We start from the raw sequence: 144,179 nt of genomic DNA, 5'->3' as shown, positions 1-144,179 counted from the left end.
AAAATTTGGTTATAGAAAAATTAAATGCAAGTTTACATATTGGTGTACTTGTTTTCTCATTTTCAGCATGCACAATGGTTTTAGAATTATTTACTTAATCCTTTTTAAATAATATATACTATATTCTTTGTATTTGATATGATATAATTAATTATTTTTATGCCATAAATTTATGTTGCAGTGTTCATTCCTAAAATCAAATAAAAATCCGTTTAGCTAAAAATACATTGTAAATTCATGTGTGCACATGGATTTCACTGTTTACTAATGAGCAATCTCAGTACTGTCAGTACAGGCCTAATGGGATGCCTTTCCTAATACTAACACTCAGTGACAGTTTCAAATATTTAAAAAATAAGCAAATACCAAGCCTTTGATCCTTTAGGAATTTGATGTGGCCAGTTATCTTGTACAGTGTTTCAGTGCTAACAGCTTTGATTGTTACTTCAGGCACTGATGAAAAATATCCTAATGTTATGATTAAAAAGCCAGAGCTAAACATGGGAATAGTGTTTTTATACATAATCTATGAGACTTAGCAACCCATTTACATTTCTAAATGATTTACATACGGTAGATAGACCCTCTAGTCATAAATAATTTAATATCACAACATATCCTGAAGGAGTAGATCATCAGTGCTGTATTTAACTTTAATTACTCTTTTAAAATCTAATGTTGGCCCTGCAGTTATGATTGAATAATTCTGTCTGAAAGCTAAATGTTCCTCAACAGTCTACTGAGATGGAAAAAAAAGAAGCCTCGATGAAAAAGAGACCAACGTTGGGGGAGGGAAAAGGAAGACACATGAAAGAGAAAGCGGGAAAAGAACTGGAAGGTGTGTGTGTGTGTGTGTGTGTGTATGTGTGTGTGTGTGTGTGTGTACACTTCTATTACTGATTTACATGCAATCAGGGGATACTTGACTAATGTCATACTTTTCAGCTGGTGGCAACAACAGCTGGGCTACGATTGTTCACTCAAACATTCAAAACAGAGATTCTTTAAAGAAAGAAAGAAAGAAAAATAAAACACCATTAAGGTTAACATCAAATTATAATAAACCGACAGCCACAAAATAACAGAAAATGGTAATCACTTCTCCAAAACTGCAATACATTCCATACTTACACTAATTAAAAAGCTTGAACAGCAACATTAACATATTAATTGAGGTTCCACCACAGGGCTGTTATGATGAGGATATTCAAATGAGCCTTTCAGGAACTGCACCACAGAGAAATTAAAGTGAGAGAAGGATGGAGATAACACTGGAATGAGACACACACACACACACACACACACACAAACACCTATTGTAAATCTGACCTTATTTCAAATACAGGACCATATTTGTGTGATCTGACATGTCACCCTCTCGCTCTATCAGATGAGTATTTGAGAAATGAAAAACCCATTTACACAAAGCCTGAGTGTGTGGCAGAGAGATCGCTTGTTCTATACAATGTGCCCTCACATCGGCAAAGTGACACCACCACACAAGGTCAGTGAAATTACGAGAGAATGTTTCGCTGCGTTTGTTCAGAGAGACAACTGATAGCGTCTCCCTGCCTCGCCGTTTAAGAGGTTCCCGCTTCCTGTATGATAACATGTTATTTCGGTGAAATTACAGGACTAGATGGGGGCCTAGCGAAACACGAGTGTAGTAGTTAAAGGATAATAGCTTGGCCGGCCCTGCCAGGCTCGCCTGAATGTCAGAGCGACGGCTGATAGCAGCTGCTCAGTGTGAACCTGGGTTTAGGCCACTGATCCAAGGCTAGAAAGCACTCAGACTCCTCTCTGTTGGGAGCTGTGAAGGAGTCAGGCTCTGATGAGCATGAAATCACAGGATAAAGAGAGGAATCTCTCTCGTTTCAGTTTAGATTACAACTACAGCACTTGACTTAGTGTTGCTGGTTGTTAGGACTGCACAATAATATGTATTTCTTTATTCAAAGAATAACCAGAAATGGTTACTTATGTAGGCACAGATGATACCAGCCATCACTCTGCCTTATGTAAAACGTACAAAGAGATCCATAACTGCACATTCAGAAAGTGACAATTTTCTTGTTGGTTGGACTTTTCACTCCAGCACATTATATTTCACATTAATTCAGACATTCACACACACATTCATCTACAGAGGGGTGACAAATGTGCATTTTACTGTTATAGTTTGTCCTGACTTGTCTGCTTAGAGAGAATCATCTCTGTAAATCAATATAAAGAGATTCTGGTCACCTTTATCATATGATGAAACATTTCTATCCTGATGGGAGTGGTCTCTTCCAGGATGACAATGTCCCCATTCTCAGGGCACAAGGGCTCACTGAATGGTTTAATGAAGATGACGTAAATCATATGCCTTTACAATCACCAGATTTCTGAACACATACAGTATGGGAGATACAGTACTGGACTCGTGTTAGACAGCACTCTCCACCACCATCACTAAAACATAAATTCAGGGTATATATTTTGGAAACATTGTGTTCATCCCTCCAGTACAGTTACAGAGACCCACAGAATCAATGCCAAGAGGCATTGAAGTTGTTCTAGTGGTTCATGGTGGCTCTAGTTCTAGTGGTTCACCTTACTAAGACACTTTATGATGGTTTATCTATGTCATGCATCTAAATTGACCAAAGACATTGTCATAAATAAACATTTTTAGAGAAGAAATTAACATAATCTTCAATCTTCAATTCACATGCTTATAGACTGCAAATCCTTTGCAGTTGATGACTGTCTGTGACCCACAGACATCTCCAGATGCTGAATATATTCCCTGTTGATGCTCTGCCAGTAATGCATTATGCCTTTAATGCATCCAATTTCAATCCCTGCTTGTTTGAACAGCTTTTTGCCTCTAGTATCATCTTCAGTTCAATAAAATGCATGCATGCACAATAGATTTAAGGTCAGCTAATCAAGAATATTTCACTTTTCAGCAAGAAACCCCCCCCCCCCCCACTACCACCACCCTCACACACACACACACACACACAAACCCCTTGTTGCTTTAGTAGTATATTTGGTATTATTGGCCTCCTGCAAGGGGAAGCATCAATGTGAAGCACTTGCTTGGAGCTACGCAGTTAATTTATCATCATGCTGCCACTATGTCTAGTGGCATCATCAATAAAGACAAGTAAATCAGTTCCGCACACACGCCCATCCCATCATGTGTCACAGATGAGGGGGCATGATTGGATCATAAGCAGTCCATTTTATCGCCACACTTTCCCCTTTCCATCACTCTGGTTTAACTTCATCTTTGTCTCATTTATCAGTATGATTCTGTCACAGAACCCCTTTTTTAAATATACTGTTAGGAAGCTGTAACCTGGATTTCCAGTTCTTGAGGCTTGCCTCCAGTTTCCTCTGAGTCTGGTGGTGTCTCTTAGAATGAAGAGTCCTCAAAGGTTCTTTGGATGTTTAATGGTTCTTGTTTTCTAAAGGGTTGTACTTGAAGGCAAAGTCTCTGTTCAGAACCTCAAAGACGCTAAACAAAACAACCCTTTAGTGTGTTATATAAAACTTTTTTCTATGTGGGTAATTTTTTAGACCTGTTTATTCCTACATCTTACATAATGTTCTTGATCTGTATGACTATATTCACCATTTAATCACATACAGGAAGTTATACTGGCACAGCAGGTAGCCTTGCTGGCTCATAGCTTCAAGGTCAAGCTCAGGTTATTGTCTGTGCAGTCTTTCACAGGCTTTGTGTCCAGGTTTCCTCCAGTTTCCCTAGTTTCCACCCACTTCCCAAAAGCATGCATGTAGGTAGATTGGTGATTATAAATTTTAAAAAGATGTGAATGGGCCCTGTGATGGGCTGGCATCCCATTCCAGAGTGTATTCCTGCCTCGCGCCCTGTGATCCTGGTCTGCTAAATTTGTCACAAAGTTCTCCAGTGTGTTCCTGCTTCTATCAAATTTATGGACAGGTAGTTTGAACACACCTAACTGGATACATCTTGAGGCCTTTTGTTAGTTCTCTTATATATAAAATAATGAACTAAAGGAATGACTAACAATTGTCCTATTCAGTTAGGACAAGTTGCAAACAATGAGCTATTAGTGCTATATGATTCATTCAACATAGTTCTAAATACACTTGAATCAAAGCTGCTTCACAGTCATTGTTTCATATCATATCCATGCTGGAGTACAGATACCAAACAAAAAATTATGTCACTGTCCATTTGCTTGTGCTGCAGAGAATCAATCTACACTGAAACGCTCACTAATAAGCACTACAACACATTTTAAAAATTGATAGCCAAACATGGTACTTGTGGTACCCACAACTTGTTCCTCATAAATTCAGCATATCTCTGCCACATACCTTTGTTCTGATATATACTTCTTTAATAAAGCAGGGATTGGTTTGATTTGGGCTAAACTTATAACTCTAGTATATAGTACATTGTGTGAAATAGCATAATGTAGCATGAGCTGTGCTGAGAGACACACATAGCTATGCTACAAAGAACAATAACAGGCCAATGAATTTACTGTTTTCTAGTAACATACTGTTGATACAAAGATAAACACAATGCTTACATAAAAAATGTTGGTTCTGTGAGTACAGTAAAATGGTATCCCACAACTAAAAACAGGAGCTAAGATATCATGTAGAAAGACAAACCAATTTGGTCTTATCAAAGCTAATGTCACTCCAATTCTAAGTTATACATTGAGCTGAGACCAGGAGGAGCATGTAAGAGGATTACAGTAGATGTTAGGGTTAAGGTCTAACCCCTATTAAAGCTAAGAAAAAACAATGCTGACCCTAGTCAATCTGTGGTTAAATGGAATATCAGTTGATGTGCCAGGCTAAGCATATGTTTAATCAGCAGCAGAAAGCACCCCAAAAAATTCATTCATTCATTCATCATCAGTAACCACTTCATCTTTGTCAGGGTTCCGGTAGGTTTGGAGCCTATCCTGGGAACACTGGGCACACGGTGGGAATACAACCTGAATGGGACACTAATCCATCACAGTACACCAGGCACACACACTTTTAAACAGTCATTCACATCTATTTTATAATTTTACCATAGCCAAACTGTATACAGTGAGGGAAAAAAGTATTTGATCCCCTGCTGATTTTGTATGTTTACCCACTGACAAAGAAATGATCAGTCTATAACTTTAATGGTAGATTTATTTGAACAGTGAGAGACAGAATAACAACAAAAAAATCCAGAAAAACGCACATCAAAAATGTTATAAATTGATTTGCATTTTAATGAGGGAAATAAGTATTTGACCCCTCTGCAAAACATGACTTAGTACTTGGTTTAAAAACCCTTGTTGGCAATCACAGAGGTCAGACGTTTCTTGTCGTTGTCCACCAGGTTTGCACACATCTCAGGAGGGATTTTGTCCCACTCCTCTTTGCAGATCTTCTCCAAATCATTAAGGTTTCGAGGCTGACGTTTGGCAACTCGAACCTTCAGCTCTCTCCACAGATTTTCTATGGGATTAAGGTCTGGAGACTGCCTAGGTCACTCCAGGACCTTAATGTGCTTCTTCTTGAGCCACTCCTTTGTTGCCTTGGCCGTGTGTTTTGGGTCATTGTCATGCTGGAATATCCATCCACGACCCATTTTCAATGCCCTGTCTGAGGGAAGGAGGTTTTCACCCAAGATTTGACGGTACATGGCCCTGTCCATCGTCCTTTTGATGCGGTGAAGTTGTCCTGTCCCCTTAGCAGAAAAAAAACCCCAAAGCATAATGTTTCCACCTCCATGTTTGACGGTGGGGATGGTGTTCCAGGGGTCATAGGCAGCATTCCTCCTCCTCCAAACACGGCGAGTTGAGTTGATGCCAAAGAGCTCCATTTTGGTCTCATCTGACCTCAACGCTTTCACCCAGTTGTCCTCAGAATCATTCAGATGTTCATTGGCAAACTTCAGACAGGGATGTATATGTGTTTTCTTGAGCAGCGGACCTTGCGCGCGCTGCAGGATTTCAGTCCTTCACGGCGTAGTGTGTTACCAATTGTTTTCTTGGTGACTATGGTCCCAGCTGCCTTGAGATCATTGACAAGATCCTCCCGTGTAGTTCTGGGCTGATTCCTCACTGTTCTCATGATCAGTGTAACTCCACGAGGTGAGATCTTGCATGGAGCCCCAGGCCGAGGGAGATTGACAGTTCTTTTGTGCTTCTTCCATTTGCGAATAATCGCACCAACTGTTGTCCCCTTCTCACCAAGCTGCTTGGCAATGGTCTTGTAGCCCATTCCAGACTTGTGTAGGTCTACAATCTTGTCCCTGACATCCTTGGAGAGCTCTTTGGTCTTGGCCATGGTGGAGAGTTTGGAATATGACTGATTGATTGCTTCTGTGGACAGGTGTCTTTTATACAGGTAACAAACTGATATTAGGAGCACTCCCTTTAAGAGTGTGCTCCTAATCTCAGCTCGTTACCTGTATAAAAGACACCTGGGAGCCAGAAATCTTTCTGATTGAGAGGGAGTCAAATACTTTTTTCCCTCATTAAAATGCAAATTAATTTATAAAATTTTTGACATGCGTTTTTCTGGATTTTTTTGTTGTTATTCTGTCTCTCACTGTTCAAATACAACTACCATTAAAATTATAGACTGATCATTTCTTTGTCAGTGGGCAAACGTACAAAATCAGCAGGGGATCAAATACTTTTTTCCCTCACTGTACCTTTATGTTTTTGAGAGGTGAGAGGAAATGGAATAACCTGGAGGAAACCCACAAGAACTGAGGAAGAACATGCAAAACTTCTCACAGACAGTAACCTGGAGTTCAGAATCAAACCAGTGACCCTGGAGCTTTGTGGCAGCAATGCTTCCCACTGGGCCACCATGTGTCTCTTCTCACTTTCCCAGAAATGGCTATTTCACTGAAGACAATGAAACCCTTGAAGAACTTCAGGTGATTGGGGTTGAGCTCTGAGTGTAGCTGGAGCCTGAACCAGGTTTGGCATCGGCATACACCAAGCCTTCCTGCTTTCCTGATATTGTCTTCTACCTGCTACACATGCAGACATCTATGACTGAGAGACACATTGACAGAAATGTTACAAGCTACCCCCAACTGAATTTCCTGTACACTAGCATGTATACAAACAGGGATTTTCCTATTGTTTTTAGCCACATGCACTTGTCATTAATATATTCAATAACACAGCTGATACAAATAGTGCTATAAACACAACCTGAATCTCTCTCAGCACACATTGACAATTCTCAACATGATAAACAGCCCAGCTATCAATTTCAATAAGCCTCCTTGTTTTTCAAATCTCCTTCCTGTGCTACCAAATTACTGTGTGAGTGTATTTTACAACCCCAACCAAATTCACCACTATGAAAGTTACATCCATCCCTGCCATGAAAGAGATTAGAAAACCTTGCCGCACTTGTTGCATGCAATTATGGCCCAACAAAAAGACACAGGAGATGGTTTAACGTCTCACAGAGACTGTAATTACTCAGTAACGGCTCCAGACTCACAGCCCCATGGGATCTCATTAGTGAGACACTCTCATCATACAAACCATTTAGACAAACACTTCCATTCACCAACAAAGTACGTACTCAAAGGTTTCAATGAAAAAGAAACATGAGGATGGCAAACCAATCAGTTTGGTGTATTTAATTACTCTTGTGAAACAGTGTGTCAGAGTCGTTAGATAATTATGACACTAATTCACTGCTTTAAAAAGTGGAGACTTCTCGTTGACTCTGGCTAATAATTAGAGTTGGAGTTGTCTACATAGAAATACAACTTTACTACTAAATGTAAGGTGTTTGTCCAGGATGTCAAGTCCAGCAAGACACATATGAACACTGCAAGAATTTTATTTTGTAGAAATTGAATGTGGGTAGCATTGCCACCTCACAGCACCAGGCTCTGTGGTTCGATCCTGAGCTTGGGTTACTGTCTGGGTGGAGTTTCTTTGCATGCTCTCCCTCTGTCCATGTGGGTTTCCTCCAGGTTGTCCAGATTCCTCCCATTTCCCCAAACATTATGCTGGTGAATTTGCTACTGCAAATGACCCCGAGGTGAAAAAGCACGTGTGAATGTGTGCGTGCATCCAGACTGTATTCCCGCCTGTGTTCTCATGATAATCTCTGGATCTGGAGTAAAGAGTAAAGCAGTTACTGAAGATGAATGATTGAATGCTAAGACACAAGTGTTCAATCTACTGTTGTTACACTGTTAACACTGGGTAGTCTGTAAAGAATGTAATCACAAGAGAGACCCTGATATGGAATAAGCCACTAGTGAACATACATTGTATGGCTAAATAGAATCCATAACTTATATACACAGTGCTTACATATTTATGCTTTTTGTGACACACTACTTTTCAACTCTTCAATTACTTGGTCTTCAGCTTTTCTGTGTTTTTAAAGAAACAACACACTGTGCCTAAAAACTAGTGATTACTGTCATTCATTCAGAAACATCATCCATCTCTGTGTTCTTTGCATAAGACATGCTGCTAACATCTTACAACAGTGGTACTTCTACAAAATCTCAATTCCAGTGCACACCCAGGTAAAACTATGTTTGCTATTTGCTATTGAAGCAAATGAAGACCAGCATTTTGCTATAAATATATGAAAGGTCCTTGAACTACAGCCCATTTTCTTCAGCAGCACATCCTGTAAATAAATCTCAGTGGACACATTATATTTAGCTTGAGTTCTCAATAACTTTGTCGAGGTGTACTCATTAGAGTGGCACATTAATAGTCCATTTTAGCGGTTTTGATCTGAAACATGCTGAGGAAGTGTGCAGAGCTAGAGGAAGGTTCAGTGTGCCATCTATAACCTCACTGTAAGGGCCAGCACTTCTGCGCATGCACATCTTTTACCGATCAAAGCAGCTCTCCTACTTTTTAAGATCCAAAGTGTGAACTGAAGAGCCCAATGAAGACGGGAAAAGAGGGGACGTTCCATGTAAAATCACACGAGAATCTTGTGTCAACACCGTTGCATACGTCTGTGACATATCAAAGAGAATAAACAACAGTGCTGTGATTACCGAGTAGCTTGACAGGCAGGAAGGAGAATGAGAATGACAGGCGAAGATTCCAGGTGAGACTCTGAGCTGCCGAGCTCCACTTTTTAAAAAGCATTGCACTAAATTCGAGGCGACAATGCAGCATGAGCCTGGCATGTGAGAGCGAGGTGCTTGAGAGCTCCTCAGAAGCTGAGCTACTGCTCCGTTTGTGTTCAGGAAAGCTCAGAAGTGGTGAAACAACTGCTAGAAATTGTGCCACCCACTTTTTAAATGACCTCTGAAAGGTTGTCATGGCCACACCTCATGTGTGGTGTACAAGCTCGCACTCCTAAACTGCTCCAATTGCAGCTAAAATAGCAGTGTATACAAAAGTAATCATACTGATTACTGAATATTCTTCTCAAAATGCCCTCAGAAGGCCTTTCAAGGGCAACTCAGTCACAGTTCTATATGTGCAACTGTTCTCTGCATTTTTCTTGAATAATTAGGTTTCTGGAAATTTTGTTTTCACGAGAGAACTAAAAATTAACTTTTCCCAATGTACACTAATGTTGGCACTGCTGAATGATTGTTGAAATTATTGTATAATTTGATAATCAGTATGACACTGACTACACACTTACCATGAAAGGTTAGACTGGAATGTAGGAAGTGTCCAACTTTTTTTTGGTGTAAATTCAATGTATGTGTAATTATGTAGCGTTCAACATGGATATCAAGAAAACGTGATTAAAACTATACTCAGCAAAAAAAAAGAAACATCTCTTTTTCAGGAGACTGTATTTTAAAGAAAATTTTGTAAAATCCAAATAAGCTTTACAGATCTTTATTGGAAAGGGTTTAAACTATGTTTTTCATGCTTGTTCAATGAACCATAAACAATTATTGCACATGCACCTGTGGAACAGTCCTTCAGATACTAACAGTTTATAGACAGTAGGTAATTACGGTCACAGTTACAATAACTTAGGAGACTAAAGAGACCTTTCTACTGACTCTGCAAAACACCAGAAGAAAGATGTCTAGGGTTCCTGCTTACCTGTGTGAACATGCCATAGGCCTGCTGCAGTAAGGCATGAGGACTGCAGATGTGTCCAGAGCAATAAACTGCAATGTCTGTAATGTAAGACGCCTAAGACGGTGCTACAGGGAGACAGAAAGGACAGCTGATCGTCCTTGCAGTGGAAAATTACATGCACTGTAGTACTTAAAACAGCTGGTGGCTACACCATATACTGACTGTTAATTTTGATATTGACTCCCACTTTGTTCAGGGACTCATTGTTCCATTTCTGTTCCTCAAATGTCTGTGAAACTTGTTCAACATTGTTGTTGTTGAATGTTTTTATGTTAATACAAATATTTACACATGTTAAGAAATTTGCTGGAAATAAAGCAGTTGGATGTGAGAGGACGTTTCTTATAGTTTAGTATACGATTATATAGTATAGTTTATGATATGTCTGATTCTGTCCTAATCTTTCAGTGTCCTAATAGTTTCAATTAACCACAGTTAGGCCAGACCTCAAGTTTACACAGTTCTTAGTTTGTCATTAACATGACTCCAAATATTGTGTTTTTTTATTTAATTTTATTTTGGCAAGAAAGCTTTTAACCAAGCAAAATTAACACATTTATGCATTAATGATCATGCACAGAAGTTACCCTAGACTGAAGAAACACATTTTAAAGTTTTGAAATCAAAGCATTTCGCTAGGAAGCAAAAGGAAACTGCATTACATTATTCTTATTGTTTAACCATTATGCCATACTATTTATACCAAGATGCTGCAGCTCCACCTCTTTGCACTCTCCTGCAATTTAAACCCTGCAAAGCACTACAACTGACTTTTTACATAAAAGCTACAAGCATTTTAAAATAGTATTACAGTTTAAGTACATAGTCAGTGTTTCATGGCACAGTACCCTGTATTAATCAAATTTATCTGGCCGTTAAAATCACTCAGCCTGTCTGAGGAAGCAAAAAGGCTGTTTTGTGAATCTTATGATGGCGTGCACAGTCTGACCTTTTAGTTAAGCTTATCCCAGCTCTTCTTTATTCCTTATGTAACCCTCTTCAGCTATGAGACACATCATATACAGAGATGCACACCTCAACGCACATAAAATATAAATCAAACTACTGAAGTGCTGTGTCTTTAGGCAATATATCTCTGGAAAAACCAGCTGTTCGAATGTGGTAGGTATAACAGCAAGAAAAAAAAAACATGTAAAATTATTTTATGAAATACCATGGGGACAAAAATATCATACAGCAACTTAGAGATGTACACAGAGATGACTGCTGGGACTCTGAGGGAGTTGATGATTCCTGTAGCAGCAGGTGAACAGTGACTGAGTGTGTGGGCAGTCGTGTAATGTCTAGGCTCAGTTGTCTGCTTTTAAATAGCATCTCATTACTGTGAGTGGGACAGTGAAAGTGATCAGAGATGGGCTCTCCTTTCCAGCTTATTATTTACACTCCAGATCAGGCACAAGCCCACATTCTTCAGTCCTGTAATATAACCCAGTATGAACAAAACAAAATGACTAAAAAAAAAAAAAAACTTTGTTGGGAATATTATTTATCTGTTCAAATATATGTTATTGAACTATATGGCACACATCAAGCCATGCAGATTACCATGTTGGTCTAATTTTCTCTCTCTGGTATTTAATGTCTTGTACACAAACCTGAATAAACTGGAGTTGATTTCAACTCACAACAGAATATGACACTAAAAAGTCATGGTCTTGTTTACATTTTCAGAACTAATCAAGTACATATGACTAGCCGACTCTAATTGCTAACACTGTGTGAGGACAGGCACCATGCTGCACTCTCACTGGCATCCTCCCGCTTACGAGAGTGCACTCGCTTCTACAGACTCCATCCCTGCCGAGCCCTCGGAGCTCTAAATTGTTTATCAGACACTAATGCAGCCGTTTAATCCAATTTGCATTCATATTAGTTTCTGGGTATCTCCGTCCGAAGGGAATTACTTCTTTAGTGCTCCTTGGAGAGTCCAAAATAACTTTATGCATAATATCGGTATCTTCATATTTCTCATCTGAGGAGCCAATTGCTTTTAAATACACTCCTCTCTCACAAGTGATCGGGTAAGTCATTTGGAGAAGCTGCAGATGAGTAAGCATGCGCGCACACGCACACACACACACACACACACCAGAGGGTTATGGAGCCTGTCATAGGCCAGCAGCCACTGAATTAAATGCCACTGCATCAGTCGTCTCTTCCCACTGAGTCCAATTCTTCGCTGAACTGATGTTTGTGTTTAAACTGCTCTGTGCCTGTGTGTGCACCGAGTAGGTGAGGTGTCTTCACTCATTTGCACATTAATAAGCATTTTTTCCTCCAAACAAAGAACATAAGATAGTGTTTACTTTTAATATTCTGCATTCATTATGCATGTGCTTTGCCATAAAAGGTAAATACAGAAAGGGGAGGTGGGTAGAGAAAATGCTCTGGAAAAGTCATTTGAAAAAGTGCCGTGTTGCCACCAAACTCTCAAAATCAAAGATGGATGAACAAACACAACTAATGAAAAACATAGATTAATTGCTTATGTCAATGTGCATTCTAAAAAAAGTGAATTTATTTTGCCTCAGCTTTTAGTCATTTCAGCTGTGATAAACAGAACAGGGACAGCTAAAGCTAAACAATAGTGTGACTGGAGTACAAGCTCTATATTTAGAGACAAAATCTATACTTTTATGACACTGAGAAATGCAGGGTTGCCAGGGGTGTTCACAACAATGGAGCAAAAACAATGAGATTCTTTTGACAGTAAACTGCAGGTTGCATACAAAGAGGCAGGGGTCAAACTAAAATTGTCCATCAGCCAGACAAGCAGAACTCATTTGGATGCAAACGAGTGTCTCTGATATTCAAATATTCGATATATATGCTCAAGGCTTGGCTGAACACTGGCCCCACCCACTCAGAGCCCTCTCTGCCAAGATATGCATGCAAAAGCAAAGGGAAGAGATTTCAGCTAAAACAGCCAAAAGGTTTCACTTCGGTTACAGAGGTTAGGTTTAGGTATAGGTTTAGACATAGCACTAATTAGCTGCATTAATAATTATGTCAATGGAATGTCCTCAAAGCGACAGAACACAAATGTGCATTTGCATCTTCATTCACTTTCTAAAAAAAAGAAAAAGAAAAACAAGCAAATAAATAGTACAAATAATACACCTCCTATTCAGATATGTATTATTGTTCCTTTAGAACACATACATTATGATTATGTACATAGCCATAGTTCATTCTGTTTATATGGTCTATTTCACTATAATCCATAACTTCAGAGTGTGATGTGAAGGGGAAAAAATTTAAGTTATAGCCACAGTATAAAAACATTCTGTTTTCTCTTTTTCTAAATGAACCACAGCTTTCTGCAATCATGCTACATGCCTGTGCCTGGTCACAATAAACCAAGCTCCAGTGATGGTGAAGCTTGTTTACCAAAAAACTGTCCACATCTTTGTCTGCTGTTGCTGACCAGAGTAAACAGAGCAGTATCAAAAAGCATAGAAATTAAAAATTAGTGCAGCATGTCATTAATTGTGCACACACAAAACGTATGCATGAACGTTTAGCAGTAAAGCGAGCGTATAGAGAGACTGTAGCTTGTCTGTGTGCTTTAGATCTACAAGCACTACAAGTCAAGATAGTTATATAAAAGAATCATGGCCTAAAAGTAAAAAAAAAAAAAAAAATCATTTGTAATCTTTATTGTAGTAGTATTTTGATCATTTGTGTTTAAATAAACAGGAAAAAAAAAGTTATTTGTGAGTTTTTTACTGCCCCCTTTGAAAGAAATCTATCGCTTCACCCCCACGAAGTTCACATCAACCTATTAACTGTGGTTATTTTCCACACAGTTACCTGAATAAGATGATTCTGTTACCGGCACAAGCCTACTATATAATGTCCATCAAATGTTGCCTTGCCTCAGTTGATAATTCCCTGATACTGGAAACTGTATAGATTTGTGCAAACACACAAATGAAATAAACACAATGAGATTTCACTGAGTGTGGGTCAGTGAGAAGTGAAAGCACATTCACCTGAATAAGGGTGCAGTGTAATGTATTGGAGAGGCTATCACATTAACCTGCCAAGGCCTCTTTAAATGGGGTCCAGGGCTTAAACTGATTTATCTATTGGCTCCTTCAGGGGCACTTTAGAGTGTGCATTTCTGCCTGCTGCCCATCAATCTCCCCCCTACTCAATAGATATCATTACTACTTATACTAGCAGTCGAGAGAGGAGAGAACAGAAAAAAAAACACACATGGAAACACACACATGGATTCAATTCATCAAAACATTTTTAAGTGTGGATTCATTATACATTCTGATGTATACCAGAGTGATACAAATTGTTTAGACTCTGGGTTTTTTTTTTGTTTGTTTTGGTTTTTTTTACATCGCTTAGATTTCTACACAGAACAACAAACTTTTCAATTGTGTGGTGAGTGTGAAAGGAGCAGTCAGAACTGCATTACTGGATCCTCCAGTCTCTCCTCAAACCATCAATGCAACACTTGAATTTTTTTTCCCCAAGAAATGAATACATAATTGGTTTAGCGCATCTGTAAAATACAGACAATATCATGTTCAGAGGATGAACTGTTTCATTTGCTGAGGAAAGAAATGTTTGATGAAGTAGATTCAGAATAGAAAATGACTGTCAGGCAAGCTTTACACTGAATATGATCAGAGAAAACATTTACACTGAGAACAAAGACTGCAAATATGCAAAAGAGAGAAAGTCTACTGGAGAGTTACAGAGACAAATAGTCCTGATTTGAAGAAAAAAGAAAGACATCAATCAAATGCAAGTGTTAGGTGGCACGATGTGTTTAAACAAGACATATACAAATTGCAGGAATTTGCACTGATTTATTTGCCAGAATTTTCCATGCATGGCTGAATCGGGTGTTATCCAACCTACTGTAAGAAAAAGCATGCAGCATCCAGTATGTGATTTTTTAACACAGTATAAGGTCATATAACAACATTAACAACAAAACTTCTGCACCGATTTACAAAATTTTCCATTAGTAAACTTTAAATTCAGACACACTATTTTAACAATAGGGTAGATGTATGTAGTAATCAATGATGTATAGGGAAATAGTATAGGTTAGTATTATTAGTATTAGTAATAGTCAATGACAATAGTCATTGTCATGTTACCAAGAAACTTTGGAAGGTTGGAGACTCCTTCTATAAATGTTATAAAAAATAAATAAATAAATAAATAAAAAAGTGTTCTTGCAGAAAGCTTTACCATGTTAACGATTATACATTATTCTTCATTAAATAACAACTGTTTATTATTAGGCTTAGATCATGTGCAGCATCTACCATGCAAGTTTTTTTTTTGTGATTTTTGAGGCCAAAAATGCTTGATTTTGCTTTCACTTTGATGTTTGTTGGTAAATTAGACATTTAAAGCTGCACTCATGTTCGACGCACGTGAATTGAAGAATCGAAGAAGGCTTTGGCTGAATGCACGTTGTGATGACATCACATGACACATCTTGGCCCAAATCTGTGGAAAAACACAAGCTCCAGCGAATGTTTTCGTTAATTTCTACAATTGCAAATCACATAATCCGTGAGGGACTGATATATTAGAACAAGCACATTTATAAAAACCACACACACACACACACACACACACACACATTATATATATATATATATATATATATATATATATATATATATATATATATATTAGTTGCAATCAAAATTATTCAACCCCCATTGCAAATCAGGTTTATTGTCAATATTTACAGACTTTCAGCTGTTTGCAATGAACAAATCAAACAAAAGCAATTGAAATAGTTCAACAAACGAATGCTTCAAGTGGTTTCCCCAAATTCAACTGAAAATGCAACTTATAATGATTTCTCCAGTTTCAGTATTATTCAACCCACTGAATATAATCCCTCACAACAACACAAATATGTAAAACAAGTGTTGTCTCAAGCACACGGCTTCATTAGTTGCACCAGGTGTGCTTGAGCTAGAATACCTTAAATACCTGAACTGGCTTGGGGTAGAAAATGTATGAAATACCTGATCGGGGGAGAAAAAGGAAGCGATCAATGGCTGCAACCAGATTTCTGAGAAGGCAGGTTGTGAAAAACCCTCAAGTGACTGCAAAAGACCTGCAGCAAGACTTGGTGGCAACAGGCACTGAGGTTTCAGTGAGCACAGTAAGGCTCATACTAAACGCAGAAGGTTTCCATGCCATAACTCCAAGATGTACACTGCTACTGACCCAAAAGCACAAGAAAGGTCGCCTCAAAATCATAAATAAGCCACAGAAGTTTTGGGATTCTGTTCAGTGGAGCGATGAAGCAAAACTAGAACTTTTCAGCACGATGGATCAGCGGTATGTCTGGAGGAAGAAGAATGAGGAAAGACCACTCTGTCCACAGTGAATCATGGTGGTGGCTCGGTGATGCTCTGGGGCTGCTTTGCATCCTCTGGCACTGGAAACCTGCAGCGTGTGGAAGGCAAGATGGATTCATGGAAGTATCAGGAAATCCTAGGAGAAAACGTCATGCCGTCTGTGAGGAAGCTGAAGCTTGGGCATCATTGGACCTTCCTATCAGGACAATGATCCCAAGCATACCTCAAATTTCACCAAGGCTTGGTTGCAGAAGAATCCTGGAAGATTCTACAGGACCATCACAGTCACCTGACTTGAACCCCATAGAAAATCTCTGGCGGAATTTGAAGAAGGCGGTTGCAGCATGCAAACCCAAGAATATTACTGAACTGGAGGCCATTGCTCATGAGGAATGGACTAAGATTCCTCAGTAATGCTGCCAGAAGCAGGTGTCTGGCTATGCATCTTTGCAGCAGGTCATAACAGCAGAAGGGTGCTCTACAAAGTACTAAAGATGCTTGCCATGAAGGGGTTGAATAATTTTGAGATTGGAGATATTTTTCTGCTGTTATAAGCTGCATTTACAGTTGAATTTGGGGAAACCACTTGAAGCATTCGTGTTTCAATTGGTTTTGTTTGATTTGTTCTTTGCAAACAGCTGAAAGTCTAAATTTTGACAATAAACCTGATTTGCAATGGGGGTTGAACAATTTTGATTGCAACTGTATATACATACATACATACACACACACACACACACACACACATACATATATATATACACACACACACACACACACATATATACACACACACACACACACACACACACACACACACACACACACACATATATATATATATATATATATATATATATATATATATATATATATATAAATAATAGTCTCCCTGTTTTAATGTTGTAACCTTCACCATTAGAACAAATCTGTCCTGCTCAAACCACCCTAAAGACTGACTCCCCTTGTGTTCAATGCTCTCTGACGTCCCTGTCTTGTGAAGGGACTGATATGGACTGATGGATTAGATGCCATGACTCCTGCCAGTGTATAAGGTAACAAATAGCATCATTGACATTTTCACAAACAAAGTAGGTTTTTGTATGTTTGAGGATATATCTAACCATATTTATAGTTCTTCTCAAATCTGAATGTGTTGTTATTTTTCTATAACAGCACTCATTGTAGTTCCAGCTGTAATTTTTATGTGCTTGTTCTAATAGCTGATCATTCCTATTCATGTCTGTATTCCTCTAAAAGCTGATCCACAGGGACTTGTATGGTGGATGCTCCACATAATCTAACACTAATGACAAGCATATTAAAAATGTAGTCTTATTTGACAAAGCAAATGTATACTCATTGACATGGGGAAGTTTTGTGTTGGGATATTTTGTTTAACACTTATGTAGGATCCAGAGCCAGTGCTTGTAACAGTCAGTAAGTTTTCCTCCACATGAAAGTCTTCAGAGTGGACTTTCTGGTTTTTCAGTAACATGACAAACTTCGTTTTTGTCTTAATAACTTCAAGAGAGAGGAAAAAAAGAGAGGCTGATGAAGGAATTTTTCTAACGTAAGTGAAACAGGAACTAACTTATCTTGAGACATTCCACAACATTAAATGTAACTATAACTTTTAAATGTTAAAAAGCACAATGTGTTGTTCACTAGTAAATTAAATATTGTAATCGTTGGAAACTCTGCCCTGCTAAAATACCTTGAAAATATTTGAACATACAGATTTACATTACATTTAAAAAGCTGTTATGTCAAGTTCAAGTTTAGAGATATTTTTACGTGACCACTTCCTCCACCTGATATAATCATAAACATATAACCTCCCTTTACTCCGCCCTAACCTATAACCAGCTGACAAGCACAAATACCTTTTAGCCAAGAATAACATTTCACTCAACAGCAGCATGATTACTCTTCATTAGGCAGTAATGGGACAGTTTGACAAGTAGAGCTGCTGCTTTAGTCACCTGCTGATGTGCATGCATGGCCCAGTGGAGATGAGACCTCTCTGTAAGTGGCCATTAACCACAGTTCATCTGTCACACTTCAGTCCCGGCTCAACCTCCGCTGCACTTCATTTGGGCAACAGAATCCCACAGGGGCTTGTGCCATTTATAGTGCTGGCCATGTTCATTAAGGCCACAGCAGCAACAGTGTATATTTCTGATAGTGCGGTAGTCACAAGGCACTTTAAAACTGATGTCTATAGAAAAACAGATCTGTGATCTTTCTACTGTCAGCCGGAAGAGAAAATAAGGAGATCATCATATAGACTTATTCACTCGTTCAATCATTCCTTCAGTCATTTATTTACTCACTCAACCAATCAATAGATCAGTTCCAAAGCTCCTCCACAGAGCAACAAGGCCTTCACAAAATTAGAAATCTCACTAAAGACTAAACCATATCAACTCCTCTTGGGAGTCAGGAAAAACTGGAATGCAATCACATGAGTTCTGTGGCTGGTACAGCTCCCACCAATGAGACGTCACATTAAAATGTCCCACAGTGCTTTGTTCATGTCACAGCTGTTCTCTCCTCCATTTCCACTGATATGTCATCTCTTTCATTAGAAAAGAATGTCTAAAAAAAAAAAATGTTCGTCCATTCAGCCCACTCCAAACATCCATACCCAAGGGGTATTGGTTACACAAGGACTTGTAACAGGAGGAATTGTTTTCCTGGCTGTAATGACTGTAAGTGTAATTCAAGCTCTTGTAATTAATTAGGAATGCTGTCCACATGTGGCCACTGATCATTTATCCCTATTTAGGCTATGGCTAATTGGTATGTGAATAAATGAGAGCGTTTAATCTTTCTGAATATTATTTTCAAAGGAGTTGTTTAAACAAATGTGTACAAAATGTCTATTAAATATGTAAATGTATAAGTAGTAAAACATCATTATGTTTTAGTTATTAAAGTTTAAAACTGACATCTTGTTTATATGCTGGAAAGAAATCTCATTGTGACACTTTTCAATAGCTGCTTAGATCAACATTGAATTTTCCCTAAAACACGATTTAGTAACACTATGCTGTATCTGCCATAGCAGATTAAAAAGTGCATATGCATTGCATTTAGTCTAGGATAAACCTTAACCATATAAACCTTAACATTTTCACTCCACAGCTGCTCCAGACACTTTAGTTAATCCATGCTGAATAGTGAGGCCGCTTTTTAGAGTCTGTTTTGCTCTAAGGACATTTGATACCTACAACACTTCAGACTATACTAAGAAGTGTAAAACCAAAAGATCCGACTGAGGTCAAAACAAACCACGGGAAAACTATGCTTTAAGCACAGTTATTCTGTTAGCACTACCTTAAAAAGGACATAGCAGAGAGGGTCTCTGGACAGGAAATACCAAACAGGATTTAGGAGTGTTGAGTAAATATAAACATACAGGAATTAAACTGGTTAGTGCAAATCTTTGCTAATCTCTAATCTTTGCCTGCAGTTAATTCTTAGTTAAAATAAGGAATCTTTAAAGAACACAGGGGAAAAAAACAGCACAAACCTGTTACTTTTAATTTAAAAAAAACCTCACTGATCTTCATTAGTTCCATTTCACATTCAAGTTTTAAGCTGGAGTAACAAATATCCTGAAGGTAATTAGTTGTTTACTGACTTATTAGGTCAGAGTAATCTCGTTCAGTATTACTGGTAACTCAAATAACAAGAGATAATGATTTTGTTGGATTTTATACAAATCACAAGAGAAGTTATGACTATAGCTCCTCAATACTAATTCTGATCAGCTACCACTCATCACACAAGCTAATATGCATATGTATGCTAAACACACATATCTATCATTTCACTAACTGTGCATAACTAGAAATATTAAACAGAGGCTGTAAAAGACAAAAGATAAGGTGTCTAATCACAACTTTACATGAGCAACTTCAATGAAGTTTCTAATGTTGTTATTAAAGACTGCAACATTTCCTCTCAGTACTAGAAGCCATGTATCAGAGCTGCATAGGGATGCTCCGAGAGAAAAGGAAGGCTGTTCATGAGCACTGTGTGTTCACCCATTATTCAAGCTTCATTATATTCAATCAATATTCATTTAGCCAGTGGGGTTATTGACTCATTCTCAAATAAAAGTACACTCTACAGCAGCTAAGCACATTATGAATCATTTGTCTTGTCACAGATAGGAGATTTGTGCTCCACGCCATTCCAGAGCAGTAACGGTTTGATGCCACCCTGCGGTTATGACTGTAAATTATGTGTTTTATGAGTCTTCAGAAAAATCTATGCTACCTGCAGTGTGTCACTGATAAATCAATCACGGTTAATGTGTTAGGAAATAAGCTGTCTTTCATCTGTTTGTTTGACAGTTTCTGTCTTGGGTAGGAAGTGGCATAATCACTCTGTGTGATACTGTACAAACAGTACATGGAAAAGGAAATAAAAACAAATAATTGTGTAATAACATGACTGCACATGCTGTATCATTAGCTCTCGCTCCCATTTCACACAGTACAGTTACCTTCCTCATATTAGTACAGGCTCTTACTGTTCTGAGGAACTGACAGCTGCAGAAAAAGAGCAAATAGAAGATTCATGGTGAAATGGCATCAAATATCATAGCATGTATTATTGACAAACAAATGTGGCTGAAAATCCGATACGTATCCTTTTTCTCTATCTTAAGAATTGATCAAAGATATTACATAAACTGCATGAAATAATTCTTTTATTTTTCCAATTACTTTCACCCGGTTGACCTCACACTACACTCAGTGCAGGGCTGTTAAGTATGGGCACCTATTAATAGCAGCCACAAATGAGATTAGTGACCGCAGTATGTATTCACATAGCTTGAGAAGGAACCAAAAACTTGCCTTGACAGATGGTCATTTGTGTGACATCCTGAAAAATAAACTGAAACCTTTCTGTTCACTCAGAAAAGCTTTCACAAATCTGGCCTTTCCAGTAGTGAAAAGCCACACACTTAGCCTACACAATACTGGCCCAATAGTTCTAGTATCAAGTCTATGTTGCTGATTTAATCTCATTAGGAAAAAGACAACTTTAAATATAAAGTAAATGTGGAGTGATGTAATGCAGGCCTACCTGTATGGCTGGAGGTTAAATGCTGTGTAATCCACTCTGCCTTCTCCTTATACATTTATACACTCCTTTTCCTGCACTATTTGCTTAGTGTGATTTAACTCTTCCACTGCTGAATCCGTGTGAAACTCTTATTCAGTCGCTATCGACTTGGAGGAAGTCATGCTGATCGCATTTTGGCCATAATGTCATTGTTTATCTCGCCAAAGATCTTTAACTCTGCCCAACTCTCTTGCGTCCTCTGCCGCTCCATCACAGCGCCGATACACACACACACACACACACACACACACACACACACACACACACGAGATATTGTGTTAAATAAGCAGGAATTTAGTTATTTCTTTCAATGTTAACGTTTCATTGGAAACAATATTCTAAAATATTTTATGATGACTACCCTATGAAAACCCTACTTGTGTAGTCAGTTCGTGTGTGAGCGCGCGCGCGCGCGCGTGTGTGTGTCTGAGAGAGAGAAAGAGAGAGAGAGAGAGAGAGAGAGAGAGAGAGGCAGTCCGCCAATTATCGCGATGGACGCAGGAAACTCAGCATGAGCTTTTCCTTCTTCCCTTCCAATTCCTGTAGCTGAAGAGCCTGTAGCCTCCGCCACAGGGAACAGAGGAATAAGTCTTTTCATTCTTCACGCTAGCGCTATCCGACACATTTATATTTCCATCCGACAATTTGCTCTAAATAAAGAAGGCATTTTTCTTACAGTCGGATAACAGAGACCAGAGCAAATGGAGATGATCTGAAGGAAACCCGATGGCCACTGACCAAGACCTCTTCCCATCACTTCCATTTAATACACTATAGGTACTTGTGAATGTTCCACGTGCGCGTCAACAGTCTACACAGCGCGCGACTCCGTGCCAATGTGACCGAGTCCGGCAGTAACTCGTGGGAAGCAGTGCACACATTTCACTGGATCGGTTGGCTGGGATTTTCAGCATGGCATACCCTCAGGGCTACTTGTACCAGGCGTCCACCCCTCTGGCTCTCTATTCGTGTCCTTCATACGGCTCGAGCGCGCTGGCGGCGCCGCGTGCGGATGAGCTGAGCAGAGGGAACTCCAGCTCTGGCTCTGCGTTTGCACCGTACGCGGGATCTACAGCTTTCACCAGCCAAACTCCAGCCTTCAACTCGCTCCAGTACGGCTCAGAGCCCGCATCCGCACCACAATTCTCCTCATTCGCGGTGAGTCCTTAGACTGCAACGTTTATGATCACTGTAAACTTTTTGACACTGCTGGAAACTCACGGTTTTATAAGCTTGCACACAACTGAACAGACTTTTTATTTATTTATTTATTTTTAGAACATTATACTGCGAGTTGAAACCCAAACTTGTGTGCCCTTCATATAACAGAAATATTAAAGAGAATACGAAAATTTACATCTGGTTGCAAGCTCAATAGTGTAGCTCTCCCAGTTTATAGAGATGACTCTATAGACTCTGTAGAATTGTATATAGGAAAACAAACATTTCTCCAAACAGGCGAATATTTCATTTATATACACAAAAGCTAGTATGACAGGCCTGAGCATTATAAAACCCCAACATTTTCGTTGTCATTAATATAAGCCTCTTATTAAATAAAATGTCAGCTCAAGCAATAAAGCTATAAATAAGCTAAAGTACCTACAAAAGCTGTATTAAAGACAATTGCTTAGGATAATTGCTTTAATGATATTACAGGCTTCAGGCTGCATATTCAGTTTCTACAATTATGTCTGATTTAAAAATAATAATAATTTCTAGTTATACCCTAATCATTTTTGGCCTAGCTTTTGGGAGTTTATTTCAAATGTATACAAAAAAAGAAGTAATTAGGTTTAAAAATAAATAAATAAATAAAAAGAAAAGAAAAAAAGGTTTGAATGAAAGAAAAGGCTGTCCTTTCTGTTGGTTAATGAGATCTTTAGGTTATGGAAGGCTATAGTTTTCCTCTGTGTGTGTGTGTGTGTGTGTGTGTGTGTGTGTGTGTGTGTGTGTGTGTGTGTTACTACAATAATATCTATAATGTCACTGTTCCAGGGTTCCCCGTATGAGCCGTCCCCGGGTCTGGCCGCCTCTCTGGGTTACGCGCACCCGTACGGAGCGCCGCTGGGCGCGTTCCCGCTCGGAGACCCCGCGTACCGGAAGAACGCCACGCGGGACGCCACCGCAACGCTGAAGGCCTGGCTCAGCGAGCACAGGAAGAACCCGTACCCCACCAAGGGGGAAAAGATAATGCTGGCCATCATCACCAAAATGACTCTCACCCAAGTGTCCACCTGGTTTGCCAACGCGCGCAGAAGACTGAAGAAGGAGAACAAGATGACGTGGACCCCACGGAACAGAAGCGAGGACGAAGATGAAGAAGATAATATCGATTTGGAAAAAAATGATGACGAAGATGAGCCGATTAAGGCAGCCGAAATGGCAGAGTCGACCAAAGAATTAGGTATATCATGACGTTATGTAAAAAAAATATATATATTTCAATAAAATTTAAATTTGCGTACATTATTATTATTCGTAGTAGTAATACAGAGAAGTAATCTTTGACACTGATTTAATTCTCTTGCAGGCCTTCCCGTTAATCCCGGATTAATCACGACCGAGAAGCACACAGAACACACTGATGATGAAGCGGATCGTGTTACTGACACTTCCGCTCTGAGAGAAGGTGAGCCTCGGGCTGGGTGCGACTCTTCATCACCCACGACCTCCTCTCTCCAAAGCGAGAGAGTCGGGCCAGAGACACCCGCAGATCAGGGAGACACTCCGAGCGCAGTGAAGCCCTCTGGAGAGAGCGGCCTTGGCACATCTGTCATTCATTCCACGAACCCGGCTCCCAAACCCAAACTGTGGTCTCTGGCCGAGATCGCCACGTCGGATAAACCGGGTAGTGAGCGGCTCCAAACATGCGGAGCCGCTCAGAGTCCGGTCATCATCAGCACGGGCACGTTCTCGCCCTCCAGGTCGCCCACACGGGGTCCTCTCCTCCCCAGGCACTTCTACTACGCTTCTGCTTTTTATCCCGCTTTCACGAACTACAGCGCGTTCGGGCCGGCGGGCCGCGCCTCCAGCTCCGGATTAAGCGAAGCAGCGCTGCACAGAGCAGCCAGAGGAAACACACCGGCCGACATGTGCAAAGAGCTGGCACAGGGGGAGGCGCACTGCAAGCGTTAAAATCACCCCCATCGGTTTTATTCCGTTTATTTATCCTCTCTGGGATGAGAAACTGGATTTTCTTTAGATAAGAGTGATAATGAAGAGAAAACCGGGGGTTGTCGCAGACCACTTGTGTCTGCACATCTTGTGTAAATGAAGCTTTTTATATTTGAAAGGGAATTTTATGAAATGTAAGGTTTAAAGTAAAATATTGCTTCTTTGCTAATCCATCCACGTGAAAGCAGAGCGGCGCAAAAGGCCAAAGTTAATTCACTATTTTACATTTCTGTAGATTACTCATCTTTTGTTTTATTGATTTTTGGATATTCACGTGTTGAATGCCATTCGTGGAATTTAAATTGTAGGATAACAAAATCCCCATCTTTCGATTTTAAGCAAACGTGTACGTTTCCGTTCTGACAGATATTCTAATTTCGTCTAAGGTAGGCTATTTTCTGATCATTAATACAGGCAATCGAGAGGCCGTTTAATCGAAGTTTTATTCACAATTTTATCATTTGATTATATAACAGATTTTGTGTGCCCAATAAATTGTATATTGTTTGATTTTATTTTCCCTGACAGAGTGTTAACAAATCATAGTGTGGACAGTAATTTTGTTGATTTACCAGAGAAAGGTTAACTGTACATATCCAGAATGCTTTCACTGAGGGTTTTTATTTCTTTTTGCCATCAGTAAGATGTGATTAACACCTGGACTAAGTTACAGTGGAGAAACATGAGCGCTGGTACTTTTTTGGTGTTGGTTATTGAAACTCATATCCTGGATGTTTAGCATGAAATTCTGAACCTCATCTGTCACGCAATATCTGTCAGAAATCTCTTTTTATAGTGGAAATTTTTCAGGAAATATACACATTTCAGCACAGTAAGCATTAGTCTATCATTATATTCTTCAAAGACTGTTTATATATTACTGATTTGCTTTTAGGCAAAATGCTGAGTAACTTTAAAACTGTCCGCCTGTTCATAATTTCATGGGTGAAGCAAGAGTTTTAATACATAGAGTGCAAATTTATAATTGAGAGTTTATGGCACATGGTTTAGTGGATGAGATATTAAATTCATGCTCCACAAACCATCTTCTTATAAAATGTGTTTCGCTATATTCCATCAATGTAGCAACAGTAAGGGGCTAAAAATGCCCAAAGACCATTTTAAAAGGGATTAAATGTGTAAATTCAAAATGTAGTAAATTCTACAGAAGAAAAATGGGATTATCTCAGATTCCCTATTACCACTGGCATTGCAGGGTCCAACAGCAACAAACATCAGAGAATCATCTCAGGCCTCTTGGCTTACAGAGGTAATGCCACTTTCTGCTCACAAAGCCCTGTAAAGAAGCAGCAGCATCTTAGAAAGAGACATAATCCCTTTGGTAAAATCAAAGTTCGAGTCTGGTATATAAACATGGTGAAGAGCTATTTTTCAGTTCTATGCTTATAAAAAAGTGTAATGGAGGAAAGCCGGGCATATACGTTCCTTCTAATATTACATGCCATATTATAACTACCCACTTCTTTTACTATTCCCTGTTTACACTGATACACTAAAGGGTTTTTCTGACAAGGATTTATTTTTCACTCAAGGCTATTTTCAGAGACACGTAACACTCAGCGTATTCAATGCATTTTTAGAAACCTTCCTGCAGATGTCAGGAATGAAAACAGCAGCTCTGGTAATTGCTAACCAAAACAAGTCCCAATGATGAGCCGGCTGATAAATCTATGTCCACTTATTCAGTTTTCTCCCACTCCATTACCACACACAACCTGTTATTATTCCTTTGACATACATATCAAATTAACACTGTAACCTAGAAAAATTGGAGGGAGCATATTTGCCTCATATTATATTAATCATAGACTAATATTTAAATCAAAATTTTCAGTGATGTAGTTAAGCCTATATTACAAGGTCAGATTGTAAAAGAGCTTAAAATGTGTGTCATTAAAGGAACTTGGTTTCTGAAAAATGTCTTCTAAAGATGAAGTCATAGAAAAGTAAGATGAAAACGTGATGACAGAGCTGTATGAACAGATAGAGGACAAAGTCTTCAACATGACAGTCAGTGAATTTATCGCTCTTGTTCATGGTCTACCCTGTAGCACCGGATAGTGAAACCAATCATGAGGCATTAAACAACATTTTACAACAGAGAAAAATATGACATTAATGGAAATGGTTATTCCATACCCTGAAAAGTAAGACCAGCAGAAAAGAAGAGTCAGTGTGAGAAATGCACACTGTTCATCCCTCTCTTCTCTCACCACCTCCTCCTTCTAATCAATACAGCCAGGTCAGAGCACAACATGCACGCTTTGGCTCGTAACTAAAGAGTGTGTAAGGCTTTTAAAAGCATTGATTCTGGACCGATCGATGGCGACTAAGGAGACTTTTCCTGCATAGTGAGAAGGCACTAACGGCCAGCTGATGGTCAGGACAGCTGAATTGCAAAGGTGTTGTTTATATTAACTTGTGGATTCATCATTTCGAGGTCAAACTGAAGGAAGATTATCTCTGTGATTACTCAAAACTCTCACTTTATTTCTATTTGTGACAGAGGTTACGGAGGAGAAATTGGATTTTTAACATTATTTGCATCGTATTATTTTAATATTTATCTTCCCCTAAACTAAACTGAAGCTGATTTATTCTTTAACAGATATTACAATTGCACTTAGATTAAGCCCTCCTGTGTATTCTGTCTAATCAGCCTCACTGCATCAAATGTGCAAGTCCTCGAGGCATTAGCAAATAGATTTCATTTAAGGCCCAAAATGTCCAGAGACACTGATGGCTCAATTTTCTCAATAATAAATGGGAGGCGGTCTCTAAAATAATATTGACTTAAATGCCGCAGCACAGCACAGCAGCGCAGACAGGCGTTACGAGATGGAGGTGTTTTAAGCAGGCAGCTGTGCGAGCGCCTCCGGGCTTCTCTCTAATTGAAAGGATCATTAGAAGCAGGAGTTGCCTCGGTGTCCCTCAGCAGCTCCTCTTCAAGCACACAAATATGCCACGCACCGTAAAGTCACTCCAGCTAAACACAGGACTGCTGTTGTCACACGCTCCATGTGATAAGAATATCTGGTAAAGGAAGGATGGTAGTGCAAAGGATGATTGGCTAATTAAAAGCTACCATCTTGGATTGTCTTTTAGAACAAGGTCTTGTTTAGACTGAAAGGATAGGTAAACCAAGAAAACAGGATATTGGCTCACTTCTACACTAGCTGCATTTTCTCCTGATAAACTGTCACATACAGTGAATGAGTATCAGGGCTTCATACTGATTACCCTATCAAATATTTCTGGAGCAGAACTGAGGCATAATCACTGTGATAAATCTCAGCTGTCATTGTTTTGTTTTCTTTGAAAGCTGAAGTGTCCACTTTATAGACATTAACTGTAATTTCAAAGTTATTATGTTGCTCTAAATCTGCTTGTAAAAATATATGAGAAATTATTTCAGACATTGTATATTTCACGTAATAATAAGGCATCAGCTTTTGTGCACTCATGTCATCTTATTCCTGAGGCACTTGGTTAAGGTCAAGGGAAGAGAATATATTTGGGATATTGGACCAGTTTGAATAGCAGCGCTTGAAGGCTTAATAGCTCTGTATAACACAGCGTGCCTAATCTTTTTTGTACTGTGCCCTCAGAAAACAATTGACAAAGAGTGCCTCTGTATTCACTAGGGCAGCCTTGAGTTATCATATTTAAAATACATTTATTCTAAGTCAATTTCCAAGATTGTTTAGCAGCACCGGAAACAATAACATCATAGAGCACTGCATATTCCTGCCAACACCCTGGGGTGGCACTATATTTCTTTTTGATGTGATTAAAAGACAATGATAAATATGTTTTGTTTTGTACTTGAATAATGTGTAGGATACCAAGACTGGCAAAAATCGCTTTTGTGAATGAGCTCCTTCATCTCAAATAGAAAGGCACAAATATAGATAATTGCATTTTTCTACTTTGAGCATTTTTTTAGTGATTTATTGCAGATCTCATATAGAGATGTCCAATTTATTTCTGCGCATAGGCATCCTGTATAGGTGTTTGCTTATTTCTAATAAGAAGACCACCCAGATATTACAGTAATTATTGAACTGCATTTGTAGAACAAATTACTGTCCCACTCTTTTTTTCCAACTGATACAGTAAATACATAAATCATAGGCTGCTCGTTCCTTTCCGCACAAATCCCTTCATACCTCAAGTGTTTGTGTGTACTATGCAGAGGTGACAAGGAGTGTCTGCTTAGCAAACAAACCAGACAAGAAACCACAATGAGTTAATAATCAAAAGCTATTGTAAGCAGTCAGGCTGACGTCGCCAGACCAGTGACAGCTTTGCCACTTGCTTTAAATATGCTTACTACATAAAAGAAGAAAAAATGCTGAGAGAAGGCATGTCATTCCTATACCAGTGAACTTGGTTGGAAAGGAGGTATGTGGCATGCACAAAGGCTAACTTTGCCTAAGAAGCTCAAGTGGGACCTACTTCTCCCCAAAAAAAAACAACAACAAAAAAAAAACCTAACTGAACAATCCAGGGGGTCATGGTTAAGTCACCAAAAAGTGTGTCTGGGCACACTTTATTCAATACTCACCGAAGACAATAACAGATTCTGAAATTCAATATGTTATGGGGGCTTGTTTTAAAGTAGCCCACTGAGGCACTTTTAGAAACACACAACCTAGCCGGTCTGTCATGTTACTTTGTCTGCATGACTTACAGGTTTAAAAATGAATGAATATTTTTTTTTACATCATCACAGCAGATATAAAAATAACCCCACATGAAAATGTTCATCCTGCTATCATAAGCCAGTTTGTGGTACCAGACTCATGTCTATGTCTATGTCTGTGTAGCTCCTGCTGAGGAAAGCCTGAGCTTCAACAGCTGTTCGGATCAGTGCTCAGGCACCCAAACCTCTCACCTCACTCCCTCTCTGGCTCCCCATCAGCCCTTTAATCTGCCTAAATTGCACTACCTACACCCCTGCGGCCTGTTGCTCCTCCTCCAGTAACTAACACACACACACACAAACACACACACAAAGACAGAATACAATAAACCTCTTAAATCTGCCATCACTTAGGTTGTTAAACAAACACACAAACACTTGCTCCAGCTACACAATTATACAGACAAACACACCACCCCAGGCCCCCTGCTCTGCCACCCCATGCCTCCATCCAGTATTTCCTAGTGGCATATGTGTTCCTTCCGCCATTTCTGTGCCAATCCAACATATGCGTATGCATGCTTGCACACACACTTGTAAGTAGTCCACAGGGTAGTTGGTAATAAATTATGTCCAAAATATTATGTATATTATCTTATCCAAACCTAATCATCACAATAGTGCTGTTTTTCCATGCAAAAATGTAAAGCACATAAATCACTAAACATGTATATCCAATGGCAAGTTGTTTTTGTTCACACCCACATCAATCTTTCAATTAAATATTCACTCAATCACCTAAAGGTACTTAGTAGGGGAGGAGGCAGATGCTGGTATTTGACAATGAAGCAACATGAAAAAACTGTTTTCATGCACAAACAACACAGATAATAACTCATTCATTCATCTGCTTTATCCTGGTCAGGGTCGTGGTCGATCCGGAGCCTATCCTGTGAACACTGGGCATGAGGCAGGAATACACCCAGGATGGAGTACCAGTCCTTCGCAGGGCACCACACACACACACACACATTCACACCTAGGTACAATTTAGAGTAGCCAGTCCACCTATTGGAATGTTTTTGGGAGGAAACTCACATGCACACAGGCAGAACATGCACAGCTCCACAGAGACAGTAACCCGAGCTCAGGATCAAAAGTGGGGTTAATAATAAGCTGAAGTTAATGATAAAATATAATATTGATGCTGTGCTATTGTTGATATGTCTTCCTATTTCTCGGATGTTAGTACTGATATCTGGCTGTAGCTTCTTCAGCTGGACAGCCCACAGCCTTTTACTCTTTCATTCCTCCCAGCTGTCAAGTTTCAAACATTCAAAGTGACAGACAGAGTGTGTGGGTGTTACCCTGTAACAGCTCCCTTGGCTCCTCATATTTACATCTAAAAAGTGAATCCTTAATGAGAAATATCAAAGAAGTGTGGATCAAAAAGATTTTAATAATGTACTATCAGCGCTGGAATAGAAGTCCTCATGTCATTGAGCTCATGAATTCCGGATGAAGAGGGGCAGACATCTATCAGCACATATTCACTGCAACAGTGTAAAACTCCTGATTTCCTTTGATATAAGCAGGAAGTACTTTAAGAAATCAAGCTTTTTAGGTGTACTAATACAGTCTGTGACACTCACTTCTGGTGCCTTTGAAGAACTTTTGTGAAATATACATGGGTCACAGTTTATTATTTTTTAAAAACTTCATTGAGTCTTTTCAGTCAGAGGCAATATATTGAGCTTTATGGTGATATCTCCAAGCCCCTGGAAGACTAAACAGTGGGTTGCATCTTATAGCTAGTTTGTCTTTAGGGACATTCAGCTGTCCATCTCTACTGAACATGGCACAGTGGGGCTCAGAGCCATGGGCAGCATCAGAGTACCTTGCTGTGATGTGGCCACTTGTGTCTAATTCTCCCTGCTAGCACTGGCATCACTGTAAATCTCAGATTTATCACCAGAGTAAATACTGTTGCATTTTTAGTATGACTCAGAACGATAGATAAAGGGCAGTAAAGAGTCAGGCAGAAAAAGCTGCTCTAAAATTCAGAACTGTGAAGGAAACATACAGTGATCTCTCATAAACATGGAAGAAAAACATGAGAACTAAGAAATGCTTAATGGATGCAAAATTATTGTAAGATTATTTGGCAGTAGTAAATATGAGAAAATAAAAGCTAGTTAAAAATTAGCTATGTCTGAAATTTCTCCCCTTCCCACCCTTTCACTGTTTACTATACAACAGTGTACTGGGGCAGCAGCAACTGAGACACCAGACTGACCCTGAATACTCCAGAATCCATCATTGTGTCCTTCCGTTACATAAACTAGTCCAACGTTATAAATTACCAGGCAACTTGAAACCACACAAATACAGAAGTTATTTTCTACTGATAATTACCGGTTGGATTTAGTGGTCATAAAACAATGTTGTCGGACTCCATAAGACATCTGAAGTTGTGCTGTTGTATCTGGCACAAAGATGTTGCAGCAGATCCTTTAAGTCCTTTGAGGCCTCCATGAATCGGACTTGTTTGTCTAGCACATCCCACAGATGGTCAATTGGATTGAGATCTGGGGAATTTGGAGGCTGAGTCAACACCTTGAACTCTTTGTCATGTTCCTCAAACGACTCCTGAACAATTTTCGCAGTCTGGAAGGGTGTATTATCCTGCTGAAAGAGGCCACTGCCATAAGGGAATACCGTTGCCATGGAGGGGTGTACTTGGTCTGCAACAATGGTTATATGTAGGTGGTACATGTCAAAGTAACATCCACATGAATGCCAGAACCCAAGGTTCCCAGTAGAACACTGCTCAGAGCATCACAATGCCTCCGCCAACTTGCCTTCTATCCAAAGTGCATCCTGGTGCCATCTCTTCCTCAGGTAAGCGACACACATGCACCTGGCAAGCCACATGATGTAAAAGAAAACGTGATTCATCAGACCAGACCACCTTCTTCCATTGCTCCATGGTCCAGTTCTGATGCTCACGTGCCCATTATAGGCATTTTCGGTGGTGGACAGGGGTCAGTATTGGCACTCAGACCGGTCTGTGGCTACGTAGTTCCATATGCAACAAGCTATAATGCACTGTGTGTTTTGACACCTTTCTAACATAGCCAGAATTAACATTTTCAAGAATTTGTGCTACAGGAGCTCCTCTTTGGGATTGGACCAGAAGGGCTACCCTTCCACCCCATGTGCATCAATGAACCTTGGGCACCCATGACCCTGTCACTGGTTCACCAGTTGTCCTTCCTTGGAACACTTTTGGTAAGTACTAACTGCTGCATCCCGAGAACACCCCACAAGACCTTAAGTTTAGGAGATGCTCTGACCCAGTTGTCCAGCCATCACAATTTGGCCCCTGTCAAAGTCACTCAGATCCTTACGCTTGCCCATTTTTCCTGCTTCCAACACCTCAACTTCAAGAACTGACTGTTCACTTGCTGCCTATATATCCCACCCTTTGACAGGTGCTACTGTAACGAGATAATCAATGTTATTCACTTCACCTGTCAGTGGTTTTAAAGTTATGGCTGATCGGTGTAAGTAAAATGTACATTTTTCATAGAATATAATGGAAGACTCATGGAAAATAATGTTTCAAGCATGATATGTTAAATGGATTTGCACGTTAATGGAAAAAAATACTAATAATATTTTGAAGTAATGATTAAATTTCAAGGTAAAGCATAGTTATAGTAGACTGGGACAGACAAAAAAAACTGTTTTCTAATTACTTTAGAGAGCTATATTATTGAATTAAGTTTTTTTTTTTAAAACTGAAACATGCATATAGGTTATTGTGATGGACACATTACCTGAATTAAATGTGTCTTTACATGCATTTACTTTACATGCATACTTGTAAATATAATATCAGTGGGACACAGTACACTAGTACACCAAATGTGGAATCATGCTCATATACAAAGTTGGCCACTACAGTATCCATCTTGAAAAGAACGTTTTGAGCAAAAAGAAATCACTGTGCATTGTAGTACTTAGTGTGAAAGTATAGTGTGCATCAGTTGTACACTGGATTTACTGCATTATGGATATAATAAATTACCCAATGAATATAATTTGTCCACTGAGAATTCACAACACTTTAAAAGGGCAACCCAAATAATGCACTACATGGTAAATAGGGAATGAATTCAGAAAGATGAAAACATCACTTCATGTTACCATGTTGATTATTCTGAAGACTCACGCTGGTCCCTCTTATTAGTATGAGGATCATCTCCACCTGTTACTCCAGCCCATCTGTACAGTATATGTACTAAAGTGAATATGCTGATATTACATTCTACAATAGAATGAAAATATGTACTGCATTGAAAACCAACCAAATAGGTCATCTAGAAAGAGATGACAAACAACATCGTCCCTCAATTAGTATTGTCTGTCTAAAGGTTCAGAGGCAAATACACCAGAGCAAGCACGCCCAGACTGGGCACAGGTGTTACTTAGCATGGGGTCTGTCATGCACATCAAAAGGACACCCCTGACACTCCACATAACTTACAGATCCTTATGCTGCCACCAGAACGAGAGAACAAAAGAACTGGCTTGAAAGAGAAAATCAATAAGCATATGGCAATTAATAAAACATTTTCTACCTGAATCAACTACAAAGGCTTTTCTTTTGTTCTTTGACTTTTCCAGAAGCAAAGATCTGTAGAATAAGAGACAGGACTAGAAGGATCACTGAGTGTTGGTTAAAAATGCCACTTTCCTGTTCGATCAAATTTTTTATCAAAAGAAAGATCTGCCATGACAATTGAGCAGGTTTTGGATACTATCAAGTACAATTAACAACTGGGGGAAAAATGAACAGTTTGAAGGGGTTAAGAGCAATGATGAACCTGTAACAAAAAAAAAAAAGATTAGTGACAAACATTTGACCCAAACTTGCAGCAAATGTTTCATAAAGTGTCTATTCAGCGGTAGCTTTCATCAACACACACATACACACATCCATGCCTCTGTCTTGTCCAGCATGAGTCTCGGCTGCAGGGAAAAGCTTAGGATAAAGCTAATCATGCATATAATTGAGTTTAGACTCTTGTGTCTATGGGGGCCTGACCCATGGTTTTCGGGATGACTGGGCCATCACCTGTGTGATTAATGCATGTAAATGAACAAAGGCCATAATTATTGGGGATGTTCAATCTCTCCATCCAGATCAGTCTGGACTCTTCATGGACTGACTCCATTCACTGATAAACATCAGACCAAAGACCATACTGAAGAGAATGCCTAAAAGAGTTTTCATGTAAAATTACCAAGAAACACACTCAGCGGAAAAGAATCACCTGAACAGGAACCAGAGTATAGCACAAAACTATAGGTGTGCAAGCAACAGCTGGAGGACGTCAAGGCCAAAAAGCTCTCAATGGGAGGGAAAACAATGCAGCATGTTTGGGTTTTGGACAAGGGCACACTGTCACAGCTTTCATATTTGAGCAGAGGCTTCACAAGCATTTTAATTATGAATCACAAGCTTGGGCCGTACAGGAGCTTGACAGCAGCGGAGCAGACTGAGTACCTCCTGCATAATTTAGCACTTAAAGAATGCGTTGCCAGTGACTATGCTGAACTAAAGTGCACAACATCAGAAGGGCTATAGGATTACTACATTGTTCTAGAGTCGGTGTGACATTATTATATTTCCTTTGTATTCCTCAATGGGATAATGATATCTAACATGTACAGCAGGTGTTTCCAAACTGTTATAACAGAGGCCTTTTTAAGTGTCCACACACGCACAAATACACACACACATACACACACACACATATACACATTTGACATGGACTGGACACACAATTAAACAACCACTGCAGCACATAAGTGATGAAGGTCATGCTAATAGTTTGAAATTCATGCTGAAATACATGTGTTCTTGTATTTATCTATTTATGACTTTTCTAACACTGAGGAAATGTGTGTTAGAAAAACACTGCCTCCCTAAGATTCTCAATAGAGCATTGAATACAAGCGAGGGATGATGTAGGGGACCATGCTTAAACCAAAACCATTATTTGGGCTCATATTTAAGTATGTTAAATGGTTATATCTTTTTGGAGAATTAGTGAGAAAATAGCAGCCAAAAACTTTCATCAAGATTGGTTACAACAATGATAAATCTCAGAGTTTTATAGTATTTTAGAGCATGGAGTTCTTCACAGAGCCAGGGACCCCTTTAACTGTAAAATAAATTCCATGGCCTCACACCATACAGATTTACTTTCTAAACATCATTTAAATGTGTACAATAATATTTTGCCAATTTATTACTGCCATAGAGCCTTCTATTCACTCTACTTTTTTTTACCAAGAAATGTGCATGTAAGTTACCATTAAGATTTTACACTAAAAAGTAATTATGGGCCAATTATGACTAAACACGTTATAAGATAACAGCATGTATAGGCCTACTTGTTTTTAAATTTTAAGGTTTGGATTAAATCCATAAAATTACAAACAAAATGTAAAATTGTAAACTATGGACTCTTATTATGTTTTATGGACCCTACTTTGAGGACCACTGAGACAGAGTATAAAAACTATTGTTTGTAAACAATTAAAAATACATTTTAAGAGTGATTTTCCGCTAAACCAGCTGGACACTTGTCTTTATTTTCAGACCATTACCACTCAACTGAGATGTAAGCAAAGATAACAGACAGCATCTACTACTATGACAGGGGTGCTGGAGGATCTTTATGTACTCTTTATGTACTCACATGTTTGAAGGCGACAGATATTGTCATGTACATAGCTTCATAGCTTGGACAGCTACAATGGTGGTTTGTAATGCCCTTGCACAATGTAAAGACAATCACAGCAATCTCATTAATTAATACTACCCACAATGCTGGTTTATTATACTTAGTTTATTGGCTAAAACCTCAACCAAGATAAAAATGATCATTACCTCCTCCGAGGGCAAGGAGAGAGCTAATTGTACATGATAATATAAATTGAATTTGAGCAATGGCCCACCCAACAGCTTTGCAGCCCACTAAGTTGGAACTCACTGATATAGACTGACACTAGTGAAACAGGTGCTGATTTGGTTCTCTATTGAAATTTTTTGCATACATAAATAAAACACGTATCTAATCAACCCGAGCTTTGGTTTGAACATATGGCATACACAAAATATCCAGTAAAAAAAAAAGCCCACGTGACTGATTGTCACACCATGAACAAACCAAAACCGAATCCTCGATTATACTGAACAAGCTCTGAAATCTTTCATCGCCTCATAATTGCCAGCAGCATAGCCGCATCCGTTATGAGATGTAAATCCTGCCACCCTCTTGTCATGGAGGGAGCTAAAGGAGCAGCACAATCTGTTTGTTGTCCTGTTCCCGTCTGGCGAGCTTTGACATTTCCCCCTTCTGCTTTTGTCCCCTGCGCTCTCTGAGGGCCCAGCTCCCCTGGCCCTGCTCGAGGCCTGCATTAAGTATGCATCTCTCCCAGCACTCCCAGCTAATCTCATCAGAGTGCAGGATGCTGGAAATGTATGTAAATCTACATCTGTTGTGTCCTCAGCAGGCAGAAGCGGCTGGAGCACCCACTGAGTACAATCTCCCAACTCACTCCCAGCAAGCAAGCCGAGCACATGACCCCGCTCGGTGTGTAAACATGCAGCCATTCAACCACACACACACATGCACACACACATACACACATACACACCCCTCTGGTGTCTCTGGTGCCCCTTTCCCCAATTAATTAGTCAACATCTTCCGTAGCCCAGTGGAGTCCTCTGACACAAATCAGACATTGCAGAGCAGTTGGTTAGCTGCATATCTTACATGCATAAGTAAGCCAGGATCTTCAAGCATGTACAGTTTTCCAAAATCATACACTTTGCTGATACTCCAGAAAAGATAATTGAAACTTTTACTGACATTTCAGAATGAGGCTCAAAGAGTGCTCCAATGTTAGTTCTCCATTCAGAATTATAGCATGCAAGGAGTACAGTAATCACCAAAATAACCAAATGAACAACTCAAATTAAACCATTTTATGTCTTGGGGAAGAGACTTGATGCTACCTCTTAATCAACTTCATTCTACCGTTGAACATGAAATAATGATTTTCTGCCTGATCTGTGTTGCATTCGATGGAGATTAGCTCCAATACTGGCATTAGAGTTCATTACCAGCTTGAGTACAGGATTATTACAGCTTGTAATTGGATGAGGTTTGAATATGGGTTTCAAATAATATTGTGATTGGACAGTGAGTTCACTTGTCAGTCTATGAGATCGAGAAAGATGATAAGAGGAGGGGGATTTCATTAACATTTGACCTACAGAGAATGAAATTGCTGAAACCTCGGTTGCTGTGTTTGAGGGAAGAAGACAATTTAGATAACAGTTGAAATTACAGACAGTTCACCACTCAGGAAAAGTTACTTAGAAGTATTATATTTCATTCGCTGAAGTTCAAATTCCTGCATCAGTCCTCAAATTATAGCTTTAGTACATTTTATCAAATCGGTCTTATATTGACCCTGAATCAGGCAGAAATGGTTTGAATCAAATAAAGCCAATCTCGCTGGTGGTATCAAATAACAAGATTATATATTTATGTTGAGATACACCATTTTCAGTAATTACAATATCCAGGACTAGCAAGAAAAGCCCCTAACATTGGCAAACTTGCAGAATCTCAGATTTGCCGTAAAAAAAACAACAACACATACACATTTGCATAAAAAACCCACATAGACATGCAAGCATCTCAGACCTCATAATTACATAATGCATTTAAGTTCATTTAACTTTCTTGGTTAGCTTTTTTTTTTTTTAATCTCACGGTGTGATTCAGTATTTCCAATAAAAGCAAATATTTCTTTGTTTAGATTTATTGGATCCAACTGAAAAATGTAATGATGTATGTATGGATCCAGTACAATGTCACTGGAAGGTTGAACAGAGAGAGTTTTATTAGTTTCCTGGGCCACTATTGACAAAAAGGCCATAAAGTCTACCTGCTCACAAAATTTTAACTGTTTAATTCAATAAAATTGATGTGGAACACAATCCCTTTTTCAGCAAATCCACTGTGGTGGCGTTATTTGAAGAGGCAATATCACTGTGAGAGAAATAAAACTGCCAAACACTTCATTATATTATAGAATGATAGTGATAGTGAAATAGTTAACATCCCCAATTAATTATGAGTTGCGATTAAATTTGTCTTTTAAATTATCTTAAATAACTGGAGTATGAAAATAAGATTTAGTTCCATTCTTTGTACAATGAATGCTTGCGTTATGATTCAAAGAAAACTTTAGTGTCTGAAGTGTGTTAAAAACAAAACAAAAGCTTTAATGAGGTAGTTAGTTGAATATAAAGCTCCTGAGGCCTAATTAATCCTTGGCGCAGTGTTGGCACACTTCTTGGTCATTATTTGACAAAGAATACATCCCAATACTGACATTTCAATAACAAACCAGATTTCCACCAAGCACTAAACCGTGGGGGGAGACTAATGCCTACAAATTTTAAATGCCTTTCATGCTTACCAGTCATCCAAGTTCATAAAAAATATTATATGAGAATAATAACATTCTGCCTTAGCTGTAATGCAAAGAAATCTCTCCTAAAAATGTTGTCCTATAGTCCTCATGTTAAAGGAACACAACCAGGAACACATGAAATATGCTGATAATGAAATGTGTTGTGATTCTGCTGCTAATTTGTTGGTTTGTGCTGTATTTTCATCAATACCACATGCGAAGTGTCTTTGCTGATGTCATAAGAGGACAATACTAGTACATTTACAATGGTGTTTAACAGGATAAAACATTTGCACTATTTCAAACATAAAGGAAAACGATCAAGAAAAATCTGTCTTTTCTTACTCACCATTCTCCAATGATGTAGAATGTCATTAATTCATCTCCAATTACTGCTTTATCCTTATCCTATATGACTATACTGTAGTGTATATGGTGCCCCAGTCAATCAAAGGGTGCCATGTAAACACACAGGCATGTTTTGGGAAGGTGGGAGGAAACCAGAGAACCTGAAGGAACCTGGGCACGGCAAGAACATGCAGAGAAACGCCACACAAACAGCAAGTTGAGCTCAGGAACAACTTGGGGACCCCATGGCAACACCACATAGAGCGGTACTGTTCCCCCTCATTCACTGTATAAATATTATTTAGAAATCCAACGGAGAAGTAGTAGAGACAGCAAGCTGTGAATTCAAAGGCCCAGAATGCAGTGCATCTACATGACACAGTTGCATTGAGTTAGACAGGCCATGACAAGAGCTGTTTAATAGAGTGTAAGAGCTAAATGTAGATCTACTGTCATGAAAGAAGTTTAAATAAAAATGCCAATGCTCGGAATTTCATTAGAAAATAAATCTCAGGTACCAATAAAGATGGTAATTATAAACATTAATATTCAAGTTGTTCAGGGTGGATTTTTCCTTTACTGAGGTAAATTCGTAGGTTTCCGACGACGCCATTGATGACTGGCGCCACTTCCGGTCCAGAAAAATCATGAAGAAAGGAGAAAAGCTGTGTGTGTGTGTGTGTGTGTGTGTGTGTGTGTGTGTGTGTGTGTGAATGAGTGAGTGAGAGAGAGAGAGAGAGACTCACTCTTATTTAACTTCTTTAAGATTGCCAACAATTGTATTGATGCTTGGTTTCTATTCTGTCATCTCCATGTTTCCATGTGGACACTAATATAATATGTTTTTTCAGATTCTGATCATATGTTTATACCTACACTACACTAATCTTTATTAATAACAGTTCTACATTCCTGTAATACTTTGGCAGGACTGTAGGTGTATATGGTCATGCCAGTGAAGCTTGTTGAATGGAACACTGAAATAGGGAGAGACGGGTTTAAGGTGACCGGAAACTGCAGCAGTAGCAGTGTGGGTGTGGAGGCGGATGTAGCGGGGTGACAGCAGGCTGAGGCGCGATTGATTTCCGCCGCTGTAAAGCACTCAGAGGAAACATTTTAAAAACTCACCAACGCTGCGTCAAACACCTTTAACCTTACATATGGAACTCACGCCACATAAACAGGATTTAACCCCCTAGCACTGTCTGCTTTTAACCTGGGGTAAAATCACCATGGTGGGGAAAAAGTGAAAACGAAGGAAAACAGACTTCCAATTATTCCCTGAATCAGAAATGCATAATCTCCTTTACTAAAGCCATGTTCTTACATCACAATGTAACTGAGCATGCCAAATACTAATTAATTCATTTAATTAATCTATATAATAAATTAGGCTAAGTGGTATGAGTCCTCTAGCTTAGGTTGTGTAACAGGTCGACCTTTCATGTCTCTTTATCCTGCTGCTTATACTGTAACTTTTACTGTAGCTTTTCTCTTTCAAGTGCAGAAAGCTCTACAAAATGACTATTGATTAAACAATTAAACTACTCTCCTGATCTTCAAGGAAAATGGGCACAACCATTATCTGTAACATATGCAGATGAGAGTAAAACACTTAACCTTGTATAAATCTATCTTATGTCCTTGGCTAGTCCTTATTTGCACTAAAGTGGATAGCATACAGTTAAGAATAATTACAACAATTATAAAAATCTCTGCTTAACACTGTTAATAAAAACAAATAAATAAAATATTATCAAACATTTGTGTTTACACCATCTCCGAAAGTCATGTTTGCCTTGGGATTTTAGAATCTTTTAACTTGTCGTTGTGGTTGTGTAAGTAATAGGAAATCAATGGAAGTGGCAGATATAATACTTGCATACGAAAACAGGGACTAAATGATATAGATTTCCAATGCATCCGCATGGTGACTACTTTAATTTGAATTGCAAATATTTGTTACAGCACATGGGTCCTTTTAAGAGTATGCCTGCATTGATTGCCTAAAACAAGAACTATAGTGATCCCAAGATTACTCATTTGATTCTCTCTCTCTCTCTCTCTCTCTCTCTCTCTGACATTGTCTGTCTTTAGTTTATAAATTGACTTGACATTTCAAAGCCCAGTTGTCACAGAGACGTGTAATTTTTGTATGCCTGTATGCACACAATTTTTGTAAAAAAAAATGCAAAGGAAAAATCAGGTTTTGAGCAGAAATGTCAACAAATGAGATATGTGTCAAGCTGCTAGAATTTCCCATGTGGTAGTGTTGAATTTCAAGACAGAATATGCACTGCTGATGTTGTACTGTACATTTTGATCTGTGGTCAAAAATGACACAGGAGAAATGACATGACTATGTTGCTTTGCTTGAATTTGAAATTGAAAACATATGCTGAAAATTTAGTATTTAAAATTAAAGACTACACATAGTTTAATCTGTAAGTATATATGTTTTGAAATGCATTTGTGGAATTGTTGGTAGTGCAAACTTTCCCTAATTTATATTTATAAATGTTTTGATCATTGCTAATAATGGTTTGTCCAAATCCATTCCACTGTTATACTATGAATTGTGTATGATGTCTCAGTTCTCATTTCTGAAGACACGTGTAGGCTTGTCTTATTATTTTTGATGGAGCACAAACTGTAGCCTACATACTTTACATGTAGCATTTTTTACATTAAATGTAAATATAATGTAAATGTAGCCTAAATCAGTGCCTAAGTCATTGTTATAGAAGTCTCAAATGTCTCCCTACTAGACATATAAGACACTACATATGGTGTAGAAGCCACTGCTTCATGTCCTATGTGCACTACAGGGTAGAGAGTCACTTGGGATTTGGCCAAGGTTAGCCTTTCATTGGCTGGAAGATGTGAGCAGTGTAAAGTGTGTGATCCGCACTGATCCCTGTTACGCCAGCTTACACACTTCACTGCAGTGTTATAGGGTGCTGAAAACGCTTGTAATCACTATGTAGATCTTCATCGCCCTCTAGTGCTCTTCATCAGTACACACAACACTGTCCCACACACATGCTTTCACCCCAGCAAATATGACAATTACAAAAAGCCACTTTGTATAAACAATTATTTCATTTTTACCTTTTCTTTTTTAAGTTATCGCTTTAGTCCCTTCAAGTTTTGGGTGAGATCTTATGGGTCAATTTTCACACGCTTTTGTAAATAATAGTCCAGAAATTTTCCAGGACATTTTCCCAAAACGTATATATGATGATGCTCATGGAAGGTTACCTTATAATGACACACATCTGCCGACATCTGTCAACAACTTAACCCCTAATGACCCCTTTCTGACTGCAACACAGACATAGACCATTCTTCAACTGGATCACAAGTTTTATTGAAATGATTATAAATGAATTATACAGACTTACTGTTAATGAAAACTGTCTGGATAAGTTAAAACAGTATTATATACCCATTCAAACCCCTCTTCTCCAACAAAGAATACACCAAATAACCAAGTAGAATATGACCAACATTCACATAAGCCCATTAATATCACAACTCTGGCCAAACTTTTTTTCTTTTGCAAATAAGATCCTATCAATGTGATTCATGTGGTAAAATAAAGGTAAAATGAATGGAAGTAGACTGACTCTGCTGTGTGAAAATATCTGCTGACCCTCACTGGCCTTTGATATTTTTTCTGTAATCTAAGCTAATAAGAAAACACTAAAATATGAAATTTCAGATGCTTAAAAAAAAACAACTTTACAGGATACATAGCAGGATACATGGCAACCCCATCATTGTTTCCTTGTGATGCTCATATAGCATTTTTGCATTTCACTGCTACAGTTTAACTGCAAATTTACATAGTTTCCTATCATCTCAGATGCTGAACAACTACATATAGCAGAACTACCACTGAAATGTCTTTTTAGACCACAGTTGTCCCATGATGGGAGCTGTAAATGCTCACCGCCTACAAATAGTTTTACATTGATATAGTCCAATGTTGAGTGCTTGGGGAAAGCTGCAGTGTGTATAAGGAGGTATATTGAAATCTGCAGCTCTCTGTTAAATCTTCTGAACTGGTCCAGTGAGAAATCTAACTTTAGTTACAAAGCCTTTTACAGTGTATAACAATGCCTCATGACAAGGTCTATTCATGCCTCTTTAACCTGACTGTAAATGTAACCCCACCCTGGAGCAACCATGTGTATTAATGAATGTGTTCCTTTTTTATAGCACTTTTTACATCAGTAAGTTAGCAAAGATGGTGTGTAAATATTGCCACATTTTCAAATATAAAATCAATATCCATTAAGGGTCTAAACACATGCATAGCTAAAGCCATACACTTCCTGTGGGCCAAGTATTTTATACATATATAGAACTGACTGACAGACCAAACCAGAGGACAACCAACTACTTAATAGTGACAGTACAAGGACCTTCATTAATTCAGAATTTTATTTTATACAGGGTCATTTAACATTTATTATACAGTCTTCATTACAAAATTATTTACAATTCAACTAATCCACTGGTGAATTTAGGCACAAATGAAAACCGAAAAAAATAATTGATAGAAAAAAGCATTCAGATAGTTCAATCAGATTTAGTATAGGTCAGTAAGAAGTAAATCACATGTTAATGGCAATTACATAATGTATCGGAATAGTTCTGTGGTTCAGATACTTACACTTTTCTCAGTTACAGAAATACTGATCAAAGTTGCAGTTGTAAAAGCACAGTGTAGAGCTCCAGATCTGACCTGTGGTCTGAGAACAAGCTTTATCACTAGAAAAACATTCCACAATCTCCAGCCTCAGGTAAAAATGACTTGTGGTTTCTTTGGAAATACTTTGTTAGGCAATATAGGACCTATGAATCACAAGCTATGATGTCATGCATAGAAAGAGGCAACAAACAGAGGGAGAAAATGAAAGAAAAATATCAAATGGTAGCTAACTGGGAACCAGTTACCAGCCTGAAGTCAAAATAAAAGCCATGTAGCCAATCGGCTACTGTGGGAATGCTAGTGGAATCCTATATTTACTCCAATGGTAGAATACCAGCCTCGACACATTCATCTTATTTCAGTTTTTATTTTTTGTTTTAGTGATGTATTATATTATGCAAAATAGAGCTTTCTTCCTTAAGCTGCATTCAGAAAAATATTACTAATTAGTAAAAAATAATTAAACAAAAGCTGACCAGTGTTGTCACTCATGCTGAATTGGAAAGTTGCAAAAACCTCAAACTATAAGCAGAATCCCAAATAATAATAAAAAATATACAGCCTCTCAATCTTAATGCATGTCTCCCAATACCCTGATCAAATCTGAACATCTCAGCTAACACTCACTCAAACACATCATAAAACAGAGGAATAACATGTGAAGTAACATTTCACTGCATCAGTTGTTTACAGAACTATAAGTCATCGATGTAACATAACCAAATGCAAACACCAAAGCAGAAACTTGACAAGAAATGGTTAGACAAAGCTATGTGATTAAAACATTTTCCCCCGTAAGACGACGACTCATTTTATATCATAAACAAATCAAATAGAAAGCATGAGCTGACTATCAGTTTGTCATCTTCAACACACCCTAAATGTGAACTGGGATCGAACCACAGGCATTCAAATCATCTGTGGCTCCTCTAATCACTGCAAGCACATACCCACATGTATGAAGCATGACTCTGCTGGGAGAAGCTAACCATGTTATGACTTAAATTTGTAATCAATTCTCCAAATTTGGAAAAAAGAGTCAAAGACCTTTAATCTGAACCAGAATAAACTCCCACACAGACATAGCAAATGATCATTTCAATGCCAACTACGCCAACAATTTCCTTTAGCTCATGGCTAACTATGTTCATAGTGTTAGCTTGTGCCTTAAGCTAAAATCACCAAACTTGATTTCATAAAGTTCTGAGTCTAAAAATCACTTTATAACAGAACAGATTTTAATAAAGAGCTAAATGCAACTTTCTCAAATTAAACCAAATGCAGACTAACACTTGCATTGCTATGGTCCTGAAAGAACTAAGCTAAACACTGCTCATGTCACATGAGATTTCAGATACAGCTGAAGAACAACTGAGGAACTACCAGGCATCAGGTTCATAATTCTTTCCTGAACTCTTTTGGTGGGCCCATTGTTGTTTAGACAGATTAGGAACTTAACATTTTAAAAGGTATAAATGACACATGCATAGACTTTTTTTTTTCCATAGACACAGCCAAGCTGGTGCGTCATATGAAAAGTGCATGATAGGAAAGGCTTAAAACAAACAGAGTGAACACTGAGACCTATCAGAGACACAGCTGGTCTGCTACGTATTGGCCATGGCTGGATCATGGCACAGGTGAGTGTCATGCAGGTTTTGGCTTCATTTGAGATGAAAGTGACCAGGAGCTACTTTCCTCTTCATCACAGAGACAGCCATGGGAAGATGGAGATGGGGCAGAGCTAGATGGGATCCCCCCTCAGATGGGTGCGTCTGCCTGCCTGTGCAAACGTCGCTCGGCTGCAGCTGCTAGCACCCTGCGACGCATGGTCAAAGAGTCTGAACTGGAGTCGTCCTCTTCAAAAGAGGAAGGGACATCATCCTCCTCCTCCTCCTCCTCCTCATTGGAGGCAGCAACAGAGAAGGAGGAAGCTTCTTTTATATCGCTTTTGTTTAGATAGCGTCTGCAAGAATAAAACCCAAAGTAAAATTATGAGTTAGGTCACAGACTAAGTATCACAGCCATTATTTGCTACAGTGGAATTAAAATACGCCTTAAAACAATTACTACTACTCTTTGGATAAAAGCGTCTGCTAAATGAATAAATGTAAAGGTAAACGTACAATACAATTCATCCACTTAATGGGGGGTGGAAAGAAAAGGGCCAGTAAGAAGTATTAGCAGACCTGCGCGCTCTCAGCAGCAGCTCCTCTTTTCTCTGGTGCAGCATCCTCTGTCTCTCATCTGCAGATTTTGAGAACCGGCTGCCACGCACCTCAAGGTCCTCTGTCTCCGCAGTGGTGGGCTCTGAACCCCTGCTACCTCCAGCAGGCTCACCCGGTGCCTGGCTTACCTGAACAGGTGCTCGGTCCAGGGGCTGAGAAAAGTAGAACAAATTTGGATACGTAAGCTTTTAACTGTCCCGTCATTTAACCTGAATCTTAGTTTGCAAGTACAGCTATTCAACATTCTACTGCAAGCCAGATATTATGTTAGCTCTTCATTCACCAAAAAAATTAAAAAGTTATGTAAGTAAACTTCACTTCCCCATGCAGAGAGCATGATAAAAAGAACTTGCACCCTGGTTCAACTTATTTTTGTTCAATAAATTTTAATATTGTAACAGGCTCAGCTAAAGTACAGAGAGTGACAATCCACCTCTACTGGGACACTGGTTTGTCAGGACTGTCTTTCTCTGCGAGAAACTACAGCAATCATAATTTTCTTCATTCTTTTCATGTTTTGCATTTTAATTCATTTCAAATACAATGTCTTATTTACACTTGTAAATTCTGTGTGTCAGAAAACTAAATATTTCGTTGATATGGACAGGTTGTACAGAACTTAAATACAAGAGAGCAAGCGGATCAGTAAGTATTTAATTTGAAGAAAAGGAAGGATAGTATAAGAAGCTGATTTGTTAATTCTCCAGATACAACGTTTATTCCTGGAAAAATAACTTGGGGTTTTAGATCTAAAGGTAAAAGCTCACGTTTTCCATGTCTACTGTACGGGATGTGCTTTACCTGGGCAGGGAAGGGCACCTGGATCCTGCCTTCCAGGATGTTGTCAGTGGTGACCTCCACAGAGCGAGTGAGCTGCAAATCTTGCAGCACCAGATGGTAAGGAACCTGAGGGAACATCTCCTGTATCTGATGGGCCTAAAACAACCAGCAAGACCACCCTCATTTTAAGATATCAAACATTCAACATGCTACAGATGACACAAGAAAGATTGTAGCACAGCTTGAAGCATTCATAAAATGTAAACAGAAATCTCTCACCATGGCACTGAGCTGTGAGTTGTTGACCTGTGCGATGCCCAGGATGTTGGTTGTATGCATAACTTCCACAGAAAAGCTCGGGAGCCAGCTAGCAATTCGTGAGCCTAAAAGGAGTCGAGACATTACGAGTGTAACTAACTGAGGGATATAATAAAAAAAAAAAAAACATGGGATGATAATCTTACACCCCAGGATAACAGTAACTATTTACAAATTTCAAACAGGATGACATTAAATGGTTTTAATTAAATGAGGAAATGTTAAGTTGGTTATGGGAACACTAGACTATATATGAGAATCAATCCTAGTTTATTAAGAACATACAGTGAGGGGAAAAAAGTATTTGATCCCCTGGTGATTTTGTACGTTTGCCCACTGACAAAGAAATGATCATTCTATAATTTTAATGGTAGATTTATTTGAACAGTGAGAGACAGAATAACAACAAAAAAATCCAGAAAAACACGTCAAAAATGTTATAAATTGATTCGCATTTTAATGAGGGAAATATGTATTTGACCCCTCTGCAAAACATGACTTAGTACTTGGTGGCAAAACCCTTGTTGGCAATCACAGAGGTCAGACGTTTCTTGTAGTTGGCCACCACGTTTGCACACATCTCAGGAGGGATTTTGTCCCACTCCTCTTTGCAGATCTTTTCCAAGTCATTAAGGTTTCGAGGCTGATGTTTGGCAACTCGAACCTTCAGCTCCCTCCACAGATTTTCTATGGGATTAAGGTCTGCAGGCTGGCTAGGCCACTCCAGGACCTTAATGTGCTTCTTCTTGAGCCACTCCTTTGTTGCCTTGACCGTGTGTTTTGGGTCATTGTCATGCTGGAATACCCATCCACGACCCATTTTCAATGCCCTGGCTGAGGGAAGGAGGTTCTCACCCAAGATTTGACAGTACATGGCCCCGTCCATCGTCCCTTTGATGCGGTGAAGTTGTCCTGTCCCCTTAGCAGAAAAACACCCACAAAGCATAATGTTTCCACCTCCATGTTTGACGGTGGGGATGGTGTTCTTGTGGACATAGGCAGCATTCCTCCTCCTCCAAACACGGCGAGCTGAGTTGATGCCAAAGAGCTCCATTTTGGTCTCATCTGACCACAACACTTTCACCCAGTTGTCCTCTGAATCATTCAGATGTTCATTGGCAAACTTCAGACGGGCATGTATATGTGCTTTCTTGAGCAGGGGGACCTTGCGGGCGCTGCAGGATTTCAGTCCTTCACGGTGTAGTGTGTTACCAATTGTTTTCTTGGTGACTATGGTCCCAGCTGCCTTGAGATCATTGACAAGATCCTCCCGTGTAGTTCTGGGCTGATTCCTCACTGTTCTCATGATCAATGCAACTCCACGAGGTGAGATCTTGCATGGAGCCCCAGGCCGAGGGAGATTGACAGTTCTTTTGTGTTTCTACCATTTGCGAATAATCGCACCAACTGTTGTCACCTTCTCACCAAGCTGCTTGGCAATGGTCTTGTAGCCCATTCCAGACTTGTGTAGGTCTACAATCTTGTCCCTGACATCCTTGGAGAGCTCTTTGGTCTTGGCCATGGTGGAGAGTTTGGAATCTGATTGATTGATTGCTTCTGTGGACAGGTGTCTTTTATACAGGTAACAAGCTGAGATTAGGAGCACTCCCTTTAAGAGTGTGCTCCTAATCTCAGCTCGTTACCTGTATAAAAGACACCTGGGAGCCAGAAATCTTTCTGATTGAGAGGGAGTCAAATACTTATTTCCCTCATTCAAATGCAAATCAATTTATAACATTTTTGACATGCGTTTTTCTGGATATTTTTGTTGTTATTCTGTCTCTCACTGTTCAAATAAATCTACCATTAAAATTATAGACTGATCATTTCTTTGTCAGTGGGCAAACGTACAAAATCAGCAGGGGATCAAATACTTTTTTCCCCTCACTGTATTTATTTATATTTATATATATATATATATATATATATATATATATATATATATATATAAAATCCTAGTGGACACCAAATACATTTACTCACTTACTATATTAGAGGATTTAATACACCTAAGCAGCTTCATTAAAACACATGTACTGCAAATGTTCAGGTGCTTTACATGCTTAACATGATGGTACTGTGTGAAATGACTGCTCATACCATCAAAGTGAAAGAAGTGGTTGAGGTGAGGTCGGACATCGTTTCCAGGCACTGCAGCCATGTTGCCATCGGCTGGTGCCCTCTGCCCCTCCTCTCTCACACCCTCGTTAATGTTCAGTGACATGCGGCATGTTGGACAGGAGGTGTCCTGCTCCAACCACGATCGAAGACATGAACTACATATACAACATGCACAGGGATATACATGAGAATCACAAAACCATACTAGTGCACTAATGCTGAAGACAAATGTTCCAATCATTTACAATACACACACACACAAGTTTGGAGACACTTGACTGAAATGTTTCTCATGATCTTAAAACCCTTTTGATCTGAAGGTGTATGATTAAATGTTTGAAATTGGTGTTATAGACAAAAATATAATTGCGCCAACATATTCATTTCTTTCATTAGAAAACATTTTATTTACAAAATAATATTTTTTTAAAACTGTTGACTTGGAGCGAAATATTCAGAAACGCAGACAATAAGAGTCCAGTGTAGGTGGGAACTCCTTTAATACTGTTTAAAAAGCATCTCAGGGAGATTCCTCAAGAAATTGGTTGAGAAAATGCCAAGAATACATTTCTGAAAATTCTCGGCAAACAGGATGTCTATTAAATTATTTTGATTTATTTCTGATTTTTTATCACAACATAATTCCCATAGATCCATTTGTGTTACTCCAGAGTTTTGATGACTTTATTATTATTTTGTTTCTAAACTTTTGACCGGTAGTGTATATTATATATATAAGAGGAACAAGAAGTTGAGTGCACGTGCTCAGCGTCATATCCAGAGGTTGTCTTTGGGAAATAGACACGAGTGCTGCCAGCATTGCTGCAGAGGTTGAAGGGGTGAGGGGTCGGCCTGTCGGTACTCAGACCATACGCCGCACACCGCATCAAATTGTTCTGCATGGCTGTCATCCAAGAAGGAAGCCTCTTCTAAAGATAATGCACAAGAAAGCCCACAAACAGTTTGCTGAAGACAAGCAGACTAAGGACATGGATTACTGGAACCATGTCCTGTGGTCTGATGAGACCAAGATAAACTTATTTGGTTCAGATGATGTCAAGCGTGTGTGGCGGCAACCAGGTGAGGAGTACAAAGACAAGTGTGTCTTGCATACAGTGAAGCATGGTGGTGGGAGTGTCATGGTCTGGGGCTGCATGAGTGCTGCTGCTGCTGCTGGTACTCGGCACTACAGTTCATTGAGGGAACCATGAATGCCAACATGTACTTTGACATACTGAAGCAGAGCATGATCCCCTCCCTTCAGAGACTGGGCCACAGGGCAGTATTCCAGCATGATACCAACCCCAAACACACCTCTAAGACGACCACTGCCTTGCTAAAGAAGCTGAGGGTGAAGGTGATGAACTGGCCAAGCATGTCTCCAGACCTAAACGTTATTGAGCATCTGTGGGGCATCCTCAAACGGAAGGTGGAGGAGCACAAGGTCTCTAACATCCACCAGCTCCATGATGTCGTCATGGAGGAGTGGAAGAGGACTCCAGTGGCAACCTGTGAAGCTCTGGTGAACTCCATGCCCAAGAGGGTTAAGGCAGTGTTGGAAAATAATGGTGTCCACACAAAATATTGACAGTTTGGGCCCAATTTGGACATTTTCACTTAGGCGTGTACTCACTTTTGTTGCCAGCGGTTTAGACATTAATGGCTGTTGAGTTATTTTGAGGGGACAGCACATTTACACTGTTACACAAGCTGTACACTCACTACTTTACATTGTAGCAAAGTGTCATTTCTTCAGTATTGTCACATGAAAAGATATAATCAAATATTTGTAAATCAAATATTTACAAAAATGTGAGGGGTGTACTCACTTTTGTGAGATACTGTGTGTGTGTGTATGTATATATATATATATATATATATATATATATATATATATATATATATATATATATATATATTTATTAGTATGCTGTCTATGGTATCATGAGCTTTATGCTGCAAGTTTTATAAGTCTCCATGACAGATTAATGCCCCTCTCTCAGTGCTGTAGACGGCTTACCTATGGAAAAGGTGTCCACAGGGCAGCTTCCGTGCTGAGGTCATTGAGTCCCAGCAGATTGCACAGTCATCATTATTGGCAACAAGCTCATCCGGGGTCGCTACTGCAAATCTGCTCAATGACAAACAACAGAAAAGCAAACACCTCAGATCCTAAATTGAAACTGGACACAAAAACAAATAAAATAAAATAAAAAACATCATGTAAGCAAAATAGGCAAAAAGGCTTCCAAACCTGGACTCCATATTGTCAATGACACGCAAGTAGTTCTTGTGGCGGCGGATTCTTCTCTGCACCTCATGAAAGAGGTAGCGAAGCTGCATAAAGATCACCAGGCTGGCCATAGACAGCCAAATATTTCCAAAGAGCTGAAAGGAGGAGGTGAGATCAACTGATGAAGTGGAACTTTGAAAACAACTGGCAAAAATTTATTTGACTGACTTTATCTGTACTGATCTATTAACCACTTCACTGTCTAGACACTATATGTATAAATAGTGTTAGTTGTGTGCTTACATTTCTTCTAACATATGGCTGTCCATGTTTTTCCCTTTGCAAGACATATACCCTTGTTGTGATACATAAAATAGCTTTATAAAAGAGATTACAAAAAGGCATATCTTAGATTAAGGTATTTCTGAGCACATCACATCTTAGGTAATTTCAGAGCGTCCATAAAATACAACTGAAAAATGACAGAACCGTGACAAGTATCATTCAATGCACCCGACAACATAGCAAGTTGAGGTTTGCTGAGCCAGAACAAAAGCAAACAAACAAACAAACAAAAAAACACCCTAGATGAGACATCAGTCCATAGCAGTACACCATGCGCGCGCGCGTGCACACACACACACACACACACACACACACACACACACACCAAAGGGCAATTTATTTTAGCCAATCCACCTACTGCCATGTTTAGGGAGGCAGGAAGAAATCAGAGAACCCAGAGGAAACCCATGTGGACATGGGGAGAACCATGGACAGAAGCTCCGCACAGACAGTAACCCAAGCTCAGGATCAAACTCTACCCACTGCACTACCATGCCACCCACTCCTTTACCGGTTTTAGCAAAACAAAAGTTTTCTTTTCTTCGTAGTTGCCGGTTGGAGAAGTAGGTTCAACAAAAACTATAAAAAATATTCCTTTACTGATTTAAAAAAAAAAATCATTTGCTATTAAATATTTTTAAACTTAATTCATTTCATGGTGTTGTGATGCGCCTCAATGTTGTAACTATCGGACTCATTACTCCATCAGCCTAGACACACTGGCCGAGGGCAGAATAGTTTTACTAGGTGGATAAACTTGTGCAATGACAGACGTTCTTTACAGAGTCATGAATGCACAGGCATGTGGAAACTGAGCAAAACTTAATCCAAATTGGTGATTTTGGGATGAGGATGCCAACACAATGTGCTGCATGATCATAAACTCATTAATTTCCCTTTGACTGCATTAATACTCTAAGCTAACTAGCTAATGCTACATTAGCTACTGCTTTTTAGCTCTGTCAGTTATATTTCCATGAAACCAAAACATCACACTGGAGCTTCTACATGTCCTGTGGGCTAGCTAATAAATTCATGATTTGTCCACCCCTGATGCTGAATATGGTTTATACAGGGTGGCTGCAGGTATCAAGTTAAATCAAATACCTTTAAGAGTTATGAAATGACCGTTAAAAACTCACCAGCATGTGGATGTGATGCATCAGGTCAAGGCAGAGGAGGGTGAGCTCCATAATGAAGTCAGTATAGTAGACATAGGTGCCTTTGCTCTCCCAAGTGCCTTCATGGTTCAGATCCCACAAGTGAATAGAGTACCTACAAAAAGCAATAGCAAGGCCTCAGCACTGTATTTTGCTGCATGTTCAGAAACCTGAGAGCTAAACAGCTCCAGTTTCACAGCCTACAAATGACATATGCTTATATTGGATACTGAAGACAGGCGAAATGCTTACCTCGTAATAACATGTCCAGTGCGCACTGTAACAAGTAAACACTGGGGGTGGAGAAAAAGATTATATTTATTAACTAAAGGAATTAATTTTCTCTCAACTGATGTAAAGAAGTACAGAAATCAAAAGTTTCTTACCTCAGCAGCCATAAAGGCAACAGTATGCATGCCATGGAGATGGCCAACAAGGCCACAGAGCACAGCTAGACCTCCACAGCACAGCAGCATGGACACCAGCAGGGCCAGCACTCGCACATGACTGCTCATGGGAGTTGTCGGAGAAAAGGACAGCTAAAAAAAAAAACAAAGAAGAAAATTAGGACAGTGCAAGGCAGATATGGGAATGTTCGTACTGGCTTCATTATACCTTTAAAAAACAAAACAAAAAACACAGAATAAATGTTTTCTTAGAAATGTCAGATCAGCTTTAAGGGACAATTCAACTGGCACAAAAGAATTCATGCCAACTAGCTGTACTTCCATCAGTTTCCACAAATAAACAGCTCCATAATAAAAAAAAATTCACTACTGGGATTACACACAGAACAGAAAAACAAGTTAACAACATTAGGCAGGTTACAATTTCACCCATTGTGCATAGATAAAGGCCTGACATCCGGCCCTTAGTTTCCTAGTGCAACCTTTTCTTGTGTTGCAGTTTCTACCACACCAGAGTCATGATTTATGTTGGAGGTCTTCAAGAACTGGACTGAGATCTTTTTGCATAAAGGCTTAAATCCAGGCAAAAAATGTTTCACTAAAAGTTCTACAACTACTCACATATTCAAAGCGATCTTTACAGAGCTGGACCATGAGATGGAGGAAGATTAGAACAGCGAACCACAAACACCACTGCACCACCTCTTCCACGGTCTGCACATTCAGCACCCCAAATATGAAGATGAATTTATAGAAGATGAAGTTCCAGAACTTGTCCTTTAAGTGCTGTCGGGGAGAAAGTAGCACAAGAGTTTATTTTTGAACAAGGGTTGATGTTACGTTTCGTAACTGCCGGTGCTGAAAGCTATTTTAATGAGTGAAAGCAAGAACTCTTAATGGTAAGTGTTCTGATGGCGATAAAAGTGCATCAGTATGAAGGTTCTGCCACATGCACAAGTGCCTCAGATAAGATTTCAGAATGAAAATAAACTTAATTGGCCAAGTACAGTCACGTATATGAGGAATTTATTTTTGGTTAGATTTGGAGGTTACATAATGAGACAGGGCAAATATGCATTATGAATGCTAACAATGGTACACTTTAGGTATTACATATGGATGTCTTAAAATACAGTACTCAAAATCCAGAATTATTGATTGGCACTCCTAGTAAAGATGGGTTTACTAAAAAAAAAAAAAAAGTTAGCGTTTTAAAAAATATTATCTTAAGGGGTTTTACCTCTTTATTTACATTAAATTGAATTAGATTTCTCTCATCAATGTGAGATTACACTAATTAAACAAAAACACTAGCAATAATTCTCTAGCTAACTGTATATACCTGCAGTCTACCTAACACACATATACAGGATCTGGATTTGGCATTGGATCAGATTTGACATATTTTACAATATCATCCACTGACTCTGTATGTCATGAGCATGTGTCATGCATGTAAATGTATGATACAACTCATTTAAAAGCATGACTCCCGCACGTGTGTGACTGTACACAACAGATACCATTTAAAGGTCAGCACTGTGCAGAAAATGATGCAAAATGGAATCAGTGAAATCCAAACACATGCATTCAATGAGTGAAATGTGCAATCATTAATTGTAGGAGCAGAATATCTAACCGGTTTCATATTTAAAGAGGATGTAAGATCTGTCAAATCTGCCTATTGGCTCAACCACCTACTCGTCCTTACCTGTTTCTCACTGACCCTCAGAGGACCGAAAACGATGCACTGGATCATTTTGGCGATCAGCATGAGGACACAGCATGCTGTATTCACCAGAACCTGAGAAAGACACGCCGTTTACTTATCATTACTTATTCTCCTGCTCATATAAAAGAAAGCACATGAATAGTTGAAAAAAAGTGTGTAGATGCACCAACCCAAACAAACAAGCTGTCTGAGATGAGATAAGGCAGTATATCCGTGGCCACATTTCCATCACTAATGTTGTCTACAGGGTTGCTCTGAGTTTCTTCTGCAGCTGGAGCTGCAGTCTCTGTCACAGCTGTGTAGGCATTTAACAAAGTCCCAGCCAGCAGCACTGCACTCAGAGCGGTGTAAGTCTGCAAACTGGGCCAAGGAAACCTCTCCAGAAACACCAGAGGCATGGTGGCAGTGTCCAGCGTCCGAACTACGTGTCAGGTTCACAGACAGGCTGCTTTTCCCCCACAGACTGTTTACTTAACAAGCTTTAGGGCTCGAATCAAATTAGGAAATGATACTACTGCAACCTATAAGTAGACTTAAATGGTACAAATCTAATATATTTAACTATTTAGGTGCGTGTGTGTATAAACATTTACTAAGAACCCTGGCTGGTTAAGACTCACTACACTACGAGTAAACGACAGACCTTTCTGCAAACATTAAGAGGCTGGAGACGGACTTAAATAATTTCACTTTTTCATTCGTGTCCGTTTTGAGTCCCATCCCTACAGGATTACACTACTGCTTTCCAAATCGATCGACACTCGTTTCAACAATGAAGGAACATGAATACAGAATGAATATCCTCTTTGCTTCGGAGCGTTGTGCGACAGCTAGCTGTCAGGCTAACAAGCTAACTTAGGCTAACAAACTGTCCAAACGCTTCAGCTCGCTAAGATTAATGTTCTTAAGCGGATTAATATCAACTACACTGGTGAAGTGAAGGACATATCACTCTCATGTGCCGTCTTTCGCCCTCGTCTGCTCGACAACGTCTGAAGTATAATTTGAGACGCTCAGGATATCAGTAGGTTGTAGTCTCTTGTTTTGTTGTTCCAGTCGTTTCTCTGGGTTTCACTGCCTTCCCCCTCGCTCACCTTTTCCGGTGCGTTTACGTCATGAATCTTCTTCCTGTGCTTACGCAAGACTGCGCGCGTGTCATGTGCTAATGTGGCTAATAAGCCATATGCAGCAATTCAACAGGTTTAATTGTTCTTGTTTATTTGCTCCCAACAATAGCTACAGCATTTACTTTATATTCCTGTTTTCATGATATAGCCATGCTGAAAAAAGCAAACAATAGAAACCAGCACAAAAATGGATTGCACTACATTTCCATTACAAACCATCAGCTGTTAACCAGTTAATCCATTACCATTACTATCACTGGGCTTTAATAGTATCCACTAGACATAACATGCCACCAATATAAGGCAACCAGTAGAGACCCACAGGGACCATTACAGTTTCCTTTAAAACCAATACAATTCCCATTATAACCATTGAAACCATTGCAAATTCTATGAGGGTTTCTATCGCCTTTTTTTTCCAGCAGGGAGTTCTTTATTTGTGTTACGTTATCCAATGTATTTCTGTTTGCTCTATGTGCCGTTTGTGTGTCTGTTGGTGGTGGGATGGGTTTCTGTTGTCTCCTCCCCCTTCTCTATGTCCCGCCTACTGCATGCGTCACGTTCCGGCTTGCTAGTGGATGATCACGTCTTGTCCACGCCTGCTCCGGCCTTGTGCGACAGGATTGGTTTTCTGCACGTTTTCGGAAATGTACTTAAGCCTCGTCAGTCTCCATCCCAGGGTAGGTCATTGCCTTTGCTTTGTGTTCAGTGGGGCGTGGTTTTCGCCTGTGTATGACTTTATTTATGCTCTGCCCCGTTACGATTCGTGTGAAACACTTGTGTATATATTATTTTGTTAATTAACACACTAATAGTCACCTCTGTAAATAGTGCACGGTTAAGAGTGGTTTGTAGGAAGTCGGCGCCATTTGTGTTGATTCTTCTCCTGGTTTTGGGTTAGCTAGGGAGTGAGAGAAGACGGTGTATTTTTGTTTTCTTTTCTTGTAGTTTTGTTAGTTTTCTTTTGGTAAAGATAGAGGGTATTTTTGTTTATTATTTTGGCCTGGCCGGCTTCTGGGAGAGAAAACTGTGTATATAAAAGGTGCTCCGTCTGGAGAATAAAACAAAGTAAACGCCATCTTGGTCTCGCCAACCCTTATTTTTATTTTATTGTATGTTGCGGCCCAACCTAGACCGGGTCATAACAATTTGCTTGTTTGTTTGTATCACTCATTAAGTGCCATGACTAAATTCAGTTTAAAGGTGCAACAGTAGATTTTTACATTCCTTACTAGCACAAACAAACAAAAAAATAATAATAATAATTTAAGCCATAGTCTTAGCATAGTGTTTCACAAGGCTGAGGAAACCCGTTTTGAAAAGTGCCAGAGTGCTTGTATGTAATTTGAATGTGTCCTGTCAGTCATTTTATAGACACACCCCAACTTCCCTTCACTCTGCCCCATCTGTGTCATCAAAAAACAAAACAAACACACACAAAAATCTCTCTGTGCACTCTGGGCTTTGAAACACTGCTTTGGGGAAAAGAAAAAAAACCTTAATAGAATAAAAAGGAGTGACTTATTTCTGTCAAAGGGATGAATCTGAACACAGAATTAGTGACATTGCCCCTGAACATCTGTGTTTGAATTACATAAGAAATCATTCAGATACTTTTTTGTTTTTTATTACAAAGAAAAAGGACAGTGAAGGCAACCTCATAAATCATTATGAATTTTGTGTTTATGTAAGGAATAATTGACAACAGGCTATTGAATTATATTATAACGTTCAAGCTTTTAATTAACAATGCTAACAAGGTAATATCGGAGCTTATGAGCTCATGATAGCTTATTACAAAGGACAGTGATGGCACTCGTAAACAAAATTATTAACTGAATTTTTTGTCTTTGTAATTTTCTAACTTGGCCTTTAAGCAGTTTGCTCGAAAGTGATTTAACGACACTCCTTGCTAATGCTAACTCTAGTCAGCATGCTAACTCTAGTTGAACCCCTGTAGGTTCTGGGGCAGAGCTCCGTGCAAATTGGAAGAATGGGGGGAGGGAAGGGATCAAGGAGTTAAAAAAGAAAGAAAAAGTCGTTAAAATCTGATTAAACTCTACTTAAGCATTCCTGTTTAAGCATTACAGGCCTAATCTTGCCAAATTTTGACAAATCTTACCCAACTTTAACTCTTCTAAAGTATAGTGACTGTAGGAGGAAAAATAAAGCTTTTTTGGGGGGACCTTGAAGCTGTGAGGCAGCAATGATTACCACAGTACCAGCACACCTCCAGCAATAAGTAAGAAGAAAGAAAACACTTTTGAGCTTCAATTTACTAATATGTTCAGAAGTCCTGTGAGTTCAAGGCCATAATTGTATATGTACACAAGGATTTTCACTGGAAAAAAAGGTTAAACCAGGTATTATGTTCAAAGTATATAAGGACAAAATGCTTTTATTTTCAATCTTTCCACAAAACTAATATGAATTTCAATACATGTCATGTACCTTAATGTTTCATACAAATTCATAAATACGAACCTTGGTTTTGGGAAACAATCACTTAACACATAGACACATAAGTGTCTATCAATTAGTGGGTTCTTTACCTGAAAGCATTTCAAATTAATGTCATTTCTGCAACTAAGCTATTCCAAATTACAAATAAAAACAATTCAGAAATGTGATAAACTAACACACCCAGCTGACAGTGTAACAGTCCAAATGATCCTATGCAGCTATTCTAAAATATTTTGTTTATAAAACCATATTGCATAGTTTTGAGTCTTAAATATGCTTCACAGTCAACATTTAGCAAAGAGTTGAATATTTTACACTTAAGGCACCTCAGCAAAAGACACATTAAATCCAGCAAAAGAGTCCTTAATGTTAAAAAAAAAAAAAAAAGTCTCAGACTGAACATTCACATTTGCCAAGATAGGATATAACCTAGCATAGCTTTAAATCATCATAGTATATAGCGATCTTCATTGACACATTCATTTATTTATTTATTCTCTTTAGTGGCAGTCAGAGTACATACGCTAAGCCCTGCATCTACAGTACTGCATTCCTGATTTCTCAGGTGTGGCTACTTTAAGCTATGAGCATCCATCCGGTGCTGAATCTGGACTCTGGAACAAGTCTCTCACTATGATCTCGCTCACTGAAAAGACAGAAAAGAGGTGATAATAATGATAATTATTAAATCTGTAAGAGATTATGGTGATTCATTTCTTTTCTTTTTGGTGATTTGGTTGTGTTTTTGATGATTTGGTTTTAAACAAGATAAAAATGCATTAGCAGTGTAAAGAGCTTTCAGTAGATCCTTTGCTGAGCCTAAAAAGCTGAATAATATTAAAGGATATCATGCAAGTCATGGAACGAATAAGCAACTTCAGCCTTCTACTGTGTTTTTTTCAAAATACTGAAGGAGCTTTTAGTATAGACTGAACCAGACTGGGGACTGAAACACATTTACCACATTTCTACTGATAGTTAAAATGAAACCATATAGGTCTGATGTTTTTTGTATTTGTACTTCTGTACAATTTTAGAGCCTTCTCAGGGCAGTGTTGTTTATGTAGTCTCACTCACACAGTGGTTATTTCTGTATGTCTTCCTGTAACTGAGGGCAAGCACAAGTCAGAGTGCATCATATTACAGTTGCAACTTGGATATGAGGTGTAAAGACAGAAGAGTTAAATATATCACTATGCTATCTTACTTTGTCGTGCTTACTGTATGACTAACTATACTACAGCCAGAATTGAGCATTGGTCTGCGATGGTTCTAAACTCAAAATTAACATGAGTCTGTTTACAACATGTTGTAAAACACATACAAAGAATAAATTACAGAATATCTATTCATAAACGAATCTTCCCCAGCAAAGTACATTAGAACTACACAGTGATATCTACATAACCATAAATTTGAAGCGCAGTCATATTTTTTTTTTCAGTAAAAGATAGTGAGAGACGATGAAACACAACACACACTCGGGCTTACACATGTGCTTACTTGCAATGAAAGGGGCTACGATAAGGAACAACAGCACTCAGTCATCAGGGGGGCACAAACAGTTCACTGCACCTGTCCTCCCCAACACAGTTAAATGAAGCTGAGGCATAGTGGCAGAAGGCCAGGTAGAGTGGGTAGGTGTATATTTCTGTTTACACACAGCAATAAGCAATAAGGGGACAGGGAGGATGCATCTTACAGAATTATGTCTGTATTAATTAAACTACCGCAAACAGATTGCATGTTTGTGATTACTCCTAGTCATAAATGTACCTGTAATCAAAGTCACAGATGGAAAAAAAGATGAGTGAATAAAATATGTAAGGACATTATTTTGGTATACGCCACTCAAATAGCTAAGGAGGAATAAGCATTGTATGACCCATGTTTATCTCTACAGTGCCATAACAGTTGTACATCAGTAACTACAGAAGTGGATAAGTGCTATATGTGGTATATTTAGCTCACAGTGACTCGATGCAATACTCCATAAAGGCCTATATCATTCCCACCATGCTGCAGGGCTGGAGACTATAATTAGGTGCAAACCAAACAGGTTTCCACACACTGGGGGTGGCAGCTGTCTTTGCTTGAGTGTAAACAAACACAAGCATATGGCCTATCTTTTAGAACAATGGATGGATATGAATTTGAATAAACACATGTCCCAGTCTAGAAATCGTTGCTGTAATAACCTGCCACACAGATCTCATTGAACTACAGTGAGGACCAGGAACAACCACCCAATGTTCTCTCACATCACCCCAGTTATTACCTCCACCATCTTCCTGTAGCTGCCCGCATCAGACTTAAAACTCTGATGCTTATCTACAAAGCCAAAAACAGACCAGTCTCCACTAGGTAGAGGATTTATGTCGCTTTTGTGCATTCAAGCTACAAAGTGGGGGGAAAAAACATGGATGCCCCCATGTTCGTGTTTTGTTAGCAACATCTAACCAGCTAACTGTGATGAGTGATGTACAGTATATTTGACTCATCAAAACATGTATCTCTATAGTGAATCTTAGAAATTTAACAAGCTAATAATGTCTGTATGTTGATAAATCTACAGCTAATACTTGTGTATACAGCATAACTCATTTAAAGTTAAGAAGTGCTTTGTTTACTGTTTACTGTGAGCAGCCATGTTGATTTGATGTCACTTGTTGAACTCGGGGTGGAGGACACTGTCCTGAGTTCCTGAGTAGGAAAACTGTGTTGAGGGGTCATTTGGTTTTTCCTAGTCAGAGGTAGGAAATTATGACCTTTAGTCAAATGCAGCATAACTTCTCCCTAATAAAGTTTTTAGCTTATTAGTATTCCAACACCCTGATCCTATTTTTACTAGCATGAGGATGTGTTTTTGATGGAGACAACACAGTACTTCTGTGTAAGTCGCTCTGGATAAGAGTGTCTACCAAATTCTGAAATGTAATGTAAAATGTAAGTAAATGAAAATATAACAAATAACCTGCACCTTACTAGAATACTAGATTCATACCATCATCAAGAGTGATATCCTCCAGCCCGATGGACTGGAAGGTGAGCTCCTTCTCCTTCTCCGGTTCCTGTTTAATGTTAAGCCTCTGTCCATCCATGGAGTGGTTTGATGAAGCTTCAGCTCCCGAAGAGCTTATGGTTCCACTTGTACCAGCTGGGGAAAGGGATGCATTAGATTTTGGGTTTACAAGAGCCTCTCTGTTCAAGTGTGAGGTAGAAGGCACTATGGTGGAGGCAAGAACCTCCAGAGAGGACGAGGACTTTGGAAACACGACCAGCTCTTCAGAATCACGAGCAGATCGATAGTTATTGAGGCTATTTGGATCACACTGGTTTGTCCCTGAGGTAGGGCTGAGGTAGCCCTCGTTATGCCTGTGATCAGAGACTTGATTCAAGCTATGAACACCTCCAGGAGTGTTTTGATACCCAATTCCTAGTACAGAGCTCACATTCTCAGACATAACAGCTGATGGTCTGCCTCCTTGCATTGATGCAGCATCAGAGGGAAGACTAAGCTGTCCATTGTAAGGAAGGTTTTGCTGAGGTCCTTGATATGAGGAGGGCTTAGCAAAAGCCACTGATGATGGGTGTAATATTGGGTGAAGCCCAGATGTATCACTGAGGCTGCCATCTGGAGGATGATGTCGACTGAGATAGGGAGAACCCATGGGAGAGAAGCTACGCTGATTGGAGGATGGAACACAAACTGGGCCTGCAGAGTAGAGCCACTGCTCCAGAGGGCTGAAGTGCTCTGCTTGGTCACAGGTTGTAGTATCTTCAACACGGTCATATTCCTGCTTGACCTGCACTGCTTAAAAAGACAAAGCCTTGTTAATATAGGAAAGTCAGATGTGAACATAACTCATTTTCCCAATACAATATTCAACAAAATAAAGCCTTGATTTCCTAAACAGCTCAGTGCTAAAAAAAACAACAACAAAAAGACAAATTCTAACTGATCTAGTCAACATTAACATAATTAGTATTCTTTGCATTACATCTTTCTACAATACAGCAAAACTTTTATCTCAGTCTTATATACATGTTTATTGTGCTTTTACCTGGGACGTAAGTAAAGCGTTGCATAAGGCTCCTCTTCCTTTTCCCATTGCTGATGTAAAATTGTACCTGTACAGACGACCCCAAGATCCTCTTACGATATGGAGGGATTTTCACCACAATGCTAGTCTACAAAGGCAAATAATTATTTTTAAAAGGCCATCCTTATTTTACTTCTACATACGTATAAATAATAATAATCATTATCTGAATATACATTTGCACTTTTGTGGTAAAAAATATACAAAAATCTATTCAATGTGAAAAAACTGTTAAAAAAAAAACTTGGAGAAACATACATCTCTACTCTTTTCATGAACTGTTTTTGCATCCACTTCCCACTGAGTTCGACCATCTGAAATAAACAATAAAACAGAAAGTTCTTTGGGTGAAAAGAAGGGTTTGAATGAGATGAGAAACACTTGCTCTAAGAACGCTGAATCTTTTCATAAATCATTTAGACAGGCAGCTCTGTGGATGCCTCTTACCATGGCCTTTTTCCAGGAAGATGACCTTTGACTCTGGGGTGATGTTTGGGCCGGTGATCAGCAGCTCCTGGCCTCCCATCACAGAGTCACAGGTAGGGCTGAATGTCTCTATCTGAGGAAGCTCCTGGGCTGAGCGCTGGGCTGAAAAATAAACGACACCAGAGGAACGTGAGAAAAATGTGACTATGATTCATCATAGCATTATTATTGTTTATATGGATCCTCATTATACGTTCTGCTATGTAAGGAATACGAAAACATGAAGTGTTTTATTTGATCATTTTATAGTAACATTTAGTAACATGCAAAAAAAAAACAAAACCACACAACTTGTCATGTTACTGAGAAACAGGAAGTGCATATTCCACTGTCCTGAAGACTCTCCCATCGCAAAAACGTTGACCCTTACAAAGTGCTGATACCTGAGGCTCCTTCCATAAATATCAAATAAGTGTCTCCTCACAGAAAATATCATTATTAATGATCATACATTTTTATTTGTTAAATAACAGGGTTTTTTAAACGTTTATTACTAGTCTTATTATATGTAGTGTCTGCCATACAATTTTCTGTGAATGAGCTGCTTATTATAAAAAATAATAACACATTAGAACAAGGACATTAATATAAACCTGTGATTTGAACTACAGCTGGCACTACTGTCAGAGTTGCTGTTATAGAAAATTAATCGATACTTACTGACCAATTCAACAGCACTGTTGTATAATACATTACTGCACATATACCAACTTCTGACTTCATTTTATCTCCAGCTTTTTGTTATGATTAATAGTATATACTCACAACACTCTATAGGGATGGAGGCCACTTGCAGCGAGAGCACTTTTCCGTTGGCCTGGGGAATGTGCACACGGAACGCAGCTCGCACACGCGTGTTCTTGCGCCCGATGTCGGTTTCCCCCTTCCGCAACTCAATGTCAGAATTTCTGAGCTTCAGAATCCCAGCACAGTCAATACTGCAAGGGAAACATCAAATTCATTCCACAAAAAAATGAGGAAAATCACCAAAGAGCACTTGATCAGTCATCAGAAATGGCACAAGCTGCCTACATAGCATGCTTATTAACCCTTATTAACCATTTGTACATCCTAGACAATTTATGAAGACAAAAAGGCATAGGAGAACTAGCCCTATAAATCACTGAAAATTATATAAAGTATTTTAGAACTTTGCAAAAGAAGGGTAAATGTAACTCATCAGTGTTTATGACAAGTACCTGGCAGACATGTTGTTTTCAGGAAGAAGAGGAATCTCTAGGATTTTGGTGCTGCCGATCACCATCTCCTGGCTCGGAGTGGCTACAGTCTTTCCTGTTATCCTGTGCACCTGATAAAATGCATGTGGTTTCACATGACGATCATCGGCTGTCCCAATGAACATCTGCAGGCTGACTGGTTTCTCATTGTACCCAAGTAGCTGTCAACAATTCAGAAAAGAAAACTTGATTAAAAATATAAATTCCCAACTACCACGGCTGAATTGAAAACACCATTAAAATTTTATTATTTGGACCATGTACTGCGATAAACACCATTTGTGCTGAATAATAAAAAGTTGTGCTGAATAAGTTTTGCTGACCTGTTATGATAAAAGCAAATGATAAAAAAATATATATAATACTAATACTAAATACTCATTTAGTGAGCCGTTATGCAGGTGCAGTGCATTCCTTAACCATGAGAACAAGCGCAGACAGGCCACACTAAATAAAATTGAAGGGTAATATTACAAATGAATGTTAAAAGCGCAGCTTATCTAAGTCATCATCTGTTCCACTGCTGGTCTCACCATTGGTTCTTAGGAAACCAATGTAAACAAACTCATCAACAAATAAAACATTAACTGTTCTTGGGAACAAAGTAAAAATAGCTGAATTAGGCTACATCAGATGGTGGGTGTATAATTCAGTGGCTGTATGAACATGAACAGACTACAGTGCTCCAATAAATGCAAAAAATTGGGAACTTGGATACATAAATTAATGTCATTCAGTTGATAAAATGAAAATGAAGAGCTGCAGCTTCTGTCATGATTTATGCAGTGAGGTTAGGTAGAGATTTAAGCATAAGATAAAAGCCAGATAATGTCAGATAAGAATCTAAACAAGAACAAACACTTAAAATGATAAATAAATAAATAAATAAATAAATAAAATAATTAATATTTCATTTCTGTTTTATACTCTGTCACAAAAGCATTTAGTGCAGAACACAGTGGAACATATAAGCTCTACTCCAATAAACCTCAATACATTATTGCCGTTGATATTGTCCAGTAGAGTATCAGTCATCTCAATGAGCTGAATCACAAAACACAGATAGAGAGATAGAGAGATAGATAGATAGATAGATAGATAGATAGATAGATAATTTTATTTGTCCTCAAAGAGGAAATCTGTCTCCATAGAAAAACAAACACAACAACACCATACATATTAACCATCAAAAACAATCACAAACATAGAGGGGAGAAGGGGACAAAAGAAAACATCAGGATCATTCAAGAAATGCCAGAGCATAAGATGGCATCACAATGGCTGATTACCTATGTGTTTAACGTTTGTATAGCCATAGGAACAAAACTCCTACCATAGCTGGTCTTTCTGCACATTGGTAGTCTATACCTGTGGCCAGAGGGAAGGGGGTTGAAATATTGATAAAGTGGGTGGTCTGGATCATGTAGTATGACATACAGTTTGAGAGTGTTTACACGCCATTTTACCAACTTCAGCCCATCTGTTTGCACCAGTTTGACCAGAGACCTTTAACTGGCAATAGCAGCAGTGATGAATCAGTGACCTGTGTATGCCATGCTGTATTTACATCTATTTGCATGTATTTACCTACAGTGCCTGGCACATTGTTTGATTGTGGCTAATAAAGATAACCTCTGAAATATGAACTGGTAACCTTAGTAGGTCTTATCCAATAGACCTTCTTATGTGCTTAGAAGAAGATACGAACCATTTCTGGCCCATTTCTGGCATAGTAGTTTAGATCAGTCATATAGTATTCATACCTTGAATTCAGTCATACCTTCACAATAGGGTGTCTTCCACATGCTGATTTAATGGCTCCTCGACTGCCCTCTGTCTCATAGTGGGCTCTGTGGTGGGGTCTGGGTTGAACCTCCAACTTTAGCTCACACTGCCCATACTGGCTGGGCAGTGAACAGTCCAGTGAGGGTAAAGATGTGGACCTAAGAAACATATGCATAGAAGTAGGCTGAGCCACAAAAAGGTATTCAGATGATGTGGTGAATGCTAGAGAGGAAAAGTCAAACTATAATATTTCACCACACTATTCTGTACATAACAGATTTCATCAGTATAATGATTAGTGTTTTATTCCAGTGTTTTATTACATAACCCATAAGTCATTTTTATCTTAAAATCAAATAAAATAAAGCTGTGAACATAACATTTAAACAGTTTACCTGAACAAAGGATTGTGTGATTGCTTAGGTTTTCCCCAAGTAAAAGGTGTAGGGACCGACAAGTAGTGTTCCACTATGTCTTCTTTCTTCATGGGTGGCAGTGACACTTCTATATTTGAATCCAGCGAGGGGGACACAAGGCTATTCTCCTCAAGCCCTGAATCCCCAAGCAACATGGCCATACAATCCTGACTGTGGTTACTCTGAAAAGTCCGTCTGGTTTTAGAGGGGATGTCCATGTCAGGTGCACAGGCCTGGAAGGTGCCAGCCATCATGGCAGTACTTCCCAACCATGTCTCATCAGTCACACTGCCTCGTGGAGAATGAGACGGGCTCGGGGTGGGAGAGAAATGAGGTGAGGACGAGCCTTGTATACCATCGGCGCTGGAATATGGGCGCTTCCCATATGGCGAAGTGGGACGAGAAGAGGGTTTCGAGGAGGATGACGACTGCGGCCGGGCACTGAGCCAAGTGTCCTCGTTAACACTAGTGCGAGGTGACTGATAAGGTGAATGATGGGGCGACAGTGAATGAGAGTAGGGGCGCTGCTGTTGATGATAACGAGACCAAGGGTCCTCAGTGTATGCACAGGATGGAGAGCCAAATGGCGACACCATAGGAGACACCTGTGGTGATACCTGGGGTGAGGCGAGAGGAGAGGGCAGAGGAGAGCCCTGTGGTGACACGAGTGGCGATGTAAACCTGAAACTCGCTGTTGCTTCAGTCAGCTCAGCTTCCACGTCATCATAAACATGGGAGAAAGACTCACAGGAGGAGGCATCTGAGAGCCAGCTGCGGGACGACAAGCTACTGCAGGGACTCGGGCACAATGCCGAGGTGTCTCTATAGGACACATCTAGAGGTAAATACAGCTGGTCCCTGGATGTTAGAGGACCAGAGGCTCCTTCTTGCTCTAAATGGACCCTGTGTTGCTGGGCACCCAGATCTTGTTGGCAGGTCGTTGGGATGGAAGTGATCTGAATGCTGGGGCAATCAAACACACGGCTTGGAGAATCTACAGGATTGGAGCCAGAGCTCGAAGCAGCATAGCTGCTGGTAAGAGGGCCTTGGGAGTGTGATGATTGGGTGACATATTGCACCTCTGGATGCTGCTGGAAAACAGGCTGTTGGAGTGTAGTTAAGTGGTAGTAGGTCGGGCCATTATCTGCATGGACATCTACAGCAGCAAGAGAAAACCGGTGTTAATTGTGCATTAGTGCACTGGTTATAGGCTATTTATGGCTTCGAATAGAATGATGATACGTAGAAGAACTGAGATACACTATCTTGGCCAGTCTTAGAAGTTTGAACTTAACAAGAAGTAAATTTAACAAATCCTTAAAATATTATCCCAAACCCTTTTATGTCCATTACAAAAAAGCAGATAGCCTTCTTTTAATGGCCACTTGGATAATAGCAATTTATCATGAGTATCTCTTATTAAGCCAATACACAAGTGAGCAAACTAAGTGCTGTCAACAGTGCAACAGCAGTTTACTATAAATAACACCATACACATACACACGCACACACACGCACTGTAAAGTAGGAGTGCATAACTCCAGTCAAGGTGGGCTAGAAGCCAAAAGTGTTTTATGATTTTCTTTCCGTAGACACCTGGGGAAATCACCAAACATTGCTGTGGTTCGGCTCTCCAGGACTAAAGGTGGTCACACTGTAGAGAAAAGGGCTCTGAAAAAAAATATTCTCATAATGCTGCAGCAAGTGTATTTCAGAAGTGAAAGCCCCTTAAACAGCCACCACACCTGCACTTGTGTTTGCGATGATACCTCACATTTGACAGGTCTGTATTATGTATTATGCAAAGCCACAGTATTTGAAAGGTTTTTCACAAGGAAAAGGTCATTCATATTCACACACACACACACACACACACACACACACACACACACAGAGTACTGTGCAAAAGTCTTAGGCACCCTATTTTTTTTTAGTACAAACTTTGTTATAGATTTTTATTTTATGACTTCTACATTATCCAGTCAGTACAAAAACATTTCAGATTTCCAAACATTAGTTTTCAAGCACAAAATTAAACGTTACAGAAAAATGTTTGCATGTCAGTAAAGAAACTAGTGATGGGAAGTTCGGATGATTTTACTGACTCGGATCTTTGAATCTCGTTCAGCAAAATTAACAAATCTTTTTTTGAGTCATTTCGTTCATTTCAGCAGAATATAATTCAAATGTTACATTTTAAATTCCCCAACACATCTAGTACTTACGCAAATGTTGATCAAATTTGGAATGAAAAATAAACTATAGGCTAATGCAACTGAGGCCGAATTATGAGAAACAGAAATGATTAATTAATAGCTTAACTCCTGAGCCAAGTCACTTTGTCATGTCTCATTTGTCACGTCTGTTCCCTGGAAACAGAAATGATTAGTTCACGTCTCGAGTCTTCTTTAATTAATTAAATTAAACTAATAATTTCTGTTTCCGGTATTGCACTTTGCATTGCCTATGGGGCGGTCACGGAATGAACGAATTACTCAAACCCGAAGATTTGAGAGGTGAACTAATCATTTCTGTTTACTGTACAGAACATATGGGGATGTTGTAGCACATATGTGGTCAATACAAAATGAACGAATCACTCTCTGAGACAACTCTCTGTTCCTGAGTCATATTAAAGATTCGTTCAAAATGAACGAATCGTTCATGAATGAAACATCACTAAAAGAATACAGCATATTAAGTGGTAAGAGACACTTTGCAGCAAAAAATAATAATGAAGTTTGCTGAAAATAAGTTGCTAAAAAATAAGAAGCAAGTGCGACAAGCAAAGTCTCCAGAAGAACCCTGGCTGGTTCTGCAAGATGCTCAGTAAAACTTACAGCTCATTTCCTTATAAAATTGCACTAATTCTACCTGAGACGACTTTTTTTAAAGCAAAGGGTCGTCACACGAAATATTGTCTTTGTTTCATTTATTATTGTTTACTGCTCTTTATCGTATTTTTTTTAAATGGAGAAACAATTAATTCAATTATTTTTAAAGGCATCTTCTCTCTATAGCATTTAATTGCATATATATATATATATATATATATATATATATATATATATATATATATATATATATATATATACACACACACATACATACACATACAGGTGCGATCAAAATTATTCAATCCTCATTGCAAATCAGGTTTATTGGCAATATTTACAGACTTTCAGCTGTTTGCAATGAACAAATGAAACAAAAGCAATTGAAACAGTTCAACACACGAGTGCTTCAAGTGGTTTCCCCAAATTCAACTGAACATGCAACTTATAATGACTTCTCCAGTTTCAAAATTATTTCAACCTCCTGAATAGAATCCCTCACAACACCACAAATATGTAAAACAGGTGTTGTCTCAAGCACACCTGAAGCAATTAATCAAGGGCTTCATTAGTTGCACCAGGTGTGCTTGAGCTGGAACACAAGAAATACCTGAACTGGCTAGGGGTAGAAAATACATTAAATACCTGGTCGGGGCAGAAAAAGGAAGCTATCAATGGTTGCAACCAGATTTCTGAGAAGGCAGGTTGTGAAAAACCTTCGAGTGACTGCAAAAGACCTGCAGCAAGACTTGGTGGCAACAGGCACTGAGGTTTCAGTGAGCACAGTAAGCTGCGTACTAAACGCAGAAGGTTTCCATGACAGAACTCCAAGACGTACACCACTACTGACCCAAAAGCATAAGAAAAGTCGCCTCAAAAACATACAAATAAGCCACAGAACTTTTGGGATACTGTTCTGTGGAACAATGAAACAAAACTGAAACTTTTCGTCACAATGGATCAGCAGTATGTCTGGAGGAAGAAGAATGAAGAACACTCTGTCCACACTCAAACATGGTGGTGGCTCAGTGATGCTCTGGGGCTGCTTTGCATGCTCTGGCACTGGAAACCTGCAGATTTTAGCTTTTTTTTAATGATGTTTACATCTAGGTTCATATACGGAACAGATAGTCTTAAAGTAAGTTAAAGTAAATAACACTTAATATTTGGTTGCATATCCTTTGCTTGCAACAGCTACATCAAGCCTTTGACCCACTGACATCAAATTGTTTTCAAAGGCTTGTACTGCAAATTCTTTCAGTTGTTGTTTGTTTTGGGGGGTTTGTTTTTGGTCAGTCTCCTCTTCAGGAGGTTAATACATGCTCAATTGGGTTAAGGTCTGGTGATTGACTGGGCCAGTCTAACCTTCCATGTTTCCCCCTTGATGAAGTCATGTTGTGTTGGCAGTGCTTTTTGGGTCATTGTCTTGTTATATGATGAAGTTCCTCCCAATTATATTGGATGCATTTCTCTGTAAATTGTAAGACAGATTGTTCCTGTAGACTTCTGAATTCATTCTGATGCAAGTATCATGTGTTACATAATCAATAAAGATTAGTGAGCCTGTTCCAGAAGCAGCCATGCAAACCATGGCACTACCTCCACCATGCTTGACTGATGAGATTTTATGTTTTGGACCATGAGCAGATACGAATGGTGGATCGTGATACCTTCACCCCTGCCTTGTGGAGGTTGTTAGTGATGTCATTGACTGTTGTTTTTAACTGCTGTTGTTTTCCTCGGCTGACCTGTTCCATGTCTGGTTGTTAGTACACCGGTGATTTCTTTCTTTTTCAGGACATTCCAAGTTGTTGTATTGGCTATGCATTGATTTTCACTCTTTTCTCAGCTACAAAAATGGCTTGCTTTTCTCTCATAGACACCTCTCTGGTCTTCATGGTGGTTTTTCTTTTTAACAACAAATTATGTCTTCACAGGTGAAACCCATGACTCAAACCAAGAGTAGACATTCAGGGCTATTAATTATTTAAAAAATAAATTTAACAGGACACACCTGGGCAGCAAGAAACACCTGTCAGTTATGTGTTCCAATACTTTTGAACACTTGAAAAAATGGGTAGGTTCAAACAAAATGTGTATTTGGATGTAAATATGAGGAAATGAAAGCTGAAATTCTGATCTATCGTTTCATATCATATTCACAGAGAGAGAGAGAGAGAGAGAGAGAGAGAGAGAGAGAGAAAGAGACACTTTTTCCCAAGGGACTAATCGTTTTTATTTTTAAAGGAAAGGAATCTCAACCTTATACAATCATTCATTTATCTTCAGTTCGTGCTTTATCCTGGTCATCCATCACCTATCCTGGGAATGCTGGATGTGAGACACTAGTCCATCACAGGGCATCATTCACACATCCATTCACACCTAGGGGCAATTTAGAGTAACCAAATCGCTTGGGAAACTGGAGAACCTGGAGGAAACCCACACGTACACTGGGGGATCATGTGAAACTCCACACAGACAGTAACCTGAGCTCAGGATCAAACTGAATTATTATTATTATTATTATTATTATTATTATTATTATTGTTGTTGTTGTTGTTTTTACTATTATTGTCAGCAATTTTCAGATATAAGTGAGACCACTGATTGTCAAAATGATGACCAGTGGTTCGTAAACTACAGCCAGACTGTGAGCAAATGTATTTACTTACTTACTATCACATTGTCACAGCTGAGCGAACTAGGGCCAATGATTGTTAGTGATTATTTAATTGTACTTATAGAGTTATAAGCCTAAATGACTTCTCTTGAACAGGTTAGTAATTATGCCAGCATAAATAATGTCAATATTTTAATCTAACTACAGGTTTAATAAAAACCTAAGGAGGAAAACATCACTATTAAGATCACACAAACAGGATTCAAACCTACATTTGATAATAATGCAGTTGTTGGGGGGGGGGGGGGGGTTCTGGGAATTCAGGATTAAAATGCACCAATAAATAAATGTACATTTGAAATCTGATGCAAAATTGTTACAAAATACTCTGCAGTCTACAAAAAAAAAAAAAAAACATGCTTGTGTCTTGACTCAGCTTGAAGTGGAATAAAGTTCCTTTTTGTGATCTAATACACGAATCCTGCTCATAAAGCTGCAGCAAGTGTACTTTTTACCACTAATATGTAGTCTGTCCTTCAGCATTCAGCTGTTACTGAATATTAATGTAGTATTTACAGTAACAAACCTGCTCTGTGGAAACCATAACTACACGTTGTACATAAATAAATAAGCGGAAGTCTGTTTAAAAAAAGGGGGAACTGGCAGACTTGGTGCCCTGCTGTAGCCACTGAACCGACTGGTTAAACACAGAAGCTTTTCATGATTCAAAGTGAAACTCTAACGCATGTCTTCCTCTGTAAGTGTTGCACAGCTGGCGGTGAAAGAAGGAAACGGCTGCACGTTCAGCATGGTGTTTTTTTTTTTCTTTCATCAGAAATCTCATTAATGCCGTAGTAGTAATGAGTCATTTATGGATAAGTTGTAGTACTAATGCACTAACCTGTGTGGCCTGAGGCCGTCGCTTGACTGTCCTCCCCAAAAGTCAGTCTGAAATCGAGCTCCTCGCCTCCGTACTTCGCAGCAGTCATTGCATCTGCGCTCGAGCTCGTGTTATTTAAAAAAATGTTTTCTTAATGCTATCTTATCTACTCGATCAAATCAGCATAATGCAGGCTTGCTACAGCAGGCCGATGCCAACTTTCTAAAGTGTACTTTGGGTTACGCGATGCCAGTTCGCAAACCCGGAACACTCTCCCAAAGCGCCCGTCGGGGGCCAATCCGCGAACATTTGCTCCAGAAATTCTAGTCTACAGTCCGAACCGCCCGTTTAAAAGTGGACGCGAGGATCTCAGGTTGGCTTCTGAAAGCGTCTAAATATTCGCATGACACACAACATTAGCAAAACTTCTCTACTACACACTCGCGAGGGCGCTCCGCCGCCGCGCGTGACGTCAGCACGTTTGACAGACAACAAACTCGGGAAGGAAACAAACAGCCGCACGCGCTGCGTCCGAAACCACACATTACACCCTGCTGAATAACACACACACACACACACACACACAATACTTTAGCAAGGCGATTACTATCACACTGTCTCTGACTACAGTTCAGGATATATAAGTGGGAAGTGCAAAACAACTGAGCATGAAAAAAGCCCTAATCGTATCTTTAACATGTTTTAATACAATGAGAATAAGGCCATAGGTCTCTTCAACTACCGAAAATGTAATACAGGACTGACTGCATCATACTAAATATAAGTTTTGTTTTTCACCACATGAACTCTGCCTCCTGTTGGTCTGTAGGAGTCTGTAGACTCCAGTCCTGAAGAAGACTTTATTTGTGACGTATAGGCTACATTAAGGCTCAGTGAATTTTTTTTGTCATTGAATATCCCAGCTTGTTAGGAAGCTGAGGTCAGAATGCAGGGTCAGCCATGATACGGCATCCCCGGAGCAGAGAGAGTTAAGGGCCTTGCTGGAGGGTCTTGCACCCCTGAACTTCTGATCAGTAACCCAGAGCCTTAAGCATTTAGCCACCACTGTACACTGTTAAGGTGCACTGTCCTGTGCACACACCCAATTCGACTCACGAGTTAATTATCAAACCCTAAGTATGGTAGATCATGTGAGTTCAGAGCTGGGAAACTTAAAACTGTAGGCTACTAGAGTGGATCTCCAGCACTGTTTGTCAGTCCTCTTATGCCACATCTTTCAAAGGACAGGGACCACCACAGGACTAGCGCTCACCACACGTGTGTTGGTTTGCGAGTTGCTCTTTAAACACTGGTAAAGCAGTGAAAAACAGCTTGATACACTGTGATCAACAATGCACACTAAACCCTATCGAATAACACATACAATCTGGTCTAATACTATAGAATGACATAGAATTTGGTCTAGAACAGCACCCCTCTACCTCAACACTCTCCTTGAGGTTTATGTTCTCTCCCGCAACCTGCAATCAGTTAATGACCGATGACTGGTAGTGCCTACTCAGCGAGGCATGACGTCCCTTTCCAGAACCTTCAATGAACTTCCAACCTCAATCTGGACAACAGACTCCATCAATAGCTTAAAAAAAAACAGCTAAATACCCATCTTTTCCATTAACACTTAACTAACCCCTAACTTGTCTGCACACAAAAAAAATCTGCACTCAACACCTGCTCTTACAATTTCCTCCTCTTGCACTCAATTAAAAATCATGTATAGTAGCACTACTTGTATTGTTCTCTGCTTGATACATCGCTTCGCTTGCATTTCCTCAGTTGTAAACTGCTTTGGATAAAACCATCTGCTAAATGAATAAATGTAATGTACCCATAGAATGTGAATTATCATCACAAGCTATGTGTGATGTGCAATACAACTGAAGATAAGAAACAAATGATACATATTTAACGTTTTTTAATACAAGTAAAATTAAATTAAATATATACAGCCACCCACCAACCACTCCATTAAGGCCTTAAGTCACCATTACTATTTAGAAGAAGTATAATACTTGACTAAATGAATGATTTTCATTTTGTTTTTGGTTTACACCACATACTGCCTGTGTGGTCAACAGTTAAAAGCCTCCTCCTGGTCTGTGGCAAGGCACACACTTAGGCAAAGAAATTAAATAAAAATAGGTCAAGTAGAAAATGGCAGAATGTTAAGTTTTTTAATGTTCTTAACAACAAAACATTGGTCAGAAAATTAGCAAGAATGAAACAAATGCACTTCTAAGACCTCCTGTGCCACCATTTGCTTGTTTACTTTTGTTGCAGTGAACTGTTTGGGGAAAAGCTAGAAACAGGGAAATTCATCTACATAGTCTTGTACTCAAAAGGTAAAATCATGATAATTAAAGTATTTGATGTAAAATTAAAACTAACACATGTCGTGGTGTACAACATGAACATAAAATAAATAAAAGAAAAGAAAAAGAAATAAAAATCTGTCTGCAAGTTTACCCACAAGGCTTAAACATTTAAAGAAATCAAAGGGAAAAGCAAAGTTACTTTATCTATTTGTCTAATTCCCTAACCAATGATTTGTTAAGACCATTAAAAGCTTAATATTTTGCCATTTTGGGCTTGGCCCATTTTTTTTTCGCCCCAGGAGTGTACACTCCAGTCCTAATGGGACTGTGTTTATATTAGGATTGAATGAGGTGTATTGGGAACTGGGCAAACTTGAAGCTATATGATTTTACCACTAACTCACCCCGATCGAGCTAGTTCAGGGTTAGTAATAAATGAATGAGTTGAATAAGGTGAGTTGGGAGCAGGGAAAACACCAACATGTGCAGGATGGTGGTACTCCAGGACCAGGATTGAGAAACACTGAGCTACAATATCATCACATAAATGCCACCTATGTTCAACAAAAATGAGTCAGTTGCCACTTTATTAGGTACAGCTCCCATATAGCTCATTTTGCTTACTGTAGATCATTTCTTGCTATGTACAATTTGTAGTCCTCTTACACCCCCTCCATCGATGGACAGGGACCACCATAGGGGTATGGCTGACCAGATATTCTATGGTTGGTGGACCATTTTAGCATAGTAGTGACTATGAAATGGTTGTAGTATTACTGGGTGTCAGAGCTGCGGAGTATGTGTCAGGTGTAGCAGCATTGAGTAGCTGTACCTAACAAGATGGCAATGTGGTGCACATACACATTATGAGAAACAGCATATAAAACAATTACCCAGAAAAAAAAACAATCATCAGGGATAACATGCATGTTATCAAGCTGAAGTCTCTGTGGGCGAGATTCAGATACATTGTGGTGCATCACTGCAAATGCAATGCAGGCACATAGCAGCAGACACACTCCTTGTGGAGAGTTCATAACATGAGCAGTGCTCATCTACTCATGGTCAGGACATAGTCTGACCACAGGAGCCATTCACTACCACCAGACTGTCATTTGATTCCCGTTCCTCTTTTTGCGATGGCTCAGTGAGCCGTCTCTTCCTGCGTGCCAAGTCTGTAATGCTCTCGTCCACTGAAGTGGCGCTTTTTTTCTCTTCCCTTTTTCTCTTGTTTACCAGTCCTGAGTAGCCCTCTCCGATACGCCCCTCTGGTACACCAAGCGTACGCAAACACACAACAGCAGCAGCTTGTTCAGCAAATTTCTTAGATTTTTCCCTGAAAAGGGGAAAAAAAAAAGCCATTAATATGAATTACAGTTTGAAGTTCTCATAATAAAAGCTATTAATATTAATAAAGCACTAACCATAGTGTGGACCTATACTTCTTATTTGCCACCATTACCGTAGACTGGAAACATCTGTCTTGGGCACGTTGCTCCTGAAAAAGTTATGATGAATTTTTCATTTGCAGCTCCAATGTGCAGCTGTTCTGTGGGGTTTTACTGTGCTCTGGTTAAATGAAGAGTCAGAGAATGTTGATGTTCTTGTGTTCGAGTCTCACCGTTTCATATACAGGCTGCTCCAACTTTTCCTTCCGGCTCCATTCCAGCAAGTACATCTTTGGGGTGATCTGCGGTGGATACTCTCTCCTGGATCACACATACATTTTGTTGCAATGTAGGCTCTTCACACAATAGTTTACATATACAAATATTTGGAAGCTGTCTTTACTTAAGGACCAGCCAAAAATACTACTTGATTCTTCTGAAATATTTTACAGTGTAAATTCCATGTACTTAAAAATAGCAACATTTTGTGATTTTTAATATTTGGAATCAACCTTTCGAACTTGACCGCCATAGTGATGACATCTCCGTCCAGTACAGGCTGGTCTGAAAGACTGCTGCTGTTGGCATCAAGGGCTTTTTTGCAGGCCTCCAGCTCAGCCTTGGTTTTCTTGAAGAAATCAGTCATTCCAAACACCTCACTGCATGTGTCACCAACACACACAGACACTTATGTTATTGTAGCTCACATAAATGCAAAACAATTTTGGAACAAGGCCCATGAGAAAGATATCAGTTCTGGCCAAGTACAACTGCAGGAACAAGGCTGTGCTTTAGTGATGCAGCATCATCCATTGGGAAAAGAATAATAATTAAAAAAAAACTAGAACTAGGCAACATGAAAAGGTAAATAAAACTGTATTAAAGCTGCATTCACGTATTAATACAGAATTAATATTAAAACTGTATTAATGGTTTCCTAAATTAAGTAAACATCCTAGAACATGGCAACTTTAGTTGTTTAACACATCTAGATCTAAATATCAGTAAATGCAGGCTGAAATTCTGATCTATTGTCTCCAAAATGTCTTCAGTTTACACCAAAGACAAAAGAATTGGCCTTGCTGTGCCAATACTTTTAGAGGGGACTGTACATGCTATTGTGGAATGTTCTTTACCAGGGGGTCCAGTTAACTTTAGACTCTTGTTAAACACTGGGGCCTTTTAATGCAGCAGAACTGCACTTCCTTTTATAAAACATCTACATTTTTTACTAAATACGTTACCAGATTTCTTCATTGGTCTGCGCTGCATGAAGCTGTTTGCCCATCGGTGATTCCACCCTATCCCTCAACATCTGGCACAGGCAGTATTTGGTGTTGAATGTGTTGTTGTCATAGCGAACAGCCTACATACAAAAACAACACACACTATTGTGTGAGCTCTTTAATATACTGTAGCTGAAGCATGAACAGCTACAGAGCCCAAATAATAGGAGGGAAAAAAAAAAAAGTGTCTGTAAAAACATTTATTTAAGCAATTTAAAAGGCTCAGTACTCACATATTTGACATATTCTTCCATAACCTCGTCTACAGACACCATTCCCTGGCAGCGAAAAATTGAAGGGTTCCACATAGCGGCCCGAGCTAACATGACAGAGGATGCTCCTGTTGTCTCTCGAAATTGTTCGATATCATCATATGTTTTTATGAGATCAAGAGAGCCACCACTACAAAGAAAGAAAGAAAAAAAGAGAGAGAGAGAGAATGTTAACATAGTCAACATATTGAGAAGGCAATAAGAAGAAAATTGGGTCATAAACTAACTTGCTTCACTACATGTACAAGATACACAAGAACAGAACAAATCTATTCACTTTTAAAATCTATGCTTTTAAAAAAAAACAAAAAAAAACACAACTCAGAGGGTGTACATATAAGCAGATACTGACTTAGCGATCACTGGAATAGACACGTTGTTAGCTACAGCTTGAATGTAGTCACAGTGGACTGCATGTCGTGGTCTCTCCTCTTTCATCCTGAGAAACAGAGATACTGTGACTGAGCAGCTGTAAACACACCTTTCTGCAAATCTACACATACCATGTGACCACAATGTAAAACACAAGCTACCTCAAAAAATGCCATACCTGCCATGCACTGCTATTGCAGCCACCCCTGTTTTTTCAATTCTCTTCACCAAACTAATGGTTTCCTCCAGCTGATAAAGCATTGAAAGTGATTAGTACAAACACTGAAAAGCATTCTTCATTTTTAGTTTGGAATACACTATAGCCGCTTTTCCACTGAAATTACCCAGAACAATTAATCCCAGGAACTTTTTTCAAGGGACCATTTGGTTCTCCAGACCTTTGTTGTCTGCGTTTCCATCGCGGAAGAGGTACCATGAAGATTAGGCAAATTAGTCCGGTGACGTATGACTGCACGCGTCAAGCCCTTGGCGAGGATATGAAGCCTCGAAGTATGCTACAATCAAACTGATTATTGACACAAAGTAAGATGATTTTAATGATGTAATAATGTCAAATGTTTGCTCAGCTCATAAAAACACGTAGCAGGTGCTGACTGGAACACAAACCTTTGAACAATAACAATCTTCGCTCATCGCAAAGATACAAAGTTTAGAGTTTGCTGCAACCAGGCTGGTGGTTTAGTGGTTAGGATTTGGCGCTCTCACTACTACGGCCCGGGTTCAACTCCCGGTCACAGGATGAAAATTTATTTTTATCTTTGGATAAATTCGTCATGTTTTAAAAACAGTCTATTTTCTGGAATCCGATAACGACACTGCAGCAACAACAAGCATGGAGGAGATTCAAGCTGTGCTGCTGTTGATTGTGATGTATTGCTTTGCTAAAAAGGTAACTGAGAAAATGCTGGAAAAGAGACAAGCAGTAAATCGAATTCAGAATGCTGGCAACGCTAGAGTTAAAGTAAGCAAACGGATTTTATTAGCTATTGCTGAGATGACCGAGACAAGCTTCTCTCTGCACCGTTTTCCTGTATGAATAATGCCCAGCTTGCTTAACCCACTTGATATTTTTAAGTATACTTTTTCATTGCGGGTCACCTTTTCCAGTTCCTGCTGTATTTCCTCCTCTGCGTAAATACTTAATAAGGCCTGAACCTCGTCGTCGGTCCATCGGCCGTATTTTTTAAGAAACTCTATTGTGTTGATTCAAACTGAGTCAACTGTTACTGTACGCACCACAACAGACTTTTAAAAATGGATGTTGAAAAAAAAAATCCTGCGTGCACTCAACCAATCATGTTCAGTGCCCAAGTCCCACCCCCCAAAGTTCCTGGCTTTTGAAAAAGTACCACCTCCCAAGTAGGGACTTTGCGAGGGCTAAATATTTTACCCGGAACTTAATTAAACCCTGGTCCCTGTGGTAGAAACACACCAAGTACCTCCAAAAGTCTCTAGTTCCTGGAGAAAGTTCCTGCGGTAGAAAAGCGGCATAAATGGCCAAAAGTAGGTGCACACCTAACCATTTCACCTATATGTGGTTCTTCCCCATACTGTTGCAACAACACTGATTGTATAGAATGTCTTTGTATGCTGCAGTATTTCAATTTCTCTTCACCAAAAACCTGTTCCAGCTTGACAATGCCCCTGTGCACAAACAAGGTCCATGAAGACATTACCAAAGTTGGTGTGGAAGAACACAAGTGGCCTACAACCCCACTGAACACCTATGGGATGAACTGGAATTGCCAACTGCACCTCAGGCCTCCTCCCTTGCCCTGACCTCACTAATGCTCTTGTAGCTGAATGGGCAAATACCCACAGCCACACTCCAAAATCTAGTGGAAAGCCTAACCCAGAGGAGTGGAGGTTATTATAACAGCAAAAGGGGACTAAATCTGGAATGGGATTTTCAAAAAGCACATATGGGTGTGATGGTCAGATGTCCACATAATGTGTAATATGGAATCATTGATGAATTCTCTTGGCCAGCAAACCTTCTATGATGGCATCTTAAAGTAACGAAAACTGAATGCATTAAGATATTTTCAGCTCTCTGTAAGATTCTAGATTGCTTTCCACTATGTACTGTGTGCCTGTAAAAATGCTGAAAGAGAAGGGCTTTTAGACAAATCAGATTTTGTTCTCTGATATTTCCATGCAATGGTACACATCTGAACTCTGGATCTCTGTGCTTTCAGGATTTCTAGTGAAAATCCATCAGGATGAATGGGAATATTCATGGGAATAACCTACACACCTAGCAACCACATGAAACATATGTTCTTCAACTATGACTGTATTCATTAAACTACAAGAAGACAAAATTGGTCCTGTACAAGTACTCTTATTCTAAAGTAACTGATTAATGCAACCCATGAACACTTACAGTAGGAAGGATTCGGATTTTGCAGGTCACTGGTTTGGAAATTCCCCTCACCAGAGCAGTCAGAATCTGCACAGAACAACAAAGATAGTAAATGAAAACCCTTTTCGGTGATTTAAAACTCAATTATTCTAGTCAAACTCAAGGGCCACTAGCTGTGTGTTGCACTGTATCTGCAGAATCACCATTTGGATACCTACAGCCTCAATTTTTTCAGGGTCAGAAAGGAGCGCGGATCCCATTCCACCCTGCACGAGACACCAAAATCTGCCATTATCATATAAACATATCACACTAATCCAACCCAAATAATGCTTTCCATATACAGTACGTAACAGTATAGACAGTAAGACACTGAACTTAAGAAACGGAGAACTCCTCCTGAAGAATGAGGATTGGTGATGTGTGTAGTTGAAATGTAGTTCACACCTTGGTTGAGTATTCCTTTGGACAGCCCATGTTGACATCAATAGCTGCTACATCATTCTCACTGTTCAGGAATAAGACATTACATTATCTAGTAGTTCCTAAAAGGAAAGACTAGAAGAGATTTTTAAATTTTGCATATACTGAGAAACACCTGAATACAACTCACACAAGTTTGGCTACTGCCAGTGCTCTCTCTGGATCAGCTGTTCCCTGAATACACAAGAAAAATACATGAAAAATGAAAATGCATTATAACATTGCATTATAAAATACAGTTTTTAAATTTAAATATTCTACAGAGATCCATCATAAAGTCCTAAAACTAACCATCTGAAAGACAACACGGTCCTTTTCTTTACTACAAGTGCGGAACATAACCCTCTCATCAGGTGCTATAAAGTCCACTGTCTCCAAGACATCTGCCAAAGAAACAGACCAAGGACACAACCTTCAATATTTTTTTTCACTACACAAAATTAAAAAAAATAAAAAGTACTACTTAAAAACATCTTGGTATGCTGAAAATGAGAAAAAGTGCAGAAAGACTCACTATTCACAACTCTCTCACACTGAACCATTTTGAGATCAATCAGTTCCTTTAACAAAAAGACAAAAATCAGATCATACAAGAAAACAAGTGACTCCAGGCTATACAATTTTACACACATGCCAAGATGTAGTAGTATAATATTTAATCACTTTTCAAAAAGACCAATACTTTCAATAATGTATTCAGTATTTTTGTTATTTTACTGTTTTGTTTTTTACATATTTACCTCACAGTAGACAATATCTGCACCATAGTCCAATGCCAAAAGCCTCATGGGTAGAGTACCTACCCGCACCATGGGTGCTAGAATCATCTTACTGTGGAATCCCAGTTTGCCCAGTGAGGTTGCCATGATGTTACCGTCCACAAACCCTGATGATGAAAAGTCACATTTCACTCACAATCACTGGCCTGAATGCTTGACGACTAACCTGTTAAAATGGACTATGAGCTTTGATACTGGCACTGATTAAAGTTTCATGTAAAAATTCAAGTCTATTGGAAGTTATATCCTACACATGAACTTACGTTGCATCACCATTTGATACTGATTTTACAAAGACGTGGAACAAAAACAAGTACAATTTTCCAAAATAAAAGATTATTAGCAGCACAGGAAACTGCTCTGGCTCCCTTCCTTTTAAATTTTCACACCACAGATTTCAGGTATGACTCTGAGATGTGTTATCTACAAAAGTTATCAGATGCAACGGCAGTGGTGAGGTGTGTTGGACAGGAAAAGGAGGAGGAATATAGGAGATGACGTGATGGTAGACCTCCTCCATGGTGAAGACACTGAGATGATACTGACCTACAAATACCTAGGTTTGCACATTGGATGATAAGTTGGGATGGTCAGGAAACAGAGAAAGTCTGTTCAGGAAGGTCAGAGCCAACAAAATTTTCTGAGAAGGCTGAAGTCTTCACAGTCTGAACACGTACTGCATACTTTCTAGGAGTCAGCAGTGTCAAGTATCATCCTCTATTCTGCTGTGTGCTGGGGTAACAGTTAAAATTAAAAAGAGACCAAAAAGGAGAGTTCTGAAGTGGTATATATAAAATAATAATAATAATAATAATAATAATAATAATAATAATAATAATAATAAATGCACTTTTCTTCACCATCTGTAGCGAAATTCTATAGTATATACTATATTATACGTGTATGGTTACTAATCTGTTACTATGAACAGTTTTTCAGTCCCCCTTCACCAACTTCTAAGAATAGTGCAGCAATAATAATATCCTGTCTGCTGTAGTCCTGTAGTGTTTCCTGTAGTGATCAATTGTACACTGACACAAGTGTAACTGACGTGTAGCTTCTATCGGCATGTGCCTGTAGCCGGTTAGCTGTTAGCTAATTACCATTTGTAACATTCGGGCAGTTTGGCATGTCCCAACATGCATTATGCATTTTGTAAGCTAGTAATAAATTCCGTGGCCTTATTAGACAGCAAAGAATAAATTTCAATAAACTCACCTTCATCAAAAGCACAGTTCAGTGTTTACAGCGCCAATGGTAACGCATGTGGTCAAATTCAAGTTCCTGGTTGCGTCATCAACAAGCGACAAGGCATTTGACCACATTTATAGGTGACGTATTCGCTTACTACAGTGGCAAGAAAAAGTATGTGAACCTTTTGGAATTTCATGGTTTTCTGCATAAGTTTGTCATAAAATGTGATCTGATCTTCATCTAAGTCAAGGGTATTGACAAATATGATGTGCCTAAAATAATAACACAAAATAAATTCTGATCCCTCATGTCTTTATTAAACACACTCATTCAGCATTCAAAATGGCAGTGGAAAAAGTAAATGAACCCATAGAATTAATAACTGGTTGACCCCCCTTGGCAGCAATAACCTCAACCAGGTACTTCCTGTAGCTGTGGATCAGACCTGCACACCATTCAGGAGGAATTTTAGCCATTTCTTCCTGGCAGAACTGCTTCAGCTCTGTCATATTCTTTGGACGTCTCATGTGTATGGCTTTCTTCAAGTCATCCCATAGCATCTCTATTGGGTTGAGGTCTGGGCTCTGACTTGGCCACTCCAAAAGGCAGATTTTGTTTTTCTGAAGCCATTCTGTTGTGGACTTGCTCCGGTATTTTGGGTTGTTGTCCTGTTGCATCACCCAACTTCTACACAGTTTCAACTGACGTACAGACATTCTCACATTATCCTGAAAAATTGTCTGATATACTTGGGATTTCATCTTCCCCTCAATGATTGCAAGCTGGCCAGGCCCTGATGCAGCAAAGCAGGCCCAAATCATGATGTTTCCTCCACCATACTTTACGGTTGGGATGATGTTTTCATTATGATATGCCATGCCCTTTCTATGCCAGATGTAGTGCTGTGTGGTTTTTCCAAACAGTTCAATCTTAGTTTCATCAGTCCACAAAACATTTTGCCAATACCGCTGTGGAGTGTCAATGTGCTCTTTTGCAAACTTCAGCACGCAGAAATGTTCTTTTTAGTAAGCAGTGGCTTCCTTCGTGGTGTCCTGCCATAGACACCCTGCTTGTTCAATGTTTTGTAGACTCATGAACAGAGATGTTAGCCAGTTCCAATGATGCCTTCAAATCTTTGGCTGTCATTCGGGGTTGTTTCTTTACCTCACTGATGAGTCTTCGATGTGCTCTTGGTGTCATTTTGACTAGGCACCCAATTCTTGGTGGAGTAGCAACAGTCCCAAAGTGTCTCCATTTGTAAAATGTTTGCCTAACTGTAGACTGGTGAATTTCTAAAGTCTTAAAAATCACTTTGTGACCCTTGCCAGCTTTATGTAAATCAACAATTCTTGATCATAGATCCTCTGAAAGCTGTTTTTGGCGAGGCATGGCTCACATAAGCATGTGCTTCTTGTGCAGAGCAAACTCCAAAAGTTTGAGGGGTTTTTATCAGTCAAAGTAGCTGTAGTCCACAGCTCCAAACTCATTTTCTTAACGAGACTCCAGGTGTGCAAAAAAAAAAATTTTTTTTTTTAATTTTTAAAAAAAAGCTTTTTTGAGGTCATTAACTCAAGGGTTCACATACTTTTTTCACAAGCACTATGAGTTTTTTTTGGTTGTTCTCAATAAAGACATGAAAGATCAGAATTTATTTTGTGTTATTATTTTAGACACATTATATTTGTCAATACCCTTGACTTAGATGAAGATCAGATCACATTTTATGACAAATTTATGCAGAAAACCATGAAATTCCAAAAGGTTCAAATACTTTTTCTTGCCACTGTATATAGAATATCCAAATAGCACGATGGCATAAAATATTATATACATAAATGTAGACTTTTTAACCCCCCCCCCCTTTACTATATTCAGAAATTAATTAAAATTTTCTCAGAAGCTCTTACAAAAATGAAAAATCAAAAAGCATTAAAATTGTTTGAACTTCTTAAAACATATCATTTATATATTATATAAATTATTGTTTTTGTTGTTGTTATTAAATTATTATTTATATATTCCCTATCTGTTTTGAATTTGTTGTTCTGATGGGTTGAGCCTTCCATCTCAGTTTCTTGTAGAAATTTGACAATTTATGCCATTTTGTTGTTAATCATATTTGGTATTCAACAACTTTTTTTTTTTTAAATAGTATGATGGGCTTCGTTTTTTTGTCTGTTGTGGCAGAGGAATAATGGCTGAAGTGTCAGACTGAGTTGCTGTTTACCTGTAATTTTTGGACCTATGTGAATATATGAGGGCCAATGAGTAATATAATTTATGGTCCAATTTATATTAATTTAAATGTTATTTTATAGAACAATCCATTGGCATACCATTTGATTACAAGCGTACCATACATTACAAAATTAATAAGCTAGCAGTAATAAAAAATAATTAAATATGCGTAATAATTTAATTTAACCTCTGATTTATAGACCCTCAAAATCTTTGGACTATTCACATGTGGGTATTCACACAGGCATGTATGGCAGCTAAATTGAGTGAACATGTACAGTATATTGTATTATATTTATTAAATTATATAATATTGATTTTATTGTACTTTTATTTTTCTGTCTGAGAGACCTGCACAATAATTCCTATTGTGTGGCAAATCAAGTATTCTATCTATCTTTTGAAATAATTGTTTTCAGACAACCAAACCAGTTGCCATTTTTACAACATGTATTATGATTATGTTTGGACTAGCAGAGTCTAATCTGATCTTTACACTGGCATATTATAGCACACTACATGTTCTGACAAGCTTGATCACTTAAATGAGCCTTATCATAAAGGTCATTAAGGTTTCTACCAACAGAGACTTAGCAACAGAGAATGAGTAGGGTCATAAAAATGATTAAGGCTACAGAATATACGTTAAGAGCTTGGAATCACCAGACTGCTTTAGATGTCTTGTTTGGACATAAATTAGGAGTCAGCATGGACATATTTCTGAGTCGTTTTCTCTGTGTATGGCTGGCTTCTGGTGACACTCTCATAACTGTATATTTGAAGTACACATAATTTGCCTTTAAGGTAAAATTGTAATTCCTAGCAATGTATTCTAGATCCTAAGAAAATAAATAAAATGTGTTACACTCTGAAAATTAGCTAATATAATTTAACCCATTGGTGGTCAAGATTTGCATAACTATCTTCTTGTTTTGGGGTTCATGCTCAGTCTTAGGTGTGACTCTGCAAGGCCTTCCTGCCACAGTAAACCTGCAAGAGGACAGTCCATCTGGAACTGAAGTCTTCTGCTTTAAGATTGGGCTTTCCACAGGGCTACTCAACTCTAATCCTCTGACTAATGATTTCATGGTGTATATGATGAATTCAACACATGCCAAGGTTCTCTTGATTAATCATAGCATTCTCAGTTGGGGTGATTCATTTTCAGAACATCTAATACAAGAATAATTTAATTATTGAACTGCATGTATCTGTTGAGAAATATATGTGTGAAATATATTATGGTTTAATCCTATTTTAGTATTTCAGTTAAACTATAGTGTATATGCAGAACTGAATGTTCATACAAATATAGTAACTTTGGTTTATGTTTCTTCTTGGTAACTCTCATGGACACCCCAAATCTGTACTTTGAGAGTTTCTCTAATCATTTCATTCTGCGGCTTCTTGTCTGTGGACGACAGTGCAGGCTTTGAACTGCATACACTCACTGTTATAATAAGGGATATGGATGAGCCCCCAGTTTTCTTGGATGAAAGTATGGAAATTTTTTGTTCACTGGCCTGTGTGTAGTCTGATTATAAAAAGGTCATTGTGGTGTGGTTGTCATAATAAAATATCTCCGTTTTAGCCTCATTCATTCCTCTACATAGTGGAGAAGTCTCCGCCAAGCTTAATCTATCAATCAGCTGTCTTTGACCCTGAAAATAGACCTCTAACTGTATGTAAATATCTTCTGCTCTCTATTCATTGTAAATCAGTGTGCATCTCCCTTTTTCTCATTCTTTCTCACTTGCTCTGTGCCTGACCATATTCAGCACAATGTTTCTTGGTATGTTATTATAAATACACCCAGTTTTACACTTATAAAGCAGTATTGCAAAAATTCAGTTTGGAAATCTTTTATTGCCGGGGTCTAGGTCCTGTATGTGTCATCTGTTATTCCCCACAGTTCGCTTTGAGCCCTCTGAATGCTGCTTTAAGCATCGATCACAGCAAGGGCTTCATTTTCACTGTCAAACAGCTTGATTATCTAACTGATCCCAGGCAGTAAGGGATCCAGAAATCCAGTACATTCCTTTGAGAAATGCGTCATCTAAACTGAACATAATACATCTGAAAGTTTTTTTGTACTATAATTCAGAATGATTTTCCTTTTTTATCTCTATTGGTCAGATATTACTTTAGTATCTCAGTGAATGATGGGAATAACACCTCTACCAAACCTTTGTTCATCAACATAAATTAACCTCAATGATGACAAACCATACTTCTTAAAGTAAGTGACCAACATTATTTTTCATCATGAGCTTTGTTATTTAATATATAACATTAAGATCAAGATAAAATCCCCTGGTTTATATTAAGTGCACCATATCACTCATCTCTTCATCTTCCCTACAACATACAATAATATTTTGCTTTTTATAGCACCATTACATATTTTACTGTCCCAGAAGCATTGAGCCCGGGGCATCTTATGGCCAACATTACTGCTGTTGTATCCAGTGACTCAGTTTATAACAGTTTCATCTTCTACACCATAAGTGACAACAATTATCTTGCAATACACAAATGTAAGGTTGCTCCATTAATAAAATATTGATTCTCTAATGTTTCATATCTTCACATTTTCAGTTTTTTTTTAATTTATTTATTATTTTGCTATAAATTCTTCAATGGGTTTATTTGTGTGTAGACACTGGACTGGTCACAACTGTAAACAGGATGGATCGAGACTCGGCAGCACTGAGAGACAATCCAACAATCATAGTGACTGTAACAGCCAGCTTTAGTCCTCCTGGACTACCACTGCTCAATACAATCAACATCACTCTACCTGTCCAAAACATTAATGACAACCCTCCCATTTGCTTTGCTGACAACCAGAGGTGAGTAAACAACTCATTTTAGTACTCAGCATACACTGTACATAGAATTAAATGTTGTATATGAATACATTTGGGTACATGGGTTGGTGTATGGAGGTAAGTATTGGGGAAACTGTCTCACAACATGTGGATGATGATGTTCTGTATTTGTCGTCATGTTTAAAACAGTGCCAGAGACGGGGGTGAAGGGAGCCCTCATTTCTAGCATCACGTGCACTGATAACGATGTGCTGCCTTTATTCAGAGTTTATCTTTACTGATCTCTCCTGTCTGGGTTGCAGTCACCTGTTTGACCTGAAAACCAATCAGATTGGTCTCCACCGAAAAACGCGCGGACAAATAGGTGTGTAGTGCCTACAGCAGCCTCCCCCAGGTCCTAGTGCCCGTCCAAGAAACGAACAGTTGATGAAAAAATAGAAATCAAAAAGAAAATATATTGGCAGATATATTGATCTTCTTGGGCTGAATAACCCTGTTGGGCCGGATAACCCTGCTCACTCACGCTGACTATGAGGACACGCAGACACGTGGTAATCCTCAGAGTGGAGGATGGAGATCCCATCAGGCCACGCTCTACTACAACCACTGTAAGTGACCAATCAGTTTGGTAGTAATGAGTACATAATGCTCAATGCAGTGCCCTCATTCACTCTTGTTTGTCCTCTTTCAGGTTCTCATTAATGTCACAGATGCTAATGCTTCATATGACATGACATCTGCCTGAAAATCCATATCAACCTTTATATAACTCCTCTGGGTTAGTGTGCTTCTTGCAAACTCTATAGCAATGATCTTGTCTCAATCCATTTTAGGAGCCAGCAACGTGAACAACCATTTGGCTTTTCACCGAGCGCAGGCTCAAACATAAGCCTTCAAACTTCAAACTTCAGCGGTGGGCTGGACACACGGTGAGCTACAGACTCACAGCACTGATTGCCGATGCCAACCTTCAGTTAGGGCAAGACAGTGCCAGAGCCCCTCCTCAGACTGGCACTGTCATTATCAGTGTGCAAGTACTGTAGGTTTGCATACATTCATAGCAAGCCTCTAAAGCAGGGGTGTCTAATCTTATCCGGAAAGGGCCGGTGTGGGTGCAAGTTTTCATTCCAACCAAGCAGAAGCCACACCTGAGTCTATTGAAAGCCAAGATCAACTGATTAAACAGGTGGATTCAGGTGTGCCTCCTGCTTGGTTGGAATGAAAACATGCACCCACAGCGGCCCTTTGCGGATAAGATTAGACACCCCTGCTCTAAAGCCAAGAAAAGTAGATTTTTTTTTTTTTTGGAGAAGTGAGAAGAAATTGCAGGAGCTCAGGGAGATAAGGCAAAGTGAAGTCATGTACTGACTGTGAGAAGTAAAAGGTTATACTTGACTCCTTCTGAAACAGGTAGCAAGAGTAACCAGAGGATGGGGCACTTGGTGTAAGTAAACACTTAAGGCAGAATTTAAATACACTGGAGTCCAGAAATACCAATAAAGAAGGAATTACATCAAGCCTTAGTACTTGTAAGCATTGTTCTTGAATGATTTGGCTAAGGGGAAGTATACATTGCATAAGTATTCGCCACTCTTGAACATAGAACTGATATGGAGGTAATATTGAAGTGGAGAAAAATCAATATAGCTTGCAAAATTATGACAATTTAAAATAATTTAATAGTTAACTATTTTAAAAAGTGTAAATGTTTAGTTTACAGTGGATATAAAAAGTCTACACACCCCTAAATGGCATGTTTTTGTGATATAAAAAAATGAAGCCAAAATAAATCATGTTTTTTCTAGTTGGATGTTACAAGGAACAAGGGTACTTTACTTGGGGGTAATGAGTCACTTTAATTGATGGCATGTGTATACTGATCAGTATTTAACATGAGTTTGAACATAATTGATTGAATCTGAACACTGGCACATTCCCAATTCTAAAAGGGTGTTTACCCCATGATTATTCAAATCATGAACAATGCCAGAAATACCAATAGAGGAAGTAGGAGAGAAAGAATGTCAGGATTTACTGTACAAAATGCTGCACTGAAATCTATGCTCTTACAGTTTATGATCAAGAGCTAATCTTTTATCTGTGTATATTTTCAGCCCAGAGTCACAAACATCAATGTGGAGAAGAACACATTCAATAGGCCCACAGGTGACTGGTATGTGTGGTTTGTCATTGGTTTGTCTCTGAAGTTTTCTTCTCCTGCTCATTGTATACCTGCTGTACAAGTCCTGCATGTACTTCTCTACTAAAGAATGCCACTGCTGTAAGTCCACACAAATAGATGGCAAAGAGGAACTGTGTACACTGTTCAGTTCAAACTATATTAATAATTAACTAATACTCATAACTCATGCTATTGTATTAATATTGCAGTTAATAGTTTCTGAATAAATGCATACAGTGCAATAATATGCCTACCCTTACAACAAAAATATAGAAGACTTTTAAGAAATACAATCTATAGCAGACATTTACTGTTTGGTTTTAAATGAAAACAATGATCTCGGTTCAAAGGTTTGCATCTGACTTCCTAAAAGCTAATAGCTTTTTTCCCTATAAAAGCTTTTGCCTCAAAACTCTCTGAAATGCACAGCTTTTCTGTCTTCTGTTGTTTTATTTGCCCTCCGTTCTTCCTGGCATCTCTCCTCTCACTTGACCAGCTTGCTTGGAAGTTTATTGTTTCTAATATACCGGTTGTAACTCATGTCATATGCTAAATGTCTGCCAGTTGAGGTCTGTAGACAGAAAGGGTCGTAGTAAAACCACACTGATTTTGCCTTATGTTCTGGATTGTTCTCTTGTTGCAGGATACATTTTATTTGTAAACTTAGATTTATTTATTTTTAAAAGGTACGTTATAAAATTGGAGATATTTATTTATTTATTTATTTATTTATTACAACAAACAGGTGGGTTTTTGTCATCACCCGTAATAATAGTACAACAGCACCAGTGGCCTCACAGGCAAATCTGCGGCCACCTACAGGAGCTCTTATCCCCGGCCCCGCACCGGTTGCTGCGCGACGCCTTCCCGCAGGTAATCATTCTGAACGAGCTGCACCTGGCCGCGCCTTTTTATACGCCCTCCGAAGGCCTTTTTAAATTATTACTATTTTTTTTTTTAAATACCCGGATTATTCTCTCTCTTTTTTAATTAATGAAATAACAGTATGGGAATACAAATTCATAGGCTACAAAAACACTTAAATCTATAAAAACAGTAAAATCAAAATTCTGCATCTTATTATCAAAAATCAATCATACATCTAATAGGTTACATCAAGTATCCTTTTTTAACAGCCGAGATGTCTTAACAGATTTACGACTGTTCTGTAGCGTGTTGACATTAGAGAGTCGTAAAACTATTTATGTCAGTGGAAAATAGTCTACCGTTTGGTACAGTTAACATATACTTTATGTATATGATATTTCCGAAATAAAATAAGAATTGTAATTATATTGGTCATTTCCAATAAACCAGTATCACACTCCATAAACTAAGTGTGAGTGCGGACAGAGTTATGTTCCAGGTGACAGAGCAGTGCCCCAATATTCTGATTTATGATTCAAAGAAAGACAGAAGGAATGATTAAAGCGAAAATATTGAGGGGAAAGAAAGAGCAGGAACTCAGAATTAAAGTGAAAACACTGAGGAAAGTAAAGGAGTTCAGAATTAGAGAGGAGGCTAAAAGGAGAGGAAACTTGATTTGAGGGAAATATCTGGGCCTTTTCAGTTCGGTTAGGGAGAAAGTCATGAGTTGTTGTGGTGTTTGTTTTCCACCTTGCCGCGGTACGTTCGAGAAGGTCCTGCCTGCAGAACGAGGCGGAGCTACACTTTGGGGCGGGGCTTTATGTGTCGTTCCGCCTTAACTGGTCTCATTGGATAGTGGCAATGTAATGTCGTCGACGCCTAACTCTTATAGGTGGAGAGACACATGCTGCCCCGCCCAAATGTTCAGCCCTGCCCCGTTCTACATGCTGCAGACAGGTCTACTTGGTACGTTCTACGTTGAACCTGTTCTGAAGATCCACATTTCCACCCCCCCACCGTATCACCACGAGCACTGTTACCCTTACGTGCAACAGGGGGAAAGTTTGGGGAAAGTTTTTCTCAGGGCCCTTGTTCAGACAGGGGGCGAGCAGAACCCCATACTTTCCCGTATGATTTTTGGTGTTTAAATGGCCTCTTCATACAAGTAAGATATTAAGAAGCACGCTATAATGACTGGCCTCAGACTTGTTGCACACATCAGGTAGATGGCAAGAGATGCTGTAACCAAAATCGGGACACCAAAAGAGAAAAGAACATTCAGTAAGTTTGATCTAGTAAAGAACTACCTCCAATCAACAGGGTATTTGTTACCAGGGTCCTGTGTTCCCCAGTTCAATATTCTGTTAGCACACATTCAGCAAACTTTTTCCCAAAGGTTTTATGTAGTCTAGTCAGGACTCATTTTCCCAGGGACCTGTTAACTTGATTACCTTTTAAAATCCATCCTTCCTCCACACTTGAAATTTATGAAAGTTGTGAACTTGGAAAATTAGCTAGGTTGCCAATTGCTAAACCCTCATTTGTGCTGCTCTAAAAGTAGCGGTTAGTCTACATTCATACAGTTAAACTCCATGCATGAGCAGTAGTGAAAGTGATACTGAATGAAAACATAACACTATAAAATAGAGTAAAATATTGCTGAACTTCTTTACAAAAATAAACAGTACTGGCTGTATCATGAAAATGTACTGTACTTTTTAAATGAAATATATTAACTATTAAATATTAAAGTGTATAAAAGATATACACCCAAACTGAACCAAAAACTAACACTCCAAATAACAAATAAAAAGAGACATCCAAAATGTATAACAAAAATACGACTTCAAATATCACAAAAAGTGTGTCAGTGATGGTTTTTATTTCACCTCTAAAGGCCGCTCTCGTGCTGTATAATGACAGCCTTCTCAGCCGCTCCTGCAATGGAGGAACCGAGAAAAACTATCGGTGTGGATGTTAGCTGATTAAAGGACCGATCTATTTTCGGTGCCGATTAATCGGCAAAACCGACCAATCAGTCGACCTCTAATATTAAATTCCTTTTTCCTACAGGAGGTGACAAAGGTCAACACTGTTTGATAGAGAGGAAGTAGATCCTGGTAAGGTGGTTCACACTGATTGACGAAATAGTACAATTTGTCCTGAAGAAGCTACATAAATTTACACAATACATACAAAGTTCACAATTATATCCTTTGTGCTTCTGTCTGACATGAGCAGAAATATAATCAGAACAATTAAACACATGTTTTTGATGATGTAAATATTTTCTAACTGCTCCTTTTTCCTGAAATTCTTTTTCAGTTACAAAGAGAGTGTACGAGTACAATAGTAAATCAGGTGCTCGACGCTGAAAGAATGCCATCACTGTATGCAATTCTGCTCCAATCCAGCCCAAGTCTAGCACTCTGGTCATCTTGGACAAGACTAATGCACTGGCATCACCAAGATCTGGCTAGCAAGGGCACAGCTGCATAGTGGTTCTGAACACTCCTTGAAAGGGATCTATACCCTAGGCTTTAGCTTTTTCAGCTCCTAATTTGACTGACTTTCATTTTTATGTAGTTTTTTAAATTTTAATTTTAACTCATCAAATAAATAAATTAATATTCATTTTATTTTTCAGAAATCCTGGAAACCACATTTCCACATTGCATTTTAGGAGAAAAACAAACAAAACCTTCATGCACAATATCATAGAGGAATCATATAATATAATAATAATAATAATAATAATAATAATAATAATAATAATAATTGTTTCCATAATAAATATAATCTATGATGATGATGATGAAACATGTCTTTTGCTGTGTTTAGTTATTTTGTAATTTTTCACCTTCTGAACAAAACAATTATACAGTATACTATATGGAAGATCTTATTATGCTTTCCTTTTTCTTTTCCTCCTACATTATTAACGTGCTAATTAGGAATCACTCAATGTAACATATTTTCACATGGCAACGAAAAACTTACCATTTACAGTGCTCATTGAGATTTTATTGGAAAAACACAGCTGGTGCAAGTATTAATGAAATAATATTTGGTCTGTTAAATAAAAATCAAAACGACATGCTCAGTTCTGAGCAGCAGATGGCAGTCTTGTCTTTGTTTTTATTTTTCTTGTAACATGGCTTTTAAAAGACTATAAAAGGCAATAATATCAGTACACTATTTTGTGACATTTTTTAAATGATGATAAAAGGATATATTTTGATATAAGTGATATTTCATGTACTTATGAAAGTACAACTGTCACACTATTAAGATTCAACATCACTCTCTTTCCCTCACACACACACACTGGTGCTGACTCAGGAAGCCTGCTTCAGCTGGAAAACCTTCTCATAGCACTAATGTGACTGCTCAGGCCTGAAGCTTGAGTCCTGACATTTGCATTATTATATTATGTTTCTTCTATATTTCATCATCCCTGCTTTGTCTAGGGTAGGTCTTCTGCTTGTATTCACTTAACTCACATTGACTTAAATATGGCGCAGTGATACACTGTACATAAGATGGATGCATAATAAACCATTCTGCAAACAAGACAAATCAAAGTTATATTTCAGTTATCCTTTAATTATGTATATTATGTTTGTGCTAGCCTCTGTATGTTCAATTCAAATGAGACTTTACCTTGGAGAATATATATATATATATATATATATATATATATATATATATATATATATAAAATAAAGGCTACTGTTTCCATCTGCACCAATGAGTTCTCACCTCCAATGATGCCCCTGCATAAAAAATGCGGCGTTAAATCAGATGTCGTGTTTTGTTGCGCATGAGCAGCTCCATGGGCTGGTTTTCACAATCAACACATGAATAATGCATTTTCTTTTCACAATTATATTTTCCTTTTAGTTTTTGCCAGTAAATTTACAATAAAATTAATAAAATCTGAATTTAATAAAAGACTTTTTAGTGGCTTTTAGGGGAGAAGTGGCAGTTGTGGTAGAAGGGTTTAACTCCCACCCTGTGCCACTCATGCGTGGATGCTGAAAAACATCAGAGAAAGAGAGAGAGCGAGAGAAAGATTTCCGGTCCACAATCAGGAACCATAACAGCATCAATTATGTCACGTATCAACATATCAACGTGTTATGCCTGAAGCTTAGGCTAATGGAGGTACAACAGTAGGAAGCTTGGGTCCCACTGACAGGTTAATGCACTTGGTTTCCTTGTTTTGAACAATTTCAGTTCCTAAGGTCCCCTTGGGATTCCTGTCTACTCAAGGCCCTTGGTATCACCCACTTCCTCTGCTTTACAGTACTATTGTTGTAATAACATGAGGACTGGACTCTATCTGCTTGCATATTTCTAAAATGTTTAGTCCTATATTCCCCCAGACTACAGGTTTCCTACTCTGATCCTTGAGTCCCACATGTCCTGCGGATTTGAGCGTTTTCTGTTCTCTAACACACTCACTTCAACTTGTGGAATGGCTGTTGATTAGTTGAAGTGGGTGTGTAATCACTATAATGTGCACTTTCTAATGATTTATGACAAAACTTATATTTTTTCAATTAATAATTTAATTTCAAGCTATAATATGAGTGATCAGGTAGTACATAGACAGTGCAGTGGTGCAGCAGGTAGATTTGCCTCTGCACAGTTACAGAGGCCTGGGTTCAATCCTAAACTCAGGTTACTGTTTGTGTGATGATTCTGCGTATGTTCTACCCGTGTTTATGTGGGTTTCCTCCCAGCTCCCAAAAACATGCCAGCAGGTGAACTGACTAAGATAAATTGCCCCTAGGTGTGAAAGTGTGTGCATGGTGCCCTGAAATGCCCTGGTGTGTACTCCCATCCATGGTATAGTATTGCCTCATCCCCAGCGTTCCTGCAATAAGCTCCAGATCCACCATGACCCTGATCAGGATAAAGAAGTTACTGAAACTGAGTGAGAGAGAGTTGAATGATCAACCTGACCTCTTCAGTCAATTTCACTTTTACAGTAAATAAATAAAAAAACCAATGAGAGCTCTTCAGGAAATTTGGATGATGCAACTTCCTGTTGAACATGTGGAATATTTCAAATTTGTCATGGAGTGAATGTGTTCAGGTAATGGTGTTGCGTGAATGCTGTAGGTGCTAAAAGGTTGATTTTTCCATTTTCAGTGGATGACTCATGGAAAATGATGTTTCAAGCTGGATGTATTAAATGGATTTACATATTAAGGCAAAAAGGTTTATTAAAAAAAGTATTTTAATAATTATATTTCAAGGTGAAGTGTAGTTATAGTATGTAATATAGTTTGACTGGGACAGGTAAAATGCTGTTTTTTAAAAGTGCTGTAGGTTTGATTAATTTTGTCAGTTAATTAGCCTATCAGACATAGGTTATTGTGAAGAACATTTCAACTACACTTCTACTACTTTTTTTTTTTTTTCTTTTTTAATATAGCCTAATATCAGTGGGACACAAATGGCACCCCCACCGCCCTTATAGTGACATGTATTCACAAACACTATTTACTCATGTTGACCAAAGCAAAGCTCTTTGTTGTAGCTTGTAGTCTGCATGGCAGGTTTGTCTAGGTTCTTTGTAGGGCCTCAGTAATCTGGGTAATCAATCCCACTGCATCAGTACCATGGATCAGATCATAATATAGCTAACGGTGGGAACTCTCAGGCTACTGTATTCAGCATATATATCGTGTGTGTGTGTGTGTGTGTGTGTGTCCACTTCACTCCCGCGCTGCTGCAGTCTCGCGCACGCAATCCCTGCCCGCCCGGTTGCCATAGTTACCCGGGTCACATGCGCGGCTTTCCCGTGGCCAGCGCCGTAAAAAAAAAAAAAAAAAAAAAAAAAGGTGCTCTCTGTCGGATTCTCTGCCATTTTTATTATGTGGACGAATTAGATAAAGGGCTGCCATCGAAAACAAATGGAAATAGGCGCCGTACGGAACTGTGAGAGGAGGTCCATCACGCGTTGTTTCGATATTATTACAGGTTCGTCTGTCGTCGGTTCCGTTCCTTTCAGCTGACGCGAGCGCACACAGACGGAGCTTTATCAGCCGAGCCCTGCCTGCATTTTGCACGTCTTCCTCTGGAGCCCTGCTATCAGGAATGAGTATAGAAATCCCCGAGGGCTTGACGGAGCTTTTACAGAGCTTTACGGTGGAGGTGTTGAGGAATCAGCCGCGGGATCTTTTGGAGTTCGCCCTGCAGTATTTCACCCAGCTGAAGGAGAACGAAGCGAGGGCGGCCGCTTTCGGCAATGAGCAGCATCCGGCTCTGCGCGCAGCCAAAGCCGTTAACTTCATCGAGGAGGCCATGCAGATCGACTCCGAGAACGGAGAGGACGAGGATGATGATGAGGAATTCGTAGGTAACAGACTGGGTTGCTTGAAATGCTCCTATTTCGCATCATATTGTAGGCGACCTAGATGGCATTTACGCGCTGCAGTCAGTGCGCTTGGCAGTATCACTACGCTGCACTGCGTGTGATCTGTGAACGTGCAGTGCGTGATGTGGCTCAAATGTTTCCCATCCTAAACACTGGAGATAATAATGCATAATAATGACCAATAATGCAAGATATAACGGAATTGCAGGCTGTCATAAATTCACATAAGTCTGACTAGTACACGAGCAGTTAAATTCCTCTGTATTTTATTAGCTGAAAATGAAATGAAAGCGTGGCTGCGTCTGTGTAAAATAGTGCCTATGGGGGCGTGCTGTTTTGACATGCTATATAGCATGTTAGGAGGCTATACAATTTTGCACGCAGCCTATGTTTTTAGATTGCTAAATATGGTGTAAATGTGCTTAAATGTACCTACAAACAGGCATGGGGAGATGAAGATCTACTAGAGATCTTGCACAGCAGCATCCTGCAACATCACCAGCCTCCATCCACTGAGCCTCTAAAGCAGGGTTGCCAGGTCTGTTTTAATGAATGTACCTCAATTGCCAATCAAAATCAGACCAATACAGAAATCCAAAGTCTGCCCTTCCTATAATTTGTACACTAGGAATTATGTTATATAATACAGTATTTATAGCATTAAAGCGTGCACTTTAGTAGCCTGTTATTTCATATATTGACACAAAACAACAAAGCTATTAGAAAGTACGGGTAGGTTTGATTTCACTGTAGCTGATTTTACTTTACTGTAACAACCTTACCATATTTCTGCTGCTACAACATTTTCACCTGTTAATTCACTACACTTTAATCACAATTACAGTACATGCTATGGAAAGTAAAACTCAGGTTTCCACACAACACAATACGATTTAGATTCTTAAAGCAAGGTTTTGATATTTTACGGTACCAGTGAATATGCTACAATACAGTGTGATTCGATTTAGTAATCTCCAGTCAATACTGTACGTGAGAAGCTTTGTTAAGAATATGGAGTAGACCTAATGTTAATTCATGAATGATGTAGAGAAGGATTAAGGAAAAATCACCTAACTAGCCTATTTACACCACACGATAATTATTGAATTATAGTCAGTTATAATTGAAAATTGATTTATGATTGTAGCCTTTTAAATTGATGCATTGTTTGAATCATTTGATTGTTACAGTCCTGGGTCATGCGTCTGTACTAGTACTGTTTGCGTTCTTTTAAATCAGCTGCCTCACTCACCTGCAGAAGACTAATGCCACTTAATGTATGCAAAGGCACAATGTCTGACCAACGAATGTAAAAATTAACCCAAAGCAGCAGTTCAAAAGTAGCCCTTATCCATGGGAGCCCTGTGGACCTGGCAACACTGCTGTAAAGAGCTTTGGACCTTTCATGAATAAGAGTCTGCCTTAATGAAGCCTGAGATGGAAAAGCTGTTTTGCATGTGTGATAGACACTAACCCAAAGCAGCTGCTCTCTGTGTCTCTCTGTGCACACCCACACTCTTATAAGCATTTGGCAAAACACAAGGTCTTCCAGGTTTTATAACCATGTATGTCAATTTGTCTGGTACATTTTATAATACCTAGAATATGTCCATGTGTAGCTCATTTGAGGAAATTGTTCAGTCACTTCAGAACAAAGGTAGCTGAATGGCATTGCTGGCTGAACATGCTAATGTAATTTTCATGAGAGGACAATTGTATCACAGCTAAGTGCTTTTTATTGCCAATGGTGATGCTTTATTATTTCTCTGAATATGAATGGCAATTAGACAAGTATCAACTTCAAAGCAGTCGGAATCCATGTTTAAATGTATCCTGGAACAAATGATTTAAACATGAGCTATGTTTCTTAGTGCTTTATGAAATTTTATTTCTGACACAAACATTGTTTGTCCTCTCCTCACAGCGCCAGTCATAAACAGATTCATAAGACGACCTTCTGGTAAGTAATACAAGTACTTGTTGTAAAGACACTACTATTCGCATGCATGCTCTAAGATAGTTAGAAAATGCTGAATGATTTGAATGGACAAGGCAATGGTTCTCAAACTGGGCACTGTGAAAAATCTCAGAAGTTGAAAAATCGCTATTTAGTCATGTTTAATTTTATCACTTTATTAATATTGCTGGGTGGTGCAGTGGACAGGGTTTCTGCCTCACAGCTCCAAGGTCCCTTGTTCAATCCTGAGCTTGGGTTAATGTGGAGTTTTTCACCTTCTCACCGTGTCTATGTGGGTTTCCACCGTTCTCCAGTTTCTTCCCACCTCCCCAAAACCTGCAAATAGGTGGAATGGGTATGCTAAATTACCCCTAGCTGTGAAGGAATGTGTGTAAAGTTCACTGTGATTCATTTAGAGTGTGTTCCTGGGATAGGCTCTGGATCCACCACAACCCTTACCAGGATAAATCAGTTACTGAAAATTTATGAATGAATGGATGAATGAATGAATGAAATCTGCTTAACCCAAAGCTATGTGTTATTAAAAGTTATTAAAATATGTTCCAGACAATCACAGTTTAAGTCCATCCCAATTCAAGTTTACTGTAATGTCATCAAAAGAGTGCCACATCTCTGATGGCCAGTGATAGCTGTGGGGGATTGATACCATCAACAGGCCATTAGACTGAAATGTTTGAGAACAGCTGCTGTACAGGATATGGCTGTTTGATACAGGACTAGAATTATGAAAATTATGTATCTAATTAACGTACACTATACAAGTTGTCAAATCAAGTAGCTCTATATTTATGCAAGTCACAGAAACATTAAGTATTCACCTATCATATTCCTTTTATATTAGTATGTGTCATACATACATATATATATATATATATATATATATATATATATATATATATATATATATATATAAAAATATATATATATATATATATATATATATATGCGTGTGTGTCATACATTAGTATGTGCTAATACATTTATATATATATCATAAAGCAGTATATTATGCTTTATGATATGCATGCACATCCTCTCATATCTCTTGCACCCAATTACAGATAGCATGCTATGTAGTAGATAACATGCAATGTGACAGCTTCATTTCACAAATCAACCACTACAAACCATAACAATAACCATAATAATACCTATCACAAAATAGGTAAGCTAGGAAAACAACTAACAAATCAGCGGGCTTTAATGGAGCAATTTGTACATTTTATAGTCTCTACTGCCTGTGAGGTGAAGTGCAGCTGCAATAAAAACTACTAACATGCAGAGTTGAGCCTTACCGGTCCAGCTGGGGCGGAGCCAAAGGCAGGGCCATAAAAATGGAAACAAATAAAAGCAAAGTAGCAATTTGGATTTTATAAAGTATCATTGAAATCACATGAAAACATGTGACTAATGAGGTCAATGAGCATGAAAATGAATTACAGAATGACTACTGTAGCATTACCTTCACAAGGTAATGCACAAAGCATTCCTTAATAATACAGAAGTCCATGTTCTTCTTATATGCAATATTAGAAGTGTTAATTAGTTGTGGCCTGATAAGTGTACAAAAAAAAAGTCAGACTCTCCATGAGCAGTGAGTGAAGCATTTAAGGCAACAGTTGAATGTTTTTGTGATCTTACTCATTCACATAAGAAGCACCTAGTGAAACCTCTTATGCAAAGGTTAAGGGGACTTGTGATAATGATAGTGTAACTGTCAGTTAAATTTCACTTGTCAAAGCTGAGCTAAGTCAAGCAGTAGAAATAGAAACTCTTAGCTGATGGTTGGCTGCACCCAATAGCCTTAATAAAACTAGACAGAAAATGCATGTTATACTTGGAGAAGAAGTGTAAACAATTAGCAATATTTTTATTATAATAAAATAATAAAATAATATAATAATAGAGAAAACGAATAGGCAACAGACACTAGTTAATCCACAGAAGTCATTCTCAAACATCTCTAGCCCTGAAAGCCATCAGCATTCAATAATTCTATGGGGCACAATGGGACAACGCAGTATTGCACATGACCTAACAAACCTTTTTCAGCATCACTTTATTTACCTGGCTGACAGATTTTGTAGTGCTTTTGGACCCTGGCTTGATTTGTTCAATCTCTTTGAGGACTTCAGCAGATTCACAAGTGTAAGCTCCAGGCTTGACGTAAATCACACGTCACTGGAGCCTGAAAGGCTGCCTAGGAAGTGCTTTAGTTGCATGTTCAATAGCAGGCTGAGATAGAGGAGGGTGACTTTTATTACACACAGTGATGGAATGAAATAAACCAGCAGGGGAAGGGAGTGTTCAAAGGATTTATTCTCAGAGTCATCTATTATAAACAAGGACAGCAGTCCTGTGTATGACCTTGTGCATTAGGAAAAGCTTTAACCATTAAAAACAGGTTAAATGGACAAGAAATGTTCAGAGCTCATTTGACCACCTTTTTGTTATATGTGCACTACTTTTATAGAAATTTGTCCAAGCCATCTGAATTGTTATCATCGCTAAAAGGCACATACATTATTTAATCATTAATAAATATTATTTTATATTTATTCTCATTTATGCAAACCTTGCACATACAAACAAGTAAAATATTCTCATTGATTGACATTGTGTAATGCTTGTCTGGGTAAACTAATGTGCATGTAGGTTCATTAACTGTTAATGTACATTCATTAAGTTTTAAAGTAGAACTAAGAATTAAAGTGATTCTCACTAACAAATAGTTTCATTTCCCCACATAATCACAAACTGTCACATATCTGTCACTCCTCTCACCTACTACTCCATACCCCAGAAACAAAATCCCAAAGGTCCCGTCATTTCTGTCCCTTAAAAAACTATTTAATGCATAGCTATACATCATTACCACTTTAGTGTAGTGGTATTTATCCACTTTACTGTCATGGCTGCAAAAAAAAAAAATCATTTTAAAATCGCAATCTCAAATAATTTCTCAGTGCAATTTGACTCAAGAACAATGTTGATTAGGATGTTTATTGTAGATGGGTCAGAATTGACATCTAAAATAAATAATTTAAACATTGGCCCATTGTTATGGGACAGGCATAGGAGGATGCTTAACTGTATTCATTTAGTTTAAACTAGAACTATAACACGAATAATGTACTATTCTATACTAATTTACAAAAACTTTGTTTAAAAAATAGATCGTTGTGGTTTGCTTTGTTTTGTGTTGTGCCTTAGAACTCCTTTAACCATGATATAATCACTGTAACAGATGGGCTGTCATGGCTCACTGCTTTAATCTACAAGCTTTAGTAACATAATAAGTTACAGAATCATTAAATAATACTGTGTTTTATAACAGTATTTAAATAGTAAATATGCTGGGTGCGGCAATTCACAAGAAATATCACAAATGATGTCACATATGTCAATAAACTATATATATATATATATATATATATATATATATATATATATATATATATATATATATGCACAGATATAAAAACAGAAAAACAGCACACACTCATGCACATTTAACTCTACACAATTCATTCTAATTGAACTCTAATTTAACTCTACACAATTCATAATTATATATGTTACAGGATGGGAATCATATTGTGCAGCATTTAGCCAACACATAATACCAATACTTTAATAGTCTACAGAGTTTCTAGACCACTAGCAGTTATGCAGTGTGGTCTAGAATGAATTGTGTAGAGTTACATGCACATGCGTGTGTGCTGTTTTCCATAGTGCAATTTTGTTATAAGATTCTGTTCTATAAGTTTTAAAAAAGTAGCCTGAATGCTGGAGCAATCAGTGTCAGTGTCTCAGCTGTTCAGGTATCTTCCTATTTTAAGACATTTAGATGTTATGTTCTGGATTGTTAAACTAAAAGGATGATCAGTGTACACAGGATCCATAACTCTTAATCGACTGATTTCTGCAGTTAAACACATTCCACTATGGCTGAGTTTAATGCAGGTTTGGTTTGGAGCTCATATTCAGGCCATGGGAGGGATATCGATCCAGTGTATGCTCCTGTCATGCTCTTTGCTGGTAATAATAGTAGGAACACTGGGGGCGTGTGGCAGGGGAGAGCAAATGGGCCTCTCATCTCAACACAGCACGCATAATAGAGGAAAAATGGGAGACAAAAGACAGACAAAAAGAAAATGAGTCTCATGATACAGAAAAGAACAAAGGGATCAGGCAGACTTGTTCAATATTTTGAGAGCATACTGGTGAACACGGTGCGCTAAGGTGTTTGTTTGAAATATGTTCCGACAAACAGATGGTTCTGATAATTTTTACTTTCCGGGATCAGATATACTCACTTGCTATTGTGCTATTGTGTACACAGCAAGTTCATAAATGTGCTTCTCTTTTTTTTTGTCCAAACCCAGTTTGTGCAGAGGCCTTCAACCCAGATGATGATGAAGAGGACAAGGAGCCCAGGGTGAGAGATTGTTGATGTTTGTGGTAAAACTGTGACATTGTTGTGATGCTGTGGCTACACAATCATTGAGGCAAAACAGTGAGGCTTACAGCCAAGCTACTTGGCTGTACATTTGTGTAAAAAAACCCCCAAATTTTTCCTAAATGTTCTTGGTGTCATTGCAGGTGACTTACCCAAAAACAGATGAACAGAGACAAAGACTACAGGAGGCCTGCAATGACATACTTATTTTTAAAAATCTTGACCAGGTAAAGGTATTTTTTAAAATGTTCACTTTTTGCTTTGCATCTTGCCGCCTTATTGTCATGTTCTCTATTGTATATAATTACATGTTAGTTAAGGTGCTCAAAGATCCACTAAAGATTTTAAAGTGATAAATCTGGCTTGGTAATACCCCAGCTGGCATTTTATATTGGCTAATTGAAAGGTTGTGTGAGAGGATGGATTAAATAGCAAAAAAAAACAAAAAAAGTGAATAATGGCTTAGTGGTTAAGGCTCTGGGTTACTAATTAAAAGGTTGAGGGTTAAAGTCCTAACTGCCATAACTCTGTCTACTCCAGTATTATAGCTGACCCCAATTTCCTAACAAGATTTTGTAATTTCAGAAGAATTTCATTGTAATGTATTGTATATGTAAAAAATAAAAATTTTCTTTTTCTTTTTTCCAATCGCTGACCATCACAGGAAAAAACTGAATTTAATCACTTTCTAATTATCATCACTGTAACACTTTTTTGTAAAGTGTTATATATGACACTTCATTGTAGATAAATGTAATTGAAATTTTAGGTCAAAATTGGGTCAAGGCCAAAAACTGATAGTGCTGTTTTTGACCATTTAGGCATCCTTAATAAATATACTTAATTGATGTTAACTATATACTTGTCTAATGTTAGCCAAGTCAAACAAAGCTTGATATATTTTATTTCACATTAGTGAACTCCGAATATTCTCTGTTTACCTTGGCAGACAGTGAGTATGATTCATATGTCAATTGCCTCATCGCTTGTTTTAATGGGGAGAAAGAGACTGCTCTTTTTGCTGTATTTTTGAGTGATAATCTGTACTAATGTACTCTGATGTTAAATACCAGAGCTGCTACACAAAATTTCTAAAGAATGACAGATCTGGTTTTTACTGGTATAATCAGTGTAAACATCACTGGACATTGTGGCAGTGAAATATTGTGTAAAGATGTTTAATTCATTATATCGCACAAGCCTACTAAGTTTCTAAATCACAATTGCAAACACCACTACACAGGGTATATTAAGTTCATTGCCGTCTAACAGCATACATCAGCTGTAAAAGTGCACTTTAATATGTGAGATTTTAAAGCAACAAGTCTAAAGAGGCAAAATGTTATTTAATGATTTAAAGGGAACACTCTCAAAATCAGTTAATTTTGTAATACTTGATATTTCTATGATACCGAAAACAGCTGCTTCCACAGTTTGTAGTTGTTATTTACTTTATTATTATTATTATTTACTTAATTGTTATTATATCATCATAAAGCCCAGCCGTAGTTCATTGATTTATTCGTCTTTAGTTAGCAAGTTGTTATGCCAGTCCATCACAGGGCACCATACGCATACACATTCACATACTCATTCATGCACAGGGGCAATTTAGTACAACCTAATGAGATGTTTTTGGGAAGTAGTTTATGAAACCAAACAGCCTGGAAGAAAACCTGCGTGTACCCACGGAGAACATGCAGACCTCCACACAGCAGGGCTGACTGGGGCAAGAATTCAGGCTGGGAGCATCACACCTACCCAGGCCACCTCATACATCCACAACAAATTTTGAGACCACTGACCCAACTACTGTTGTACACTCACAGTTTATAACAGTTTATTACGGACCCCTGCCTATTTATTCAAATATCTAATCAGCTGATTATAAGGCTGGATCTCAGTGCATAAAATCATGCAGATACAGGTCAAGCGCTTAAGTTATTGTTAAGATCAAACATCTGAATAGGAAAAAAAGTGATCTAAGTGACTTTGCATGGGCATGGTTGTTGGTGCCAGACAGGGTGGTTCGAGTATATCATAAAAATAGAATAGTGTACAAAGAATAGTATGAAAAACAAAAAACATCCAGTGAGCAGCAGTACTATGAGTAGAAACACCATGTTAATGTGAAATGTCAAAGGAAAATTGACTGGTTTAAGCTGACAGGAAGGTTATAGAAAGTTAAAAAATAACCACTCGTTACAACAGATGTGAGCAGAAATGAATTGTAGAATGAATAGTAACAAGAAAATATGTTCAACTGTATAGCCTAATAATATCAATTGTGCAGCCAGTAGCAGTTTTACCTCATAGACATATAGGATATGTTGGTCATGTAAATCATTAGGTGCAATGATTACTTTGCATGATCATATAACAGCCAGCAAATATGATGCAGCTATACAGAGTGTGCTATATGGTGCAAATACATGCCATATTACAAGATGATTACAGGATGATAATGTCCATCATATAGTCCGCTATAATTCTTCAGAAGTGGTTTGAAGAACACCAGGATAAAGTCAAACACCTTCTATGGCCTCCCTAATCACCTAGTTTAATCAGTAAGTCTTTATGGAAAGTTCAGGAGCACAGACTTTATCCCTCAAAAACCAGGAAGCTTTTCTTCGTAAAGAATGATCAAACATCCCACTACAGAACATTCAGGACCTGTATTCCAAGAATTAATGCGGTTTTGGAGGCTATTCATTTTTAGGTCCATTCCTTCCTTCCAGTTTTTTTTTTTGTTTTTTTTTTTAGATATTGTTATATTGTTATATTATTACATGTTTCCATGTTGGGGATGTACAGTGGTGCTTGTAAGTTTGTGAACCCTTTAGAATTTTCTATATCTCTGCATAAATATGACCTAAAACATCATCAGATTTTCACACATGTCCTAAAAGTAGATAAGGGGATCTCAATTAAAAAATGAGACAACAATATTATACTTTGTCATTTATTTATTGAGGAAAATGATCCAATATTACATATCTGTGAGTGGCAAAAATATGTGAGCCTTTGCTTTCAGTATCTGGTGTGACCCCCTTGTGCAACAATAACTGCACCTAAATGTTTCCGGTAACTGTTGATCAGTCCTGCACATCGGCTTGGAGAAATTTTGGCCCATTCCTCTATATAGAACAGCTTCGACTCTGGGACGTTGGTGGGTTTCCTCACATGAACTGCTTGCTTCAGGTTCTTCCACAGCATTGCTATTGGATTAAAGTCAGGACTTTGACTTGGCCAATACAAAACATTAACTTTATTCTTCTTTAACCATTCTTTGGTAGAATGAATTATTTACTTAGGCTCTGTCTTGCTGCATGACCCAACTGAATCTCTTGAGATTCAGTTCACAGACAGATGTCCTGACATTTTCATTTAGAACTTGCTGGTATACTTCACAATTCATTGTTCCAACAATGATCGCCAGTCTTCCATACCCAGATGCAGCAAAACAGGACCAATCCATGATACTACCACCAGCATGTTTCACAGATGGGTTAAGGTTCTTATGCTGGCATGCAGTGTTTTCCTATCTCCAAACATAACACTTCCCATTTAAACCAAAAATTCTACTTTGGCCTCACCAATCCACAAAACATTTTTCCAATAGCCTTCTGACTTCTCCATGTGATCTTTATCAAACTGCAGAAGGGACAAGCAAACTTTCAAGCACCACAAATATACTGTATTTTATGTGGTAAATGTGTGTGATGTTGGCTGACATGCCACAGATCATACATGTGAACGTAGGAGACAGCTCAGAGTTTAGAAACTTCAGAATTTTAAGAGCAGAGTTTCAAATTTTCCATTCAGAGTTTAACAGCTCATTTTAGAAGCCTGATTGTCAAGTAAATCTAGCATCATGTCAGTGTATACTGTGTTTGCTATTATATTTTCTTTGTAGGAGCAAATATCCCAAGTTCTGGATGCCATGTTTGAGAAGAAAGTTTCTGCTGGGGAACACATCATTGATCAAGATGATGATGGAGACAACTTTTATGTCATTGAAAGGTAGGGATCACATTATTTCCATTTCATGAGCAACATATGATTATATAATTTACACAATGTTGTATTAAATTGCTTCATTCATGCAGAGGGACTTTTGACATCCTTGTTAAGTCAGAGGGCACCACAAGAACAGTGGGCTCGTATGACAACCGTGGGAGTTTCGGGGAACTGGCGCTGATGTATAACACCCCGCGCGCTGCCACCATTGTTGCTACCTCACCTGGTGCCCTGTGGTGCCTAGTAAGTAATCCCATGAATTATGGGTTAGTTTAGATAGCTTTAAAAAAAGACTAATCACCATCTGTTGATAACAGTTAATCAAATAATCATAATACCATGTATAAGATATTAAAATATTCAGCAGAGATTTGGTATTAATATTATTATGTAGATTATGAATAATGCATATTGTTTTTGGTAAAAAAGTGCACTGTTGGTGTAACTTCTAGCTCCCTGTTCTATACTGATGATATTTCAAAGACCCACAAACAAATGAGAACACTGAAATCATTTACTTGACTCTGTAGTATAGAGTACCTATACAACCCCAATTCCAAAAAAGTTGGGACGCTGTGTAAAATGTAAATAAAAACAGAATGCAATGATTTGCAAATCTCATAAACCCAAATGTTATTCACAATAGAACATAGAAAACATATCAAATGTTTAAACTGAGTAAATGTACCATTTTAAGGAAAAAATAAGGTAATTTTTAATTTGATGGACACAACATGTCTCAAAAAAGTTGGGACGGGGAAACAAAAGGCTGGAAAAGTAAGTGTTACTAAAAAGAAACAGCTGGAGGTTAATTGGCAAAAGGTCAGTAAAATGATTTGGTATAAAAAGAGTAGCATAGCGAGGCAGAGTATTTCAGATTTAAAGATGGGCAGAGGTTAACCAATTTGCGAAAAACTGTGTGTACAATTTGTGGAACAACACAACACAAATCCTCAACATAAAATTGCAAAGACTATGAATATCTCATCATCTACAGTACATAATATCATCATGAGACACATTACCTAAACTTAAGTAAGTAAAACATAGATGCAATTAATTACAAATGCATACATAGTATGCATTTGTCATCTTTACCTATGACTATAGGTAAAGAAATTAACATGTTAAGAAAAAGTGAAGACATAGTGAGTTATATGCAGGTTATCAGTTCATGACTATTACTTTATAGAACTCCATTGAGTCCCAGTGGTAGATTCAGGATTTATTCCCATTTAGGGATAATAAATGCATTACTAAATAAATGCATTACTTAGATTTTAACCATAGGCAACTCTTCAATGTTTGTTATTGCAGGACCGATTGACATTCAGAAGGATCATTGTGAAAAACAATGCCAAGAAGAGGAAAATGTATGAAGCTTTCATTGAGACCCTTCCACTGCTCACATCTTTGGAGGTCTGAACCATTTTCTTTTTCTACAGTGTGTTTATGAACAACAATACAGGAACACTTTTAACCGTTTATTTCCTTTCAGGTCTCAGAAAGAATGAAGGTGGTGGATGTCTTGTCGTCCAAAGTTTTCAACGATGGAGAGCAGATCATTGCACAAGTTAGCTCTATTCTCATGACATCCAAACATACAGATTGTTATTATTTAGTAAAGTTAGTGGTACTGTACTGTTACAGAATGGCACACAACAGTATGATTCAATGTTGCATTACATGTAACCAAATATTACAGCTTATAATGTAGTCCAATAATTAACATATTTTTCTCTAGGGTGACCTGGCAGATTGTTTCTACATCGTAGAGTCAGGTGAGGTTAGAATCACCATGAAGAGGAACCGGGTAAGTTTTCATAATGGAAGCAGTTTTGTTTATTATAAAATATTCTCTGATTCTGGCTAATTCTGTTCATCAGGCAACAAACTGAAGCAAAATGAATTGCGGATAAATAATAGTATCTACTATGCTTTATATTATAAATAAAGTGAATCCAAAAGTGCATATTTATGCGGAAACATTATTGTCATGCTCCTTTTTATTGTAGACATTTATTTTGATCCAGACCTATTTCAATTTTATTAACAGAAAGTCTCTTTAGGAGACTTGCACTGAAATAAGGTGTAATGACATGTCTTAACATGCCATTTTTTGATTATCTACTTCATCGTGAAGTGTTCAGGATTGTGTAATCACTACTTTTACCATACAAGACAACAAGTAACAAGCACAAAATTTGTAAAAAGAAAACATGTTTACTGACTGAAGAATATTGCTCTGTGTTAATAGGTATTTAGATACTCCTAATGGAGCAGGTTGATTAAGTGAGTCAGGAGTGTTAAATTAGGAGTTTGTAAATAAATTAAAACATTGTAATTGTAGGAGACTTGTCAGTGTGGCATTGTTTCCCTTAGAATACATGAGAATGTATTATGCTGCAAAAACAGTTAAATTATTTTGTTATATTTTGGTCAAAACAAAATTAATAAGTAATTTTGAAACTTTACTTTTGACACTTTCATGCATTTTCCTCTAGTGTGTCGATTTCATGTGTGTCTCATAAATATGCTTATGATACCCTGCCATTTTGGAATAGACATATTTGGAGGTTTTACTGTGCCAGTGTCCCGGTACAATTCCCTGTAAGTCTTTCTGGGAGATTAAATGATGGTAAGGAAATTTTTGTGTGTAGAGAATTGATATTGGGATGTCTGTTTGCAGTTGAAAACAGATTCAGAGCATGAGGAGATAGACATCGCCACATGCACTAGAGGGCAGTACTTTGGAGAATTAGCCCTCGTTACAAACAAGCCAAGGGCCGCTTCTGCATATGCCGTGGAAAACGTCAAGTGCTTAGGTAAAACTACTGTCTTTAAATAATATTTAAACACACACAGACTGAGCTAGAAACTGGTAGACACTCTCCTATATCATAATGGATGTAGTATTCTCAGTTTTTCTTGAATGCCTTTCACAGTAATGGATGTCCAGGCATTTGAGAGGTTACTGGGGCCGTGCATGGACATCATGAAACGCAACATCGCTAACTATGAAGAGCAGTTGATCACCCTCTTTGGGAGTCAGATGGAAATAGATGAGCCAAGTGTATAAAATTCAAAACAAACAAACAAAAATGCTCCAATGCAACATATTGAAAAGATAAAATAATGGTGAGTACAGGTCTCTCACCATTGTTCAGATGACATATGATCATAACTTTTGAACTTCAAAGTTATTGTTTTGCATCACAAAGTGAAGCTCTGGTGTGTCAGTGATAGTGATTTTTACATGTAGGATAACCTTAACAGGTTACTTAAGGTTTGAAACAAAAGTTTCATTTTCCGTTAGTAAAGTGTTTTGTTATATTGGGAATAAAATGTTTATCCGGCTATTTAGTAGTCATTATTTCTACTGCTGTATTTTATTTTGGAGTGTTAGAATAGGATTGTTTTTTGTTTTTGTTTTTTTAAGTTATTTTTTTTATTTTTGAGCTCAGGCTTTGACAGAAAGAAGTTGAAATCTCCTGTCACTCATTTGTCATGTATTTCAAAATCTTGTTTATGAATTCCGTACGTTTGCGAAGTACAAATGCCAATGTTCTTAATAAACCTTAATTGCAATATCTTGATTAATTATCTTCACAGAATGAGCAAAAGACCAAACATAAATTTGGGAGTATACTGTGTGTGACTGTATGAGGATGATACGAACCAAAACCTAGTAACGTATTAAAACAGGTCATGAGACATTCATATATAAACCTGTAAGGGTTTGATTACAGGAAAAGAAAACATAAATGTGTGTATGCAGATTGCACTTTGCTGTCAGAATCATGGGAAAAGAAAAATTGCACATTCATTTATGCTGTAGTTTAGAATTTTAGTTCCCTCATGAATCAGAAGAATCCATGTAGTATTTTAAAGTACTAGCTCAAAGTTACTGTAGCGTATTTATTGTACATATACATTGTTTTAACATTTATTTATTAACCCCAAGTGTTTCAGAGTGGAATAAGACATATTTAATGTCCTTAAGATAGCTTTCTGTTGCTGATTATTTTTTACAGTGTGTATGTTTTTGTTAAAATTAATAAGAATAATACTGATCAAATATGTTATCGCATATTACTTTATTTTACTCAAATATGCTCATTTGCCTTTACAAGTTTTACTTCTGAACTGCAATATGTGTCACCGGTTGTAGTGCCGTTATCCATTATTCCAATCATTACAGTTACAGAGTCTTTGCTCCACTGGAAAGTAACCACTTTTTACATTTTTCTTCCAATAACATTGATGAGACGAGATTTGTTTATGTCTTCATAACAATGTTGCACCATGACACTGTGTGAAAGTCTACAGCTTCTGTCTCTAAGTAGCCCACCTCAACTGTGTGCTTTCACTATAGGATTTTCTGTTCATTGTTTTATAAGCAGTACACTCGTTTGAGACTTTAAACACTAACGTGTTTATATTTATATCATTTATCTGAATCACCATGTTCAAAAGTAGCTCTTTGCATTACTGCTCTCTATTTAATGACATTCATGTAGAAAGGTCTACTCTTTATGCCAGATGCACTAGTATTATTGTCTGTGATATCATTTTCCATTCAAATAAAATACAATTTTGTATGAAACTGTAGTGGGGAACAAAGCATACTTTTCTGTATGTCATGAATTAAACTGTATAAGGCACATAATCTCCAGGATTAGGTTACCTGAACTGTAGGTAAAGAATAAACTTGGACAACGTTATAGCTGATTGCTGATACTGATAAAAACAAAGGCGAAAACAAAAGAGAAGGCTGGGGAAAATACAGTGACATAGCCAATGAAGTGCACCATCAAATGTAACGGGCATGAAACTCTTACCAATGAACATAACAATAACAAAACAAGTCACGCCCTCTGCAGTGCGCCCAGAGCTGACCAATCACGCCTCGAGTACATTATATTGACGTAACTATTGCCCAATGAGCGAGCAGGTCTGAAAGTATTCGGTCCAGCCTTTTCGGAGAATGCTAGAGATATTCGGTAATGGCGACAGGTCTGGTAAGTAAAAACTTAGAGAACGATTACAAAGAAGCAGAACATTAACGTTGATTAGTTGAAATGGACACAAACGTTTTAATAAACGGTTATTTCTACTCCGGCGATTAGAAAGGTTGTCATTCGTTATTTCATTTTGAAATGACAACGATACATATCGTTAGATCTATTTTTTTCCCCCTCATTACGACGTTTGTTGTTTTGCTTGTGGCTGAGCAACTCGCCAGTCATTGCAGCCAGCTGAGTTACTTGACTAACCAACTAGTTATAACCAGTTGAAAGTCCTAGCTAGCTGTCGTGTTCAAAATTATACCGTTACATATATTACCAAAAATAAATGTTCCTTCATTCATTGTGATACTCGGAAGGGCTTCGAGCGCCATGTCTCAACTTGTTGACATTCTTTTGTTTACAGTTGAGTGAGAAGTAAGGAGCTTTCTGACAGCTCATTGCGCACAAGATTTAACCAGAATAACAATTATCTGATTAAACTGGAACTTTATCTATGTGAGATGTTGATTTTTTTTAGGACAAAGACTCGTGTTATTATTGTTGTACTAATCACGGCTGAAATATATTACTTTGTTTGACTAGATGTGTTAAGTAGCTTTTCTGAAATATCAACTATGAATTTAACCGAGCCTTCGTTTGGGAACAGTCCGAAGGATCTCACTTTTCTGTCTGTTAAATAACACGTCAAAATATGGAGATTGTTAACAGCTGATATTTTTTTCGTCCCGTGTGTATTGGCTGCAAACAGAACTGTTAAACATATCCGTTTTTAAATCGAAACAGACATCGTCCTACAGTAAATTTAATTCAATGCCGTCGAGTGCTGTTAAAGATCTCCGGATCTCAGTAGTCGAAATTAAATGTCTTGTTCTATGTCGACTGTTGTTACGCAGTTGTGAATGAATGAGTGCAGCCGCGCATGCGCCAAACTCTCCCAGCGTTTATAAACAAGGTTGCGTGCAAGAGGGTCACGTGACCAGGCTGGAAGTCCGCAAACAAAGCTATTACATTTCCTTAATAAAAACTTGTCACTTCTGTTCAGTTTTGTTTTAGGTTTCTTTCAGAATGCGTAGTGATATGTCTTCGCTGTGTATTATAATTACACGGACACCGCAACAGACATGTTTTAAAGCAGGAGAGGTTACTCAATAGCCAGCATGGCCGTCCTTGTTGACATACTGTCTTTTAAAGAATAAATGTTAAAAATAAATTAATAAATAAAAATCGGAATACGTACGACGGCGTTTTAGTGCCACGTAAAAAAAATACGAGAGTAAAGTCGTAATATTTTAAGAATAAAGTCAAAATTACGAGAAGAAAGTCCTAGCATTGTGAGATTAAAAGTCGTAATATTTTAGGAATAAACGCAGTAATACTAAAATAAAGTCTTAATGTTTAGGTGTTTGGAGTTATGTAGGTGTTTGGAGTGATGTATAAGCAGGTCTGTACCAGTGAATTTAGATGAGTTTATCGGTGGACCACCGCGGTGAAGTTGGACATTTCGGTGCACATTCGAGATTCGCTCTTTTATTTCTCAAATAAATAAACACACAAACATGACAAAATGTGTATTTTCTTGCTCTGCAGTGGACAAAAAACAAAGTACAACTGAGTATATTTTAAATGCACATTTTTGTGCTTTTATTTATTGAGAAATCGAAGAGCGAATCTCGAATCTGCGCATGTCCAATATAAAACTAACTTTATCGCGGTGTAATTTAGAATTTTTTCTCAAAATATCACGACTTTAATCTCACAATGCTACCTCTTTATTCTTGTAATTTTAGCTTTATTTCCTAAATATTACGACTTTATTTTCGTAATCTTCATTTGTTATTATTATTTTTACGTTGCACTAAAACGCCGTTGTAAATACGTAATTCTAGTGGTGGTTTAATAAATAATTACTTCATTTTGATCAAGTAAATTCATTCATTCATTTGAAAGTAAATAAAATCTTAAAATAGGTGCACATAAGTTATTTGGAATATTATTATTTGAGGTCCACTCCTTATTTTAAGCCTTATTTCCCTTCCCTTCACATATATTCAGCCTGCTCATGTGACAAGGTGTAATATGGTGTGGGAGGTAAAGACAGTCTCTAAAAGAGTGCAGGAATCTGAGACAGAGTGTTCCGGCATGGATGAGGGCTTTGACCTGCTCAAGTGTAACGAAGACCTGCCATCTTCACCAGGCTGCCCGTCTACTGAAGGCCCTACTGAATATGGTGAGTCTATAATTGACTTATTTTCTCAGTCTCTCTGTTTATCAATCAGTCTGTCAATGTAAAATTATGTATTAATTGGCCAAAAATGCATGCATACTGCAAACATTTCTCATGTTTATTTTTAGACAAAAGTGCAGCTGAACATGTAATTGTGTTGCTGTTTATACAGTCTGTGTGGCCTTTATTTTTGACCTATTTTACAGATGATTTGCCAGAACTACAGGAAGTGCAGGATGACCAGTCGTCCCCAGCAGTGTTCCAGGTGGTCACAGGTGTGTCACACGAAGAGAGGCCTGAGCACGGCTGGAGCCCACAATCAGAAAGCAGTAGCATCTCCCACACAAACTGGCTCACAGAGCTAGCCAACATCGCCACCAGTCCCCAAAGTCCTTTAGTGCAGAGTGCACCCCACCCCAGGTCAGCAACATGCAGGAAGTTCACTGGAGAATGCTGAACTGATAATATAATATGAGTTATGAAATGGCAATTTCTGTAGAATCTTTAAGGAAAGATTCTTTCAAATGTAATATATTTACTACAGCATTATTCAGGACCTTCCACTGCAATTGTTTATTTTTTTATTCAGTATGCTTCTGAAAATGTGTCCTATTTGATTTTCTCTAAATACTCAAATGATTCTTTTTGCATTACTGAACATATTCTGTGTCTGCAGGTCTTCGCCTGTGCACATCTTTGCCCACAGTAACAGTTTACATTCCTATGCTCGGCCTCCGTTGGCCTCCAGCAGTGCTCCCAGTCTTGCTCGTAGCCACATGAGAGAACGTCGCCGCACGAGGGTACAGTATTCAACAGCAGATTAGAATGGAATAATTAGAACCTATAAGCACATGGCTACATGTTTGTGCAATCTTATGATTTCAGGATTTGGCAGTTACGTTACAGTCCTTTAAACATATTGTATAAGGTCATGCTGTTTTTGAACCTGTTTCAGGCTAGCAGCGAGTCTGAGTCTGGGTTATTCTGTATGTCTTCACTGTCTGATGATGATGACATGGGATGGTCTCATTCTTGGCCCTCCACAGTCTGGCACTGCTTTCTGAAAGGTAAAGGCCATAAATACACAAACACACATTGTCATATACTTGTACTGACTTTTGACCTTAGGTTACAGATTATGGCCACTAAGATTTCATAGAAAAAGCACAATATTTTTGTAATAAATTCAGGGGAAAAAAGGGATTTTTGAGTTCTCTGGGAAACCCAGCTGACCTTTTTGATCTTTTAAAGGTGTTAGCTGAACATCAGCCATTTTATGAATGAGCAGTTGAAGCTGAGGTAGCACCCTCTTCTGTTAGATCTGTGCCACTGCAACATAAAAAAGAACAAAACAAGAACATGGGTCAAGGGAGGGGTGCAGGCACAGTCATTTAAGTTGTATGTTTTTCTTTCCATCCTCCAATTGTGGGGCATAATTCACCTGGCTAGTTTTAATTGTATTCAGTTTTCCCCTACAGCAAAACTGACAGACAGATACAAATACTCAAGAGTTTATATTCATAGAGAAACAGCATAAGTTTTTTTTCTACAGGCACACGCCTGCGTTTTCACAAAGGGCCAAATGTGGAGTGGCAGGAGGTAGAGGACATGGCTGAGTCTGAGGATGAGTCTGATGATGAAGGAGGCATGCACCTCAGTCCTATTAAAGTAATACAGCCTTTATATGCTTATAAAGTGCTCCTACATATAATTCTGTGTCCAGTGATAATAGAGGAGCTAATAACAAGTCATCCTACTTGAAATTCGTCAGATACACCAGATAACCACCTTAAACAGATGTTTTGTTTATTTTAAAACATGCGTTGAGTTTATTATACAGAGGATGGAGACAGTGTAGTTGAAGGTTGTGTTGACATCGACCTCTCGATTTTACTTTGCAGACATATGGATGTGAGGGGTTGAAACTTGTGGCCCTGGAGGAGACGGTGTCATTTGGCCAGTCGGTTCTGAAATTAACCTTTGACCCTGGTTCTCAAGAGGCTGGTCTTCTAACTGCTGAGTGCCAATTGGATCATCCATTTTACGTGAAAAATAAAGGTTAATTGACCATACAAAGTGTAGCCACATTTTTTTGCCACAAATAAAGCCTCATCTAAATGCACACACACAAGTCCTATTCAAAATGTTGATTGTAATTAGCATCATTGCTCTTATGAATGACTGTCTGTCTTGTAGTGATTGTTAAATTTAACAGACCTAATTTGTGTGCAATGTAGGTTGGTCCTCCTTTTATCCGAGCCTTACTGTGGTGCAGCATGGCATTCCCTGTTATGAAATGCAGGTTGGGGACTTGTGTCTACCTCCAGGACACCGTGATGCCATCAACTGTGATGACTCAACTGTTTTTGACACCTTCAGGAGGTAGACAATGTCATTGGTAGTTCACTAATATCTGCTATAAGGCTATTGGTCAATATCCTTGCTAATGGTAATTTAAGGCAATCTTGTATGTAGTGTATACATATGTAGGTGGTGTTCTGTATATAAATGCTCCTAAGGCCTTCAGTTCATTATATTTCTAATTGCAGTTATGACTTCACCCCTCTGGACTCATCTGCTGTGTATGTGCTGAGCAGTATGGCACGCCAGCGAAGAGCATCCCAGTCAAGCGGGGGCACTGTGAGCCCTGACTGTGACAAGCTGGAGCGTTCTGGCTCTTCCCATCACTCCCCCAGTAGCAAATCACAACGTAGCCACTCCTCAGGGGGAAGTGGAGCCACGCCCACAAAATGCAAACGGCCAATGAATGCTTTCATGCTTTTTGCTAAGAAGTATCGAGTGGAGTACACGCAGATGTATCCTGGAAAAGATAACAGGTTAAAAAGTGTTAACAGTAGTTCAGGGTATAATTGTGAGCTTTCAATATTTATTTAAGAAAGATTAATAAGGTAATTAAATGCAAAAATACATACTGACAATTTTCATGCACTCTACCTCTTCCTAACTAATGTCACACTTTCTGCAAACAATATTTCATTTACAGTCACATATACACATATATTGCAATATTAGCACAGTGAATTTCACACAACAAGCAATATTATTGGTCTTTATGTTCCTGACTTACAAGCTGGAATTATTAAGAAAAACATTTCTCTTTACCAGAGCTATTAGTGTGATTCTCGGTGATAAGTGGAAGAAAATGAAGAATGAGGAGAGAAGGATGTACACCATGGAGGCTAAAGCACTGGCTGAGGAGCAGAAACGCCTCAACCCAGATTGCTGGAAACGCAAGAGAACCAACTCGGTGAAATGCCCTTTTCTTATATATAATTCTTAAAAAATTTACATTTATTTATTTATTATTTTAGGTTTTGGATCACTTAACTGTTCTGCTTTGTCTTAATTCTCTGCCTTTGTTCTTTTAGGGTTCTCAGCAGAACTAGCCATTAAACAGGACTGGGAGCGATTGACATCACCTATGGCATGTATCCGCCTGTAGAGAGGAGACTTAACTGTGATGATAAAAACCTAGAAAGCATCATTACAGCGATACCTACATATGTGTATTTGTGCGTGTATGTATATGTGTGTGTGTGTGTGTGTGTGTGTGTGTGTGTGTGTGTGTGTGTATACACACACACACACACACACACACACACACACACACACATAGATATATTATAAAACATTATGAAGCATATTGAAATATCTATGAAACTAACAGCGCATATATTTTTCTTATTCTTTCAAAAAATTATGAAAATGCCTTATTCTTCCAAAGTAAGATAATGCTCACTTGTACTTTCAGGTAATTTTGTATTTCTATGCTTGAAAGGTGAGACCCTGTGGTGCTATTTAGTGAGAGCAAAGGAGCAGTATACATAGCAAAAAAGTATATTTTTAAATGTAAAAAGGAATTTTAGATGCTAGTCAGCTTGTTTTACAGTTGTTCATATGAGTTGTATGTATAACTCAAAATATTGCACTCATTGTATTGCAAATGGACAAATGTTGAATTTCATGTTCATCAGTGAACTGGGAATGGTTGTATTCTGAAGACACCAGCCTAGACCATAAACTGTGTGGGAGAATGAGCAATGTGCGTATGGGTGTTTGTGCACCCTCCAACCGGCCATATTATAGTGCATAACATGCTTTTACACATACACACACACACACACACACATACACAAACACAAACATTTACTTGATCACAAATAAACACAAATACATGACAATACACATTCACTCTCACATACAGCACTTCAGGGCCATGCCTTCACTGTAAGTGTTTTGTTTTTGCACTTTACGTACATACATAAACTTGTACAACCAGTAAATGTATACAAACTGATATATTGTGTATAAAATTATATATATATATATATATACTTTACTCACAATCATGGCCAAACTGTATAGTTTATTTTCTGCTTTGTAGGGCTGCCATCACATTAGAGAAAAAGAGTTGTTGATAATGTACAGGTCCATGTTCCCATTCTGTTCTTGCACAAAATATTCTTGTATCATATTATAAATAAAGTTTTAAAATTATTGTACACTCACTTGCTTTGGTTTGTAGGAGCTTATTAGCATTTAGTATACTACTATACATTTAGACTGCAATAAAGTAAATTTTTTTTAATTTTTTTTTTTAAATAAACACAATTTAGAGACAATGTGGAATGGGTATTATAGTGGCACATTTATGAGTGAAACCCCTTTATAGTGCCCTCTAGAATTATTGGCATCCTTCATTGAAATGAGCAAAGATGATTGTATAAAAATTAACATTACATACAATCATTAATTTTTCAGTTGTGCAATGGAATAAATGATCTTTATTCTAACAAAAAAAAATCATTCTCATCAGAACTATTTAAAAACTACTTACTATAGTAATAGAGTATAGTATTTTCTCTACACTGTCCTAAAATACTTTGTAGCAAAATGTCTTCCAAAACATACTTTATACACACACACCCACACAGTATATCAAATAGCCTTTAAGAATGCCTTTGACAAAAGAAGAACATATTGAAATCGTTCTCATGGCTGTATCGGGTTGCTGTCACAAGATTGCGATGGACTTTAACAGGAAACATGGCAAGCACATCACACACATCACTGTTGCCAAATGGGAGCCAAAGTTTGGAGATATGTCTGGTTGTATTTACAAAGAAATAGCAATCATGTAGAAGATTATTTATAAATAAAGTTACATTTTGTTAAAAAAAGAGTTAAGTTCCCCTATGCATGGAGACTTTTGGTACAACCTGTATTATAATATTGTCATTCTTGAAATACTTGTATTATTTTTCATTTGCTCTCAGTCTCCATGAACTCTGTTGTTGCCCTGTACCACGTTGTCTTGTTTCCCTGGGGAATAAATATGAGGTTGTACACACATAAAAATCCCTTGTCTTACATGGGGAAAAAAAAACTTTCAACACTGATAAGTGTACGGTGAACACGCCCACCCCGTTTCCTTGTTCCTGTTTTAGCACCTTTTTTCTCTTTGTTTCTCTGTTAACTCGGGTAAAGACAGATAAAAATCCCTCACCATTTGCACATTCCTTTGTCTCCTCGAATACCATTTGTGTGCATTTACATATCTTCCTGAATAACATTTGCTTGTTACCTATGACTTCCTGAAAACCATATATGGCGTTGTTCCTGCCTTACATTGATATGCTTCCTGTTTTATGCAAATATGCCCTTCCACCTAGCCAATCACTAGTTATCCCACTGTCTCTGTTGTGTGCCACCATGATATATATTCTGCCTTTGTTTGACTAAATGAGAGATCTTACCATTTGAACTGTGTGTGTCTGTGTGTCATTTGGTGAACTCTCCCAAGTGCTTGGTGCTGGAAGTGTGTAGTGAGGCAAGGGTGCCATCTTTTTGTGTACATTCTCTTTTCCTAACATCGCAACCCTCTATTCACAAATCCTAACAGTTTTCTGGAGGCTTGTCCCAGGATATCTGTTCTCAAATCCTAACAAACACAAAAGAGACAGATTATTGCTGACATGCACAAGTCAGGTAATGGATATAAAAATACAGTGCCCTCCACTAATATTGGCACCCTTGGTAAATATGAGCAAATAATGCTGTGACAAATTGTCTTTATTGTTTAATCTATTGATCTTTTTGTTAAAAAAATTTTTTCAAATTCTTGCAATTGTTTGATATCCATTAGAGCAAATACAATACAGGTTTATCACAAAAAAATATCTTTGTTAAATATAGGTGTGTTATAAGTGTGTTAACAATTATTGCCACCCCCATGAATTCATATGAGAAAAATATATTTGAAGTATATTCCCATTGATATTTAAAATTTTTTAGTACACCTGGGTGACTAGGAACAGGAAATAGTTCAACAATGACTTCCTGTTTTACAGAGGTATAAACATGAGGTAACACATAGGCAAAATACCCTTTGAAAATGCCCATTTCCACCATCAGGGCAATAATTAAGAAGCTCCAGTCAACCGGAAATGTTATGAATCAATCTGGAATTGGACATCTGTCTATATTGTCTCAACACACTGTGAAGAGGATGATTCAAGTGGCCAAAAAATCTGCAAGGATCACAGCTGGAGAATTGCAGAAGTTATTTGCACCTTGAGGTCAGAAAGTCTCCAAAACTACAATCCGAAGTCACCTACATCACCACAAGTTGTTTGGAAGAGTTTCAAGATAAAAGCCTCTCCTTTCATCCAAAGACAAACTCAAGCCTCTTAGTTTGCCAGACACTACTGGAACTTCAAATGGGATCGGGTTCTATGGTCAGATGAAAACAAAATAGAGCTTTTTGGCAATAAACACCAGAGGTGGTTTTGGCGCACACAGAGAGGTAGCCATATGGAAAAGTACCTCATGCCCACGGTTAAAAATGGTGGTGGCTCTTTAATGTTTTGGGGCTGTTTCTCTGTCAGAGGAAAACAGGCATCATGGACACTTAAAATGGGCCGTGTCCTGCTGATCTTTGTCCTGATCTTCCAGCAGGACAATGATCCAAAACATACATCAAAATCAACACAAAAATGGTTTACTGAAACAAAATCATGTCCTGCCATGGCCATCCCAGTCCCCTGAGTTGAAACCCATAGAAAACCTGTGGGGTGAACTGAAGAGGAGAGTCCACCAGCATGCACCTTGAAATGTGAAGGATCTGGAGAGATTCTGTGTGGAGGAATAGTCTCAGATCCCTTGCCATGTATTCTCCAACCTCATCAGACATTATAGGAGAAAACTCAAAGCTGTTATATTGGCAAAGGGAGGTAGCACAAAGTATTGACTAAAGGTGTGCCAATAATTGTTGCACACCTATATTTAACAAAGATATTTGTTTGGATAAACCTGTGAGCAGAGTATATTTGTGAATTGTTTGAACAAAAGATCAAAAGGTTAAACAATAAAGACAATTTTTCACAGCATTCTTTGCTCATATTTACCAAGGGGCCATTATTAGTGGAGGGCACTGTACATAAGCAGTTTATATATATATATATATATATATATATATATATATATATATATATATATATATATATATATATATAAAGTATACTTAGACCATAATTTAACTGTTTCAGACAGATGAAACTTTGTTAATTTGCCAGAAATTGGACACATTTGCATAGTGTACCTCCACACCTCAGAGCACACAATAAATCAAACCTTGAGGTGTATGATTGGGTTCCACTCCTGTCAGCCATGAACAAGAATCTGAGGCTACCATGGAAGCTGGACAGTTGAAGACTGTGCATGCTGGGATGCTTTTCTGCTCACCACAGTTGTGAAGAGTCATTATATGAGTTAATATATCCTTCCTGACAGCTTGAACCAATCTGGCCATTTCCCTCTGACCTCTCTTATCAACAGGGCATTTCCACCCACAGAACTGTCACTCACTCAGTATTTTGTTTGTTTGTTTGTTTGTTTTGCACCACTCTGTGTAAACTCTAGATACTGTTCTGTGTAAAAATCCCAGGAGACCAGCAGTTTCTGAAATACTCAAACCAGCTCATCTGGTACCATCAACCATGCTACAGTCACAGACACAGAGATCACACTTTTCCTTTTTTTTAATGAACATTAAAAGAAGCTCTTGATCTGTTTCTGCATGAATTTTTTTTTTTTTTTTTTTGCATCGTGTTGCTGCCAAATGATTGGTTGATTAGATAACTGCATGAATGTGCAGGTGTACAGGTGTTCCTAATAAAGTAGATGGTGATTGTATATTATTCTCTTTAAATATTAACATTTCAGGTTGTCTTAAAGGAAAATACCATATTTTAATTCTGCTCTGTCAGGGCTACATCCACACTATTATAAATTCCTCTCTATTGTAGCAACATTAGATTCCCACTAGACAGGATGTGTACCTAGGTGTGCTTCATGTCTGGTCATTGCAGGTGATGTCAATGGCTTTTTGATCTGTGGTTCAGAGGGAGCACAGCGGTTGTCAGTCTCATATCCATGGAGGCTGTTTCCACAGAAACTTCTGCACATCAAAACAATAGAGAATCTAATTAATGTATTAACGCTTGAGAATACTGTGGGCCTCCTGTTGTGTCAAGTACCCTTTGAAGGCTTTAATTAAATCCTTACCCTGCCATAGAGTTCCCTCTAAGGAACAAAAGTACACCAATTAATATGTAAGTAAATAAAGGAGGTAAATGATTCAATAACAGGGCTTTCTTTCAATATCAGCAGGTTGCTTTGATTCTCATGATATAAAGCAGTCATGTGGAAACAACCACATCCTCAGTCCATTGATGAGGAGCAGTTGCAGAATTTCGTAGCCACATAGCACCCAGATCAAATCTGAGAGGACAACGACCAAGAAATACATAATGCTACACTTTTGTCACATTGTCTTCATGGCAGTACCCTCTCAGCTATAACTTTGATGCTGTCAGTGTCAAAATTCAAATTATGATCTAGAACTCCACACTGATGCACTTTTCCTGTTGTGCTACTCTGAACAAAATGACCACCAGAGGGCTCTATAACAGCATGTTCAATAAGCAGTTGGCCTGCATCTAACATCCAGTGGTTTTGGGCTAGCAAGTCTCAAATGACTTAAAATCACTTTTGATGAAACTAATTTATACTAGAATTTGTAACGTAATGCAAGGAGCATGTGGCTTGAAGCATATAAAAGCTTGACATAAAAAATCTGAGACTAGTTAAGTAATTGTTCCCAAACTCTGTCCTAGGGATCTACAATGTCCCTCCACAGTTATGTGCTTCCACGGTCTAATACACCTGATTCAGCTTACCACCTAATTATCAAGCCCATTATGAACTGAACAGAGTATAAGTGGAATGAACTGTGCTGGGCTTTGGTTTCCCAGGGGTGACTTTTTGGAGAATAACAGGAAGCAGAGACACTGCAATAATGTCTCCAGTAATGTTTATCGAGAGGAAGACAATACAGTTCTATACCTTAGAAAGCAAAACACAAGATGCCTTGTGATTTGTATCATTAAAAAACCTTTTTAAAGGTTTAAAACAATTAAAACTACAAAAACAATTCAAAAGTGTGAATGAGCACTGTCCTCAGTGTGGTCTGTCCTCCGTGATATAAATGAAAGAACCCTCAACTTAATAAAATATATATATATTTTAAATGTCCTTCCTAGAGGATTCATCTGAGTCAGCAGACTGTAATAAGATTGAAAATGGTCAGCTGCATTCAATGAAGCTGAACACCTCGTTAAAAATCTGAGTTAGGATTGATCATGTAACTGGCAAGTCAAACAGATTTTAATATGGCACTGCAGGTCATGAAAATGACAGGAGATATACAAAACTTTTCCAACCAGGGTTTTCACTGCTAAGCCTGCTACATTAGCTGGATTCCCCTAGCATCCACATCAACCACCAATCAACAAATGGCCCTGTGTCTCAGTACTGTACCACTAGAATGGTTGAGTGGTTTTCATTCACTGTAGCATATGCTGTTCTCAGTTTAGTGTACTAAGCTGGATTTCTGCTAATTCTCAACTCTGGAACTGGAGTTTTCCCTCCACATGATGGACCCCTCATTCTTACATGATACACAGAGTAGCTAACTGAGCCTTGCTGCAAGACTCCCACTCATGCAGCCAGTGTATAAATTCCCTGGAAGCCAAAAATGGGCTTCAGCTATGCACTCATTGCCTGAGCACTGACCATCTTAAAGATTCAGTGTTTGGCTTGAATATCCCCTGCATTGACTATGCGGCAATTCTGATGCCGACAGAGCATACTCAACTGGCAGATTTAGGCTCTGATTCAAATCTGACCCAAGCACCACAGCCTAAAAAGTTTGCTAGTCACAAATATAACAAGAAGCCCACTAAGCAATCTTAGTCACTTTCTTGGTGAATCAATAGATATGGCTCAGCTGAAATTGATAATTCAGGATCTGAGACTGACTGAAAAACACAGAGACTAATGTCTTCCAACAGAGCCCTCCTTATAGTCCAATGAGTAGTTACCCTTCCCGTTTCTCATGTTGCAGCATCATGAAGTTGCTATGTGTACTGCCACATTTGAAAGATTCTTACATGCTGATAATGCCCTAGTAATTGATCTGCCATGTTTAACTACAGCCTCAGCAATGGCTGAAAATGGTCTGGGTCAGCCTTTCAGAGCACACAGGCATCACCGTTAGGCTCTAACTAGCCCTGGCAGCCAGTTTTAAAAGGACAATTGCCCTAGCGGGGTCGGTTAGTGCTACACAATCAGCAACACTGAATGTGCTTTTTTGCACAGCATTGGCCATCTTAAGGCCATTCACAAGAGGATTCACTAGGCTTCAATGAATTCACTGAACACTTTAATAGAATATTTGAACAAAGCCACTGGAATCAGCTGGAACTGAGGTCGGTCTGTCTGACCCTTAAGTTCTTCTTATTGGTTCAGAGCTGTTGATATGTCTTTGTACTGTTCATAACATTGTGCTGTTCATATATATCAATCATAAGGGTGGCACAAGGTCAGACATTTCTCTACACCTTCCTCTGTTGGGCTCAATCCATGGCAAGTCTCAATGAAATCAAATTAGCTATCAGTGCACACTGTCACCACATGCTCATTCAACTCACAGTCCTTCAGAATGAACTGTGAACAGAGGAATGTGTCATAGCAGTCCAGGAAACACTCTTGAACACAAGAGCCTCTAGTACATAGACCTTTTATGGCTAATTTGCTTAGTGCTATTTATTACTTCAGTGACTAATAGACAGTAGCTGCCTATCTACACTAAAGGTGTATGTACGTAGTGGCCTTTGCAGTGTGTCACTGGGCGGCAGGGGGTGGGGTGACTAATGCAATGACATTAGTTTGGTAGCAAGCTAATCTCTCGAGTTGGTTTAACTTCATAAACCTTAAAGTTTTCAAAAGTTATTAATGATTTTGTGTTTGTTCATACATGCATGCTTGTCTGGAGTAGTAGTACACTACTAGAATATGTGAGATGCAATGCACCAATGCAAAGTTTACAGTTCACCTAACACAATATAACAATGTAAAGTAGGTCACATGATTGTAAGAGTAGCCACCTAAGTTACCATAACAACAGCAAATAACAAGCTACTTAGTGCGTCTTTTTTTTTTTTAACTAGACGGATTCATAAAACTCCGGTTCAAGAGTCATGTTGTTGGCCCTCTATTACCTCCTATAGGGTAGAAGAATGTTTGAGTACAGTTTGAGTATGGTTATTTTACGTTTGAAATATTGCTCATTTTACAACTTTGTAGAAAAAAAAGAACAACAAATATGTAGTATTGTGCCACTTCTAGATTCAGCCTGCTTCTGGTATGGTTTAAAGTCTCTTATAAAAGGAGCTGCATTAGCTTCACAGTCACATGTAGCCTTAGATGCTCTGCCTTGTATCTGAACTGTCTGACATCTTTGGTACATTTAGCAGGTCACAAGCAGCAAATTTTGACAATGGAAATCTGAATGGCTGTTCACACTTTCATACACCAGTTTACAACTGGAAAACAAACCTTTGACTAGTGCTAACTAGCTAACAATGAAGCTGTTACTGGTAGATATGTAGCTTTTTGACTATTTTACCTCACAGTTATAAACTGTTATATGGCCATTGTAAGTGTGTACACTTAATTTTTGACACAACTGCCAGAAGCTGTCATTGAATTACTGGCAAAACATCAACCTGAATGTTCCTAAGCTTTTTCTATAATATCTTTTAAATTTGCATGTAGACTTAGGAGCTTCCCAAGCTGCATATTCCTGGAAGCTGTATTTTTTTTTTTTTCAAATGAGGTTAAATGACTAGATGTAATTCTGTGCCATTTTCTGTTGTCTAAAACTGTGATGGCTGTCAATTTTCTACTCAGTATAGAACAGAATTTATGGTTATAGTTTTTAGTACAAGGTTAAAAAAAGAGCATAGCACACTTTCCTCTGCATTATCAATCAGAATGTGGGATAGAAGAATTATACATTATCATTAGCATTATCATTAGCATGGTTTTATATTATCTGTCTCTTTTTTTTGGAACCACCATGTTAGTCAATTTATTTTTCCTTATAGAAAAGAAATTCTGTTTTTTAAAACAAGTTTTGAGTAATAATTTGGGTTCAATAAAAAATATGTTCATTCATACCCAACATCAATAAGACACATCAGTAAAAAAATAAACAAAATTCATGTTAATATCGGCATACTACTATTGCTCCCTACATATTCATGAGTATTATATAACCTCATAATCAATGCTGCATGTACAAACACTATGTATCTCCAATTGCATCTGAAGCCTGTCATTCTTCAGTGTTAGTGTCTGGCTGTGGCAGTGACTGGCTCATGTTTATGCATGGTCAGGGTCCTGGAGCTGACTGGCACTGAGGAATCATACCCACTATTGTTCCCCTTCCATCCTTAATGCACAAAACCAATCCTTTCTGATCCTCAAAGTCTCTGAGCTCTCTTGAATGAGCAATGTTGGCTGAATAAATTTTAGAAAAAGCACAATGATGAAATTCGATCCATTATAGTGTTATTGTTACCAGCAAACTCTAATAGCATGCAACACAATTCAAGTGCCTCAGGGATTTATCTAAAGCTGAAACTGCAACAAAGCAACATATTGCTACTGCACCACGGACAATATTGATTGGCCTTTAAAATCATGTCAGGGTTTCAATGGACTGAGGATGTGATTTCATGTGTTCAGCTCTAATCCTTTACTAGGTTCTTCTCAGAGCACTTAAAAACAAGTTAGTTTCATTCGATAGTCATTTCAGAGGCTCAGTGAGCTTTCATTATGTATTAGATCTTGTGAGAAGAGCAATTTGGGGAGCAAATGAATAATGAAATGAACAATTAAGGGCAGAGGAGAGACAGAGTCAGGGAGGGAGAGAAATGTCAGCAGGTGCATCCACCTAATCAGAGCCTGCATCTGCACCACGACTCCTTCGTTAGGAACAATTAGGCTGCAGTAATGGAGAGAGAGAGAGAGAGAGAGAGAGAGAGAGAGAGAGAATACAGACCCACAGAGTGGACAGAGTGTCCTGCTTAGAAATGAATTGTGTGTGTGGGTGTGGGTGTGTGTGTGTGATGTTTATTTGAAGTAGCACAATTTTGTAATTATTGTGTCCTTTGCACTAGCAGTCAGAATGGATAAATTTTGAATTTCCTTTTTGTTTTTATCCCTCTGTTCTCTTTTCTTGTCAAAAAAAAAACAAAAACTCCCAGGACATATCAGCAGTTGTAGACTTATATTACTCTCTCTCGTAACTACTGCCAATGCCCCTGTGACAACACTCTTGCTCTACCTGCAACCCCCCTAATTTTGCAATCATAAGGTAGTAAAACAGCACTCAGAAGAAAACAATTCTACTTGGATCGCTTAAGGCAGTGGACCAAGTCTCCGATGTCGATCAGATGGCATTTTTTACCACTTAGCTAAGTTGGAAGGTAATGAAACAAAAAGCAATTGGGACTAGAAAAATAACAATAGCAATAGGAAATAGCAGGCAGAAATATTTGGTGGAAGGTTCAGATAGTTAATGCACAGTAGAGCTGGGAGGGATGGGTGGACATCCTGAGAAGGAGGCTGAGGATAATGTAAAAGCTGAGTGTGAGACAGAGAAAAGAGTCATGTGGCTCCACAAGCAAAGCACCATCAAGTTTTGAGAAAAAATATCAAATGTAACTGGCCCCTAGCAACTGAACATGATTTGATATCTAAAGTAACTAATTAAACATCAATAACTCAAAAACCAGTTGGCTTATAAATGATAGATATGAATGAAAAATTGAGCACTCTATGCCTCTGAGGGGGTCTGTGGCATTTCATTTACAGGGCTACAAAGGATTGAGAACCCCTGCACTAACAGAATGACTGGTCCCATCCTGTCTTCCCCTGTGCAAATGGTCTAAAACTGCCACTGGTTACTACATACAGTCAGGTCACAAATTAAAGATAAAACTGGTTTCTTGGTTATATTCTCTAGTGCATTTTGCTGGTATGGTTTAGGTCCACTTGTTCACTTAGAAGGAAGGGTCACTGCAAATCTATATAAAGTTATTTTTGACTGATCACCTTTATCCTATGATGAAACATTTTTATACTTATGGGAGAGGCCTCTTCCAGGATGACCCAGCCCCCAATCACAGGGCACGAGGACTCACTGTATTGGTTGGTGAGTTTGAAAATGATGTAAATCTTCTGTTATGGCATTTGCAGTCACTGGATTTCAATTCAATTGAACACCTGTGGGAGATTTTGGAGTGATATGTTAGACAGCACTCCACCAAGATCATCAGAACAACAGTTGACAGAATATCTTTCGATTAAATAGTGTTCATCCCTCCAGTACAGTTCCAGAGAATTGACCTGAAGCCTGTTGCCATTCTGGTGGTTTGTGGAAGCCCAAAACATTAATAAGACACTTTCTATTGTGTTTTCCTTTCATTTGTATTCTTTCCCATTTTCTATTAGTTTCACTATTAGGCTCATTTGTTTTACTGAATAATATGCTTTAAAATCCCTTTAGTAACATGTAGACCTAAAAATATCATAGACATTCAAAAATAGCCTCTTTTCTTTTAATGGGAAATTATTAAGCAAGGCCTGAGGCAACGTAAAATGCAAAAACACAATAATGTAAATATAGTGGAGGCTCATGAGACCATACATTTCTCAACTCAATTGTGATATCAGCGTCAAAGCTATTGGTTATAATCCTGGAAATGGCAGCACCACTGCTCAGTAGTGAGAGTGTGTCCCTCAGCTCTTACTGTATGCTCTATATCTAAGCCAGTACTACCAGATTCCAGTTGACATTTAAAAGCTACAGCAGGGTCAGAAAAGGTGTCAAAGAGAGAACATGTAAGTGAGAGTGAGAGTGTCTTGATGTGTGTTTTGAACATCATCAATGAAGTCAAAGGTTACAGTGGATAATGAGACCAAAAAGGAAGAAAACCTTCAGACTGGCCACTGTAGTGGGGAAAACTCAAAGGTTGGGCTTCTCACTCTTTTCTATCTCTCTCTTGAATCTCAGCAAAAGGTGCACTTAGGAACTCTTTTGTGTAAACTCTTGGTTATGTGTGACATCAGATAACATGCACAAATACATAAGAGCCCAGAGGAAGATGGGCAAGAAAAATGGAATGTTGAATATTAAAGTGCTATTATGTGCAGTGTAGCAAATGCTTAAATGATTATTTGTCAGCTTACCAGAATATTTAGCCCAAATTTGCACTCTGTCATGTCTCATTTATCTGCTAAAATAAAGAATCTGACTGGGCTCAGAACTTCTAGTAAACCACTTATTATAAATGGTAAACCACGATCATTTCAGTCTCAGAGAAGGAGGCAATTTTTAAAACAAATTATTCTGGGTCACTCGGGGCCATGTTTTGTTCAAGAATTTTTTTACAATAATATAATTCCTAGTTCATAGCAAAATAAGGCCATGTCCTACACCCTTAAACAAGGACAGATTCAAATGATTAAAATGTCCTTGTCCTCATTGTAGTGGAGAAGATGGTGCTCTATTCTGCTCCTACAATATAATTGCCTTCCATTTGCTTTAAGAGCACTAATGCATCAGACCATGCACATTATGATTTTTCCGTGGGTGAGAGTTGTATTCAGAAAGTAGGAAACATGGATTTATGGTGAGTAAATATAGACAATGTATTTATATCTTGTCGTTCATAATTGACCAGAAGAAAAATCAACTTTCACTGAAATTGCTGACATGCATACTTATGTCAAGATATGTTTATCTTGCCTTCCGGTTGTTGTGATAATTATAAGTGACAAGAATTTCAGCTAAGATTAGATCAACAATAAGAAAAGATGTACAAGCCATGGATAGGTAAATGACTAAATGTAAGCCCACATCTAGGGGAAAACTGGTTCCCAAAATAACAGAAAAAAACAGTAATTGAGCATTTTAACCAACCCACGTAAAAAGTGCTTTACTTTGTTGAGCTTCTATTGAGAGTTACATTTTTCATTTGTACGCAGTCTCTTTAAGAGGACAGGATACCGTCAACAACAGGTTTAAAATACATCTGACAAAGTGCAGAGACTGGTGACTCAAGTATGTTCTCAACTGTTCAAGTAAATGTGCTCACAGGCAGTGGAACAGACAACACTCCCATTCACACAAATCTTCTGTTGCAATATCCAAAAAGGATGAGCTGGTAAAGTCTAAATCAACATGTGTCATATAGATGGACAGACACATACAATTGGATGTGTTGATTTTTTTTTTAAATGTAAAACTACTAAAGCAAACAAACCAGAAAGGTTAGGCAATACTCAAAACAGGCAGTGGAGCAGGTGATCAGCAAACAGGGTTGAACTAGGCAGAACAAAAGGGAGAAGAGAAAACAAAACTGAGGTTAAAACAGTGGTGAAAAACAAGCAATGAAAACAAAACAGCTTAGTAACATCACAGGAGTGAGACTTTGCAAAGTATGTGAATGAGTCCAGGTTATTAATAGTGTTAATTTCGAATAGGGTCAATTAAATCAGTAGTCCAATGAGCAAGAACAGGGATAGGTGTCTGACTGAGGATCATGTCATGGTTGGTGGCTGGGATCATGTGGATTGTAATTGGTAAACAACATGACTGGTCTCCTGGTCTCCCTTCTCTCTTACTTTTCTGGAACCAATCATGGACTGCAGGTGTATTTGTGGGTGTGGTATTCCACGTACAAATTGGAATGCTATGTTATGTTTTGCCAAGTGACAGAGTTTTGGGTGTTCATTCATGTTCATTCTTCTGGTCATTCTGAGATACCTTTCAACCTAATGCTTGGGGATAAAATACCCAGACATCAAACTTACTGTTCACTCTCTGTTTTACATAAATGCCCAGCAGACATGGGATGCAAACTGTGGCCCTATGTCTGATAAGATGTTTTATGGTATGCTGAAATAACAAAAATGGTAAAAAAAAAAAATGCTGAACAGTGAAGCAAAACAGACACTTACCAAATGTCTAAGTAATGTCACAGGTACAATCCTGGAGTGAGACTTTGCAAGACTTTGGAACAAAATGGCGTTTCTCCAGGACCATGGTGCAACACATACCAATACACAAGACTACATAAAGTCCAAATACACAACAGTGAGACAAGCGCAGGACAATAAATACACAGAACAGAACAAATAGGCCAATAAATACACAGAACAGAACAAATAGGACAATAAATACATAGAAAAGAACAAATAGGCCAATAAATACACAGGACAATAAATACACAGAACATGGGTTGTAAACTGTATACTATTGATAGGGTAGCAGCAATACATTTAGCGTTCCATAAAGTGTCTGATGCAGCTTTGTAAAGTGCGGTAATGTGAGTGTGGTTATTGTGAATAGGTTAAATCAATAATCTAGTCAGAGACAACAAGGGCTGAGGATCATGTGATATGATTGAAGGCTGGGGATCATGGGAATTCGAGTTTGTAGTGCTGGGATGATAATCTCATAATCATTTAACAGGGATTTTTTTTGCTTATTTTAATACATCTGCCCCACTACTTCTTCATGTTTTTCCACTTTCCTTTGGAACACTGAATGATGTGTTAAATCGTAGCACAGACACATTGGTTAATGACATCCCACTAGCAGATATTTATAAGCTTCTACATCATCTCACACCTCAGTGTATTTAGTAATTCTCACTGGATGTGCTTGTCCCCTTGGCACAATAACTGTCAAGCACAAAGCAGCACTGATGAGAAATGTCATAATTTATGGCTGTGTTTAGTTGGTCATAGAATTGCGATTACATGAGGAAGGCTATTAATGTTGTGCAATAGAGACATACATCATAGGGCCGCCATCTTGACGGCAATTGGCTATAGGCATAGACTGCTGTTCCCAAGCAAGCTCAGAGCTAATGAGAACACAAACAGGAGACAGAAAGATCACTGCAACAAGCTGAATATGGAATACTGATAGGAATATGGGACAGTTTTGACCTTGAGGAGACAACTGGCTCATCCCCATGAGGTACTTTTATTTAAAAATAAAAAATGCAGTGTTTATTTTAAAAGCTAAGCCCAGAGATTTCCTTTTGGTTACCGAGGTTAAGGTTTAGTTTAGGGTAGAGGCATAGGTTTAGGGAATAGTATTAAATAGCTGTAGTAACACATAAGTCAATGAAAATATCTGCTGACTGCTGCAGATGAAAATAATATAAGTGCAGTCAGGAGGAAATGAAATCTTTCCATTCTGTGTTTACGTTGCATTTTATGACTGCTTTAAATGAAAACATACACCATAAAGAACCCACCATGCCAAAAGACATTTTATGAACTTTGTTTTTCCAGTGTCCTTAAAATGTACATAACCTATATGGCCAAATGTTTGTGGACACCTGACCATCACACCCATATGTGGTTCTTCCCCAAAATGTTGCCACAAACTTGGAAGCATACAACTGTATGTGTGTCTTTGTGTGCTGTAGAATTAATAATTCCCTTCGGTGGAACTAAGGGGCCCAAACATGTTCCAGTATGCCAATGCCCCTGTGCATAATGTTAGATCTATGAAGACATGATTTGCCAAGTTTGGTGTAAAAGAATTGGCCTCGATTGGCCTGCACAGAGCCATGACTTCAATCCCACTGAACACCATTGAGATGAATTGAAACGCTGACTGCCCCCCAGGCTTGCTCACCTGACATCAGCGCCTGACCTCACTAATGGTCTTTTTGGGCGAATGGGCAAAAATCTTCATAGCCATGCTCCAAAATCTAGTGAAAAGTGTTTCCAGAAGAGTGGAGGATGTTATAACAATCAGGGGACTAAATATGGAATGGGATGTTCAAAGAAGCACATGTGGGTGTTGTGGTCAGGTGTCTACATTCTTTTGGCATAGTATACTTCACAGAAGACATACTATATGCAGTGTATATACAGTGCCCTCAACTAATATTGGCATCCTTGGTAAATATGACCAAAGAAGGCTGTGAAAAATTGTCTTTATTGTTTATCATTTTGATCTTTTGTTGAAACAATTCACAAAAATACTCTGCTCTCATGGATACCAAACAATTGCAAACCAAACAGGTTTATCAAAAAATCCATCCATCCATACATCTTCTATACCGCTTATCCTTTTCAGGGTCACGGGGAACCTGGAGCCTATCCCAGGGAGCATCGGGCACAAGGCGGGGTACACCCTGGACAGTGCCAATCCATCGCAGGAATCAAATCATCAAAAAATTATCAAAAAATATCTTTGTTAAATATAGGTGTGCAACAATTATTGGTACCCTTTTAGTTAATACTTTGTGCTACCTTCCTTTACCAAGATAATAGCTGTGAGTCTTCTCCTTTAATGCCTGATGAGGTTGGAGAATACATGGCAAGGGATCTGAGACCATTCCTCCACACAGAATCTCTCCAGATCCTTCACATTTCAAGGTCCACGCTGGTGGACTCTCCTCTTCAGTTCACCCCACAGGTTTTCTATGGGTTTCAACTCAGGGGACTGGTATGGCCATGGCAGGACGTGATTTTGTTTCAGTAAACCATTTTTGTGTTGATTTTGATGTATGTTTTGGATCATTGTCCTGCTGGAAGATCAGGACAAAGATCAGCAGGACACGGCCCATTTTAAGAGTCCATGATGTCTGTTTTCCTCTGACAGAGAAACAGCCCCAAAACATTAAAGAGCCACCACCATTTTTAACCATGGGCATGAGGTACGTTTCCATATGGCTACCTCTCTATGTGCGCCAAAACCACCTCTGGTGTTTATTGCCAAAAAGCTCTATTTTGTTTTCATCTGACCATAGAACCCGATCCCATTTGAAGTTCCAGTAGTGTCTGGCAAACTAAGAGGCTTGAGTTTGTTTTTGGATGAAAGGAGAGGCTTTTTTCTTGAAATCCTTCCAAAAAACTTGTGGTGATGTCAATGACTTTGGATTGTAGTTTTGGAGACTTTCTGACCCCAAGATGCAAATAACTTCTATAATTCTCCAGCTGTGATCCTTAGAGATTTTTTGGCCACTCGACCCATCCTCATCACAGAGCGTTGAGACAATATAGACAAACGTCCAATTCCAGGTTGATTCATAACATTTCCAGTTGACTGGAGCTTCTTAATTATTGCCCTGATGGTGGAAAAGAGCATTTTCAATGCTTGTGCTATTTTCTTATAGCCACTTCTCATTTTGTGAAGCTCAACAACCTTTTGGCACACATCACAGCTATATTCCTTGGTCTTACCCATTGTTATGAATGACTAAGGGAATTTGGCCTATGTGTTACCTCATGTTTATACCCCTATATATACTGTTGTTAATATCAAGGATGAAGGATTTTATGTTCAGGGAATTTATGTAAAAGGGATTTGAATATGTTTTCAGTCTCCAATAAGTCTGAGATTATGCCTTCCTTCTTACTGCTTCTGCTGAAACGTGTGTGTGTCTGATATTATGCAGTGTTAATTGCTGCATGAGTACACATGAGCTACACATCAAGTGAACTACACATCATCCTGTTTCACATAAACTATTTCCACAAAGGCCATAAACACAGCAAGGCAGTGAGTTTATATACCCACACCCATGAGTTGAGTGTATCTTGCAGATAGCCTCAGTGAATGTACGTATTTGCAGATTGATGGGGCACCCTCTACATCATTTTATGGGCTACATCCAAAGCTTCTGGCAGAATGAATCACTGGGCTATGTGCAGTTATTTCACACTGAGATGCTGCCACAGACCATGGAGAACCTTGCCTTTAGAAAACTGGCTCTGACAGGGACGGCAGCAAGTCCACAGTCATGCATAACAAATGCAGAACAAATCTACACTTGTTATATAGAAGGCAACAACAGAATATCCTGCAACATTTTCATCAATGTGAATAAGAGTGTAAAAACTGTTGTAATATTATTATTAATTAATTATTAAGCCCACATGTGAAGGATTAAGGTTTCTTACTACAGTGCATCCCCTGAAACTCAAGTCTATGTCTAGTGAAGGAGAATGACAAATTCTACGTACTTGTTAGGTTATTTATAAACCCTTTGTGGGCAAACATACACACTACAGGTTTGTAATGTATGTCTTGGAGTAGCAGCCAGAATAAACATAGGCTCTGCTGTTGCCGTCTGCTTCACATCACAAACACTCCTGGCCTCCATGTTCAGAATACTAATGGCGCCCTGACGCTCTTGAACAGTGAAGGGCAGCACAGTATTAATCACAGCACCAGCACCTTCCCCACTAAGGCCTACACTACACCACATTGCCTCCTACCAGCATGGCAAGCATTGTCTGTCAATGTGTGTGTTTAGGAGAAATACATCATGCTGACCTCATAGAAATGTCATACAAAAGGGTTTATCAGAACCTGTCCAAGCTCACGCTGAAGTGAAATACAGGATCAAAGTGCTTTTCACTTTGATACTAGATAAACTGTGTCCAGGGATTTTTGCTTGAAGTGTCAGCCCTTATTTAGGCTTGATAACTCCCAGTCATCTTGTGTTCCTCAGTCAGGATTCAGAGAATCTTACTGGATCTGTGCATATGGCACCCAGCCAGTCCAGTTGGCTGCATTCCATATGCACAAAACATAACTACTGGTAAGGAAAAATGTCTATGTCCTTTAAAAAAAAAATAGCCTTGTAAATTGAACAGTGATCACCCATTCAAACTATGGTTCTGTTTGTTCACCTGGAAATCAAGAAATGCTCTTCCAACTGAACGTTACTTAGGGCAGAAATGTATAATTATTGGTATAATCTGTTTTTCTGAACCATAAGGTGCACCTATCAGATCAATTCATTCTCTACTGAAGAGACCCTGCTGTCATCCATCACCTAAGTGTACAGTCTATACAGGTCAATGTCTTCACAAAAGTTCATTCCATGTTTCTGTGACCTTCTTTTCTGATGTTTACTTTGGTTAAAAAGGTGTACCACCTGGAAAGGCGCAATTATAAAGTCATTTGGCTGATAGTGTGCTTGTCAACCCTCAGCTGATCCATGATGGGAGTAGTCAATGGATGAGGGCATGTCTAAACAGACCTGTCCAACACACACTGGCATATGATTACTTATGTAATGATAAGCGGTCTGGATCATAATAACTGGACTTTATGTATGCTATATTGTTTATACTAGATCCTTCTTCCACGGGGAGATAATATAAGTATGAAATAACCACTTAATTAAGCCATTAAACACTGTTTAGTCTCAGTCTCTGTAGACATCAATGTTAAATGAGAGTAGTATTCCAGGCAAACTGGTCATGGAAAAAGAGAAGCAGAGGAAGTGTGAAACATGTCCTTCAATCATCCCCCATCAGGCATGACGTCAACAAACTGGAGGTGTTCTTCCGCACAAGGAGCCAAAAAAAGAAAAATCTGGGCCATATACAGATCTCCACAATCTGCAATTCACAGTTCGAAATCTGGATTACTTGATGCTCTCTCCCTCTCTCTCTCTCTCTCTCTCTCTCTCTCTCACTCACTCTCTCTATCTCTTTCTCACCAAGTGCTTCTTGCCTTTCCATCCAGCCTTCTTTGCTACTGTATGTGTGTCATGCCTAAAAATACTCTTGCCTCTACTTCAAAAGAGAAGAGTCTCAGCTTCCTCCAGCAACATTTACTTCGCAGAGACCGAAAAATCTTCAAGTACTCAAATGTGAATTTCACAGATAATTCACAGAGAATTCAGTCCTGATTAGAGCATTGATTAATGACTGTGTGCAATCAGCACTTTAGTGAAGAGGTGCCCCCCTCCCCCTCCCCCTCCTTTATCTCCTCCTTACTCTCTTTCTCATGTGAGTCATATGCAGAATTGAGGAGAGTGCACATGGCTAATTTTGTAGATCTCTTTCAGTATTTTCACCCACTTTCCATTCCAGTGTATTTCTCACACCTGTTAGCTATCTCATACCGCTCTTACAATTTGAGGCAAAATGGCAGCATGATATCTATAATATCTTTGCAATTGAAAAAATAGTGGTAAAGAGGGGGTGAAGTAAGTTCACTTTTCAGCCAATGTCATACATTCTAATTTATCACAGCCCATCTGTGTTGAATTTTCAAAAAACCAAAAGCCCAAAATCCACCACACTTCCCTCCATGCACCAACAACACACAGAGAGACACAGGTGTTAAAGATGGTGCAGGAGTGAGCTGCGAACACCTCTCTGAAGCTGCTCCCACGACGCTGAGCTGGTGAAGCAGTGTGGGAGTGGGCAGATGGAGGTTAGTGTGTGTGTGTGTGTGTGTGTGTGTGTGTGTATACACATATCAGTGTAGGGAGTCAGATGGCAGAGAAGACGGCATGGAGAGAGCCTGTGCTTCTGCAGGGGGCATGCTGACCGCATCACAGAGCTCAATAAACCATAGCAGGTAGGCGGGAGATGCAGCAAAAAAGCCAAAACTGTTCACATTATCCAGCTTTGATCATCTTCGCTGTAGTCTCATACGTTATTGGACTTGGAAGACAAAAATTATTTGAACATTTATTTCTTTTATTGAAATTATATACATCACGTTAAATAAAACTCATATTTTCTGTGGATTGTGTGATATGTATATAAGTGAAATAAACAAAAATTCATATTCGAATACATTGGACAACATCCAAGATCTATATGTGAGCTGTGTCTTTCAAATAATTCATCACTTGCATTGAATTTAGTTTCCAGTTTAAGTAAAGGAGTGTGTGTGTGTGTATATATATATATATATATATACACACACACTCCTTTACACACTCCTTTACTAAACTAAATTTAATGCAAGTGATGAATTATTTGAAAGACCCACTACATTAAAGCAAGCTGTTGTAATCTTGATAAAACTTGATGCATAATTCTGCCTCTGTTAAGACAAATCTCTAACAGTTTAATTAGGTTTTGTGATCAAAATGTGGAGAACATGAAGAGTGTATACACTCTCTTTTCCCTCCCTCTCTAGATCACAAAACTCAATTTCATGCCTAATAGGTTCATTACAACTGTTACGCTTCGAGAGCCTGTGCTGATAAACGCTCGTAAGAGCTGAAAGTCAAACCACCGAAGTAAAAGGTATAAATGAAGTGTACGGATGTGTGCATGTGGATACGGAAGTACACAGACACACTGGCATACTCCAACATAATAAGACCATTTGCACAAGTACTGAACAGTAACCATGACAATGAACTAAATGGATTGCATTGCACAATGTCAAGATTTTCTGTTTCTGCCTTTTGTAGGAACATTGTTTTTTTGTTTTTTTGTTTTTTTTAAAGATAGAAATGTTGTTATTTGTGCTTTAATCTTCAAAGTAGGAACTGAAATAATGAATGTCTTTTCACTTGCACTTATACATTAGCCTCAATTTCTATGCAGCTTCATCATCCAGACTGATAGACCAAGCAATAGAATTTGGCAGAGAGGAACAAAAATAACTCGGTGGAGAAAAGTAGAACTGTGGTATGAAACAAAGAACAATGCTTCATCTTGATAGTAATCACAACTTTTTTAGTAGAAGTTTGAAGTAAAGATTAGGCTCCTCATCTAATAGAGATAAGGAACAAAGAATGAGAATTAGGAACGAGGGTCCTGTTGGGTGAAAATGAGGCTAGTGTGTGCATGTGTGTATGGTGTAGAGGATGTAGAAGAGCCTTCAGTTTACTTGATATTCCTGACAGCTTGCACACCATACCAGAATGAAATAAAATACTTCTTGGTATGATTTTTATGCAAGGAGAGTGGCCAGTCTATGCTCTCAGGCACAGCTAATTTAGTTGCTATTTACAGTGCTGGATTTCTGAGTTCAGATAGGTAGCTTCCATCTGTGTGGAATACTAAATCCCTGTTGCTGTTATGCTTCACCAGTCACCACATATTCTGACCTTGCCTGCCACTCACACTCACAAACTGAGCAGAACTGCTTTTTTTATCACACCTTTTCTCTCCTTTATTTAACCTGTATGATGTTCAAATATGATATTTTCTGTTTAAAGTACTTCATTTTCTTGACACTGCCCAAAGTTGTTGACCTTAACATCCCTCATACAGTATTTGTGAATTCTGGTAACTAAAACGTCCTAATCCTAATGCCCAACAAATCCCCCTGTGGTGTGTCTAAAGCATTAACTTCCAGGTGCTTCCAAAATCTAATTTCCCCTTTGCTCCCTCACATCATGCATATGGCAATTTCAATTGCTCTCACCAAGGAATATAATTAAATCCCTGTGTATGTTTATGCATGACTTGGCTTATTCTCTCCCTGTGGCAGCTAGTTCTCATTGAATATTAACAAGAGTCCTCTGAAGGGAAGCCAAGGAGATGTCTTAGAGGTTGAAGAATCAGCCATGTTCAGTGAAGAGCACGGTGGACAACACCAAATCTACCCAATCTGTTTGTATGTGATGTGTCAGACAGAGCTATTTCACAGCGAATTCCACACGCAGGGGCATTGATTGACATTAGGGGAAAAAGTATAATCACAATATAAAACAAAGGACAAACAAATATCCACCACTGCAATCAAACAACACTGTCTTACAGCCTTGTACCTATACTTATGAGGGTGGGGAACGTGAGAAAGCTAAAAAGACCTTTGTCCACTTAGGACCCCCTTCACTGATGTTCATGTGCCATATGTTTGTAGAGAAGTTCATGTGATTCCCCATGTGATTCTCAACAAAAATCCTTTTCAGTCCCTAGGGTGGGAAAACAAGCAGACTTTCACGCAACTTTGTGGGAGGCTACAGTAGCCAAACCACACGTGGCTCTGTACAGTGACATGATGATGGATGAACGCACGTTCCATTTGTTTTGTTTTAGTTCCTATTTACAGCTAAGCTTCATTTGATATGCTGTCTTATGTTCCCTTGATCCCATACTGCATAAGGTTTTACTTTTTGAGAATCTGGGAATTAAAGGCAGAATATTTAAAATTGCCAGAACAAATAACTTTGATTGGCACTTTGAAAAGTAATGCCACAGGGAATTTAGTCAGTCCCCATCAATGTCAAATCCAGATAAAACAATATAAATTCTATTACCATTATTAAACTGTCACCTTGCAAGTCATCACTAGAGTAACCCTCGTGTAGGTCTGGTGTGTGATGAATCTGGTCTGAATCTAATCCTAGAATCATGGCTTCTGTTTTTCGCAGCATGACACTGCAGTTGGCCCTAACAGACATGGCTAGAAGAAGAGTGTGTTGATGACCTTGTGAATGTGTCTTGTGCAGCAGGCGGACTTTCCCACGCCTTCCCCTGCTCTCTCACACCCCAGCACAAACACAGCTTACTGACACAGGAAGTGCTGCACTCCCCCCCCCCCCCCCAGAAGTCGTTCTCTTTCTTCCCCAGCAAAAGATAGAAAAGATTCACCCAATGTAATCAATTTAGAATATTAAAAACTGAGCTCTGTTTCATTTTAAATTCAGGGTAGGATTAAAACTCTTCTGGTGGTCCTTTTTCATTTTCCCTCTAACTATGAACCTCTTCAAAACCTAGTCAAATTAGAACTCATTTGTCCTTTAGTAAAGAGAAAGAGAGCGCATTAAATGTCACAGCCAACAATGGGAATCATCAACAATTAAATTACATGATCTAGTGAGGTGAGCTGTTTAGAGTTGAGCACATGATAGATAGGGAAGGAGACAGTAATTTAAATTGTCTAAAATTAATGCTTTTTTTTTCCAAGGTTCTCAAAGAGCATCTGAATGAAATTACATCTAAATGATGTTCTTTTAAGAGTTGGTGATGTCTACTAATAAATAAATACTTTAGGGGGGAAAACCACAATTAGTCAATAAAATAGTTTCTGTCTAACACCCTAAAGGTTTTTCTTGTGTTTGTCCTTCTGGAAGGTAATATCTAGAACCCTACACTAAGGATTTCCCTTTCATAAAAGGTTCAAATATCCTCTTTAGAAAGCTAGAATCCTTTAAAAGCCCCCATGGAACCGTTTTCTATGAGTGTAGTCTTGACTCTTACATGTACTTGCATCCTCTCTCGTGTTCAGGTCCCCTCACTCCATGACTGGCTCCTTCAGATAGTACTCAGTCTTACAGTGGGTGCTAAGAGCTCATTGATTAAAACACAGGCGGCCTCCTCAGTAATACAAAGGCAGGCAGCTTTATTAGCGAATGGCTAATCTACTGGGGATCCCACTGCCTCAGGCTTCAGTGCACAGGAGAGCTACTGCAGGGAAGAAAGATTTGAAAACATCATTCTGCAGCGAAATTGAACTTATTTTAGTAAGGTGTGGCAGGATTTTGTGAAAGTGTGGCAATATCTAGTACTGAATAATGCATTTTCACTTTATTTAACTTTTAATAGTCCAAAGAAATGATTCAGTGCAGAAGTGTGATGATGACTATACTGAGTTCCTACATTAATCCTACATCAATACTCTCCAAGTCCAAGAAAAGTAATAATGTTCAGAACTTGTTAATGTACACTATAAGCGATTCATGAAATATGACAGTAACCAGAGATCTTGTGGAAATTTTAATTAAGTTCAATTTAAAAGTAAAAGCTGGTTAACCCCTTAATCTCCCAGGACCAAGTGCAACTCTTTCACCGTATATACTGAATCAGTGTGAGTAATACAGATATCCGTGGC

The 144,179-nt window shown here is 38.5% G+C and overlaps 6 protein-coding genes across 10 annotated transcripts; 3 read left to right on the top strand and 3 right to left on the bottom strand.

The window, feature by feature from the left end:
• The first annotated feature begins 22,305 nt into the window (after positions 1–22,305).
• On the top strand, positions 22,306–24,769 carry irx5b (iroquois homeobox 5b). The gene is made up of 3 exons (XM_053642026.1): positions 22,306–22,789; positions 23,630–24,038; positions 24,165–24,769. The coding sequence occupies exons 1-3, from the start codon at positions 22,544–22,546 to the stop codon at positions 24,767–24,769; spliced, it is 1,260 nt and encodes a 419-aa protein (XP_053498001.1). The 5' UTR covers positions 22,306–22,543.
• A 19,054-nt stretch (positions 24,770–43,823) lies between these two features.
• Positions 43,824–56,515, bottom strand: amfra (autocrine motility factor receptor a). Its single transcript, XM_053641081.1, has 13 exons — positions 55,607–56,515; positions 55,416–55,508; positions 54,326–54,490; positions 53,684–53,836; positions 53,550–53,590; positions 53,280–53,412; positions 51,814–51,947; positions 51,580–51,690; positions 49,539–49,714; positions 47,400–47,503; positions 47,142–47,276; positions 46,302–46,492; positions 43,824–46,078 (listed from the first exon to the last, which is right to left on the bottom strand). The coding sequence occupies exons 1-13, from the start codon at positions 55,832–55,834 to the stop codon at positions 45,874–45,876; spliced, it is 1,869 nt and encodes a 622-aa protein (XP_053497056.1). The 5' UTR covers positions 55,835–56,515; the 3' UTR covers positions 43,824–45,873.
• Positions 56,516–58,228: 1,713 nt separating this feature from the next.
• Positions 58,229–74,345, bottom strand: nfatc3b (nuclear factor of activated T cells 3b). Of its 2 annotated transcripts, none has more exons than XM_053641079.1 (10): positions 73,413–74,345; positions 67,034–68,210; positions 66,634–66,796; positions 64,815–65,014; positions 64,381–64,553; positions 63,577–63,717; positions 63,388–63,443; positions 63,091–63,217; positions 62,031–62,840; positions 58,229–59,672 (listed from the first exon to the last, which is right to left on the bottom strand). In XM_053641079.1, the coding sequence occupies exons 1-10, from the start codon at positions 73,498–73,500 to the stop codon at positions 59,608–59,610; spliced, it is 3,000 nt and encodes a 999-aa protein (XP_053497054.1). In that variant the 5' UTR covers positions 73,501–74,345; the 3' UTR covers positions 58,229–59,607. The 2 variants fall into 2 exon arrangements, with proteins under 2 accessions (XP_053497054.1, XP_053497055.1); XM_053641080.1 differs by having other exon boundaries at positions 62,031–62,837; positions 73,413–74,344.
• A 1,224-nt stretch (positions 74,346–75,569) lies between these two features.
• Positions 75,570–85,555, bottom strand: dus2 (dihydrouridine synthase 2). Of its 3 annotated transcripts, XM_053641082.1 has the most exons (17): positions 83,909–85,555; positions 83,237–83,422; positions 82,652–82,797; positions 82,426–82,471; positions 82,203–82,294; positions 82,042–82,085; positions 81,876–81,936; positions 81,647–81,694; positions 81,450–81,515; positions 79,221–79,291; positions 79,023–79,109; positions 78,632–78,800; positions 78,357–78,478; positions 77,625–77,771; positions 77,346–77,433; positions 77,149–77,222; positions 75,570–77,060 (listed from the first exon to the last, which is right to left on the bottom strand). In XM_053641082.1, exons 3-17 carry the CDS (start codon positions 82,775–82,777, stop codon positions 76,790–76,792), a joined length of 1,512 nt encoding a protein of 503 aa, XP_053497057.1. In that variant the 5' UTR covers positions 82,778–82,797; positions 83,237–83,422; positions 83,909–85,555; the 3' UTR covers positions 75,570–76,789. The 3 variants fall into 3 exon arrangements, with proteins under 3 accessions (XP_053497057.1, XP_053497058.1, XP_053497059.1); XM_053641083.1 differs by lacking the exon at positions 83,237–83,422; XM_053641084.1 differs by lacking the exons at positions 83,237–83,422; positions 83,909–85,555 and having other exon boundaries at positions 82,652–83,196.
• Positions 85,556–98,055: 12,500 nt separating this feature from the next.
• Positions 98,056–113,087, top strand: LOC128618266 (cAMP-dependent protein kinase type II-beta regulatory subunit). Of its 2 annotated transcripts, none has more exons than XM_053641800.1 (11): positions 98,056–98,375; positions 100,318–100,353; positions 104,760–104,812; positions 104,977–105,060; positions 108,750–108,856; positions 108,943–109,096; positions 110,171–110,272; positions 110,352–110,426; positions 110,598–110,666; positions 111,543–111,678; positions 111,799–113,087. In XM_053641800.1, exons 1-11 carry the CDS (start codon positions 98,114–98,116, stop codon positions 111,930–111,932), a joined length of 1,212 nt encoding a protein of 403 aa, XP_053497775.1. In that variant the 5' UTR covers positions 98,056–98,113; the 3' UTR covers positions 111,933–113,087. The 2 variants fall into 2 exon arrangements, with proteins under 2 accessions (XP_053497775.1, XP_053497776.1); XM_053641801.1 differs by having other exon boundaries at positions 110,598–110,693; positions 111,567–111,678.
• Positions 113,088–113,797: 710 nt separating this feature from the next.
• Positions 113,798–120,636, top strand: hbp1 (HMG-box transcription factor 1). Its single transcript, XM_053641799.1, has 11 exons — positions 113,798–113,874; positions 115,936–116,110; positions 116,314–116,527; positions 116,784–116,907; positions 117,063–117,174; positions 117,660–117,775; positions 118,009–118,165; positions 118,345–118,489; positions 118,657–118,944; positions 119,234–119,375; positions 119,497–120,636. Exons 1-11 carry the CDS (start codon positions 113,860–113,862, stop codon positions 119,512–119,514), a joined length of 1,506 nt encoding a protein of 501 aa, XP_053497774.1. The 5' UTR covers positions 113,798–113,859; the 3' UTR covers positions 119,515–120,636.
• The last annotated feature ends 23,543 nt before the right edge of the window (positions 120,637–144,179 follow it).

Source organism: Ictalurus furcatus, chromosome 14 (genome assembly GCF_023375685.1).
Source record: "Ictalurus furcatus strain D&B chromosome 14, Billie_1.0, whole genome shotgun sequence".
NCBI classification, from domain to species: domain Eukaryota; kingdom Metazoa; phylum Chordata; class Actinopteri; order Siluriformes; family Ictaluridae; genus Ictalurus; species Ictalurus furcatus.
Note: the sequence above shows the minus strand (reverse complement) of the source record. Positions and strands in the feature narration are given on the sequence as shown.

Bases quoted from the DNA above. Each gene is read 5' to 3' on its own strand.
- LOC128618266 (XM_053641801.1), top strand. From the start codon at position 98,114: ATGAGTATAGAAATCCCCGAGGGCTTGACGGAGCTTTTACAGAGCTTT. The intron at 105,061-108,749 runs GTAAAGGTATTT...TTTTCTTTGTAG, and splicing joins TTTTTAAAAATCTTGACCAG to GAGCAAATATCCCAAGTTCT. The intron at 110,273-110,351 runs GTCTGAACCATT...ATTTCCTTTCAG, and splicing joins CACTGCTCACATCTTTGGAG to GTCTCAGAAAGAATGAAGGT.
- hbp1 (XM_053641799.1), top strand. The intron at 116,908-117,062 runs GTACAGTATTCA...AACCTGTTTCAG, and splicing joins GAGAACGTCGCCGCACGAGG to GCTAGCAGCGAGTCTGAGTC. The intron at 118,490-118,656 runs GTAGACAATGTC...TTCTAATTGCAG, and splicing joins GTTTTTGACACCTTCAGGAG to TTATGACTTCACCCCTCTGG.
- dus2 (XM_053641082.1), bottom strand. From the start codon at position 82,777: ATGGCAACCTCACTGGGCAAACTGGGATTCCACAGTAAGATGATTCTA. The intron at 81,695-81,875 runs GTGTGAACTACA...TGTCTCGTGCAG, and splicing joins CAAAGGAATACTCAACCAAG to GGTGGAATGGGATCCGCGCT. The intron at 78,801-79,022 runs GTCAGTATCTGC...CTTTCTTTGTAG, and splicing joins TCTATTCCAGTGATCGCTAA to TGGTGGCTCTCTTGATCTCA.
- amfra (XM_053641081.1), bottom strand. From the start codon at position 55,834: ATGCCTCTGGTGTTTCTGGAGAGGTTTCCTTGGCCCAGTTTGCAGACT. The intron at 53,591-53,683 runs GTAAGAAACTTT...CTCCACCCCCAG, and splicing joins TTGCCTTTATGGCTGCTGAG to TGTTTACTTGTTACAGTGCG. The intron at 46,493-47,141 runs GTAAAGCACATC...TACTTTTCTCAG, and splicing joins AGGTGCCCTTCCCTGCCCAG to CCCCTGGACCGAGCACCTGT.
- nfatc3b (XM_053641079.1), bottom strand. From the start codon at position 73,500: ATGACTGCTGCGAAGTACGGAGGCGAGGAGCTCGATTTCAGACTGACT. The intron at 63,444-63,576 runs GTAAGAGGCATC...TGTTTATTTCAG, and splicing joins CTTCCTGGAAAAAGGCCATG to ATGGTCGAACTCAGTGGGAA. The intron at 59,673-62,030 runs GTATGAATCTAG...CTGTCTTTTCAG, and splicing joins GGATATCACTCTTGATGATG to TGAGCGAGATCATAGTGAGA.
- irx5b (XM_053642026.1), top strand. From the start codon at position 22,544: ATGGCATACCCTCAGGGCTACTTGTACCAGGCGTCCACCCCTCTGGCT. The intron at 22,790-23,629 runs GTGAGTCCTTAG...TCACTGTTCCAG, and splicing joins CACAATTCTCCTCATTCGCG to GGTTCCCCGTATGAGCCGTC. The intron at 24,039-24,164 runs GTATATCATGAC...ATTCTCTTGCAG, and splicing joins AGAGTCGACCAAAGAATTAG to GCCTTCCCGTTAATCCCGGA.